This window comes from Schistosoma mansoni, chromosome 4 (genome assembly GCF_000237925.1).
Source record: "Schistosoma mansoni strain Puerto Rico chromosome 4, complete genome".
In the NCBI taxonomy this organism is placed as follows: Eukaryota; Metazoa; Platyhelminthes; class Trematoda; order Strigeidida; family Schistosomatidae; genus Schistosoma; species Schistosoma mansoni.
The window spans coordinates 12,063,023-12,207,201 of NC_031498.1; the positions used below are offsets into that span (position 1 = coordinate 12,063,023).

General features: G+C 34.4%; 6 protein-coding genes across 6 annotated transcripts; 2 read left to right on the plus strand and 4 right to left on the minus strand.

The window, feature by feature from the left end:
- Window positions 1-6,965: 6,965 nt before the first annotated feature.
- Smp_042770 (hypothetical protein) lies at window positions 6,966-32,987 on the minus strand (the record flags this gene model as incomplete). The annotated part of the gene is made up of 10 exons (XM_018796841.1): window positions 32,612-32,987; window positions 29,596-30,026; window positions 27,784-27,937; window positions 22,166-22,412; window positions 20,198-20,575; window positions 16,384-16,433; window positions 14,684-15,156; window positions 10,386-10,616; window positions 8,920-9,330; window positions 6,966-7,451 (listed from the first exon to the last, which is right to left on the minus strand). Exons 1-10 carry the CDS (start codon window positions 32,904-32,906, stop codon window positions 6,966-6,968), a joined length of 3,156 nt encoding a protein of 1,051 aa, XP_018651942.1. The 5' UTR covers window positions 32,907-32,987.
- Window positions 32,988-45,555: 12,568 nt separating this feature from the next.
- On the minus strand, window positions 45,556-58,346 carry Smp_042780 (hypothetical protein). The gene is made up of 6 exons (XM_018796842.1): window positions 58,302-58,346; window positions 51,176-51,201; window positions 51,059-51,138; window positions 50,957-51,019; window positions 50,653-50,909; window positions 45,556-46,026 (listed from the first exon to the last, which is right to left on the minus strand). Exons 2-6 carry the CDS (start codon window positions 51,190-51,192, stop codon window positions 45,607-45,609), a joined length of 837 nt encoding a protein of 278 aa, XP_018651943.1. The 5' UTR covers window positions 51,193-51,201; window positions 58,302-58,346; the 3' UTR covers window positions 45,556-45,606.
- A 2,661-nt stretch (window positions 58,347-61,007) lies between these two features.
- On the plus strand, window positions 61,008-68,880 carry Smp_042790 (dolichol-phosphate beta-D-mannosyltransferase). Its single transcript, XM_018796844.1, has 9 exons — window positions 61,008-61,111; window positions 63,259-63,358; window positions 63,393-63,426; window positions 63,473-63,549; window positions 63,847-63,872; window positions 63,913-64,008; window positions 66,489-66,557; window positions 67,746-67,860; window positions 68,528-68,880. Exons 1-9 carry the CDS (start codon window positions 61,020-61,022, stop codon window positions 68,630-68,632), a joined length of 714 nt encoding a protein of 237 aa, XP_018651944.1. The 5' UTR covers window positions 61,008-61,019; the 3' UTR covers window positions 68,633-68,880.
- Window positions 68,881-71,462: 2,582 nt separating this feature from the next.
- Smp_145330 (hypothetical protein) lies at window positions 71,463-75,666 on the minus strand (the record flags this gene model as incomplete). Its single annotated transcript, XM_018796845.1, has 2 exons — window positions 71,463-72,257; window positions 74,611-75,666. 2 exons carry the CDS (start codon window positions 75,664-75,666, stop codon window positions 71,463-71,465), a joined length of 1,851 nt encoding a protein of 616 aa, XP_018651945.1.
- Window positions 75,667-86,059: 10,393 nt separating this feature from the next.
- On the minus strand, window positions 86,060-101,619 carry Smp_042810 (putative chromosome transmission fidelity factor; the record flags this gene model as incomplete). Its single annotated transcript, XM_018796846.1, has 13 exons — window positions 86,060-86,169; window positions 86,210-86,282; window positions 88,759-89,008; window positions 89,640-89,858; window positions 90,539-90,879; window positions 90,975-91,086; window positions 92,356-92,624; window positions 96,149-96,350; window positions 98,133-98,423; window positions 100,133-100,410; window positions 100,969-101,094; window positions 101,150-101,421; window positions 101,457-101,619. The coding sequence occupies 13 exons, from the start codon at window positions 101,617-101,619 to the stop codon at window positions 86,060-86,062; spliced, it is 2,706 nt and encodes a 901-aa protein (XP_018651946.1).
- Window positions 101,620-126,169: 24,550 nt separating this feature from the next.
- Window positions 126,170-134,434, plus strand: Smp_145350 (putative ubiquitin-conjugating enzyme h; the record flags this gene model as incomplete). The annotated part of the gene is made up of 4 exons (XM_018796847.1): window positions 126,170-126,226; window positions 126,336-126,447; window positions 126,640-126,768; window positions 134,301-134,434. 4 exons carry the CDS (start codon window positions 126,170-126,172, stop codon window positions 134,432-134,434), a joined length of 432 nt encoding a protein of 143 aa, XP_018651947.1.
- Window positions 134,435-144,179: the final 9,745 nt, after the last annotated feature.

Below are 144,179 nucleotides of genomic sequence, written 5' to 3' on the forward strand. Positions count from 1 at the left end.
ATAGTTGAATTCATGAGTCAATTGAAGCTAGACCACCATGGAAAACCTGAAAGCACTGGAGGGCTGTTTCGTCCTGTTGTTCGACTCCTTAACAGTGCGCCCCCACGATCCCACCTGGCGAGATTGAAACTCAAAATAAATAGAATAAAATTGCTAACATTGATATGATTCATACAGAATGTTAGCTTGAATCAGCTTATATGTTACCCAAATTGTAGTGCACCAATTTGAATATAATGTAATGAATTTTCTGATTCTAAAAACAGTCAAGTTAATTTCATCTCTTATATTTTTGACTGTATTATTTATTGACATTCTGAAAAATTTTAAAGATCTGTTTGTGACTTAACATTGATACATTCATTTATATGTACAGTGACATTGTAGTAGTAATGGTGCAATTTCGAGAGATGATTACCATGAAAATAAATAGATTTATAAATCATTATCAGGGAAATTTAACTGTTAAATGTTTACTATGTAACTTGAGGTTCAATAGTACTCGTTGTCCAATCGTATTATTAACCTCTTTGATATGGTTCAAGAAGAATAAGATTTTATTCATCAGATTGCATATACACTCATTATAACAATACTATAAACACGTTAACTATTTATATTCACTGTATATTTAGGTGATAGATAGCTATGAAAAACTTGGTATCATCGTTCTACTCGCTCAGATGAAAGGTATGTTACAGAATGTATTCATTATGATTGTTATTATTGATATAGATATAAATACGGGTTGGTTGCAAACGCATGTTGTAAGCGTTTCTACGTCTAAATGTCTGGAATAATAATGTATAAGTAGGTTGTAATTTAAGAAAAAAATTATTATTACATTTTATTGAAAAACATTCTAAATGTTCAACCAGTTAACTAAAGTTTTGGCGCTATTTAATTGTTTAATTTACTGATGTTTATAAAATAATTGACAATTTAACAAATGTTTGAATTAGTCACATTAAGTCAAATAACCATCCAATAATTTACTAAAATCAAGAAAAAAACTTTTGAAATATTTAACTTTAAAGCATGACATTGACAGGATATAATATAAACAAACAATTATTTAATTGATCAGAGGGGGTTTTATGGAGAATTTAATAATTTTCACTGTTGAAATCATGAGTCAATTGAAGCTAGACCACCATCGAAAACCTGGAAGCACTGGACGGCCATTTCGTCCTATTATGGGACTCCTCAGCAGTGCGTATTCACGATCCCGCACTCGCGAGATTCGAACCCAAGACCTGCCAGTCTCAAGCCGAAGCCCTTAACCGATAGACCACTGAGCCGGCATCCAACGGTGTTAATGTCTAATTAATTAATTAAAATTAAACAGGAAATGTTATCTTCCCTCACGTAAATTTACATTTAAAAAAAACTGGGTGAATTTAAAGAATAAACTAATTTTACGAATTAGCTGATTTAGAACTTAGTTATGGTGTTTACATCACTCAGTACTCTTAGTTAATTAGGTTATAAAACTTTGGATATCTCTGCTAAGATACATTTAAAACAATGACTTTATTAAGAGTTCACTATCCAATACAATAGTTAAGTTGACCAACAGAATTTTACTTTCTTAAACCTCAGTCCAATGCTGAAGGAGCAGCTGATAGAATCAATAGATGCTCGTTTATACTTATTTCATACTTACACCTGTATTGAGGGGTTGATTGTCCTCTAAAACTTCCATCTACTCGTTTAGAATTAGGTATTTAACCATCATTGCTTTCTCGTCTAATGAGGTGGATTGCGGCAATTTCTATATTTGGAAAATTCACTCAAAGATGCTGACTGAAAATCTCAGGAAGTCACAAACTGATGAATGTTTTGAATTCTAGACCAATCAATCCTAATGTGAAATCGTATTTTGCTCAAAATATATAAGCCTCAAGGGTCATTTTATGTGTTACAAGTATTTGCTCTTTGAGAATTATGAGTTAAAAGTGCTTGTGTTCCCCAAATATTTGCCTATGTAACCATATTCTTATTTCCAAAACATACTGTATACGTCTTACAAATAAACGAATAACGGTCATTTAGTCTGTAAGTAATGATTTAAACACTTCTCTTAACCCGTCATTTTCACACAAAGGAAAAAAGATCATTTCTTCTAAGACTTTTAAGGTAAATTAATTTTACGTAACTTCAACTGAGTAATTATAACCGAACTAAGATTACTAATTGTGATAGCATTAAACACTAGTATTAAATGTGCTACGCAATCATTGATGTTTACCAGTGAACCCACTGGTCAACCGTATCTGTTGTGAGGCAGTTACTTACTGAAGACAATGGTGGACGGTCGCGCAATATCGTGGATTGGTTGAAGTTAGACATTAACACTGTTGGATGTCGGCTTCCTGGTCTACAAGTTAGGCGCTTACGCGCGAGGCCAAACATCTTGAGCTCGAGTCTCTCATGCGGGACCGTGGATTTGAACTGCTGAGGAGTCACACAATAGGACGAAACGGCCGTGCAGCGCTTCCAGGTTTTCCATGATGGTCTTGCTTAAATTGACTCATGAATTCAACTAATAAACTACTACTATCTCCACAACCCCCCATTCTGATGAAAATATTTTTATAGTAATCTGAACTACAGGCTCATACAGTCACATTAAATTTGATTATTAGACGTTCGATGCTTTTTTCGATGATTTTGACTTTGATTATTACCCTGAAGAGGTTTAAAATAGGTTGCTGGACGAAACGTCTGGATCATTTAAATTCTAGTTTTTAAGACTACTTCAAATATAATGTTTACAAATAATATCTTCTGCATAATCGGCTAACTATTTCTGTCGAATCATTCTCTAGGATATCGACGAATATTCAAACAGAAATTTCTTGTGTATATTTTGTTTAAATATTTGCAACTTAATAAGGTCACTTTAACCTAAATACTATTTCAAATAATTATTTTTTACAAAGTGTATATATAACCTCTTCTTATATATATATTTTTTTTATTATTTTAGATTATCTTATCCATACATTACAAAATAATAATAAAATTGGAGATTTAACTAAAATTTACCCAACTATTCATGATGCAGTAAATGATGCAATTAATCAACTGAATACAATGAAAATTAAAGAAAGAAATTTTTTGAAACCGGTAGAAACAAGTTTAACACCGTGAAAACGAAAACAAAAAAAAACAACAAACATATCGACTTTGCAACTGTTGACATCATTTCAACAGAAATAAATAAGAAGAGGAAGACCCATTCAATTTTCGATTAATTTATTAAACATTTATTTTATTTGTGTTTACATAACAAATTTATTCATTATTAATTAATTTATTTTCTTAATATGAATATAAATTTCATTTTGTGTATAAAAATTATCTGTAATGATCAAGTTACATTTATGTAATGAACTATTTTTGTCTTTCTTGTTTTAAACAAAATGTGTAACCAAAATTACAGCAAAAGAAAAACAGCTAAGATATCAATCACGTGGTTTACCCACCAATTGCAATACGACTTATCCAATCTTAGTATTGTATCAAACCAATGACGTTCGACCAGCATGAGCACCTTAGCGTCCTTATTGGTTCTTCATCCGTCTAGCTCTTCCAATTGAGTCCAGAACACCAATTACAGCTTCACTATGTGAATCGTTTATTTCAAGCATATTTGGTTTGTATATCAGCCAAATAAAACCGCATCACACCATGAAATAGAAAATAACATTTGTACAAGATCGAGCCAAAATGTGGCTGTAAGCGTGGGAGACGGTAATTAATAAACCGAACATCATTTGGGGACAGTAAATCGTATAATAATAATTTATTGATCAAAATGAAGCTTATGATAAGAGGAATATAGAGATACATAATCTAGTTAATAAACAGTTACACGATAGGAATATATATATAGCATTAGTCCATTAATAGATCTCAGAAGTTACCCGTAATTTAATCTTCTCTAGGATACAACAATTTTACTGAGTAGTAACAGCACGTATCTAAATGCGATAATATGGGAATATCACGTATGATACTTTTGTAAACTTTGGATAATAATTAGACATTTAAGATGCAAAAAAGTTCATCTTTTTGTTTTAATATGGATTTTTTTAAATTTTATTGCCTATCAAAGCGCCTTCATAATATTTCTCATTATTATAGTACCGAGTTTAATACAAAGTATATTTTCATTCTGTTAAATAATAACTCAATTTTAAAGTCAACTGTGTGTCAACTGTGAACAATTAGAAGTAAGATGGCTGAAATAGAAAATGCTTTTAAATTTATATGCAGGAATAAATATTATTAAGACGCAAAACAGACCTAAATTTGTAAAGGGAATAAACGTCAAGTTTACCACGAACATTTCACCGTCATTAATTATTTACAAGAAGGTGTTTCAGGATCCGTGATGTCAGTTCATCCAATTAATACTGGTATGTTATCAGTAACGAGAAGACTGGGTAAGATGACACAACGAGGGATGTCTGATAAGAAGTTAGTTATATAGTAATGATGATTTTGGTTAACAACTTAACCCTAATAGTTTGGTGTTATGTCAAGCTGATTTTGTTAAAGTTGGGTACCATTTTAGTTTTTTGTACCTTATTTTCAACTTTGCTTCCTTGGAATAACAGCAGTTTTACTCCATTTCTTTATAACTTTATTTGTATATCGCAAAAATTTTAATCCCAAATACCAGAATTTCACCTTATGCGGTTCAATATCTTTAGAAGCGTAAAATATCTCTTAATTCTGTTCAGTATTGGTAGAAATAATAAGCTTTATATTCGATATAAAAAGTTAGAGTGGTTTACTTAAATATGCATATCTTTTTTATCTGTATGGGTTATGCACAAAGCTGTGTATTTTTTGATCTATCCAAGCATAAATACTTTTTTTAATAATAAAATCTAGTTTACAATTCACATTCACACTGGAATGAAAATGATGAATACGTTCCCCCTTCTTGCGTTGAACCAAGTCGAATAAAATGAACAGTGAAAACTAACTTAATCCATTTAACTATTAACAGCTGAGGGGTAGTGAGACTGTTATACATAAAAACTGACATTTCATTCATCCTAGTTTGATGTTAGGTAACAAACTTGAAATAGCTGGATGAAATTAGATAGACTTCTAGTATGACAAGAATACTCAAAGGTGATTTATAAGATTATGGAATAAACGACTACTGTGCAACCACGTATATTGTTGTATAAATGAGGTAACCAAATTTTTGATAAGTTGCATGTCCAGTATCTACTTACATCATTTTTGATTTCTCCCAAATAACAAATGAAATCTTAGGCTATAAAACATAGTATTTATGAATAAGCAATTAAGGAATTTCAAAACTGGGTTGAGAAATAGTCGTCTTATGAACTATTCTGAATAAAATACATATTTAAAATTTGTAACAGAGACGTGCATAGATCCATTCTTACAAAACTAAATACTGTATTGTCTAAGCCTATAATAAGACCATTACAAAAAATAGTTATTCCTTTGAAACTAAAACTTTAGGTTAAATAACACGATATTCTCTAATAAATAAACCAATATAACTTGTATTTACAGTATAAATTTTCTATACTGAAATTTAACAATAAACGACCAAAATACTGGTAACAAAAGATTCAAAGTTTGGAAATCAGTGACGTTGTGTACTTCTGGGTTCTATCACAAATGTACGCTATGTACTTTTTGTTACATTTCTTTCTTAAGTAGCAATCTTATCAACATCAGTTCACTGCCTTAATTTTTTAAATGTGTTGCTTTTTAAGTAATTAAATACTCTAGATAGTGTTTCTGAAGACTATTATCTTTTCCTAGTTCTCATATATGAAATAATCTTGACTCCATCCTAAGCAAAACATTTCCATTATTGTCTGATTATTGCATTTGAAGGACAATATCACGTCGACAAATTTTACACCAAAACGTTTCAGATACCAGTTCAACGACTTGATTTTCTTGAAGTACGAGTTTATTGGCAACCAAATCAGAAAATTGAGGTAATCTTACCCTTTTATTCAATAACGTTCAAGAAACTGACTATTAATAAATTCGATGAATGACAATACACCATAATGAATTCACAATTTTATTTATGATAACCTACTTTAGTGACACAGACACCTGTAGATCACAATAAAATCTTAGCGGTCTTATCTTTGCCTACAACTCCTAATAACCCATACTAGAAATTTAGAACAAGCCTACGTTTTCCTGACAAATCGAGCATGGAAAGGAAAAAGATTTATATTGACAAAACATTGGAGTAAACATATAACCTAGGCCAGTTGACTCACGATAATCTACCTGGATATGAAAGCTGAGCTTAGAAACTCTGTCTTTGACTTCATTTCATTTGACAAAAGTTTTGCCTAAATACAAGTAGGCACCTCACCATAATTCATTGTGTTATCTGCTGTATCGGAAATCTCGATTTCAACCGAAATTAAGTTCAATTACGTAACAATAACAAAAGGAAAAGCACTATGTAAGGTAATTTTGGTCAAAAACGTTTTTCTGTATCAATCAATGATAGTATACAGTGATTATTATTGAACATGGGAACAAATCATGAAATTTTATTGTTCTGATCAGTAATACATAATAAGTTTAACAATCACAAAATAAGCTGTTGAAAACAAAACGAAGAAAAAAAATGATAGACTAGATTATTTTCTGCAGACATCAGCATAGTACACAAACGTTATTACCGATAACGGAAAAATAATATTAGGAAAATAAAATGCTTATCATCAATCCTCCAAAAATGGATGAATGTGAATAACTTCTGAAGATATTATTAGCATAAGATCATGAAGAGGTAATTACAAGACACAGTTATACTATATAATAAATGTTATGAACTTATAATCACCGAGTTATAAGAAGTAAGCATTGAACTCTTAGCAATAATAGTCAAAACCTGAGAAAGTCGACCAGTTCTTGAAATTTGTATCCTAATAAATACCAAATTTAGCTCCAAACTCTCTTCGAGATTGCGTAAGCGATGTTTTTACAGGAAATAATTCACATGTCTGTTTGGAAGTGATTAATTTGTTTAAACGACAATTATGAGCAAAGGAATATGCTGCTTCTTGCCAAGGTAACTTTTTCGGTACATTTCTTGAAACTGACGTATAACATGATGAAGTATCTGCGTCATTCAGAGAAATTGCTTCATGAGACACTACAACTGATGATTGTGTAGGTGTAATTTTTGACTCTTTTGAATTATACATATTGTTGTCCTCTTTTAATTGATTATATTGTTTAATCATATTCATTAGGATTAATTCATTAATAGTTTTTTTGGAATAAATTATATTGCTATCATAAATATTTTTATATGTTGAAGAATTTGTAGAATTTACATCATAATCGATATGATCAGTAGGATTGTTCGATGCAGTATGACCGTTCAATGTTCCATCAGAGTACGAATACTTAAAAAGTATGATAAAGTGAAGTAAAAAGGGAAGATTTAACTTGTATTGTTTCCAACTGTACTAAAATATATAAACCATACAAGGATAATTATTCACGATTAATATTAGTCATTTGAAAATCTTCACCAGTTACCAATATGAACCATCAACCACTTAGTCGAATAACAATTTAGAAGTATTTCAATCAATCGTTTTTCAGTGAAATAATACCATCACTACGGAGAATTACAAAAATAACAAATAATAATCACATCAGATATGGTATACTCCCTAACTTCGTATAGTCCAGTGAATAACGTTATGATTAAACCGAGTGTGATGAAATCATAACACACTCATAGCACAATGAACCTACTATAAAAGTAACGATTCAAGAAATTGAAAACTAAGGTTTAAAATTATGACAAGTTATGTGCCCAGTTAGTGAACCTACTATATAGATTACAGTTTATTATACTAAAGAATGTAGCGTAGGTCTTTCATTTTGCCTTTGGCTTACATCAAATATTAGATAAAGCTATAATCATCACCACTGTGAGTAGCATTTATGGAAACCTAATCATCTGCAAAAAATATAAGCTTGTTTACCAAAGCAATGACAAGACTAATTCCATGAATAGTTCACTATTTGGGAATATTCTGGAATCTCAGTAAAATTTGAAGCACGTGATGCTTCAATTTGTTAAACAAAACAATGACCAATTAAAAATAGAAAGACCTCGTTGTCACAGAAATCCAATAAGACCGTCATCTTCTTTTAGAACCTGAATGCGAAATCACTTTGTACCTCAATTTTTTCTTCTACACTAATTTTTTCTACTACTTCTACCCTAAAATTTGTTTTAAAATCATTTCATTTCCCTTTGCCAAATATAATTGAATCTACCGATTAAAACTGTAGTCAAAATATTGAAAAGAAGTAAGGTGATCTAACTGCAAAATACTACTAGTCAATTAGGCTAGCGACTATTAATAACGTATATTTTATAAAATATACCTTGTGAATTATAACCACACAAACCATTCGACAAAAGTTAGAGCTAAACCAAACAACAGTAATACCATACGTGACAGTTTTTTGAATGAATGAAAGCGATATCACCGCATTACTGTCTCATATCAGCTAACTTGAGTTCTGATGATGTTAGCCGCATACTGTATATATATGCCAGAAACAAACAATTGTGACTAAGATGAGCATTGTGTATCCAAGAGTTTTGTGTTGTGAAAATCGGTCTTGAAAGAAATACTGTAAATGTAGCTTAAACTGGACGTATCTTTACCACTGGAGTTTAATATATTGGTTCATTTAAAAAGGATCGAAATAAGAACCTCATTTTTTAACTAAGATGAGCTATCTCAATTCAAGAATTTGTAATAATTCGACTATATTTATCGACAAATAATAACAATTTAGTATCTCTTATGAAAGCGAAACTTTTATTGGTTCAATTCATATACTTACTTTCATTGGTAAACGGATTTCTAAACTATTGAACCTTGCTAATTCACATAATTTAAGTTTCGTATTGTTAGATCGTTTAATTGATAATTCTTTACGATTCAATTCATCGAGAAAGACTTTCTTATAAAGATCATCATTTTCATCAATAGTAACAGACCAGTCAGCGTTTTCTTGCCACGATTTTACAGCACCAATTAACTTCTGATGTATACTTATTGTAGGACTATCATTTAACGTATCATTAATTTCTTTATTCAGAATATCTAAAGAAGAATTATTGTAATTGTTCTTGTCATCAATTTCACTGAGATTATTCTCACAGCAATTTTCTAAAGTATCATAAGAATCAAAACTTATTGACTTGACTGGACAGTGATTATTTGCATTCGATAATCTAAATGACAATGATTTCTAAAGTTAAAATGAACATACAAAATAAGAAATACTTTGGAGATTATGACGAAACTAAAGTATTAGACTAAATGAATCTTTTGCTTTGTATGTGTTTTAGTGAGAAATAAACTAAGCATACATCAAGTTACAAATAAGCAAATAAAGCTACCCACTTATTCATGTTCATGTCCCAAGAAATAGGATTGTAGAGACTTATAAATTAAAAAAATATAAATAATTATTAAGAAACAGGTTAGTGAACATTATCTAATTCTGCAATAGGTTAATTGATAGCTTAAATAGTTGAGAGCTAATGCTTATAAATGAGGCACTTAGTGATTCTGGTTCGAATCCTACAGGGAGTATCAGTTCTACAAGAATGAAAATATGTCTTTCCTATCAGTCTCAACTAAAATAAAGCTCGGGTCTATGGCTTTCAACCATATAATATAAATAGAGTTAGATTTTACATACTGCTAATTCAGTATATTATACTTTTAACTATGGGAATACATTTTTGCAGTTAAATTATAGTAAATTTCAACCAGTTATCATTGAATTTTGTCTACAGAATGTCACTTGAGATGTAATACAAACGTAAAAAGTATATATTTTGTATCCCCTTGCAAGTATTACAATCAGAGAACTTAATGATTGAGAAGTATTCTAATAGTTATACTATTTTAGTTTATCTGCTTAAATATCACAATTCCCGGACTCCCATGTTTTTTTCGATTCATTCTGCAATTACTGATTACCGTAGTCCCATACTGAATCCAATCTTAAGACACCAAACACTTAATTAGCTGATAATTTCTATTGATGGCATTATTTACCCGTTTCTACAATTCAATAGAAGATAATACAGTATAGTGGTATATTTTCGTCTCTCCACTTCTCTCTATCCGAACACAAGTAAAATATATCTAATAAGTAAAACACGATCGTAAATAATACTAGTTATACATTAGTAGTAAAACAATGAATTCCCTCTTTTCTTACTATTAATAAAATTGTAAAAGTAGTAACTTGTAACATTTTGATTATAGAACTCTTAAAACAAAAATACTTACAGTTGGCGTATATTTTCTTTGTGGGAGTACCTCAATCATATTTGTTTGATAATAAACTGATTTTAAAATATTCGTCGGTAGAACAATAATAGTTGAACGTTGACGTGTTTGTTGTTTTTTATAATGAGATTCTAATTGGTTAAGATTTCTTGTCATACGAGCCTGATCAGCTGAAGATGTTTTATGCATAGGGGTCAAATCTGGGGCATCACTAACTGCTCCTGGACCAATCTAAAAGGAATGTAATATTATAATGAATAAAAAAAGAATTAAGAAAGAATTTAATACAAAACGTGAATGTTCAACAAATGAGATATAGTTCCCAACAAATAGCTATCTACGAAGGTACTTCTGCTAGATTATAAATTACTGTGATAACATATAAATTCGTCTAAAAACAGAATAATATCATTTTCGCAGAGGACAGAGTGAAATAACTTTGATATTTTAGAGCTGACTGTCCGTGAAACTCAGGTTGTACTTTTCGTTTTAGTTTGAATTCATCAAGTCTCCGGAAAATGAAAATCCACTGAACAATGGAGGGTTAGATAAGAAATTTTATGTTGTCTGGTTATAAACAACAAGGACCTGGACTAATTCGAAAAGATTCTCACTTGCCACAATTCGCATCAGCATAGAAAGAGGAAATTTATAGGAAACAGATCAAAGCAGTCAAAATATGAGCATTATCGAAAAGAATGAATGAGACCAAAATGTAACCACATAAAATAACGTTAATGCTCACAATCTAGAAAGAAGATAAATTATGAATATCTCACAGACCGCAATCAAATCAACAAAATTATGTGAAAAGAGGGAAAGTCGGTTATTCATCACCACTGGTTGAAACCTTTTAGTAACGCAAAAACCAGTCTATGCCTAATGTTGATTTTATCTATGCGTTACAAGGCGGACAGAAAAAATACAGCCATAATCTGACAAATCGACGTATTTAAGACTTGTAGAGTGCATTGCCAACTAACATCAAATGCGAAATACGATATGGATTTCAGCCAAAAATAGTCACATAAACGTTGAGATAATCAGAACAAGACATATTGTCAAACAACGAAGTAAGTGACGGCATTACAGACAATACCAGCGACATTCTCACCAGGGCTTCCTAAATTCAACCAAAGATACATAATGGATACCTAAAGGCAAACATACTAAACATTGAGAAATTCGATTAAAAACTTATTACTGTTACTATTTATCGGTGAAAGTAAGAGAGATGAACGTCTTACTTAGATTACGATCAAAACTAAGTATTTCCAAATTTTAAACTAAAGTATTCACCTAAAGTAAATGGACTATCGCCAAGAGTGAAATCTAGGATGCGCGATTCATCGTATTTGGGACTCATCAGCTGTATGTGTCTGCACCTCATTGTTAATGTCCTAATTGGTGTTCATATACAGTATCCCCTGTTTCATGGGTCAATAGGTTACTTCTGAACGTAGATGGCTACCATCTAGTTCAACGTTTATGGTGCTTACATCACTATTTACACATCAGCACATTCCCCGAAAAAGACTGATATTCACCTTCACATTCTTACAAAACCAATAAAGTTAGAACAGATATGTTTAAAATTTCCTTGAATAAAATGTCATGATGATTATCACTGAGAGTTTTCTGGGTTGTCAAAAAATTCACTAATTAAGATAAGAATGGTTTTCAAAGTTTCATGTTACGTACACACATATCATCTTTCATCAACATTTCAAACGATGTTCAACAAGTCGATTGTAAAACATCAATTTTGTCGAGATGGCACGAGGAACTTTTAAAACAAAAATATGATTAAAAATGATTAACAACTTTTCGTCTAACGTAATTTTATCGACTAACTAGGGAACAGTTGAAAAAGCAAATCCTTTTAGACTCGTAGTTAGAAAAAAGGTAAAGTGGGAAAGACAAATTTATAACTTAATGCGAAATTTCAGAGTTCTTTTGTAAAGTGTGAAAACCAAATATATACTTTGTTTGCAAATCTTCCATCGGTTGTCCTTTACATCCTCCATGACTCTTTCAGTTCTCAATCCCACATGTTTCCCCTTCTGTTTTCTTCAGTTCAATCTTCTTAACTTTCCTTTGACAGGTATTCATCTTCTAGTTGGTGTTACATACTACCTATGTCGACAGACATGCATCACAAACCTCCGTCATTTTCTTGTGTTTTTAGACTATACTACTTACAAGTAGGTAAATTTCGTATAGAACGTTTCCTATCAATTTACGATGTTTTACGTCAGAATATTGTTTATATTAGGTTAATTACCACGGTGTTCCATGAATTTTCGTTTATCTAACAGTGACTGGTCAACTGTTCCAGCTAAGAGTAGTATATGTTGGATTATCAAATAAATATGGAATCATACACACACAGTCAGGTACTTCATGTAAACATTTATAGGTTCTTGTGTACGTAAATCGGTGAAACTAATTGACTGATTAATATAGTTTTATTAGTGAATAAGTTAGAGACACAAAATAACATAGAACCCAATAAAAATATATGATACATGTCAACAAATTTGTAGGATAAATGGTGCGGAAAGAAAGAAGATAAATATGGATTTCAGGAAGGTGATTACGTATGAAGTAATTGATGCAAAGTTCGACAGTGAATAAACATGCTCTATAATAAAGAAACTCAGTCTATACCCAATAAATTATGATCTCCGAGGAATCGTAACTTGGGTATACTACACGATATGACATGGATTTGCAGCCAGCTAGTAAATTGACCGACTATCCTGAAGTTTTCTCGAACGTGTCACTACACTGAATTGAGCAGGAAAGCTAATTTTCAAATTTCTCACTGATAAAAATGTCTGAGACTAATGTATATATTCCATCTTCAGCAGCAATATCTTAAAGATAAATATCAAAGTAGATGAAACTTGCTGACAAATACTAATGACACATTATGTTTCTGTCCCACAGTTCAAAAACATCACTAACACAGTGGGACTAATACTAATCTTCAAGTAACCACATGTCAGTGGTCATCAATCATAATAATGTAATAAAATCAGAAGTAGCTAAATAAGAAAACCAGACGGTGGCAACCAGAAGTGACCTGAAGGACAAATGAATTTCATTAGCTTAGAAAATGATTAATTTCCTAAGGAGTAGAGTTGTATATATATGAATGAGTATTTGTGCATTTTATTCGGTAGCTTAATATACTTTCTCGCTCACTTTTGAGTTCTCCCCCAAGTAGTCAGTTGGGGGGTTAGCGCATAGCATGTTGTGTATCAGTACCAGATTTTGGACACCGCCCTTCAAGGAAGATTACATGCATGACAGGTGTAAAATAAATTACAAAAATTATCAAATTTAAAGTCTACAGAAATCCTAAAGTCTTATTAGACGCTTAACTCAACAGCGCCGTTATTTAGATATTGTAGACAGAGCAAAACTTCGTCAGACAGATTAATGCGTAAAAATCAGTAAGCAAACAGACCTACCTTTATTGAAACGTTTAAGAATAGAAATAGCGATTCTCGAAATCTTAAAGTGAAGTGCATTATAAAACATATCTGGAAAATATTTTTTTATTGTAGCTTTTGATGTCATATACTTCAAACTAGTCGTCTGTTTAATATTAATAAAGTACTTTAACGTAGCATTATAGGAATATATTTTACAAACCAAATGTTTATTTTATTACACTAAGCGAGAAAAAAACAGTATACATTACAAATACATAACCGTTATTCCACCGTAGATCATCTTGCCTTTTCATAAATAAAAATACATTTACCTATTTAAATCTTATATTGTTAATTATTTATTATCAAAATGTCAAAAGTTTGATGCTTCAATACGGCTCTTTTCCTGAATTAAATTTCACGTAAAATTAAAATTCAAGAATACCACAATACGTGAAGACAATGTATTTGTAGAGGATTAATTCCTCTATATCTGACTCCAATAAATAAATAATATCCCGCTAACTGATTATTTACTGTAGGCTAAATCTCCTAGTGTAATTACTGGTTTACTCGAGATTATTCAAAAGCCTGAACACCAGTTATAGAGATAGTTTATTGATGAAGCTCGGTAAAATCCACAAGCGTACAGATAGCAAGCACACCAGGAAAACAAGCGTGTGTGTGTGAGTGTTAAAAATCCAAATATATTTTTTTGAGTGTTAATGGTTGTGGATAAATTATTGATTGTCTTTGTTTACAAACAATGAGAGGACAGATTAGCAACCAGCTAAACACGTTTAATTATTCAGCAACTACAAGAAGGTCTATATTTTTAAACAGTAGACTACTTACTTGACTAATATCTGAATTTGCTTTTACTCTACCGTCTTTCAGTGGACTATTTTGTATACTCCTCAGACGAAATACGTTTCTAAGAAGAGTATCGTCAACAGAATATCGTAATGACTTCACTGAACTACTTTCAGTAACATATGATTGATTAGAAAATCTTGAGTTAATATTATTTGGTTTGTCAGGCCAAAATACTGAAAAACATTTGACAGTTCTCTTAATTTGATCATTGGAAAATCGCTTCATTGATTTGTTGTGTGCTTCTTTAGAATGAGTATTACTAGTTTGGCCATTTACTTTATCGTAATTTTGAGTTTGTTTTCGAGAAAACGTTCCTATTTCAGAATCCACATCCATAGTCAAACTAATTTCTTGATAATTATCTCCCATGCATTCTTCTTCATCTAATTCCGTAGTCGACAAACGTCTTTTATCCGTGTTTTGTACACAGTGACTGCTTTGTTTTTCTTTAACTGTATATCGTGTCGAAATATTAAAAACAAAAATATAATTAAGAAATCAATGAATGTAATATTAAATTAATAAAAAGGCATAACTTTATATTTTGGTGACGACAGTTTCCTTGTTTATTATCTCAACACCTCTCAAAAGGAAACACAAACGAAATTTACTATTGTCCAGTAAAAGATAACTATCACTAATGCAATAGAGCAATGCTAGGTAACTGGTTAATGAACGACATAAATGACTGTCGTTTCGGTGTGATCATACATTAAAGTTAATTTCAATTGCTATGAACAATTCCGGACAATGGTACTTAGAGTCTCAATCTTATCATCTTGAAAACACCAAATATAGGAATCTAAACCATCTTGTATATATGATGAACTAATACGACATTCAAAACCAACTCTCCTTAGTTTCTATATATACTAATTGTTATCCAGAAAATGTCACATGGATGGATTAAACACAATCAACTCAAAGTCTGACGCAAATGCGCGTTAGTCCGGGTTACTATATCACATTAGCACGATAAGACGAAATTAACAAGATGAGTAGTAAATAAGTCAAAATAAAGTGACATCAATCATAATAAGGAAGAATAGACTGAAGTGAATTCTCTGAATCCATGTATATATTCCCATATATCTTCATGTAGGGACGATTTGAAATATTAAATATTCAGCAATAATACCATACTAAAACAAATTTTGAATAACTTCAGTTTAAATGAAAAGAAGATGGAATGCATTATTTAAGAAATGAAGTTAAAAAGACATTTAACAAAATAACATTGCTTTCAATAAAAATAAGTCAGAACAAAATAAAGTTGGTTCATAATGATAATTCTAGCATATTGGCTAAATGTATTGTTTATTAGAATATCTTTTTTCTCAACATTAAATAGTATGTTAGTTGAGTAGAATATGGTATAAAATAACCGAAAAGCTCAAGTAATTCTTATTCCGCTTTACTTCCCTCACATTTATAACACCCTGTCATGCATCTCTTTCACACTATATCAGAACAAACAGCTTATTTTAATGATTATATTATTGAACCGAAAGTTCAGGTTGACAATTAACTGAGAATACTTTGAGTTATCTTAATACTATGAATTATAATGTGGCATTCGTATAGTTAAACAGGAACATTGACATTATACAACCCACATACTGCCTAAACGATCGACTTCATAAACGTTATACTAATCATAAAATTTACAGTAGACTTACTATATTCATCTTTGATGGTTTTGGGAGATCTAGTAGTTTCATTCAAATATCTATACAAAAATAAAACATAAAAAGAACCGATCATAACTAGTCACAATGATTATTTTTAAAAAAGCGTTTATGGAAAGACTATAGCAAAACGTTTCCTCATCAACTATGTGTTGTTATAACTCTTTTTAAGAGACATAAACAAGACATTTCAGAACTGGGAATTTTCATGTATCACACGCACACACCCATGGTATGATAGTTTAACCATTAAATAAATTGTTGCATGGTTATTTAAATCAAAATTCAAATGAATGTATTACCAATTTTGATAACACAAAAAAGCTGATTGAATTTATTTGTGCAATCATAAATGAATTTATTAAAGAAAAATGATACAAACTTATATCAGTTTACTTCATGTTTATCAGTTTAATCAGATTGATCTGTTCATAAAAATGAAGCACATAAACAGTAATCATGTGATTTGCTGATAAAGTAGGAAATCCTTTACGATATTCTTCATATTGATGATGATGAACGAGGTTAATTACAAGAAGAAAATAACGATGACATTGAATTGCACTGTAATGAACGAAGACTTGATGGGGAAAATCAATGTATTGTATTATGCAAAATCACAGTAGCTTTGTAAAATATGAAAATCATACATTAAATACACCATTTGCACATCTTCCTTCAATTTTCCTTAACATACTTTCTCATTCTTCAAATCCTGTTGTTGCTTTTCTTATTTCAATCTTCTGCTTGTAAGCATTCTACTTCCAGTTCCTGCTACATACTCCTTAGTTCTGTCCGCATAAGTATAGCAAACCATAACACTAGACAAGTCATTTTACGGCTTTTATTGATAAAACGTAAAACTAAATAATAGTAGACCTTAACAACTGAATGAAGATAAGAATACTGTGTTGAAAACAAAATGAAACAATATAGAGAAGCAGAAAGAGAGAGGTAAAAGAAACAAAATTCATAACAACGCCAATATTAACTAGTTATACCTACAAAATCTAATGTTTATTCATTTTTTAGTTCATTTCTACATCGATCAAGATCATTAATAACATTACTGGTCAGTAATAAGAATACTCGAACATCATCGTTAATTTACAAGCTACGAATTACATCTGAAATATATTATTTATTTTTTATAAATTTATGGATAAGAAAAATATAATCAAATGTTATTTTGATATAACAGTTTGTAGTTAAACAAGTAAGAAAATGAAATCGTTTCACTGTATAAACGGACATCAATTAAGAAACCACTGGGAACTAGAGAACAGTGAATAGTTGATGAAGCAATGTTCAACGCATTACTGTTAACTCATAGTTTTAAAAAGTATCAACCACGACCTAAGCAAAACTCCTAAGACAAAACAATTTAATTTACAGTATATTGACAAATAACATCAGTATGAATGTAGTCGCAAATCTCTTTGTTCCATAATGTTTCCTTTTAGACTGACGAGTGAAATAATATGATAATATTAAGTAATTCATATGAGTTTTGCATTTTAAAATACGATTGTTTAAATCTCATAAGAGAAGCACTACTTATATATATATGCTTCTACATAGGACCTGGAGTTCAATATATGTAATCTAATAATGAAGTAAAATGTACTATAATGACATTAAGTTAACAATTAATTCAAGGACTGCATAACATGCTTAGATTGCATTTTCATTCAACTTTCAGAAAACTGTTCTATGATTGATATGTTCTTTTCTACTAAATTTTAACGTGAAATTTTATTTGAAAGAAAAATATTTCATACAATAGTTATTATAGTGAATAAAACTCTTCAGCTTATTAACAAACCAGAATTCTTTTTAAAGTGATATTTATATGACTGAAGTCTGACAAAAACGGAATAGGTGAATTGAGTGTTATGAAAGTAGTAGTAGAAGTAGTGGGGTGAGTGCTACTGATGTCAACAGATATAGATAGTATGTATCACCAATCGAAAGTGAAATGCCTGGTTGCAGAAGTTTAACAAGATCGAATAAAAGAGAACGAGAACAGAGTGATTAGTATAAAAGCAAAGAAAAATCAAGTCTCAGACAACTGATGGATATTTTGCAAATAAAGTATTTATTAAATGACTCTCAGATTTTACTAAGAGATTCTGTAATTTCAGTTTCAAATACATTTAGTTGTCCCTATCGTTGTTCTCGTTTACTAGAGTAGTAGTAGTAGTAGTAGTATAATTTATTTCTTTTCCAGAAGATTCTGATACTAAATAACAGCAAATAAATGTCGTTAAACTAACTAAATATATTTTAATCAAAATAAGATTGAATGATATTCTAAATCAAACTAACTAATGAGTTCATTTTGTAAGCAAATTATGAAATTGATGCAAATAAAATTATCTTTTAAATGATGTACAACAAAAAGATATAGTTCAAACGGTTAAACATTTCTCTTTATTATTCAACAGTAAATCGACAAAGTAAATGTGCTTGAAAAATAATAATCGCTAGTGAAATATTTTAATATATTACTAATAAAAAACATGATTATATTTCAATAGTCCTATCCTATCTATTCTTAATATTTACTGCATTCAATTATTGTACATTGTTTTCTCCTCACGTAAACTTTCCCCAACTTCAATATTGCGCCTGTATAAACATTACCAGGAATTTGGTGATTTATATACATAGCGCATTTTTAGGTAAATTTGCATAATTACTAGTAGTATGATTCTAGTGAATACTGTTGAAATTTATGGATGATTTTTTTAAGATGTTCCTGAAAGTAAACGAACTGGAAAGAAGTTACACTCAACAGACGAGTCCCAAATATTATAAAACCCATACCACGGATCCCTTTTCTAGTCACTCACAACAACAAGATTGAGATGAATATACATGTAATATAGTCATTACTTTTCAATTAGCTCACTATTCTAGTGAGGACCAGTCAACGAAGTCTTTAAAATCGATCACAAGCACTTATAACTAAAAACGTGGAGAACTACTACATCCATTGTCAAGAAGATACAAGTATTTATAAACAGTTGTCTACTCAAAATACTCAACATTCACTGACCGGATACTATCAGCAACAGCGTTTTATGGGAGAGGACAAACCATCTTCCAGCTGAAGAGGGAATTATGAAAAGACGTTGGAAGTGAATAGGATATACATTAAGGAAATCACCAAACTGCATCAGGAGGCAATTCCTAACTTGAAATCCTGAAGGGAAGCGAAAAAGAGGAAGGCCAAAGAACACATTACGCCGGGAAATAGAAGCAGATATGAAAAGGATGAATAACAACTAGGAAGAACTGGAAAGGATTGCCCAGGACAGAGTTGGATGGAGAATGCTGGTGAGCGGCCTATGCTCCTCCACGAGGGGTAACAGGCGTAAGTAAGTAAGTAACTTATAACTAATGCATACTGAAACCTACAGAAACGGCATACTAGGTATATGGTCTTAGATAATTAAATATGTATATATTTTCGGTAGATACCTAATATTGATCAATCTGATGAGAGAACTCATCGATTCGAATAAATAGTTCAAAAACTTTTTAAAATCCAACAAAAGTATAGTACTCTGGTAATATGAGTAATAAGATAAGTATCACGTTATCAATTTGATAAAAATTTCATGATTGCTTTCTATTGAAAGAACAGGCAACTTTATTCAAGTGCATTTTATTTTCCACCGATACTCTCTGATTACATAATATTATACCTTTATCCAAATGAAAGAACCAATTATAATTGTGAACACTATGAAAGTCGAAATAAATACCTCAATAATAATGATAATAATAATAGACTTACTTTTCATTTTTCAACTTTGTTAAACCTTTATAATCATTATCCGACTGTAAAGATTTAGATGTTTTGAAATTTGAAGGAAAATATTTCAATAAATTAAATTTGCCCATTTTCTTTCCATTATTATTTGAAAGACTTTGATCATCATTAGTATTATTATGAAGTGAATTCATAGTCAAATGTTTTGTTAAAACTAGCGGAGCAATATTATACATAAATTTTTCACGTAATTCTTTTAATCCAGGATAAGGGAATGGTGCTAGTTCATAGATTTCAAATAATAATTCTTGACTGCTAACTATTCGACCTTCTGAAAATTGTGACATTAAATTACTCATTGTAGCGTAAAATTGATCAGCTGATTTTAACTTTAACAAACGACTGTTAATAATGAAAAACAATATTACAGAAAAAACATTAGATCTTGTATTGTGTTCAATATTCAACTGAAGATTAAATTATTTTCTATTAATGAAAAATACTAATTGAGCTATCGTAACAAAAATTTGATCCATAGAAGAAATCTCTTTTCAACGATTTCATTCTCGTAATTATTTAATCGCTTATGTATGTACTTTTTTTTTCTTACAATAACTATTAAACGAACATGGTAACAAAAACAAACGTTCAAAAATATTATTTGTATTTAGAGGTTAATTCAAAATAGAATTGAGAATGTTTCGGAAAACCAACAGGTAATATTCATTATGAATAGAATCAAGATTACGACCGAACTAAAATTAGACAACCACTAAAAACCAGGAAGCATTGCATAGTTATTTCGTCTTTGTATGAGACTCTTCAGTGTTATATACCCTTGACCTCACAAACAATCGACATTCAAGGCCTTCAGACCTTGCAGAGGACGCGTAACCTTAAGAATACAGAGACGGAAACAGATCGCTGTACACTATCGGGATTTCATTGAAATTAGATATGTAAACCCTTCAACAATCCCATTAAACCCCCCATACTGATAAAAATCATAAAACTGAGTTAGGTAATATTGCAAGATAAATTTTGAAGAGAATCTATATAAGACAGAGTTACATAATATAGTTCAGTAAACTGTCACTCAATAGTAGTACTATTAAAACCCACCTACATACAATTTACCTAAAGAAAGTTTATTTGAACAAACCTTACCACGTCATCTGAAATAAGGGTAATTCAAAAGTAAGAAATCAAAAATGTAAAGTTAATTGTTAATTGATATGAAATGCTGCGGGAATCGAACGATTACTACTTATATTTTTATTATGATCTAAGTAATAACTAACGTGAGCGATAAACTGTATACGGTAATTCCATGAGCCTTCTAGTTGTTTCATGCTATTCTGCAATAAAATTTCCCGAAAATCACAAGATTTCAGCCAATTCTTCTTGTAGTAAGATTATTCTCAAATATTATCGATTTTCATTCACTTCACCCTGAATCGTATTTATTAGGTCAAGGTTTTTCACTGAAATAGTGAAGTGATAGTGAGCAATTCGGTTAACAACCAAGTTGACCGTGATGAAGAACAATATCTCAAAACCCAAGTAAGTATTTTATTGTACTAAACATGATAATAACCATCTATACTCATGGTAATTTAGATATTATGGTCTATTTATGATAATAAGACTTGTAGATGGTTGCTTAGATTGAAAAAAACAAATGATTTTGAAGTCAATCACTATTAGTTTAAGATTTATTCAAAAGCGAAAACTTTATGACTGCTGAGAATAGTAATTCGATTAAAATTAGATGCCTACAAAACAAATCCACTTTGTATTTTCTTTTGGGCAATGAATTCTGTCTTTTTTATTTTTTAACCAATAGAAAAGGGTATATAATGTTCCACAACTTCTTAAATATCTAGTCTCTCTTATATAACACTATAGCAGCAATTTGACTACATTTGTCACACATAATTATTGTTATAATCATATAATCGATTTTACAATATAACATATATATTGCAATACCTTTTCAAGAAATCCATGATGACTATAGCTGTTCGTAAGATCACCTCAGAACCTTCTAGTAATATGCTATCCCAAACACGCAGAACTGCATCAGATGCCAAACAAGTAGCAAATAAAGTAAGAAACCATTGAATGATATAAACATTCATTAATGGAGGTTCATAAGCGCCATGATTTTTTCCCGATAAAATATCTTGTTTATATGTAGATAGTTCTCTTCCAGTCAGCTGACAGTCTATTTCCAAAGCTATCATAAATGGATAATAAAATACACATATGAATAACTACTAGTCTGTAAACATACATAGCCATATAGACATAATTGGAAGAGAAGATAAACTATTTGAAATGTAAGCAAAGGTGGACAGTGGTTAGCTGTGGAGTCCAGGACATAAGTTCCGCCTCATTCTGGACTCGTCAGTCGGATGTTTCAATGGTTCGATGAATTTAATTGGTTCAATAATTTCAAGCCAGTCGACAAACAACTTCAAAACAATTTATTCTCTACGTAGAAGGTGGGAGTGAACTAATTAATAAATAGAGAAAACTATGTAAGTATTTATATAACACTAGACAGTTGAGTGTTTTCAGGTTATTTAGAGAAGATTGGTCTGATTATTATAAAATTCTAAAGGATTCTTTCTAACAAGTGGAGAATAAATAATAATCAGAAAAAATGTTTTTGCTTATAAATGCAACTATTTATAAGTATCAGAGGAAAGCTAAGCATGTGGATTCGTACAACTTACCACTGATAACAGTAAGTAAATATAGACGAAATAAAAGCCTAAACTTAATTGCGTTAACACTAATTCGGAGCTTGAAAAACAAAAGAAATATCTAAATAACAGACTAGATCTAAATGAATATATATATATATATATGATTTTTTTAAACAAAGAACAAGACAAACGGCTGTCGTCATTTAAATGATGGTAAGCCTGCTTGAACATCTGGGCTACCTGTCTCTGCTCTCTAGTTATTTCAACAAGTTATCTGTCTTTGTTTATATTAACAAATCATTATATTTATTAATCGCACAACCCATTAAGGCGCGTTTATGAAAAGTTTACAACCTTCCGTTGTACAAGTTAAAAAAAAACCAATCGGAGGCATCGTGGTTGCTGGCAATATACAGCTAAATGAAAGTAAATTATTTAGATGTCGATTCCCGGACTGCTAACTTCTAGTCAGCGACCACTCGATATTTGTCTTCAGGATCGACCAAGCGCTTTTATTCCACTCTTAACAGTAAGTCATATGAAATGACTAAATCTCAGCTTTGCCGCCTTGCACTACCTATGTAGCAATGCGCGTGTGTGTTCTTTTCTTTTAACTTTATGGATGTGAAAAATTGTTCATATATAGTATACTCTCGAACCATAAATGCCAAGGTTAAAAGTTGATAATAATACACAGTATATCAAATAGTGGAACACTAAACCCTACAGCACGACGGTACTAGGGTAGAATCAGAATGAAATAAGGATATGATTGGTGATAAGAGAACATAACATCAGTCCATGATTGGCCTAAACTTAGTCAAGAGACAAAAATTATTTAAAGCAATTAGTCCCTCTGACAAATCTTGATAGTGTAGTAAGAAAAAGAAGATTATCAGAACTATATGATGTATTAGCGCAAGACATATGTTCTCTAACTGTGGGAATGCGGCCCTTGCTTTGCAAATCCTCGCCTTTACATCTACATTAGATCCTCCTTGTTCATCGATGATGCTTCCCAGGTACGTGAATGTTTCCACCTCTTCCAGAATTTCTCCATCAAATGTGATTGGGTTAGTGTTAGCCGTGCTGTATTTGAGGATCTTGCTTGTTCCTTCGTGTATGTTGAGGCCTATTGATGCAGAGGTTGCTGCTACATTTTTGTCTTCGTCTTTATTTGTTCGTGTGTATGAGATAGGAGGGATAGGTCATCTGCGAAGTTCAAATCATCTAATTGATCCTGAAATGTCCATTGTATTCCGTGCTTCCCCTCAGATGTCGAGATCTTCATAATCCAGTCAATCACCAGAAGAAATAGGAAGGGGGAGAGTAGACAGCCTTGTCTGGCTCTAGTCCTTACTTGGAATGCATCTTTCAGCTGTCCTACATGCACGACTTTGCACTGTAGTCCCTCGTATGAGTTCCGGATAATGTTGACAATCTTCTCAAGAACTATATAGTGTGGAAGAAATTTCCATAATGTTTTCCTATCCACACTATCAAACGCCTTTCCATAGTCAATTAAATTGATGTATATTGACGAGTTCCACTCAACTGATTGTTCCATGATGATCCGTAGTGTCGCAATTTTGTCTGTGCACAACCGATCCTTACGGAATCCAGCCTGTTGGTCTCGAAGTCGAGCGTCTACTGCGTCTTTCATCCGGTTCAACAAAACTCTCCTGAAGACTTTTCCTAATACTAACAGCAGTTTGATGCTTCTTTAGTTCAAACATTTGCTCAGATCACCTTTCTTTGGTATCATGATGAGGTGTCCTTCTTTCCAGTCCATCGGCACTTGTTCCTCCTCCCAAATCTTCTTGAATAGAAGGTGAAGCATGCTTGCACTTACTTCAATTTCTGACTTCAGTGATTCAGCTGGTGTATTGTCAGGTCCTGCTGCTTTCCCATTCTTGATTCGTCTGATGGACATCCTGATTTCTTCAATCGTTGATGGAGTGACATCTATAGGAAGGTTTGTAGGTTTTACTCCGATATCCGGTGGATTCAATGGGGCTGGTCTATTCAGTAGTTCCTCGAAGTATTCTACCCATCTTTTCCTCTGTTCTCGAATCTCGGTGATTGTCTTTCCTTCTTTGTCCTTGACTGGTCTCTATGATTTACTATATTTCCCTCCTAGTTTCTTCGTTGTACCATATAGTTAATTCATATTCCCTTCTCTTGAAGCTCTTTCCACCATCGTTCTCCCATGTATTTCTGCTTGTCAGCTCTAATGCTCTTCTTCACTTGCTTGCTAGGTGGTCTGACACGAGATTGTTCAGTGGGTATGGGGTTATGTGCAAATATTTGAATTCTCCTCTCATTGATATTAATATTGGTGATAAGTTAGTCTGTTTCGTTAATTACAAAAGCTACACATTGGAAACACATCATGTTGTACAATATTCTATCAGTCGGTGTAAAATCAAATGATCCTATCCGAAGAAGTTTATGTAAGTATTCTCTGAAGGATTCTTTTGAATTGGTCGATCATTTAGGTAATTTTAATATCAAGGGAAAGACAATGTGTTCACTCAACGTGAATTCCTTATTCACAAATGTACCTTTGAAAAAGACTATTGATATAATATGTGACTACATATATTTATACAACTTTAAATTACCTGTCCCTTTAAAAAATTTTTGAAGATTTACTACTATTATGTACTGAAAAAATCCAGTTCACTTTTAAAAATGAATACTTTCGCCAAATCGATGGGGTTGCTATGGTTAGTCTGTTAGGACCATTATTAGCAGATGTGTTCATAGCACATGTTGAAAATCTAGCTGAAGGCCTAGTCGAAAACATGTCACTTTATAAGAGATATGTGGACGACATCTCAATTGTCTGTGAAAGAAAGGAGGATATGAACTGTTTATTGAATAAACTTAACACTCTTTAAGACCACATCGATCTTTCATGAGTAGAGGAGAAGAACCACCAGCTTCCCTTACTAGATATACTCCTAAGTAAACGAGAAGATGGTTAAATCAAACGATCAATTTTTAGAAAACCAACGTGGACATGCTAATACCTTAGTTATTATAGTTACTAACCTGTGCAATACAAATGGGGTTTGATAAGGTGTCTATTTAACATGCTTGACCGTATTTGTACAAACGATGCTATTGATGAAGATGTTAGGCTATTAAACAACACGTTGATGGGAAATGGCTAACCCCTTAAATTCATAAACAGATGGAAAGTTCATGGTACAGTGAGACCTACTGTAGCCTTGGCAGAAAAAAAAGCTTGTCTACATCACCTTATCATTAAGTGGTGGTTCAAATAGCCTTTTTATTGAAACGAAGGCTTAAATCAGTCACTAACAAGACGTGTTATGTAGCAAAAGTCATTATCAAAGAAGGAACAAGGTTTATGCCTAATGAAATTCCTGAGAGACATGAAAATGATTGCGTCACATCCCACTGTGTTTACCAATTTAAATGTGTGTGTAGTCACACATACATAGGGAGGAGTAATCGTGATCTCCAAATTAGCGTGTGTGAACATGCATCTAAATAGTTGCAGAAACAAATAAAATCAAATGACCCAATAAGAGTGAAGGATAAACATCCATCGTCCTCCATTGCCAAACACATAATTGAAACAGGCCATAAGATTATCTAAACTCGGCTTTTGTGGTGCTGTACAAAAGTGTAAAAGGGCGTATACTAAAGTTTATTACAGCCTTAGCCATACGAAAATTAAACCACCCTTTGTGTATTCAAAAATAGTTTGTTCACATCTTAAACCTACGCTGGTAACTCACTTGGTATTGTTTGGTTGTATCTTCCTATTGATGTTTAGGCGTGCAATTGATCAGTTTCTTAATGGCGTATGTGCATACTGTGCGTATTGCCTCGATATAGCCTTAATTCACAAGCATTATAAGCAAAGATGGATAGTGGCTAGCAGAGGAATCCAGGAAGTTTCAAATTTTCACATTATTTCTTTATTACCCTTGTCGCCTCTTACCCTCCATTTCTAGTCTAGTTGACCTTTTATTTTTATATGTAAATGTTCTTAACAAGTATATGTGTGATCAGATTGTTCGAAATGTATTGCGCTAATATATCATATAGTTCTGATAATCTTCGTTTTCTTATTACACTATCGAAAACTATTTAGTTCAGTTACTCCAAATTAGCAGGATTCAATATGGAAAACTTTCATTGACTTGGATTAAAATCGGCGTCAGCTGAGTAGACATATTCGGTCCATATCTCCCAATAAATGTTGAGCCAATCATTATGCCTTGCTTTTTATTCTTCCATCTTATCTAGCTCTTTTGAACTATGCACTACTTTTGACAGTATCATCTCAACTGTTGATTTTCATCGTCTTAATTTTCTTCACTGCTTCTCGGTAACACCGAACAACCTCGGCAGCCTCAGTACAGATGAGCATCATGTGCTCAACAGTGAACAGCTTAGAGAGAAAATCTCCAGCATTCAGGCAAGAAGCCATGAGAAGTGGAGTTCTGCCATTTCAAGAAAATACTCACTAAAGACAACGGAAGATAGTAGTTTGACAAATCAATATTACTGAATTTAGACTTGTACACCACTGAATCTCGCCTCAATGGTCCAAATGTTAAGAGTTCGTGTGCAAGACCAGAGGTTCCGGGCTTAATCCCCGACGTTTGGATTGAGGATGAGTACTGACGAGGAGTCCAATACTAGGAAGAAAAAATTCCCTAATACTGCCAGGTTTTCACTAGTTGTTCAACACAGTTTGGTTCATGATCTTAATAATATTTAAAAATCTTCAAAACCCACATACTGGTAATAAAATATTTATTAATGTGTCCGCCATGAAATACAACATCGAACGACTGATACATATTGACCTAATAATATAAAACAAAAAAATTTGAAAAAGAGCGAACTAACCAGCTTTGAATTGTAAATGATCTAAATGATTCGCTAATTCGGGTATTCTACTTTGTAAAAGTTGTCGGAAAACAGCAATATCTACCGATAATGCTTGTAAATTTTGTGCAAAATATGATTCCGGTAAAACATAATCAATTAGATAGACCATGATCTATAACAAAAAATATATATTATTGTAATGTTTTCTCATTTGAGCAAAGAAACTGTAGACAATAAAAATGTAAGGGTAGAAAAGTTACATGGTGAATTAGTCCTAAACAATATAAGATTTAGGTGCAAATGTTTAATCAGATCAATGTTTCACATGTTCTATCAGTATAAGTAAAAGAATACACAACAAGATCAAAAGTATTAATATAACAAACAAAAGAATTATGATTCAAACGGGAAAAAATACAATTGGGAAATCAAAATAATAACAGTTTGAAAACAAATTAGAAAAGTATAAAAAGTTATTATAACTGAGCTGTTTTTCTAATTCAATTTGAGCTTAGTTATCTAAAATTTCTGGATTCAACTTTGTGTCATTTGGTGAGCGGATAATGGTGAAAAGTCTCAAACTGAGATGAAACGATTCTCGAGTGGTTTCAAACAATGTCTGGTCATACAGAAAAAAGTTTACTTAACCGATTGTGACAGTTATATACATAAAAGTACCGTTTTCCCCTCAAAAAAATTAACATTAGTTAAAAAAGACATTTTCTTCCCTGAATAGCCTTTTTTATGCAAATTAATGTCTTTGGTGTCCTATTACTTACATCAGTTAAGTTATTTAAAATTAAAATGATGAGTGAAATATGAAAAGTAAGGAGAGAATCTATTAACGATTTATTTATCAATCATCAACAATGCAAGTGATCTTCATTTTACAGTATGCTACATGATAACATTTAATAAAATAGTATTTAAAAATAATGCATAATTTAAGGTTGATATCATTTATGTCAACAGGAACTTTGCTTTTCAAGTCTAACTTTTAAAAGGGTATACTTCAATTTAGCTGAATATAAAAAATAATAAGGATCAAACTTGAGTATTCATATGACTGATTCAATTTTGCGTCAATAGAATTACGACAAAACTAACTTCATACTACAATTATATGCTGATAATTTGCAAAAATATCAGGACATATTAGGACAGATAGACTTAATTTTCTCATTTAATGACTTCATTACGAAAGAAAACTTCGAATAACAAACAGTCTATGGTAACTAAATTTCAATTGAAAGCAAACGTAATTCAGGTATTCTAGTTGGAAAAATAAGACGGTTTAAAAACCCGTTTCTGTTCTGAGAAACAAATATGGAAAACAATGTGAAGAGTATTTTGATAAATGAGATACCAAAATAAACTGGACAAGAATGAACATGTCATTTTTAGAAACACAATCGATTAATATTTATAATTTTAATCTATAGATAAAGATAATTTGGCAATATGACCCTTGAAATTTTACATATAAATGGTTTATACATAAAAATAACAATTAACGTGTAATATTTCTATTTATTCTGCTATTATTGTAGTCGCATAATCTTTCAATACGCTTCTGCATCAAGATTTGTTTAGATAACCTCTTGTACAGAGATAGGAGCTCTAAAATCAGTCAAATACTTTAAAAGTTGATAAATAAAGTCTATTTGACCATAATTATATAGCTATAGTGTTAATAATGTAAGAGAATGAGTGTTAATTTTCTCAGATAGTTGATCAAGATCATCAAACATAATAAAGGGAGTTTACACATGAGATGTTTTGTACAAGTTAACATCTGATTATTTTTAAAGCATATGATTTCGCACTTACTTTGAATGCTTTTTTTTCATCTCTACCAGTAACATCTAGCACACCAGCAGCTATTACATTAAAACCTTGACAGTAACCCACTCGTTTATTCCATCGAGCATAAGCAAGAAGAACACGTTTCAACGATGCACGATCTGAATCTGATCCGAATTGTTCACATCCAGTACGATGTAGATCTTTTACAATTTGTTCACCTAATCTATCATCATCTTGATTAGATGGTTCATTGAAAGCCATTTTAGTCTCGTGATCCCAATCGACATGTTGCTTAGCCAATTGTCTATCTGCAAGAGTTGACCATACACGTGAACGAATAGCTGATGGTAAACCATCTCCTATACGAGCCATACGACGTACAGCATTAATCCATTCAGTGAATGCTTCATCACCTAATCGAGGCTCCATACTGAATTTAAGATTTGTATCTTGCCCTGAAAAAAAGTGTAATTAACATACAATTAAAAAGTAAGGAGTCATAATACCTAAGTTTCTGGAATTTTACAGGTCTTATTTCTTAACTCTTTGTACATTTATTAAACAGAGTAAGGACAAGTTAAATTACTGGCTATAACCTTTCCCATAAATTTTGTATAATAAATGTGTGAGCATTATGAATAAACATAGCCCGAAACAGATCTTCACAAGATAAATTTTAGTCTTGCGTCGTGGAAATACTTCACTATTTAAAAATTTTGTCAGTTTTTTAAAGTTACTTCAGTTAAGGTTTTCAGATTTTACTTTTGTCTGATTGACGTTTGTTCACGATGAAAATCTATGTCTATTTCACGATGTGAGAAATTTCAAACTAAACTATGAACTTAATAGTAACTCCATGAACAGTAATTATTTACACTGTTGATTTAAAAGATAATGATATATACATAGTAGCATAAAATTTAAAACCTAAATTCACTTTACGTATACTAATGTATAAGCAGAATAAAATGTATTATCATTTTACAAGGAAACATCAAAGTAATTAAAAGTCAACAACACACAAATGGTTAGAGTAAGATCAAATGAGAGCGTATTACTCCAGAGAGTGTCAGTGTTACTCTTTCTAAGTAAGACTGTTTGTTTGAAGTAGAAACTGATGTTATCCAAAACAACAGTCAAAGCTTTGCATTTAAACTATTGAGCTCAAACAAGGCACTACCAAATAAAACGATATGAAAGGGTAACGAACAAATAAGTGTGGCATACAAAAAACTATCAAGACTTGAATAAAGATAAGCCATATCATGTAATCTATCTAGTTACCTAAATCTTAAGGACTCTTTTACGATAATAAATGAATGCAGTAGGGTATGAAATATTTATTAATGAAGTTTAGGAATAAAGTAAGTTCACTCTAACTATATATGATGATAGGCGCAAAACACCGGTCAGTTTAATAAATGCTTAACTAGTGTACCAATACATTGAGTAAATTAATAATGCATTAGTTTAGGTTATTTTACTACTGACTGACAACAAGGAAGAAAAAGAATAATCAAAAAACCAAAGATAACGAAAGGAAATATGAGAGGACCAAGAATACATGTGACTGGAATAATTGTTTGTCGAGTTTGCATGATAATACAATACGTGAACAGATCAGTACCACAAGATTTTACTTAAAACTGTGTCATTCTAAGCCCAATGTTGAGTTTTCCATTCTCATCTAAACCTGTGCCCTCACATGGTCTAATTGCTTAATAAACTGGGGTATTGCTTTTATGTGTCTATACCACCCTCACTTGACTTCTGTCCAAACTAACCCTTCTACTTCATGTAAATCTCACCCACTTATACTAAACTTATGTCAGGTACATCAAATAATACAGCTTCATAATTTTCCCAAAAAGTACAAATTAAATATCATAAACCTATGCAGATCGAAACCTAAAAAATCTGTATATTAAACACTATATTTCTTCTTTTCACTAAAGTACATCTAAAATGTGATAAACAACTGAGCGCTAATAGTAAGTTTAAACTCAAGAAACATAGTAAACATAACATATTCATAAAGGAAACTTTATTAGATACATCAGTTTGATAATTGAAAATGAGATTACAGGTCCCTAAAGACTGAGTTTAACAGTACTACAGTGTTATTTCGAAAAATACTTTTATGATATATTAGAGTAGCTTCAAAATGTTACGGGAATATTTTTGTGTTTGGAAAACTTGATAAAAAACCATGCTAATCAAAATTTAAAAAGAAATGCTTATCAGTGTGAAATATTACACTTTCAACTCAGTTTATTTTACAGAAGATTCCTTTGAATGTAGGACTAGAGAATGCTTTCTTCTGTAAAAGTCTATCGCTATTTAAACTGGTCATCAATATAAATATCGAAAACTTCTATTAATTCATTAGATCAATAAAAGGTCATTACACTGATTTATAAAAGTGGCTATTAGCGTCACTGTAAAATGACAATCAACTAAACCTACTTTCAAACAGATAATGTAGAGCACGCTAAAGCCTTATATAGTCTTAAGTTTTATCCCACGGTACTACTCATATTTTTAACATATTCAACTCTTACACTCACAGAAGACTACCAACAGTATCCAACTACTTCTTTATTAATATGCAGAATTTATTGTCCAACAAAAAAGTGGAACGAAACAAATATGTATACGGGTAATCAATAACTGATTGAGCATTTGACCAAAATAGCATTTCAGGACGAAATACAAACAAACAAAGTACTGTAAACAATAAAATATACCAGTATTTAATGAAAATAAATTTTAACTACTTACATCACAACTCTATATAATTATTTACCCCAACAAGTTATATATATAACAACGTTTAGGAACATTGTAAACGATTATATTAACTCAAAATTATCGCATTTAAAGGCCTATTAAACCTTACTTTGCTGTGAGCATAATATCATATATTCTAATGTAAAAGCTTTATAGAGAATATATTTATTATATGGTAAATGAATACTATACTGTATAAAGAAATCTCGTACTATAACACTTAAAATGAAAACTTTATATAAAACCTTACTTGGGTTTGTAGAAATAACTCTTCTTGTACCAAGTCCAGGAGTTAATGACGGTTTAAATTTAAATAAACGTTTATGGAGTAGATTTAGTGACATATTAGTTTGTTCTAATGATGATTCATTCACTGTTGATCGATATAAACCAGGTCCTCTACGGCCATGTGTACCTTTGTTGCTAGGATTTTGTGATAAACGAGTCGAATATTTAGAATAAAACTTTTTTTGTTGACTATTCCGTTTATTCGGACGAGATATCATCCTTGAATTGCTCTCTTGCTTCACTTCAGACATCTCCATCTATATATTTCTAAGACTAGCTCTCAGAAAAAAAGTCTACATCACGCTAAATGCATCAGCGCTTCACCAACTAAGCTTGCTTCTAAGATCTAACTGTAAAGTATTTCGAAGTAGGTCTACAGATGTTTTTATGTGAGTTGAATTTTAGGTAAAAGTAACCTTCAGAGAAATTGTCGTATCATTGGTCGAATAAAAACAACCAATCATGGAGTGGTAAAAATTGATTTGTTACTACTCAATATAATTAGTTGATTGGTTATTGTATAATCGTAGATAATATGATTACAAATAAAAGACTGAATAAAATTGAGGATAAATTTAATTTTTCCACACAAAAACAAACGACCTGCTATTACAAGGCGGTGGAAAAACATAAATAATTCATTCCCCTTTAACCAAATAACATTGAGTGAATTTTAATACGGTGTGTTTTCTGAACTGAAGCTGTTAGTAAATTTGAATAATCATAAGTTGTTCTTCGTCTTAAATGAAAATTATTGAACAAGAATTTAAATGTTAATTTCGAGAAAAATATGTTCTCAAACACATCCATTACACAAGCAATAAATTTGAAAAACTACATTATTCTGTTATGTTACGTTGGGATATATTGAGTGGGAACAGTTTACATATCCTTCCTCTAAAGAACTCAGGCTGAAAATCACAACATTATGGCTCAAAATTAGTGGTTTCAGCTCTCTAAAATCTTCAGTTTCTTATAAGTTCTCCCATAAGAAGTTACGAAGTAAATAAATCAAACAACATAAATTTCTTTTCGGAAATTTCGTTTCGACTACAACTATATCACCACTAACTCAATGATTTGTATAAGATCAGTCTATTCATTCATTTCATTTCGCCTTTTTTCACAATAAATAGCATAGCAGGAATTATAAACTTCTAACAAGGTATTATATAAAATAAATAACCTTCATCATATTTCTTAAAGAAACTACTTGTGAACTGTGTCGGACAATGAGTCTTCCATTATTCCAGTAAACACCGAAGCTTATACAAATTGATTAAACCACTTAATCTACAGTTACTTTAAACTGTTTAAAAAATATAGACTTATGCTTCTGTTCAAAAATGATTTTGAAAAATTTATATTATTCATCTTTAGTTAACATAAATGAAAAGATATCCCCCCGAAAGGATTTTATTATACTTTAAATAGTTCTCCATAAGATAGGATTGTAGAGACTATAAATCGAAACATTGAAGAACTCTGACACCAATATTCAAACAGCTGTCAAAAATTTAACCTTAGAGCAAAGTTTAGTCGTTTTATTGAAAAAGTTTTAAAATCAATGAGCGTTAACCATCTTCAATAAAGGATATATATCAAAGTGTTAATAATGTCATGAAAATACTTTTTAAAGTTTTGAGGCAAACTATAGTATGACTAGCCTACGATAAAATATGATCGTATCAAACGATTGTACGAATAGAGTAACGATACGAGAACTAAAGGAAATGTCAGAGTTCATAGTTAAAAGTGAAAAATTAAGTTGTATAATAAGCACTGAATCTACACTTGTAGTACATTGAAATAATTCAGTTGACATTTCATATTTTAGTGAAAAGTTTAGCTGGCCATCATCTTTACAGTAATAATTCTAATTTTAAGTCAGTCCTGCTAGGCTTTTGGAAACCTATTTTTTAAACACATCAATCCTTAAACCCAAAAAAATATGAAACGTATTCTGAGTACTTGCTAATATTAGTAATTTATTTAGTTACAGAGTATAAATTTATACACCTGATCAGCTACTGGATAGCATGGAAAAGTTAAACACTTCTTAGAGAACATTTGCTTACTTATAAGTAGGCAAACGTAAATTGAAACATTTAACTATTGGATTAATGACGATTAGTTATGAAAAATTAATATGGTCTAGTTCATTCTTCATTGAGAATATTTTAAATAAAGTTGTGTAAACTGAACTTTACTGAAATTTAGATCTAAAACAGACCATAGTGTATAGATTCTAGTAATCCTAGAAACTCAGTAAATTTGCAATATACAGGCTTTTATGAAACATTCTATGAAGCTCATAATCAACTAAAGCTGTTAAACTGAGAAACAGTAAATAGTGTTTGATAAATTCTAATTTCATGAACTCAACAAAATCCATTCTAATGTCCTATGATACTTTATTTATTATTCAATGATTGCCAATATTTTTTTCTAAACCACATTACAGGGAAACATTTCTAACAGAAAGTATTTACAGAAAAGTTAAATTTCTACTTTAGATATACAAAATGGAAGATAGTGAAACAATTGGACAATTATATGAACAAACAGTAAAATAAGAAAATATCTATAAACTTTATTATTCCTTTACCATTTCTTTTATAATCTGCCTGTAGTAAAGAAGTAATACTTCCATAAGTATTATGTAACTGATTAAGTAAATGATTACGAGTTTCTAATTCTCTAACAAGTTTATCAGACCATATCTTACATTGTTTCAATAGTTTTGTATAAATCGACTTCAGTTGATTGAAATCTAAAGTAATGATGGAAAAAAAAATTGGTAATTCACTAATTATAATAAAATTTCGAAAAATAAAAAAAATTAATTTAGTATGAATCATTACGTTTTCTCTTTAATTGGATTATTTTACCAAATTCTGCTTATTAATAGAGCAACAAGTACTCCATGGTTAATAAGTGATATAGAAAGTATAAAGCATAAAGATAGGGAGGTTAGATGATTATATTTGATTAACACTGCGAAAAATAATTCTGTCAGAGATGTTTTCGAAACCATTCTGTAGTATGGTTGATAAAATTACCAGGCATAAAACAGAATATCGAAGAGAATATTGAATTACAATGGCGTTTGACACTTTAATAGTCTTACAAATTTGACATTATAAAATCCCACTTCAATTTGTTAGAAATGGCAATTCCACTCTTAATCATAACCTCGTTCTATACATTATCTAGTGTTTCTTTAATCTATTCATTAGTCTTTTTTTATTTTGAAGAGTGTATCCATTTCTTAATGTTTATTACTGAACTGATGTTACAAATAATTGACTAATAATGAATTCGCTGTTACAACATTCAGACTTCCTGATTTCGACCCACGAAGCCGCCAGTGAAGATGTTATTTAACATGAACTCAAATCGGTCTAATTTCCTACCATCTTTAAATTTTGAGTTTAGCTCTACTGTACGTTTTTTGCTTTTTAGTTTCATTTGTTTCTTTTGAAACGTATTCATCACATCTAGTTTCCTACTGTAATGAAAGGGAAAGGTCAGTTCTTCAAATTTCCGTCTCGTTAATTCCTCTTTTCAGGATGTTGATATTTAGTATGACGAAGTGAACAGATAAAAATTCACATCGGGTCCTAAGTTATTCATGACTGACCAAAATTCTGATAACATTGAAATTTTTTCTAGGCTTTCCATATAATATAACCATTCCCTGTTTCTGAGTTCCAAGGAAAGTATATACTCAGTTTAAATATACGCTGGAAATTGTATGAGATATCATGAAATAAAATTAAAACATATATGATATAACAATCGTTAAAATGTAATAAGAACGTTTACGTTCTACCAAATCATTCATTTAGATGTGTAGAACATAAATAGTGCCAAAATATTTCACTTTGTCAATTAGATGACTGACTTTGAATATATTTTCTTCCGTAAGTTATAATCAGGATTCATTTCGTCTGCCGCTGTACGTGACATCCACTTTGATTCAGTTACTTATCATCGAAGTAAAGCCAGGTACAGATGTGCATTGACCCTAGTTACCATACCACATTAGCACGACGAGATAAATTTCAAAATAGATCAAAATAATCTAGTAGCTATGTTAATAGTTAAGTCTAAACATTGAGAACACGGTTCGAAAAGACTGAGTGGGACGTCATGTTTGAAGGAATACTGGAGTTTGGGATAAAAAATGGATATATCTGCAACAGTGTGAACGATTTTGAGCCATGTTACACAAATTCTTGAACCAATGATCACAGTTATCACCCATATCTCAACCAGGTCCTATGTATGTGCTAGTATAGCTCAGACCAACAGTCAATAACTTCATGGATCATTGTCACATTTATTCCGCCCTAGTCATATACATCAAAGCATATCCCCTCGAGATAAGCCATAATTGGGAATGCATAACACACGTCCAACCCATCTCATTCGATAAAGATTCTTGACCCTATCAACCGACCGCACACATTTACATAACAACCTACGTTTAACCCAAACAGTGCTCATTCACTGATACAAACATACATGAAGGCATCCATGATAGAAGACTACAGCCTACAAAAATCCTCTACTTTTAAAGTTCACGTTCTTGATTGTGGTATTGTACACTTATGAAGAAGGACTGAGCGAACTACTGGGTAGTACACTCACCCTTTGGTTTGTAGATGGATATCTCGCCTGTCCCATAAGTTGGCAAGTGTCAGTAGGGCTTTCTGAAGCTCTGCCGAGATTTCGTCAAGTACCAACATACCAAGGCTGACGAGACTCTCGAGATAAGTTGACTGGTCGACCCACCCAACCTTCTATTTTCTATCATTAGTCCAGGCGTCAACGCAGATCAGATCTAAAGAGAGTAGGAATCGAATTCCAGACATGCCTATACTGTTGCTCAAGGTGATCAAAAAGCTCTGAACTTTGTCATCGTCCTCATTAAACAGAACTAAATCATCTGGGTATTAGAAGTCTATAGACACACACCTTGATAGATGAGTCCTCGAACAGTCAAGTGAAGAAAGTATTCCTACCATAACACATATGACGAAATTAAATAAAAGAATAGACAGTAGGGAACTGATGAACACCACATGAGGTCGACAATTTTGGTGAGTCTACTATAAGCTCTGGCTCAACTACTGATACTCGAATAGAAAGTAGTTTGCTAACTTTTTTGGTAACTATTTCAATGACTTTAGATTTGGGTCCATTAGCTGAAATTCGACTTAGCATTTAATAATTCATGTGTGACCAAGCTTGTTTATGAAGGTAGTTTGAATTGAGAAATCTGATAATTTATGTACAAAGTCTCCAGACTGTGAAACTTATTCTATCAAAGACAAACAATGTTGAATTCGTATGTTTTTAGCATTCACTCGAGCTGTTGTCAGCTTGCATCTCTATAAGTTACATCTAAAAGTTATAAATAGTTGCCTCAAGATCGACAAACGTGAGAAAAGCTCATTCTTGAGCACTAAAATCTGGCAATTGTATTCCTGGCTAGATTCCGTGTAGACAGTTTGCGTACCAAATGTCAAGACACAAGTGGATTTAGAAAAAGTTAGATACTAATCACCATTTTCTAATGCATTAGAAATGTCCCGTGTTTCCCCAATATAATTCAATATTATTTCATTTCGAACCGCTCATACGCACTTCTAAACTTGTCTTTGACTACCAATCACTAACCATTGTACTGAAATCGCAAATCCAAGTGTGTTGACATTCGTATGCTATTCGTGACTTTACCACAGTCGAATAAGTATGACAACTGACATAGAAGGAATGACAAATGTTTGCCTTTCAGTAAATACATACCTAATTATACTCCTCTACTAATAAGCTGGAAAATTTTCAAATCAAGAATAAGTTCCTAATCAAGATTCCTAAATTTTACAAAACAGTTCAATCTTCCTTCTTGATCTCAGGTGACCTGATGACGATCTGTAAACTACACTTTCAATACCGTTCAACCCTAAAGCTATTAATTGTTAAGCTTCTTCAATGTTTTGTTAACAAGTTAGCTCCGAAATCTGAAGAAACAAGTTTATGTTTGTGCAAACATTTTGAAACAATAGGGAAAATCAAATTGAATTAAAGATATTTATGTCTAGTCTGCTCAAAATGTGATTCAATTAATCCCAATCAAACCTTTTCAACAATACCATCTTTCCTGACGATTTACATTCAAATGCAAATAAATGCAGATCTACGTTATACATTACTTGATATAATTAGCTTAACGAAACATCAACGCGTCTCTAACATAATTGTTTAGTGATTTCTCTCCTATTTTCACAATGCTTTGATGTCTGCATTAGCGCTAATTCAATTTCTATCAAAACTTAAACCTGCAATTTTTATTAGCTGGCTAAAATGATCAAAATTAGCTTTGCTTTGGATGGATTTTTGGTCTAATAATACTTGACTGTTACTTTATATACGCCTATAATCAAAACCATGATATGACTAGTATATTCGTTCTTTACTTTAATCTATTTAAAGCTCGCAAATAGCTAAATATACTATAGTTTAAAATTCATTCAAAGACACAGTTGAGATTAAGACATTTGGATGATTACTAGTTAATCATCCACTTAGCATATTTTTCATCATAATTTGAGATATTCGTGCCTAATTCCCTAATACATCAGGAGGATAATGTCAGGAAATAAAATGAGAATCAATAACCAACCTACATTACTTTATATTCAAGTAAATATCAAATATTTCACTATATAAAGGGTTTATATTGAAATTTTTTTCATGTACAGGTTATAGAAATAATCTCGAATTCCATTTTTATTTACAATGGCAAGATTCCAACACGGTAGTTATTTTTCCTTACAAAATGAGATTTTATTGTACTACTTATTCAACAGATTATCCCTTTTAACTACATCTAAAAATTACTACCGGCTTCATAATGCAGATCACAACCAATCGACGTGTATACTGAGACTATGGATAGGTGTAATCATTGGACAATTAGCAATGAAGTAAATAGATTGATATTGTTATGTCCCGATAAGAATAATGAATGGTAATTTTCGGGATCCATTTATGGACCAATAGTACGTGTACATTTTTATTGTATAATTGTTAAATAACTAAGCTATTCATACTCATGTCCCCCGTATTGAGTTTTATTTTGACCTATGAACTAATGTTATACGATTTACCGTTCTTGAATTATGCCCTGTCTATCATTTACTATCTCCCACATTCACAGCAACATTTGGCCAAAACTTGTGCAAATGTTGTTTTCCTACTTATGGTACGATGTGGTCTGTCTGCTTGTTATATAAACCCAGTAGGCTTGAAATAAATGATTTATACCGCAGAGGCTGAGATTGGTGTTCTGAACTTAACTGGCTAGGCTAGGCAGAAAGCAGAACCGACAAGTACTCTAGACTGCTCGTACGGGTTTTGTGTATCATTGGTCCGATCAATAATCCACTGCCCTCTAAGCGGTATTATCACGTTATACATTAACAGGGCATCCAGGTCACAAGTTATAACAGATGCGTCGAAGGGAAAAACGAACGACCATAGAATAGGTATCGAAGTGCATCAAACCGAACTAATCGTGAAAAAAACCGTAGCTGTTGGTCATAGAATCAGCTCTAGTTATTCACGACATTCTTACGTTTCAAACATATTGTACAGTCATCAAGTTTCGATTACACTTATGTATGAGACAGACTGTTGTGTTATCCAAAAACAATAAAAACTGTTGTTGCAAGAAACAGCTTCAGAAACCCATTCAAATATCCGGCAACTATTGCTAAGAGAGAAAACTCTTGATCTAGGAAAAATTTTACGAAGTAACCCACCAATTCTATGAAGGTTTCTATGAATCAAAGCTATCATCATAACTGGGGGTTTTAGAATTTAATAAAGTGCGGAAATATTCGTAAATTCATTATGATGAGACCAATAGCGGCTATCAATTTTGAATCCATGTGCTCATGGATAAATTTAGAATATACTGTACCAATAAACCTACACAAATAAAGTGATTTGACATCTTAAAGCAATTAAAGTGGGTAACATAAACTGATCGTGTGATGATACATAGTCAACTAGATATATTTGGTAGATATTACTTAAAGATTATTTCTCTTTAACTAAACTACACAATATTACAGTAAATGAACATAGTATAAAATTAATGGGATGTGTGCACAGATTGACTTAAAATACGCTGATGAAATAGTTCTATTTGGTGAAAACGTTGACAACATGCAGAGTCTTCTGACCACTATAAGCAACTATGCAGACATGTTCCGGATGCGATTCTCTCCCTTGAAGTGCAAAATTTACTTCAGGACTGGGTCGCATCGGCACCTGAACTAATGATAGGGAGTGAAGTAGTTGAGCGTGTCGACCACTTCACTTATCTTGGGAGTCTCATCAGCCCTTGTGGTCTGGTGTGTGACGAAATCTCAGCACGGATAGAGAAGGCTCGTCTAGCTTTCTCCAACTTGTGTCATTTATAGCGTAGGCGAGATATCAATCTAGTAACCAAAGGACGGGATTACTGAGCAGCAGTTCGGTCTGTCCTGTTTTATGGCAGTGAAACATGGCCGATAAGGGTCGAGGATATTCGTAGACTGCTAGTATTCGATCATACGTGTCTTCGAAGCACTGCTCGTATATCGTGAGACCACCGGGTAAGTAATGCAGTTGTTAGCAAACGGGTACCAGGTAAGGATGGCAAATCGATTGATGAAGTAGTGAAACTTCACCAGTTGAGATGGCTGGGACACGTGTTACATATGCCCAACCACCGACTGACCCGACGTGCAATGTTTCATGGTGTAGGAGTAGGTTGGAAGGAAGCTAGGGGCCGCCAGACCAAAACGTGGCATAAATCCATGAAGTCACTGACAAGTAGACTGAGCCATGTTGTTCGGTTTAGACTACCTGGTTGGGATTTGAGAAATGATAGCAATCGATGGTTAGAGACCTTGAATGACATGGCTCAAAGTCGTTTGCAATGGCGAAGGTGCATCCACTCTTTGTGTTCTGCCAAATTCTAATCTTCTGAATTCTTCATATCTCTATCGTTTTTCTCTTTTCAAATTTGTTTCACTGGATTATACTCCTTCAATAACATCTTCAAATCCTAATCGTTCACATTAATGCTTATACTCTTACTACTTCTGCCACTATGGGACTTGAATCGACAACTGCATCTCTGTGCTAATGTGGTATGGCAACTCCAACTGATGTACGTACGTACGAAGTTCTACGTTGTGACTGACTAACTGATGCATAGATTGAACCAATAGACGCTATCCCAGGAAAAAAAGTTATCTTATTTCTTTACTAACATATAAGTTCACCGATCAGAAAAGCGGTCGCAAAATGAAGTAGAATATACGATTAGATTGCGATATTAAGACAATCGGAATCATAGTTGACTATTTCTACAAAATGAAGTGTACTTAGCATGAACATTTGTTATGTACAAATAATTCAATACTACTGTCAGTTTAAGTGAAAGAAATTACAAATAAAACCATGCGATTAGTTGAAAGAATAATCATAATACAAAAGAAACTGATTACCTGATTTTATCAATTCACTCCTGAAGTCAGACTGAAAAGCTTAATCAATACAGATTTTGTAAATAAAGTAAGAAAACAATATTTCATAATTTTAAGGAGAAAAGGGAAATATCAACAAGAACAATGATAACCGATAACCCACGAATCCAATTATATGAGAAGCAAATAAAAACAAGGAAATAGGCAACAAAACAAATAGTAATAAGCAACCAGGAATAAGTTGAAAGTAAACGTTGAAATTGTATCCAAACTAACAGACAAAATACAATTAATAACAGGTTAATGACATATAATATACTTTAAAAAACCAACAATTAGTATGAATAAATATTTAAAAGACCAACAGATATAATTAATAACTAAAAGATATTTTTTACAGTTGAATGTATGTTAAACACTTTTTGTGTTAACGATAATGTCAATTACCCAATACTACCCTTGATTTCATAGCATTCAATGCGAATGAATTTGTCACTTTTTAACTATCAATCAAGACCTAGCATAACCATTTGGGTTTAATCGGTCAGGTATCGTTTTCCACCATTGACCTTGACCACTCCTATGTACTCATGAAAAAGTATTGACAGTTTGAAAGTCATGAAGTACAACCGTTTATTTGAGGCTAAATAATAGAGATGATAAGGTGGTAACTGATTTAACTATTTAATGCTATGAGTATTTAATAAAATTCATTCGATACTTGGATTTCTCAACATCTATGGTAAACATTATAAACGTTGAACAATAGCTAAAACTTAGATTGCAAACTTTATATTCATCATCCAACTAAATCGTTCACTTCCGGTGAGTGCAATTAGATTAATATAAACCGAGACCAAGAGTTAATAAAGATAAAGTTCATAATAAAACTCATGTGTTAGACTGAAGACCATGTAGTGTCACAAAATATATGATATAAAAGTAAATTTGATACCAAGACAAGATTTTAAATTATACTTTGTCCACGGTGCTAACGGAAACCAATCTTTAGTAAAATCGCCACACATGTCCCAATGAGGAAATTCGATTCCAGTAAAACATCTGAAGGTGGTCAGTCGAATTATTTACTCGTTAACCTAATCATGTAGACATCACACTAACAAGAGTATGATATAGCATCAAAGTAAAAAACTAATCTGACCCAATTACAACGAAAGAATGTATCTATGAGAAACTCGATAATATGACGTGAATAAACATAGCCAAACATCTTCATAAGTTTTGTTACAAATAACACGTAACTTTGGAAATCTTATGGAGAAAAGTAATAAAAAATGTACAAATTAGTTTCAGGGTTCGTATAAAAGTCTGCAATTTACAAAGCTTGGTACATGCCGTCGTTCAAACAAGTATAGAATGTGTTACACTAGGTGCATAACCCCAACTATTCATATCTTTGTTCAGTCTTATTTTATACACAAAATAGTGATACAAACCAGTTCCATTAAGTCAAATAACGTTTTATAAATCCGTAAATAAAAATTTGCATGTACGATGCATTAGGCAGATTTGAAAACACTGTGTTATGGTTCTATTTTTAAATCCAAATTATGGAGTTTATTTCAAAACTGTTGGGTACATTTAGCCGAAAAGTACTAAACGTCACACGAATAGTAAACCGTGAACGAGATACTTCACAATCTCAGTGGAGAAATTCGGCAAGAAAGTATCACATTGATATAATATCAACATTAAATTCATCGATTTGCAGTAATACTGTTCACATTAAACGACAGTAATATTAGAATTACTTCCATACCTCTCAAGCACAAAGTATGCAACACTGAAACGTCTCTTTCCTTAAAATTCATTAGAGAAATAATTTAATTACTTCATGAATTTCGATTGCTATCCCTATCGTATGCTTGAAAACCACAATAGATAACCTTCTACATGTTTCAGGAATACTATTTTTGCATTTCTATTTCTAAATAGATAGATTCAGAATTGGACAGTGTTTCCAAACTACTGAGTATCAATAAGATAAAACTGGATCTGACTACTACCTTTACAGGGAAATAGTAATGTGATGGTAAATATAATTCAATATTCATGAGTCAATTGAAGCCAGACCACCACGGAAAACCTAGAAGCACTAGACGGCCGTTTCATCCTAGTATGGGACTACTCAGCAGACCGATAGGTCCTGGGTTCGAATCTCGCGAGGCGAGATCGTGAATGCGCACTGCTGAGAAAACTCATACTAAGAAGAAACAGCCGTCTAGTGCTTCCAGGTTTTCCATTGTGACCTAGTTTCAATTAGCTCATGAATCCGACTACTAAATTACCACAATATCCACAAAACCCCTCTCTGATTATAACTCAATATATTTAATAATACTATGGTAATAAAATAACAGTTAGTCATAATCAACGTAGAATCTGGTACAAATGTGTGTTATCTCGTTACCATAACATAATACCACGACGACACGAAATCCACAACATGAGCAGCTAGTGAGTCGAAATAATGTAGCAACAATCATAGTAAGACTAAACATTGAGAATACGGTTCGGAAAGAGAAAATGAAGAGATATATGTAAAAGAATAGTGGAATCCGAGATATAGAGTAAGATAAGGAGTAAATTTACCTGAACTATGACACCTAGTGTCTCTAACGATTGATCATAAACATCGTGTGGACCCCGCAACTAGGCAGTGTGCATCTATTAACATGATTTAGACCAAAAGTCAATAAGCCCATAATTTGATGTTACATTTTAGTCTGGCCATCCTTAGTTTTCGTACAATTTGCTCATACATTAGCTAACACCAGTAAAAGATATACACAAAAATCATAAAATTACTATTTTCTACAAAAATGTAATTCAGTTTAGTGAATATCTTTTACTTTAATACATCCAAAAAGTTTATTTTGAAGTGATTTGACTATTGAAAAGCCAGACACACAAGAAACCAACGCTCAAATTGAATCAGTTACACTGTTTTTTCTGTTTCTAGATAGCACGGAAATTAGAAGATAAATACCTCTCAATCATTTCTACGGACGCACATCACCAAGCCTGTACATAATTTAATAAAATACACAAATTCACTATCACCAAGTAAAATATACCCAATCACATGCATACAAAACTAAGGACGAAGTGGCAGTGTGGAAATTACACAACAACGAGGTGTGAATAAAACGGAAACCACAAAAGAAAACCTCACCAAAAACCGAAACCCATGCAAGTTTGACAACTTACAGAGAGATGAATGTTTATGATGATGGTGATTTTTTGACTAAATAGCATGGAATTGTAATATGAAAATTAAACTATAAAGAATCAAAAAACTCTTAAAAAATATGAATCAAAAGAAATTTGTACAAAAAGTTATAATATTTTATTAATTAAAAACAAATAAACATTGAAGTTATTATGTTGAATAGTTAGATGGAATGTTCTTGTTAGCTTGATTAGACGGAATATTTGAAGGAGTTGCATATGATGATGAACCATTTGTAGCAAGCGTACTTGGTGTGTTTACAGTTTGCCTTGATAAACGTCTAACAACGTTGATATGTTCTGCATATTGTGTCATTGTTAGTCGAACGCAAACATGAGATAATGGAGAATCATCTTGCAGGAAGTTATTTTCCACTGGGAAAGCTAATTGACTAGGCGGCCAACGTGGTGCATCAAATGTGCCCGTTTCAACAGCTTGTAAAAACGATGGGCTGAATATATGTTCTGTCGAACTATTAGCTGGTGGACAAATGTCCGGTAATACTTGGGTAATAAAAGCTTTTAATACGTCACGACACAAATGTATCATGCTGGATGCATGAAAACAAACCTACAAAACAAAGTGTAATAAAATCAAATTATAGACAGAAAAAAGAACTGAAATCTAAAATAATATTTTTCATGTTTTAGTTAGTTGTTGAAGTTTTAAGCTATTTTGCATCAAACTGACTTCAGTTGAGAAATCCAAGCGGCACTGGTTAACTGACTGTATCGCCAGTTTGTGACAGAGTTGTGCCTGTGATCAACGAGCTGAAGACGAACAAGTCTTATAGCATGTGAATTAGTGGTTCATGTAGCCAATTTTATTCGACTATTAATAAATGGTGGTGACTATTTATTGTTATAGATGACACCAGTGTTGATCTGTAAATTGTTGAACTCCAATCAGTCATATCGAATGCTCCTTAGCTTTTAATACTTCACCAGTAAAATTCGGTCTATGACGAAAATAGGCCGCACTCTTTATTTGGAGTAGAACAAGTATAAAGGTTGAAGATTTTACAAAACTTCACCTGCTTTATTTTACAATATTTATGTCACTGTTAATTACTGTTTGGTCAGTGGACATCTTAAATAGATAATATAAATGATTTGTTATCATTATAGAAAGTCTGCTAAATATATACATATTTAATCAGCATTTATAGAATGAGTTCCATGAATTAAAAATTGTTGTAAACTTCAATCTCCCATTAAACTGTTCCTAATCATCTGCGCAGCTACCATTGGTGGGTGCATACAACTGAATGACTTTAATTGTAATCTTCGCTTTCTAAATTTTAAAGGATGATTTGGACATTGGTTTCCTCGCAACACCATGTGAGCCACAGTTTTTAATACCAGTATACTGACTCTTAACAATAATAGGAATAAATCTAGAGAGGTTTGGAGAGACATTTGCGATAGAAGTTGACAATAATGTCGACGGGTATTATAAAAACATACTCAATAAATGAGTAATAAATCAATTTATTTAACATTATCCAAATGCAGGTTAAATAGTCTTTTAATGCTCAGTTCTGAGAAGCCGATATTTAGGATCATCAAAGTATTTTCAAAAACAAAGAAGAGAGGGATTCCAATGGACGTCACTCATTGGTACGCGCCTACAAATGACAGCACCGGTGGTGACAAATATCAGTTTAATCAAGCTGTAGTTCATTCTATAGAAATATCCAGAAGAAAAAAAACAGATTTATTTATTTATTTGAAAACATAAATACTGGTACCAGATTACTCTTATGGAAGACCTAAATGCCAAGGTTGAAATGGATAACGCAAACATCATGGGGTTAATAGACTGGGAGAAAAGAAACAAGAATGGAGAGAGACTGGTAGATCTATGTCTTTCCAATAACATGGTTTAGGCAGCAGCACCTTCCCGAACAAACGCATAGACAAAGTTACAGGGGTTTCACTGAGTCACATTACAGGAAACCAGATCGATTACATCTGGATTAATAAAAAACTCAGAAGGTTCATGGAAGACGTAAGAAGGAAGAGACCAGCTGATGTAGCTAAAACCGAAGCTAAAGAAGCATTGACCTCCTGGACAATCAGCACCATAAAAGTTTAATACAGCTCACCTTCCAGATGGTAACAAGCTTAATGAGTTCAAAAGAGATCTCAACAACAAATTCCATTAAAAGAGGAAAACAGCATGGAGAACTGGAAAAGATTAAAGCACGAATAACTTCAGCATGCTAGGAAATCCTGGGCTCCAAGAAACACCAGCATAAAGAATTAATCGCTGTAGACACCCTGGGCAAGATTCAAGAAAGAAAAAACAAAACAGCATGAGTCAACAATGGCTGAACAAAGCAAAGAAAGCCACAACACAGGCTAAATATACAGAAGCAAACAAATGAGTGAAAAATAGTAATAGAGTTGGCAATTAACAGCTCACAGATGCATCCCAAGGGTAATCTGGTGTTATGCAAGACTCCCTACTCTGACTTTAACTCTTTCTGCTATCTGTTGACTGAAACATGGGGATTTTCACATCGCAAGAATACAGAATACAGCGGAAATCTTAGACCCAGTTGGGTGATTTAAACTTTGTAGATAACAAACCATTCTATCTCATAAACAACAGTAAATCCAGGTAAAAAAAACTGTATGGCGGAGCCTTCTGAAACGAGTCTCAACATTTACAAGGAAAAATCACCATGAAGAACAACAAAGCAAGCAACAAAATCACATTCGATGAAGAAGCTATGGAAGACGTGGATTTAGATATCTGGATAGCATCATTGATAACTAAAGAGGATCTGATGATATCACGGTACGAACTTGCAAAGAACAAACAGCGCCTGGAACGTCGAGACCACAAATACCACTTCACAACAACTGAAAATGAGAACCCAAGATAAAGTTGCCTAAAGATCTCTGGTCGATGGGCTTGTCCCAAGAGCGATAGTGTAGTGAACAAGAAGACGAGTGAGGACAATCGAATTTATTTAGGCACAAAATTACAGAATATCTCAGTAAAATATGAGAAACATATAGTAAATAAGTAATTTGCAAACTATCAATCAATTGTCTCAATCTTGACCGTTCCTTCTGCAAATATAAGTCCATCGTCTCCGATTATTGTTCATGTATTTTCATACCGATTGCGTTTCGTCCGCGTTCTTCCGTTATCGATCTTCTACTGAAATACATTCAATGCCCGACCATCGTTATATGGATGTGTTATATGGATATAAGTAACCCATATCACAATAGGAGTAGTGGTAGTTTACCACCACCACTACACAAGAATATTCTGACTGGTATAAGATCAGTTTTATGTTGCGTTCGTGCCCAAGAGCGTTTGGCTACAATTCAAACCAAGTATTTTAAGGTGTGGAGCACGATAAACGGAAGTATCTACATGCAAAAGATGTGGGACGGTTCATAATGTATATCAAATGTCAAAAACATGCATGTTGCCAAATCCTCACGTGAATTTAATACGAGTGCAGGAAAATAAGAAATAATGGCAATAAAATCATTCGTTCCTGGCATAACATCTACAAAACGACACTGTAAAGTCTTCAAGGGTACACTTAACCAAAAATTGAAGATAATAACTACTATAAGGTTCTTTTTTCACGGTAAAATATTATAACTATAAGACAAAATAATAACATTATTGGTCCACGAGAAGCAAAATACTAATACAGAACATCCAAAGAATAACATACGAGATAGACTTTACTACAGACTAACAAATTTCTATGATCACAAAGACCTTTATACCGTAAACAACTTATTAACAAGTACGGTAAGTTTAATTAATTTGTACAGTTTGCTTCATAAGCTAGAATCACTCACGAAACAATTGAAGCCCCAAAGAAACTGCGATAGTTTTACAATCTCTATGGATGAGCACCAACTTTTTTCCATGATACAATCTAGAACGAACAGACATTTATCAGGACAACAATAATGACCTACACAATAATCAACACATTTCTATGACGGTTTTTAGTGCCACTAATGTAAGAAATCTCAGCAACTAATGAAAGCTATGAGTAGAAATAGGTAACCCTTGATTGTTTCGCGACATACTTTTATTTTTATTTGTTTCGATAACAGAATCATGTAATTGCGACCGAATATTTCATATGCAAATAATAGCTTTAATTTACTGACGTATTTACTCAGTCAGTGAGCTAGTTGTTTTATTTTCTGAAATTTGTTTGATTAGAATCTTCAGATCAACTCAATTCAGTCAGTTACAACAATACCATGTTTGAAAAATTCCCACATTGTGATTTAGAACAATGTATATAAGTAAACAATATTGTTTCCGATTAGATATTCATCAGGCTTTACTCTAATATATCGGAATATGCATATGCATATACAAAATTAATAAACCAACCAAGGCAGTTTATGATTCAGTGATAACAGTGGAATTGATTGTATAAATAAACATAATAAGTGAAAATTACAAATTGATCGTATGATGACAGGTGTACTAGCTGTAATAAGAATAATAAAGGCTTGTGCCCATGTTTCATGGTGGGATTCAGGTTAATGATTTGAAAAATATAAACACTGAAATAACATTCATAAAAGAAGTGTAAGGTTATGTAGTAAGAATTGTTTAGATAATTGGACAATGAAGCGTACATTTGAGAAAAAACAGGAGGGAGGGAGTGAAGAAAATAGCTTCGTATATGCATATAAATATTTCTGTATATTAGAGTAAAGCCTGATGAAGATCTAATCGAAAACAATAGTGTTCGCTTATATACGGTGCTCTAATTCACAATATAAGAATTTTTTAAATTTTGAAGTCACGTGGGGATCTGATTGCATTTAAGGTATTCAATGACTTCCTAAAGTTTAATACCCGGCTCACAGAAGCGAAAACATCGCTGGAATTTATCAATGATTGTGCACTGTCTGATAGATATCCTATAACATATAGGAAATCTTTACGCCGGAACAAAATCTATCCTAATGCTAGAACCCTTAAACGACAGGCACTCAACCGGATTCATTAAAAATGCATATAATCGGTCTGAGAAGAAATCTTTCACAAAGGAAATCTACTGTCATTTAAATATGTTGTTCCAATACCATATTTCATCGAACTCACTACGCCGTTGTGATTGTTATATTCCTAGTGAAACTTATTCAGTAACAAACAAGTACAACAACAGTTTTACATGATACTTACCTCGATTAAATATCCTTTAACGGAAGCACTCTGTCCCATGAATATTGTGATAAAATTAATTGTAAAATCACCCAACTGATACTTTATTCCTTTAGCTTCAACTTGTAATTTCTTCTTACGTTGATAAAAGGCTTTTAAGCACCCTGGGAATTCACGAAAAGATATATCGGCAACAAGAGCTGTTTGATTGTCAGAGAATACAAAACATGATGCTGGATATTCAGTTGATGTGAGAACTTGAAATGTTTTACACTGAGCTAGCGATATATGGGTAATTTTGTTGTTATAACAGAAAGGTACTTACACCTGGAAAAGTTTGAAAAGTAAACTGCGCTTTCTATATGTATTCGACCGCACTTTTGTGCACCTAGTTTTGTTCATAGTCAAATACCATTAACTGACAAACCAAGAAGTTCTAATTTCTTCATAAGATTCTCAAGAATCTGTGGATCACTGTTTCCTTCAGATGAATTGAGTAATAACACACTGAAAAGCTAGAATGCAAGTAGTGATAAAAACTTACCACGAAACTCCTGTCATTCGGTCAATCTAAAATATAAAAATGTGTACAAAAGTGGTAAATACTATGATTATTTTTCGGATGATGTGATCAAAAAACTAACTACAGTGCCAACACTATAAATACTCCGACAGCAGCTGGTATCCTGAAGTGGTATTCGGGCTTACATATTGTGACAACCCAATTGAGCTGCATGGGCTGAAGCATTCACTCCTTCAATTCCTATCAAGTCAGGTAGGATCGTTGGAGAGTGACAAGACTAAAGACAACAAACTCGTGGTCGGAGGATGAAGTTTTACTTCCAACTGCATAGGGGTGTAACAACAGTAAGGTCAGTCAGTCATCTACAGCGTAGGACCAGGCACATATATGCATCAGTCCAAGTTGCCACACCCCATTAGCACAACAAGACGAACACCAAATCCATAGAGGCAGATACTTAAATGGTAGTAATATATACAAGAAAGATTTCATATAGGGATATAATACAGGAAGAAAGAATTAGTTCGTAGAAAGGAAGGTATAAAGCAGTTTTAATCTCACTGTTTAAAGGAAGACAAAGAGTGTATACACTTACGCCATTGTGATCGATTCTCAGAAGTCACCCAGAGCCTCTTACTATCGGTTGCGATAGTCGCGCGGACCCCAACTTAGTAGTCTGCATCTACCAAAATGCTTCAGACCAGGAGTTAGTGACTTTATGGACTGATGCCATGTTTTGGTTTGACTACCCCTAATTTTCTTCCATCCGTCTTCAACATTAGTCGGCATTGTAAGCCGTGGTAACCGATAGATGGGCATGCGTAATACGTGGCCCAACCATCTCAATCGATGAAGATTTACATCCACATCAACTGATTGACCATCATTCCCTAATACCCTGCGTCTAACCTCGCTATTACTTACCCGGTGATCTCCACAGAAGCGAGCAATATTTTTAAGACATTTGTGATCAAATACGTGTATCCTCTAAACTTAATGGCCACGTTTCGTAACCTTGAATTAAAACGGAACAAACTGCTGCGCAGTATATTTTTCTCTTAACTGATACACGGATATCTCGCTTTCGCCATATGTGACGAAAGTTTGCAAAAGTCAAACGACATTTCTGAATCCGTGCTCAGATTTCGTCAGACACGGGCCCATTAGGATTGATTAGACTTCCAAAACAAGTGTTTTCGACGCGTAAGATTGCTTCACTTACTATCCTTTATTTACTTATTTTTCATATGGACACAAATATAGGTACAAAGGGGCACGCGTATATAGCCTCTGCCAGGGACGCCTACTCACCGCCTTCAAGTGGCGGGTTTTCCAACTCCCCTAGGTGGACTTTACGTGTCCACCAACCCGGTTAAAGGGCAGGACATTCGCTTTTCGTCCTCTCAATTTCGTAAACAACACCCCCGTAGTGAGAAGGCAGTGCATAGGACTTCCCTGGCAGTGGCTGTAAACGCGTGGCCATATGTGAGCATTTCGAGAGGGGGAGTTGATTCTCCCCACCTTCAGGCGTACCAGGGCATTTAGGGGCATTTCTTACCCATAGTTCAGGCAGCAGCTTACATTTAGAGGGGGAGAAACGCATTCCAAACATCCTTGCATTGCTGTTCAGTGCTACCAAAAGACTCTATATTTCATCAGCGTCTTCATCAAACAGGACTATGTCATCTGTGTTTTATAAGTCAATAAGTGGACCTCCTGATAAGAGATCAGTTCCCGAAAATTCAAACGATGAGAACATTGTTTCCATCAGTAGATCTATGATGATACTGAATATAAATGGAGATAGGAGACAGCTCTGCTAGACATCATTTGAGGTTGCAAAGTCGGATGACTGTTTGGCATAAGCTCTGACTCGACTGGTAGTGTTCGAGTAAAGAGCCTTCACAAGGCTTATGTACTTCTCAGGTACACCTTTCAATGACAGACACTGCCACAGAACCTTTCGGTCTACAAAGTCAAATGCTGCTTTTAATTCAAGAAAAGCTATCATTGTCTGACGCCGATAAGCATACCTGTGTTCTAAAACCTAACGAATAGTGAATATGTGGTCGATACAGCCACGACCAGGTCTGAAGCCAGCCTGATTTTCTCGTGTTTGCAGTTCACGAGTCTTAGTTAGGCGCCCGATAATTATTGAGGCTAGTATTTTAGATGCTATACTAGTCAAACTAATCCCTCTATGGTTATCATAGGATGATTTTGACCCTTTCTTATATATTAGGGACAATCAGTGATTGCGACCGGTCACATGGGATTGCGTCCAACTCCCAGATTTTAGCTAAAATATTAGCAAACATAATCGCTAAGACTGGACCACGATACTTAAAGACCTCTGCATCTGGACCAGCTGCTCTTCCTCGTTTCAGATTAGCTATAGCCTTTTGACCTTCAGCTAGAGTCGGGGGCCCTACTTCAATGTTCCATTCAGGCTGTCTGGGAACGGTGGGTAGCTGTAGAACAGCTGAAGGTCAGCTGGACTGCTCCTTAAAGTGTTCCGCCCATAATTCTAAGCGTCTGAGCTGAGAGCAGATAAGATTTTCGTCTTTTTTCGAGATCGTCCCACACTTGACTTCATACTTCCGGTTTCTTTTATTAGTCTGGTTCACAGGTTTCCAGGATCCACACTACAAAATACATGTTGGGGCCTTTAACGTTCGAACCCGGTGACAAATCGGACAACAGACATCACTAGCTACAACACTAATATATCGTGTCATCGACGTGTGCTGTCTTCAAAACAGGCATACAAGACCTTATTGGGATCACCCACTTTAACAAAGCCAGTACAAAGACTACATTGACAAAGTACATGGCGACAACATAACTGATGAATCTATCAAGTACAACCTTGGCAATGATACCTACAATTTATGAACATTTGGGCGATCCTGAAATGACGTTGAGAAGCATTATTAGTATACGAATTACTATGAGAAATTAGAGCACAGACATGTTTATCGGCGCCCGACAATAATAGTTTTTCTTGACTTGAAAGCAGCATTTGACTCTGTAGACCGAGAAGTTCTGTGGCAGTGTCTGTCATTGAAAGGTGTACCTGAGAAGTACATAAACCTTGTGAAGGCTCTTTACTCGAACACTACCAGTCGAGTGAGAGCTTATGGCGAACTGTCATCTGATTTTACAACCTCAAGTGGTGTCCAGCAAGCTTGTCCACTATCCCTATTTTCGTTTAACTTCATTATAGACCTATTGCTGGAAATAACACTCTCGTTGACTGAATTTTCAAGAATTGATCTCCTACCAGGAGGTCCACTTATAGACTTAGAATGCGCAGATGACATAATCCTATTTGGTGAAGACGCTGATAAAATGCAGGGTCTTCTGTTAGAACTGAGTAACAATGCCAGGATATTTGGGATGCGTTTCTCCACGTCTAAATGTAAATTGTCACTACAAGACTGGCCTGAGTCAACATCTGAACTAAGGATAGGGAGTGAAGTAGTCGAAAGTGTCGACAACTTCACTTCTCTTGGAAGTCTGATCAGCCCTAATGGGTTGGTGTCTGACGAAATCTCAGCACGGATTCAAAAAGCTCGTTTGGCTTTTGCCAACTTACGTCACCTATGGTGAAGACGAAATATCCGTCTACCAATTAAAGGACGAGTACACGGCGCAGCAATTTGCTCTGTTCTACTTTACGGCTGTGAAACATGGCCATTAAGAGTAGAAGATACTCTCAAGTTACTAGTATTCGACCACAAACGTTTCAGAAATATTGCTCGCATCTGCTGGGATCACCGGGTAAATAATAGCGAGGTTAGACACAGGGTATTAGGGAATGATGGTAAATCAGCTGATGAGGTGATGAATCTTCATCGACTGAGATGGCTGGGCCACGTGTTACGTATGCCTGAACACCGATTACCACGACGTGCAATGCTGACTAGTATTAGGGATGGTTGGAAAAGAGTTAGGAGCGATCAAACCAAATTTATTTATTTATTTAAACACATACATATTGGTACAAAGGGGCACCAGATACATATGCGCTACACAGAACAATGAGAATGGGAGGAGAAGGGGGGAAGATGCGTATATATAGAAGAAAAAAGAGGATGAGAAAAAAGAGAAGAGTAATGATGAGGGGAACTGAAATGTACAGCCAGAAGACTCAGCTAAGAAAGTTATAACCACTCTTTATGAGGAAAGTAAAAGAAGGCTACAGCAGGCTTGCCACTGGCTTCTATTCTGAGCCATATCTGATAACGTCTCTAGCCACTGTGTTGCACCATCTTTCGGACCCCAGCTAGAGAGTCGTGAAGGACCAATAGAAGCTAGCCCTTTGCAGCTTTCTTTCATACCGCGACACCATGTCATACACTGACCACCTCTCCGCTTTTTCCAACCAGTCCCAGCGTCGGCCAAACCAAAACGTGGCATCAGAGCATGAAGTCACTAACTCCTAGTCTGAGCCATGTTGGTAGATGCAGACTACTTGGTTGGGGTCCACGTGACTATCGTAACCAATGGTTGGAGACTCTAAGTGACATAGCTCAGAATCGATCACAATGGCGCAGGTGTATACACTCTTTATCTTCCCTTAAACCTTGAAATTAAAATTGCTTCATAACTTTCTTCCTTCCTATACTATATCTTTATATACAACTATCTTTTATATATTACCACCACTAAATTAACTACTATGAATTCGGTGTTCATCTCGTTGTGCTAACGAGGTATGGCAACTTGGACCGATGCATAAATGTGCCTGGTCTTACGTTGTAGCTGGCTGACTGACTGATGAGAAATTAGGATTAGGAGTGAGCGTTATAAGTTCATGTTAGAAACTAGCAATAGTCTTCATCACGAACCAAAATCAGTTATAATGACAAGATCCTATTTAACCATACGAATAAATGAATTTCAGGCAAAAATCTAGAGGACGCTATTTTAAATCTGATTGGCTCAGTCATAAACTGCAACCTCACTATATATACTTCCTACCGAGTTGGTGCCAGTACTTCATCCACGGCAAAGTTGAAAACTAATGGTGAGATTCCCTAACCACGTCCAACACCAATATTTAAATCAGGACAGTGGAATCAGTCAGTCAGTCAGTCAGTCATATAAAACTTACAACCTGATACGTGTGTATTGGTTCAAATTGTCACACCACAATAGCACAGAGATAAACTATCAAGACAAATTCTGGAGTAGAAGCAGTAACAGCGGTGGAACGATATGCTTTATATATCTTCATTATCTCAGGTTTCTATGTGCGAAGTTTGCAAGACTAACAGACATCTCAAATACACACATCGACGGACAGATATAGAACAAAATCGAATGAATAGGTTTTGATGTTGAGACATAATGGATGTCGATTACATTTAAGTGATCTTATTAGTAGTTCATTTATGAATACACCCTGAGATTTCATCTGTTTGCTAGCAAAATAACCTCCTCTTAGCAACACGTTTGCAGGAAATGAAACCTATTCGTAATATACGGTGAAAATACAAAAGCAATTGTTCGGGTTCTAAAAGAGTTATATTAAACCTAAATGCCTTAATAGGAAATACACGTTTTTGATATCTAGAGTTTTTAACGGAGCCCATCTAAGATTCCGTAATAAGACGTAGTACAAATTGTCACTAGATTAGGATACATACTAGTCAAAATTAACGTAGGTAACTAATTAAACATATATTTTGATAGTGGTGCATGAACGTCACCGTTAGCACAACCAATTAGCAAATATACTATCGGTCATCAATTTCAGGAGCTACCTAACTCATTACGCAGTGGTAACTTCTTTCGAGAGTGCGGTAATGAGATAATTTAATGCACCACGATGGGCAGCTTCATCTCTAAACAAAATAAAAAGTTGGTGTGAAACCCAATTCATATGACAGAAGCTACAGATTGGAGCGTTACCTCCAAAGGGAAGAGCAAATGCAGTCAGGGGAGATATACCTATGCGAAAACTCGAAGTCTGATGACATTGACCAAATGGCAAATCTAAAGTATACGGACAGGACAATTTCTTATAATGTCTTCACAGTTACAGCGTAAAATTCTGATGAGCATGTTCATAAATTATTGGAGCACTTCTGATTTACCAATGTATTTAAAATAGGGGTGTTTTTATTAATATTAGGTAATTTACATCCATTGATTTCTTATTAACTGGAATCACAGTGGTTTTTCAAGTCGTTTGTATCTTTAATTATGATTTGGGTGTTAAGGTCTCGTCTTTTTGCTTCCTCCAGCACTGATAACCTACGAGGTCATAGTAAGAAGGTTCACAAACCGCGATCTAATAAACTAAAAGTGCGGTCCCATTTTTCTCATCGGGTAGTCAATGACTGGAGCGCCTTATCCGAACAAGTAGTATCAACCCCATCAGTAAACATTTTCAAGGAGAAGCTGGACATTCATTGGAAGGCAATCTGTCAGGATTAACACAGGTTCACCAACCCACCACCCTTATAAGAATAGTAGGTTGTTGCTTCAGTCTTCAGTCTTCAGTCTTCAGTAATAAGGATAGTAGGTTGATGAACCTGTGTTAATCCTGACAGATTTCCTTCCGGTGAAGGTCCAGCTTCTTTTTGAAAATGTTCACTGATGGTGCTGATACCACTTGTTCTGGTAAAGCGTTCCAGTCATTGACCACTCGATGAGAAAAGCGGGACCCCACCTTTAATTTATTAGATCGCGGTTTCAGAACCTTAATTACATCGGTATGTATGTAGTCGAAAAGTACACAATGTAGCGGATATTTAGGAGAAAAATCGACAATTTAGAGATATTTGAAAAACAGAGCGACATAAAGGAAAAATTCCGCTTTATTTCCCCCGGACAGGCGAAAAAGCATACATTTCGGCGCATTTCCGCATTATTTCCCCCTTATTTTCCAACGAATTTTCCTCTTTATTTCCCTTTTGTTCGCCTTTATTTCCCCTTTATTGGTTGTTTGGGTAAGCATGAAAGTACGTACTTTCATGGTAATGTACATTACCAAACTACCACATCGAATATGAACAGGTTGAAATGGCGTTCCGAGTTTCGCCAAAAAAGTATGTGGTATTTGAGGGAATATGGAGATGGAAAGAAAACAATAAAAGTGGATCATTAATGAAATTTCACGTGATTTAATACTTACCAATCAAAAACAGTGGAAAAGATGAAGCATTTGGAGCGCCCAATCAAGGACCCCAACAAAAGACTAAATAAAACAAAACATTTCAAACCAAAATCGTCCGTCTGGAACACTTTGTGTAACTTCAGCTGTGGTTGTTTCAAGACAGATATAAATAATTTAGTGAACTACCATATCTCAAAATAGTCATGTCATCCAAGCTCACTTCTTGATCTATGACGTTGGTCGACAGCCACGCTTAATTGAGGACCATCATCTCCGGGCGTAACAGGAAGTACACGTTTCTGGTATTTCCTAGTTTACCCTGTAGTCATCATTCACTGCCATAGAGGCACTTGACGGTTGTCCTCATCACCTAGTGCATCTCAACAACGTTGTCGGCACTCCATTTTTTCAAAAAACATTACTGTTTAAATCGTGTTCCTCAGCTCCATTCAAAGTGGATTTTTTCCTCGTGTAGCGTGTCCTATTAGCGGGACTGGGGTCTATCTGTTGAGAGATGTTTTATCATGCATTTCTGCTGTTGCCTTACCGATCTGGTTCTGCTTACATATCTAATGTGATCGGAGAAGCCACTTTTCAAACTAGATCAAATATGGAGGGTATAAGTTAAATATCAGTTTCTGAAGTTCACATTCATCAGACGCGGAGACTTAGCGGTCGTGTGGTGTGACGGACCGGGTACTTCGGACACGCTTAAATCGCAGTGGCTTGAAAGCTTATGTTATATGATAGCTGTCAATACACCTCATACACATTGATTATCTTTTGCACTTAATTGGGACTTTCATAGCATCACTCCAAACTATAACTGTACACGGACAAACACTCTTATTCTAACGTCATATCTTACTGCAATAATAAGTTATTTACTCAATAATTTATTCTGTTTTATTTTGTTTTTATTACTCCTTTATGCTATACATACATAGTTGTTTATTCTTGTTCTGCGTTAAGATATTAACGTATTCCGCGACTCCTTTATTTCTATTTCCTTAGTTTCTTCCTTTCCTCCTTCAAAATCAATTCAAAATTCTTGCTAATTACAGAGAACCTGGTTTATTATTACTATTCTGTTATTAATATTTTATTTTCCTTTTCCTTCCTTTCTAAAACATGGCATATAAAGTGTTAACATTATTGAAAATTGTGTATTATTGCATTTTTGAGGAAACCCGAAATGGTTTCTTCACAGCACTTATGTACCCATAAGCTGTTTGTGAATAATAATAATAATAATATATATCTTGCATAGCAGGTACGCGCCATTTTTAAAGGCATGATCAATTATTTACAACACTCATCTAGAGACAAGGTGCTCGACAAGTAGGGTTTTTGAACCGAAAAAAGCACAAACGCAATAAATCTTCTAATGTCAGGCTAATATACACAGCTTTGAGCAGTAACTTTAATTCTTTTATTGCTTAGACGAGCTGTGTTCAGTTGTTGTCAGACGAGTGAGAGTGAGTTATTTGAAACTAACACGCGACCAGCAAACATGATGCAGTCGTTCACAGTGGATAGCGATTGGCGTCGTTGATAACACTGTTTGAGTTCATGAGATGTTCAACATAGGAGCCAACCACGCCGGATTAAGATAGCCAGTTGTTTCAAGATACGATCATGCCGAGTGTGACCAGCAGTTCGAGTAGTTGCCGCTGGAAGAATTTATCTTGCACTGACCAACGTGCTGCTTACATCTTCCCCAAATGACATGAAAGCAATGACAACATCTTCATTTTCAAGTTTGTGGTTGCTTATTACCAAACAACCAATAAAGGGGAAATAAAGACGAACAAAGGGGAAATAAAGCGAACGAAAGCGTAAATAAAGGGGAAACATCAATTTTTCGCCTTCACATTTGTCATCTGGGGGAAATGTCGATTTCCCCCCTTCCGTTTTTTAGAAAAAAATTCGCTCACTTTTTTTTATTTGAGAAGGCCTGTTTGATTTAAAATGCATTTGCAATTAAGTACATGTACCTTATTAATAAATAATCACTTGCTCTTTCTTTTTTATCTCTTTTCAAATGACACTGGCACCAGACAATTGCAAATAAAATATGACGTCTGATGCTCTGGCATCTAATAACGTTGTACAACAATACGCGTTTGGTTTTCAATAAATTTCTTTGAACACCATATTTTACCATATTTTACGTGCATTTCATTTTCGTGTTCTGTGTTGTGAGAATGAAGGCAAGCACAGATGTTTGTGATAATGACCAGGGTGTTTTAAAAGTGGATGTAAAATTATATCGTTGTGTATATAGACGACAAGTAGACAATTAGGCGTACATTTAGGCGAAAAATAGACAATTCAGAAAATATTTAGTCGAAAAGTAGACAATTAAGCGAGATAAAGGGGAAAATCCTCACTATTCTCCCAGGACAGGCCGAAAGCAGACATTTCGACGCATTTCCGTATTTTTCTTCCTTATTTTCCAATGTATTGTTCCCTCTATTTCCCCTTTGTTCGCCATTATTTCGCCTTTATTGGTTCATAATTAAGAGCAAAGAATAAATCTTAAGAAAATAGATTCCATAAATGACTACAACACTGATTTGAATTAGTGCATTCGAATAACTGAACTACCACCGTGTCGAGACAACAAGAAGCTAGGGCAACGAAACCAACTATTTTGTACACGCTCGTGACAAAGATATTGGATATTGAATTGACCTTAGGAAATTAACACGATTTCAATTTCTGGCCTTGAGGATGACGTTATATTCAATCATTCTGCCCACCTACAATGAGAAAGAAAATCTCCCGATTATTACATGGATCATTGATAAGGTTATGAATAAAAGGTGAGTCTTTCGTCACTGAAACCTGAATAATTTGACCTACAAAACACTATACAGTGTGATTATTTGTAAAATTAATCTTCGTAACTGGGGTTATGAAGGTTCACACCAGTGGAGTTTTAATTCACTTATTTCGCACAGTTCATGTTTCTTGGTATCTGTTTTCTCTCAGAGATCTCTGGATGTGTGTCGTAAGAAAAACGCTGCTGCTCTCATAATCTTTATTTTTCGATGTATAGTCTATCAGTGTTACGTCTAGTCCTAGCCTAACTTCAATAATAATAATAATCATGGTTTGATCAAAGCTTTTATTTCACTGGTGTAAGTACTATTTTGCATGTATATCACGCTGACAGGTTACTTATTATCTTTGGTGGTGGATCTGCTCTCTCAAACCACCTTCAAATCCTTATGGGGTAACTATTCCAACTGAGGTCCTTAGAGTACCATTTTGTAGCATCTTCAGTTGTTTAAAAATCTTCATTGATATAACGCAGGTTAAAAAACTGATTATTGCTTTTAAATATTATTTTATAATTGGTAGCTGCAAATTCACTCTGTGGGAACCTCTTTTCCATATTTAGTGTAATCTGGACCATCATATGTAAGCGACTGGTAGACGTAAGTGCTGGAATCATAAAACCGAGCGAGGCTTCACAATAAATTTATTATGAATAATTAACCTCTTCACAACTGTTCGGGAGAAACATTGGCATTTAATGAAATGAACATATTAATTAAACCCTTTAGCTGTTGGCTTTTCTATTATGAATTTTATCTTAGCAGATAATAATAAGCTCTTAGTTAACCTTACTCTGGTACCTATTCTGTAAAATTATTCGAAAGTGAGTAAAGATACTATATAAGTCTTGGTAAGATAACATAATCGGACCCCATACCACCTATCTCGATTCGGGCAGCTGGGCAGTATCATCAACTTTACCTTTATAGTGGGCCCAACCCAATTACCTGGTGAATGAGCTAACTTGTTGTATTTGCTCCCTCCTATATTCAAATACTACCTGCTTCAATCTGGGCACCCGGGCAATATCCTAGCCCTCACACAAAGGAAATGACAATTTTTTGTGTGGCGCATATATATCTGGTGCCCCCTTGTACCAATATTTATGTTCAACCAATAATAATATTCAAATGCCAATTCGGCGAAAAAATTTCCAACTAGCCAAAGTGTTATTTAGTTCGGCGCATTGATATCCTAGGTCTAGAGGTGAAAATTCGTCTAGCAGTTTTCACTTTTATGACCAACTTGGATCCGCATTATCCCAGTCACCCTGAAGTAAGTTCGTTATCAGAGAAGAACAAAGGTAAAGAAGTTTTTGTAAAGATACCGGAGCTGTTAAATTGTAGTAGTTAGCATACAGAATAATTCTCGTGATGTTAGGTTACGAATGAGTGAAAATCAGTTTCAAAGCATTATGTCCCATCCAACAGCTGAAAACAGTCATATCAGGTAGTTTCCTAACATTTAAAATTATGAAGGTTCTATTCCCATAATTTATGGTGATTCAGAAACCCCATACATGCAGTGTTTAGATCAGAACTAAATTCACATCTGTTTTGTAAACGTAAATATAACTGAAGGATATGGCTACCGCAAAGAAGCATCCCTAGTGATAGTCATATTGAATGAGTTACAAGCTCTTATTTGGCTACACGAGTCTACTCAGAGAGCATTAGGTAATTTCGTATAACTTGACTACGATGTCTCACATATCGTTCTTGATTATTGTCCTGATCCACGTAGAAAATTCAAACCTTTTAACAAGGATTCATGGCATAATCGAAATAGATGATTAAAAACTCCATGGTATGGTATAAAGTCAACCACCTCATTTGATTTTAAACATCATATTGTTGTGTACTCGTTTGTCTCATACTCGTCTTTGTGTGTGATCCAGTGTGTTGTTTTTCTATTCCATTCTTCTGGCATCGATGGTCGTGGCAAATTAGTTTTGAAGAACACTTTAATGTTACATCTTACCAGTATATGTTGAAACCCAGCTCAACTTTCTTGGGATACGTTGTGGCCGACTGTTTACTGCCGGCGGATAACAATTTCCAGAACTATATGTTATTTGTATTTATTAACGTAAATGTACTGAATTTCGTATTTAAATGTGTATCTACAGTGGCTTTCCCTACGAACTAATAATCGTTGACGACAACAGTCCAGATGGCACAGGTGAAGTTGCTAAAAAGTTACAATCTATTTTTGGAGAAAACAAAATAGTGAGTAGAACTCAATTACTGTAACATTGTTTAGATTCTCAAACCCAGAAGTGGAAAATTAGGACTAGGTATGTTGATTCACTTTAACTGGTATTCAGCAAACTTTTAATATAGGCTCAGCTTACTTGCATGGTTTGAAGTTTGCAAAAGGTGATTTCATTATCATTATGGACGCGGATTTATCGCACCATGTAGGTTTAAACTAAACTTATATCTTACCAATTTATTATGCCTATCCGCTGATTGTAATGTTATCTTTTGAGTTAGAATTTTGCGTTTTTGCGAATACTGCTACAGAAAATGTGTACCGTCTATATCTGAAACACCTAAGAAAAGAAACTAATAGTTTCACTCAAGAAAGAGCAGTATGGTTTTTTTGAAATGCAAGGTCACAATAGGATCCATATATATAGCCTCATCATTTTCAACTTTCCATCGAGTATATTTCCATTTATTTTTTGTCTTTTGATCTTTTTCTATGATTTCAGCCAAAGTTTATTCCTGAGTTCATTAAGTATGTATCTTGCAAGTTAACTAAATTTAATAAAATAAAGATTACAAAAGCAACATGATTACGATGTTGTTACTGGGACGCGATATGCATCTAACGGAGGTGTAAGTGGCTGGGATTTGAAGCGTAAACTTATCAGGTTAGTTTTTATGTGCCGATTAAAAGTCGATCTAGTAACGTCAAATAATTCTTCCTATTGATTACTTTACAATTTTCCATTATTTGTGAATTTCATTGACTACTTAATGTTGTTTCAAAGATCATTTGCTCATATGATATAACCAGAATGCTCCAAATTATCCGATTAGTTAATGTCATCTAAGTAGAAATGGATAAAATGATGTGCATCACACACTTTTCATCTATTATTTTCGTTATTAAGTGAGTATCATTTTTGGAATTTCGTCATTCTTAAGTGGTGATATCTCGAAGGCTGAAAATATTTGATAAAGTTTGAAAATGATTATATAACTGAATGCCAACTCATGTGTATCGAATGAAAATAAAGTTATTACAAGTTGTACTTAAACTGATGAGCCAAATTTTTTCGTATGTCCCTTGTGATTTTTCTTGATAGCCTTTACGATTATGAGTTCTGCATACAGTTATTGTGATGTTTTATACTCAAGTAACCGGTTATATTGTAAAGTATGCTACTTATACTGACAGATATAAGTAGTATTTAGCACCAATCAGAATTAGAACGCCTGCCAGCAGAAGTTTGAATTAGAGAGATCAGGGGGGAGAATAGTGAGCTGTTGAAATGACAACAGAATTGGAGGAACCACGAAGCACGTAAAGGACAACTGAAGAAAGATATGCAAATAATGTATTTAATGTATGGTTTTCATTTTTTACAATGGCACACTGTAATTTTGCATTGGTTTTCCCTACCTGAGTTTTCGTTCACTACGATAAGAACAATTGTATCTTTTGATTCTTAAATTAGCCTGAACTCGTACTGATTAGCAGCCTTACGTAATACTTAGAAGAATGATCTGTAAAGGCTAGAACAGATAATAAAACTGCTTGTTCCAATAATCTATCTACATTCTTTAATGTGAACAGAAATGTGTCCACATTTTTCACAAGGGATAAAATTATCAAGCTATCACGTCTTAGGTTTGTGTAAGGTATGTTGATACTTTTTCATTATATTCGGAGTTATACAAAATGATTAGTCGAAAAATACTATCGAGATTGTTGACAATACATAAGTACAGTTGATAAGTATGTTTTTGCTTAGAAAGACACTAATATAAACAATGTTCCATCCAACAAGCACTATATTTTTCCATCTGATTCACAGAATATATGAATAAGCTGGATTGCTTTAGTAAAATAGGTCATTTTTTCGTGTAATGTATCTTCAAATTAGCCTATTGGAAACTAAAGTCCATTTTTGAAGGATATTTGCCTTCGTGTTATTTATAAGAGATAAGAAAATTTATTGGATTAGTGAATCATGTGGGAAATAAAAGTCTCTGAATGTGCAGTATTTCTTTAGCATGAGTACTATGCTAAACAGTGAACTGGATTTTGGTGAAGCTATGCCCTCCGGAGTGGATGGATTGCAAAGAAAAGACTTCTATTAAAGAACAACTTTGTCTTCTTTCCGAATATTCTCGTCAGTAAAGCCCCCAGTAAATGTGAGATGCAGACTACTAATCAACTATCCAATGCGATGGAGAAAAGCTGAGAAAAGTAGAAGGAGAATGGTCTACCTGATAACCACGATCAAGCCATTCAGCTCAGAAAACTAAAACCTCAAAACATTCACCTGGGCTACAAATCTTCGCCTTCTCAAGATAGATTCCATCAACTTAATGTTTAATAATTAGTGATGCTGCATTTCCATAAATTTTTAGTCCTATGTTCTTTCGATCTCTATAATCCTACGTAGTTTACTACACAGTCCAACCTTTTGATAATACCATAGCTTTCATTTACTTAGTTTAAAATCAGCTTTGTACTGTACAGTCGGTACAGACAATGAAATTTCAATCAAAATAACAATGAAAGTGTGATATTCACTCGAATCGTCGTTATTAGTCTTTCTTTGAAATATATTTCGTGATTATGGTAGATTATTAGTTCAAAAATCAGAGTTAGTTAATTGTGTTTTATTTCTCGAAGAATATGGGATAACATTGTGGCGTGAATAGAGTTTTTTTTACAACAGACTCTTCTACGCTTACCAAATTATTCCGTTAGATTGTACAATCATTTAAGGTCAAATTACATGTCTTAGTAATTGGATCAATACTTTCGGTAATAAGTTTTTCTTAGAACTGGAACGTTGTTTCAAGTAGCGTTTGTAATACATGCAGTAAGATTTTCAAACTCGTTGTTTTTTCGTTCACTATGTGTTCTACATGTATTGGTAAATCAGGTTTCATTCATAAACACTAATTCATATTTCAAAAGTTAGTTGAAATTTCAAGTGCTTCCCAAACATTTAACTACAGTATAATTGTTTTTTGCATAACAGATTACAAATGAGTATGTTATCAGAGCAAACTAAAGGTCTTATATTTTATATGTTTTTAAAACAAAACAGTAATTTTTCGTACAAGTTTCTATCGACTTATTTCTTCACCTATTCGTTTGTTTTTCTAGCCGTACAGCAAATTACATAGCTCAAGTATTACTACGACCGAAAGCATCCGATTTAACTGGAAGTTTTAGGTAAATTAGCGTACATATTCTTTATTTCTAATCGTTCTTTATATATTTTTAAAACGATTATATGAATAGCTGCACAAATTATATTAAGTAGATAATTATTTGTGTTTACTAAAACATATGAATAATTGTTTTCAATTTTAATCTCGTTCTTTTATTAACTCAGGGTAATAAGTTTATATACAGGGCATGATTTAAGATAATAGGTAGTAAATATTATTATCGAAGGTTTTCTGCGTTCTTTCTGTTAGGGTTAAATAGTGCAGAGTAGTGTAAATATGAAATCAAAGCCTCTCAAAAAAGTGTTTGCTGCCTTGGAAAAAATAAAGACATCATTTAATCCAGTCGTAGCAATAAACTAACAATATAAAAACTCTTACACACTGCTATTCGCAGCATGAATATCACCTGTTACTTACTGTTCTTTTCCTATTAATACTATTCAGTTAATTCCAACCATACTACTCTGCATAGATGTTAGACATTTTCCACAGCTCGTTTAACGTTATTCGTGAGAAGAAAAACAAAACACACATGACTAAATTGTTGTCCAGTACATCACGTCTGGTCGTAAGTTATCACTTCAGAACATTTCCCAATCTATTTCTCCATTTAAGTTGAATAAATTTGTCATTGTTGTTAATATAGCAAAAATTGTATCTCACATCTCCAAAGGGTAAATACAACGAAAAATGTACACAAATAGTGTGGTCAGTTTGCAAAATTAGTTAATTAAAACAAATCCGAAATTGGAAACTAGTTATGTATACATAGTTGAAAAAGTAGGTGTCTTTATTACTCATTTTAACAACTGACTATTTGTTGCAATGGAAGGTAAGTCTCACAATTGATTAATTACTTAGTAGTAACCAATATCGTATTTATCTGATTCTTTTTTTACCAATCGCATGATGTTAACCAAGTTGCGATTCGACCACTAGTGTCTAATTGGCTCAACAATAAACTTTTGACCTAGGTTTCGTATTATTCGGTACTTTTCAGTAAGTCATACGTGTACTGTTGAGAGAACTAGTGCTCCCTGGTGGTTTCAAATCCATTTCATAAATATTGACAGATGTAGTAGGTTTAGTGCTTTTTGTGTAAATATTATCTCAAATGATTCTTTAAAAAATTCAACCAAAAGTATTGAATACATATATATCCATTTATCTCACTGTTTGTTTTTTTTAGACTATACAAAAAAGCGGTTCTACAAGATTTAGTTTCACGTTGTACTTCACGTGGTTATGTTTTTCAAATGGAAATGATAGTATTAGCTTCTTCACTTGGTTACAAAATTGGTGAGGTATGTTTACTTATAAATATTATATATACTTGAAATCACGAGTCTATTGAAGTTAGACCACTGTAGAAAACCTGGAAACTCTGGACGGCCGTTTCGTCCTATTGTGGGACTCCTCAGCAGTGCGCATCCACGAACCCCCGCTCGCGAGATTCGAACCCAGGACCTGCCAGTCTCGCGCCATAGCACTTGACTGATAGACCACTGAGTCGACATCCAACGGTGTTAATGTTTAACTTCAACCAATCCACGAAGTTGAGCAACCGTTTCACCAATGTCTTCAGTGAGTTTATATCTCCCAACAGACCTGATTGAACTCCACTGGTTACTGCTTCTCACTAGAACTCCAGGAAATACCTCGTGGAGCCAGTCACTAGTGAATATATGATAAGGGGTTTTTCTGTGGAGATTTTAGGTAATTTTTATATATACTTGAAACTATGAGTCCTGGGTTCGAATCTCGCGAGGCGGGATAGTGGATTCGCACTGCTGAGGAGCCCCACAATAGGACGAAACGGCCGTCCAGTGCTTCCAGGTTTTCTACGGTGGTCTAGCTTCAACTGACTCATGATTTCAATTATATATAAAAATTACTTAAAATCTCCACAGGAAACCCCCTATAAACATTAGTTTGAATTTTATTTTAAAAATAATTTTTATTTAATTCTAGGTTGGAATTACATTTGTAGATCGATTTTATGGAGAATCAAAACTTGGTGGAACAGAAATTATTCAATATATAATGGGATTATTACATCTTTTCTGTACTTGTTAATTTTCTTCTTTGTTTTTTTGGAAAAAAATAAACATAGTTAATTATAATTCTATTGTTCGAACTCGGTTTATATAATAAAACATTTTTTAAGGCTTCATTGCAAATCTAGGCTAAATACTTTTGTATATAGCTAATGAATTTACCCAAAGTTCAAATTCATTCACAATGAATATTATAATAGTCATCTTAAGACGTAGAAGATATAATTTTCAATTTACGTCAATATATAAATTCTTGGTAAATGTAATATATTGATTTGTTTTTCCTTTTGTGTATGGTTAGTGTACATTAGTTTGATAATGGTTAGTAATCTATAAACGGTACAACTATTACTCTGAAGAATATTTTCTCCTAAAGTTAGTTTCCATTATGAACTTAACTGAAAAATCATCAGAGATCAAGGAGCACTAGACAATTATTTTAGTAATTGTGATTAGTAGTTTTTAATAATCCCTTTACTGTATTTATTTTGAGTTGGACTTTTAACAAACCTATATGTTAATAATAATTGTGGTTAGTTCCGAGGTAGATTCCCAGTGATCTATGTAGTTTAACTTTGTTGAGAGTGAGATAGATATCACCAATGATGTTGGACAGTCGTCCTGGAATACTACAAACTGACTTAGGTTAGAAATATGGATCATGGAGTAGTAAGATAAAAATATGATGGTCGCTGTAAGACCGAAAGGACTTGGATCCGATCTCGAGTGTTCGAATTGCTGATAAGTCACTAGACGGAATAAACGGGCTCTCCAATGATTACTAATTTACAATGGCCCTCCAATTGTAGTTTTGTAACAGAAGGCAACTTCAGATTTGACAACAGTATAAAAGCTAGACTTAGGATGACAACTAAGTGTCCCAATTAGTATATTAACGTCACGTACGCTACTTTTGTATAAACTACTCTAGCCATTTTCGAGACTGAATCTTTTGGAATGATATCAGAGTCCATTAATCTGGAATATTACAAAATATTTCTAGCGTTGTATAAGTTTTAAAGCCGGACTTTGATATTAATGAGAATAAAGGTTGTTCTTTTTTTTTGTTTCATCCAACTTGAGACCACCTGGAAGCAGTATATTTCAAACTAAAATCTTATCTGAACAAGTTTATAAAAGCTCCTGTAATTCTGATATTTCACCTGTGGTATGATATGTTCGTAACAGTAACGTACTTCATATTGCTACAAATATTCTTACGTGTGTTTCAGGAAATACTTTCTTGAAGTGTTTGGAAAATAAGTCAGAAGTCAGTTTTTAAAAAATCTTCAAGTCAGTACATGACGTTACTTCATGAACTCATTAACTCCTGACATGAGTCGTTTATGGAGCTTCAGACTTCCTGTTTGAAGCCGATAAGATAACCTTACTCACTATCTGAAGACTACATGACTGGGTTTAAACAAAGTTAGTGCGTGTGCATTCATCCTTTGCTAAATCTTAAATCTGTGTTTAATTCACTGGACTGGTTCATTTGCTTTTATTGAACTTTATTTCTTATCCTCAGCTTCTAACTACTATAAGTATTGTTATCTTTACGGCTTTAGTTTTCATCTTTCTGATTCCTTGACGTATAAATGCAAGGAAAAAAAATGCGAATTCGGCCGAAATACTGTGCTGTTTTGAATTATATATAACTACCTTTTTATCAATACATATAACAGTATTAATTAAATTACAATTTTAAATGTTCATACAACTGTTGAAACAATATCTTTCAAGATTAGGCGAAGTATCTGACAAATTTTAAAATTCAACTAAAATATAATCATATTTGCATGTTTCATGTTTAACTACATTAAATAACCAGACATTTTTTACGTATATAAAGATGAATTATTGGCAGGACCTTTTTCATCTAACACATATTAGTGACTACTTATCAGTGGTATTTTTGTTCTACATGAACTGTTTGAGATTTTCTAAACCACGATGAATGTCTTAGTATATAAAAATATTGAAATAACGTGAATTTCTATTGGCATCATTTTTTTTGGATTAATTGATTGCAGCATATTCCCGATGGTGGATTTAGGTTGGTAATGCCTTATTTTGAGTAGAAATATCTACCTTCGGTGATTTACATGTAGATTTGTAAGACTGAACTGGATGTGTTTGTGCGTGAGTTAGTAAATGTGGTAAATTCTGGTATATTTCCGATGTGTTTTCTCGATTTTCTTTTGATTTATTGTTTACCAATAGTTCTTTAGTCATCCTAAGCCCGTTTCTGTATAATTTTATAAATTTGTTTTTACCCAATATGAGTCGTTGGTTCACCAAACTAATCAAAGGATCTGCGTAAGTTTCCTCTACTTTAAGTTTACTTAAATTTTCATGAATTTCAGCTTCTTCTCTGGTAACAACTATAGTATTCCATGGTGACCATGGTTCATTAATATCCCATCGAGCCAGTGTCAAATCAAATAGATTTGTCCAACCTGATAGAACCGAGCGACTTTCCCAAATTTGGTCGATTAAAAATCGTATGTCTTCTTTATTGATTAAGAAAGGCAGTGGATTTACACATACAGTCTCTTCATGTGTCCCGTCAATAATGGCATCTGTTTCCGGTTTTGGAGACTCACCTCGTTCTAATCTCTGTAATTCTTCCTCTCGTGCGTTTTCTATTGCCACTCTTTTAATCTTTTCTACAAGTCTAGTCTCATTTTGTCTTAGTTCTGTCAGAATATATTGATATGGTTCAAGATCTAATCTCTCACGTCCCCGGTTATCACTTCTTCTACATGATTTACATGGGAATAGTTTGTTCGCTCGTGAGCTGAGTGGGAATAAGTTCTTCTTTAAGTATCTTTCGACTACAAATAAAGCTAACTTGTTGTTATTTTGTACAGAACAGTCGTTTCTTTTACGCTTGTTGGTACTGTAAGGTACTTACCTACTTCCGGATTAACTTGTGGTAATTTTGCAAACTGCACGAATCTGTTGCGAATCCTTTGTCTTAGGCCGGATAAAATTTTACCTGAAATACCACGCATAATTAGTTCTGCTTCTCTGTCAACCAATCCTATTATCTCCTTAGAAATCTTTGTATTGTATGAGCTCACTGTTTGTTTCAGTGTCAGAAGTATATCTAGCCTTTCATTATGTGTTAGATTTTCCAAACCTAAACTTTCATGAATGTCTAGCAATTCCTTTGCACGAATCGTTTCAGCTGTGGCTACTTCAGTTATTCTTCCATCGATTGAGGATATCCAACGATGAGGAGCTGAAGCTTTTTTTAGACAAAGAGATTGAATATTTTCAGCAACTTCCTTGCTTCTTTTTATTTGATGTCTATTTATAGCTGATATTAATTCTGCCTCTTCATCCAAAAGCAACGCTAGAGCTGCTTTCTTTTCTGCTTTCGTTATGTTTTTTTCTTCTATTTTACTTACTTCTTCTTTACGCCACAATTCTAAAGCGTTATATAATCGATCAAAATCAGCCACAGTTTTTGGATGAAGCCTTCGCTCAAAATCATGTGCGACTCTTCTATCCATTTCATTTTTATGTTTTTCAGATTGTGATTTTTCCCAAGCAATATAATCATCCCTTATTTTCTTAAGACGCGCTACTCTTCTTTTTGCAAGCCATCGACGTAGATACTTTTGAATGATTATAATCTACAAAAGGAAATTAGAAAAGATGTCTTATTCTTTTAAGAGAAATTCTGATATTTCGAAAACGTTTATTAATATGGAGAACATTTTATAGCCGCAGTTATATAACAAAATAAGCTTTAAATTGTTTCTCGTTATTATTATGTCAAAAATCAAAATTTATTAGACTTGAATATTTTTCCAAATTATTTAGAATACGACTAGTAAAAGTTTAACTTCGTTGTGGACATAGTTACCTTAAATTTTATTGTTGGTTATTCGTTTGCTAGTAGAGTGCTTTGTTAGCGTACGGTAGTTTTATATCCTTAATCGTGTATTCTAGTTAGGTGGATATCGTTTTTTTAATTCTAATATCTGTTTGTTCAGGTTATATAAGTGCACTTAGTAAGCAACTGGTCTGTTTGTTAGTCGTGTATATTGATAGGTTAACAATCGTCTTATTGTTTTACTAGTGAATAATTGTGAATATTTGTAAAAATGTAAAAAATTAAGAATAAACTTGGTGCATGTAATTTAACATTAGATTTTCTATTGTTAAGTATGTTAATAATTTCTAACGTTTATACTAACCGACCCACTATAAGTAGGATGCTTAAAGTTTTGTTTTATATCTCAATGTTGATCTCTATTCAACAGTTGGATTTTGTACTGAAAATAACGTTTGTTGGTAAACCTGTCGTTAATGATGGTGTTTAGCAATTAATCGATGCTGATTATCAGCAAATGCATCTCCCTGTAATCAAGTGCCGACCAAATCTAGTGATTAGAAGACCACTCATTTCTGGCGTAAAACCAAGCTCTGCAAAATGTTATTTAAGAATCAACCATAATAGTTGCACCATTTCTGATTCCTATACTGAAAAACGGATTAGAATAGGTTCTAACCTCTGTTATATTGTGAATATGCTTTCACAACAAAAACCAACATCCACTCCTTTAATCTGTATTGGTTTATTTAAGAATATTTCATAACATTTACTTACGTATGTTCAGGTTTTAAGTTATGTGGTGTAAATGCATAATTATGTGCACATAGCTGACAGCAAACATACAGACTGGTTATCGTCACTGGATATAATTTTATGTTCTTTTACCCTTACACAAAATCTTAACCCCGTGGACTCAAGCATACTCATTCTTCTAAATTTGCATCATTGTCATAATAAGTCTTGATTATAAGGCAGTCACAGCTGTCTGTTGTGACAGATATCCGAGGACTTCGGAGTAGCTGATTGTCATTACTCAGGTCCGTCAGAAGGCTTTAGTTGTAGGTATACATACAGCACACTGGTTTTGTTTGTATATGATTACTTCCTCAAGAAAACCTAGTTATTTCCACTTAGTCTATTTATTACATATATCGCAGTAAAAAAGTACTATCTTTCGGTTCAGTACACAAGCGAAACCATGCTCTAACAGTAACTACGATCGAACGAAGTTGTTTATTTGCCAAGGAAGTATCCATTGAATGACAGTAAAACTAAAGTATCACCAACTTCTGATGAAAAGATAGAAGTGCAGAAAATTAAGTTTGCGACCAGTAAATCGTTTAAAAATCTGATTGTTAGCTTTGAAATGAAAACCCGAAATTCCACCTATTTAGTTGTTTCAGTCTATATATTTCAAAGAGAATCTTTTAATAAATACACATCAATTAATTAAGGTATATAAGACACCTTAGCTGAATTAATAGGTTTCCTAAGTATGTTTGGAAGTAAAATGAATACTGCTACGATTTACTTTAATAAATGAAATTCTGGAGTTGATGTTTTATTCGAATCACTGACTAGTAGTTAAATATACTTTCAACAAAATTAGTGTCGAAACCTGAAGCTACATTGTAATTACAGAAATTAAACTACAAATAATTTGTGTTGGGTCAACTAATAATGTCATGGGAATCAGCTATATAATCAAGAATCTCTATTGGTATATGAGTCTGAATTCAAAGAAGGGTGTCTAGAAAAATCAATTTATTTACTTCGATTAAATCTCACCGATGTATCCAGACACGAAATTTCCTATTGCAAATCTAAATGCCTAGGGGATTATGTAGTAGTACGTTTCTCTGAGATATATGTGTCTGTGTATCTGCATCTGAATAACGGTGGAGGTGAGTAGCAAGTTTTACAGATGTAATTCTTATGTATAAAGTGCTTAGTCAAAAACCTAGAGAAATAATATGGTAAGTGGTTAAAAATGCGTGAATAAAGTACGATATATTGTGCAGCGCATTATTTTTGCTTTAACTGATGAATAGAACCTACAAATGCTAACACCGTCAACTTTTTATTTTGTTCCGTCATTGTCGATCAAGTTACTATCACATCACAAGTGAATTTGAAAGACATCTTACTTTTGTTAGTACTCTGGCAAGATATTCATCTGCTGTTTCATATGGCCCAGGGGTTTGTACTCTGTCCTGACTGTTGGAAACAAAAAATCCAGGCTTCGAGAATTGGGTAGACATTTGATTTACTGTCATACTTCCAAAATGGTGCATCCTATATGTTTGTGTGTCTCTGGATGTTTGTGAGGCTCCCAACCTTTTTCTTCGTATGGGTTTAGTTTGTGCAGATGCATTGTGATATATGCAGTTGGTAATTGTATTTTTGTATCCTCCAAGAAATGGTTTATGATAATCGTATGGTAACCAATGTATATGAATATTTTCAGTATCTATGTTTGCCCCATCTTTCTTAGGAACTAGCATTATATTTTCTTGACTGTAAGGATCTTTATTGACTGCGATCTTTCTCCCGATGATTTTGACAACAAGACCAGACGTTAAAAAGATTTCACGAAGTCCTAGCTTTATTTTAAACGAATCTGCAGCGTTCCCAAGAGAAACGGTAAAAGATAACAACCTATTTTCATTTGCCAAGGTAATGAGTGGGGTATCAGGGTTTACCACTTCACCATTGTAATAAAGTGTTAAGTTTTCATGACTTATGCCCGTGTCTTTAACCAGTATTATTTTAAGGTCCATAATGACGAATTTTTCAGGGACCAGAAATATTTCCAGGGAAACTCCACATTCCGTGTTTATATGAACTGTCACACTATCCTTGGGATCGCTATAAAAATTGGGAGGCAAACTAGCAGTATCACTTTTCTTACCAGACATATTTGTACGTAACGCAGATCCGTTTGAAAAATTTGCTGGCTCACTTGTGTGAGAAATTATATCCTCTTGTTTTCCGTTATCGACGCATTCATGTAAAATATTGTCATGTATTATGGTATCTGAAACATCATAGTGCTTTGTGTTGACATTTGCTTCGAAATCCTTCTGGTCGGTATTTAATTTGTCGACAGCGGAATTTTTACCTATTTCTTCAGCATCTCCATTACTATAGTGTTCGCTATGTTCAACTTTATCCTGTTCGTTTTCACTTTTTGTCCCATCCATGACTTATCCGAGAATTGTTGGTGTAAAAGTGTTTCAGATACAGATAAACTGTAGTCTCTTATCAGCAGATAGCAAGTGTACTGTAAAAGAAACAACACTGTAAATAAAATCAAACAGTTCTAAGATTACTTTTAAATTTGACAGATAAGTGAAATACTAGTGAATTTGAGGAAGACTCTGGTGAGTGAAAATGGGGTTGAATTAAACTAAACAAAGGGCTGTAAAATTAGATAAACCTTAGTGATAATCTCACAATTTTGAAGGTCGAAGAATTTTTTTCCTATCCGATACAGCATTTCAGTTAAAAATAAATAGTGGAAACCTGATTTCTTTTACAATCGAAATGGTATATAATGCGCATTTTCGGCTGTAAGTCAAAATTCTTAGTTTATATAAACATCAATTACAATAGTCGTCTCAGCCAATTAGTATCCGAAGCATGTCGACGATTTATTTTCCTCTCAGACGCCAAGTGCATGGTTTTCGCACGAGTATCGAAACTCTGATTTTCTAGACAGTTTGCTTTTGCTTTCCTCTCACTCATTCGGTCTATTCGAATTCACCGACTTATTGTACTGCTTATTCCTACTCGTTTTTCGTTATAATCAGTAATGAGATGATCTGTCCAAAGTAAGATACACTCATATGGATTACTTACCTAAACTCCAATCAACACAGGAATTGGATTTCCCCACGTCTAAGTGAAAAATTGACAAGAATACCTCTGAAAAAACTTCAGAAATGCAACTAAATACTAATTATCATTCATAACAAGAGAGTACGAGGATCGAACTCATCAACGAAGTGGCGTTTTATGGGTAGTGTTTGCACGTATAGCTTGTATACATAAGTATCTACGGTCGAGGATTTGGAACGATGTTTTCGATGATCAATCCATAACTGATATTTCTGAACCTAAACTGCAGTGGAGCTAATAACACGAGGGCACAAAACCAGTCCGTGAATTAACCAGTATTAAAACTTGACTAGGTTCTTTCGATTTCAGTTAAAAACATCAAATGAGAGAAAAAAACGCACTAAAAAATATCTAATGAGGACATCCACACATTTTTTAAAGTAAAGTCAGTGATACAGACAAAATACCAGCACTTGTAACGTCACACTGACGTTCATTTGCAGTTAAATGTCTCAGAACAAAACAAGAAGTATATAATATCAAATATATATTAAAATTTATGTTATCAGTATACATATGCTTAACAAATATATGGTCTAAAGCGTTTACGCTAAACTTTTCAACTGATAAGTGACCCAAACTTTTTAAAAACGTTAAAATTAATGCAAAAGATATATTATACTCAAAATCTAGCTGCAAAATACTTTAAAAGTTAAACACATTCATTTGTTGTGAACAACCAGCTAATTCAATTGTGACTTGATGCACATCGATACATTCAAAATAAGTTTGAACATTACGTCAAAATAAGAGCCCATGTAGTTAAACATGGAATATTAGAAGCTTTCCTCCAGTAAACCATTCTACTCTGTTAGAATAGGTACTGTTCTACTTTCGGTTTAGTCATCATGTGTATAATTAAGTACCAACAAAAACTATGAATGAACCGTTTTGCTACGAAATATATTTTTATAAGTACTGTGTTTATTTAATACCATGGATTTAGTGTTAATGGCACCAGAATGTTTAGCATCTTGAACTTGCGAAATTTTCGTTTTGTAACTAGTTATATTTAACTTCTAAATAACCATTTTTAGGTAATAGAGATGGCATTCACAACAATTTATATACATTTTAACCATACTGTTTACGCAGTAATGTAAACCCAAGCTAACAAAACAGGGGAAGTATAGGTGAACTTTTGGGAAAAAAACCTCAAGAAATTCGATGTAGATATTGACAACAATACACCTAAATTTCAGTTTTTTCTCCAATCTCGGGTTAATAGTGCATGTATTTCTAAAAATTTATCCATTGTGGACAAATGTCTCCATATCAACACATTCACCCTCCCCGAAATGTCTACTTACCTCAAAATTTACAAAAATTGTCTACTCTTCCACAAAATTCACAATAAATTATTTACCCTTCCCCAGTGTCGTTAGGTGAGATAGCTAACTTTTGGCAAAACCTGACGAACTAGTATACTGTATACTTAAAAATTTCATCTCAAATTTCCTAGGTCAGCCAATTTATGTGCACATTCGACAAAAATCAACATAGTGGTTTAAATGACAACGACTTATTAACTATTTTTGCACGCAGTTTTCGATGACATCTATATAAAGGAACGATGAAATGTCAACATTGTAAAAGACAGAAAACGATGTCTCCACTCATATATTGTTTTTGATTACAATCTGAAAAGATGTTAGCGGTAGATCTGGAGGTATAAATGAAGATTAACTCTTAGTTCAAACGGAACACACATGCATATCAACGATAACATGCTGCATCAAGTTAGTTTCAACATACTCAATGAAGAAACTAAAACTGAAAATCAATTTTTGAAGTTCTACGCAAATATTTCCCTCGATTAGCTTATCCACTTATCCCGAACAAGTGAATAACAGACACAATGAGTTAAATCTTTAAATAAGCTGATGCTAAAATTCTAGATTTGCCATGACCAGTGAATTTAGTTTGCCTTTTACTCATCATTTTGAGATCCAGGCTATCTTGTCAAAGCAATTACACTTAAGCCAAATAAACTTTGAATGGCCGTTTCAGAAATTTTCAAAAGTTTCATCTGGCCTCGTTCACTGCCGAAAAATTGTCAAAATTACCCGGAGAATCGAACTGTCCAACCTACTCACTATATTTATTTTGAGCGCTTTGTTTCTATGCCTCTTCAATGACCTTATTTTTAATATTTTGATACAAGTCGGAAAAAACAAGACGATTTCCTTGCATTCGCATATTGGTCTCAAATAGCAACTTGAAGCTTCTCTTTCTGTCCATTTTCTTTTACCACATTACTCGCCTTTGAAGTGACAGTTAGCTTGAACCATTCCTTTCTTCTGAACTACTTTCTTCACCAGGGAAAATGATTGCTCGATATGGTAGCAATCACTCCAGAAAAACGGTGTGAAAAGAGTGTGATGCAGTGAGGAGCATTGATAAATTGTTCATAGTAGTAAAGCGAAAGAGCAAACTTTTGATGAAGATGAATACACTAATTAGTTTACTTGTCATTACGATTGCAATATTCAATAAGTTAAAGGAAGGTAAATACATTTCGATACAAAACAGGAATGTTGAAATTTTCAGAGTGAAAGTTAATCTATCAAGATTTTAGAGGTATGATGTCTTTTTTATCGTATAGTCTGTAACTAGATACAGGCGAAGCTTTAGTGCCAGTGACGTACAAATTGAATAATTTATGTGGCCAAAATAAAATTTCACACTTCCTTATCGTATGACGCTGTAGAATTATCGTATTTGTACTCAATATCTTCCGTTTATTAGTATCAGTCGTGGATATATCTCACTCGCAAACAACAATACTTCCTTCTTCTCTCAGCGTTCACATAAATTCAACTTACATCTTTTTTCCTATCCTATTGGTAACTTACCTTGACTTAAGGAAGTATGGGTGTTGTATTTATTTTAAGCTAGCTCTTCACTACGTAATATTATTGACTGTGATTATCTTCAAAATACCTTGTGTACTTATACGTCAAGCGGCACCGCTATTTATGCGTGAGAATATTAACATATATGGTGAACTTTATCTTTGTATCTCACAACACAATCAACTTTCAAAGGCTACTTTCCACATAAAAATGTTTATTAATTTATTACAATTAATAATAATTATTAACTGAAATTTTATTTGGCGAGACTAAACTACATGGACGACCTTTGGACGAATCTTAAATGACCTTGAGAAATATTAGCCAATCAGAAGACAGTTAGTGTACAGTAAAAATTTATTACACAAAACCAAAGAATTAAAATGGATATACTTATTTTACACGAGTCAAAAACTTCTCAAGGTCAGATATAGGTTCAGAAGTTCTAAAATCATAGTGCATACGGCACAGGAACGCATCCATATGGCTCCATAGTAGTCGACCTCTGAAACCATGATAAAGTCTCAAAAATTCTATTAGCCTCGACCACACAGCTTCAATGTCGTTGCTATATTGGTATGGTTTAAGGTTTAAGGTTAGAGTTAAGGTTTAGGGTTATGGTTTAGGGTTAAGGATGGGTCTATATTATTATGGACGGCCTTTGAGCGACGCTAAAGTGACTCTGAGAGTGTCGACATAATAACTAAGACTAAATTAGGGTTATAAACCTGTGTGAATAATTCAAATTATGATTTATAGCTCATGGTTAAGGTTAGGAATTATACTTAGGGTTTTCATCACGAACTGACATCAGCTATAATGCCAAAACTCTATTTATACAAATGGGTAATTGAATTTCGCGCCGATATCTTATGATCACTTCTCTTGTATACGCTGAATTATCACGTCTTCTCTAAAATCCGTTGTAAACCGACCGTATGTAAGCATCAGGTGCCGAATTTAGCGCCGTGTCCTTGAAAACCTGCGAGAGCTTCTGATTGGCTCGTCCATATAGTTTAGTCTCGCTTTTTATTTTAAGTGTTATTTCGACTGACTTTTTACATTTGCGTTCTGCTTTTCAGTTTTGTGTCTTATCACACGTTTTGTTTAATGTAATACCTTATTTAGTTCCTCAATCTTATCCTCCATATCTTATTGTACGTATAGTCTTTGGTCGTTCACATAGATTCTGACGATGAAAGTTACAATAGATGTAGTGGGAATACCAATCATAAGTGACTTCCGTAAATACAATTGTCAAGTAGATCATAGGTAAGTTTGATTGTTTTGAATTACGTTGTTAATTATAGTGTCTATGAGTATGTAGAATTATGCTCTACTTCTTCATTAGTACTATTATAACAATAGACCTAATCCTTAAATTATATATATGTCATAATATGGTTGCCTTATCTACAAGATCATACGAGAAAGTCACATCATTGTCTGTTCTGACCCACCGTATCGTAACGATTAAGAGTATGATACTTAGTACTTCTGAAAAACATGTTTAGGCTGAAGATAGGGTAATATATTTAATGTGAATAAAGACAAGTTATACAAAATGATCACTTCTGCAAGACTGAGCCATGTCATCCCATTTATAGAATATTCCCGCGTTCACTATTCTTTGCCTTCTCCCTGTGTTAAATGTTGAGTATCTATTTTCCCCGTTATCTCGTGTTCGGTTTTGAGGATTGCATGATTACGGCCGACAACGCTACACAATAAATTCTGGATAGCACAAGAACCATATCCAACGAAGAGTCGGACAGACCTGAGCGTGTCAAAAAACCCCATAGTAATCGCAAAACACTTTATCTCATATATTTGTTTCCTTCTTTATCCTTGGTAGGCACTGCACTTCGTGTTGTCTTGTGCTGAATGTTGGAGGGTCTGGGTATTAAAAATTAGAAACATGCGCTCCAACTGTTCTGTCCTACGGTCTAAAATCGAAACTTATTCGGATCACTCTACAAGTTTTTAATACATTTAAGACGAAGGGTAGCTAATGACAGTGTAAACGTATGGAGGATATGCCAAATCGACCATAGAATCCAGAATTCGAAATTCAATTGCGTCATGCAATATTTGTACCAATTTGTTGTTCAGTGCATTTCTAACTAAGTTACTCCAAACTCTGTACAATACATTCATGTGTCCTTTGTCCTCAATCATGACATAGTTCTGGCATACAGAGTGCGTATTGATGGGCTCAGAGCTTTCATTGATTCATATACGACATACTATACTACTACATCCAAACATCCTACCTATATGAAATTGCTGCCGATTTAAGGTCTCATACTACAAAACAGAGAAGCATAATTTTCAGTTTCAAGCGGATGGAATGTTTTAACATCAGTGAACATCATATGTAGTGAGAAGTGGGAAACTGTTGGTCCCTTACAATCCACACTTTTGTCAAGGAAGAGGATACGTGATTAAATATGAGGACAGGTATGTATTGTTGATAAAGGCGACTCAGAAAATACTACCCAATTTGATATATGTTCACTGGAGGACATGTGACTAATTCTGGTATAAATGAGCCACATACGTTTGTGACTCCCGGGAAAAGTCAACAGATACGTAGTAAGTAATTATTTCAGGTTCTGTTCAGAATGAAGAAGTTAATAAAATTGAGATTTTTAGGGATAACGGTTTCATTAAGTAAGATGGTTCTTTTTGTCAGACCACTAGTTAATCTTTTGCATAAAACTTAGAGTAGCTGCAGCACGGCATTTGACTGTCGTACGAGATATCAGAAGCGAAAATGTTCAGCTATATATTTTGAAACAAGCCGTACAAATATTGAACAACTGTATGACTCTCAAGATTGTGTGAAGGCTATTACTGAGTTCACTGAATAACATTTACAAGCGGCTTACGAACCTTTAGAGGATGCACAATTTCCTGTGCCAACAGTATCTCAGTGCAACACGAGTTAACCGTCCCACAAAGACTCTGTCAATATGAAAAAACCCTGAAATCATTATAATAAAATGGGTAGTTATGAGTAATCGTCCCTATGATTTTGATAATCGTACTACTTGCGTAGTTAATATATGACTTAAACGACGGGCCCGTTTATATAACGTAGATTATTGCACTGTTTGTCAGTTGCTACGCAACCTCAATCGGGCTATTGTGATGTTTTATATGATGGTAAATCCCCAAGTTTTGTGCTCATTTAAAAGTAGATCTAATTGGTGTACATTTCGTGCCTATAGGTAACCCTCGTGCTATTGATAGAAGAAACCAGAGAAGTAGTGAATAGGTCTTTATTTCGATCTTCGCGCAGTCACAGTGGAGCGTGGGATTATCTGTTCAGACAAACAAAGGCTCTCAACATTCCATATAAGATAGTAGGGAATATAACGCTTACAAAAGGTAAGGAAGTGAATGAATACTTGAACAATACTGTTTTAGCATATGCTTGGTTGTTTGGGGTCAACTCTTAACCAACCAACCTGAGCTGTTACATATATACCTGCCACACGCATCTATTAATTTCCACGCTGATCTCACCGAATATAGACTCCTTGTATTTGTATCAAATGTGCTGTCTGGTTTATTCTCTGCCTTTTGGAAGTCACAGATCTGATATATCATTACCAATCTGTGCACAAGGCTTCCATCAACCAATTCGGCCTTTGTTAGTAAAAATATCTATTTTAACCGTAATGCTGTAGTATTGTATGTGTCAAACGTACGTGCTTAAGAGATAGACGATAAGTTCCACTTATTTACCAAGGTTTTGGCCAGTGATTTGACAAAATGTCCATCGTAAAATGACTAAAAGATATTTCTTGCCTATTTTGAATAAAGACATTGCCAGGTGAGCGAAAAATAAAGATGTCGTTTGTCCTCTAGGTGTCCAATAAAAATGTGTTTTTTCTTGCAGGTCACGAGTACGTGTAGAATTACGGTCTACTTCGTTATTAGTACTGCTATAATGATAGACGTAACCCTAAAATTGTAGATATGTCATGATGTGAAAACTTAATCTATATGATCTTACGTGGAAGTCATATCATTGTCCACACTGACTCGTCCTGTCGTAAGAATCACCAATATATGATAGAGAACAAAATTAGGCTGCAGATAGAACAATGTATTTCATATGAATAAAAGGGATAAGTTACACGCAATAGTGACCACGCCTGCAAGGCTGAGCCAAGCCACCCGATGAATTGATCTTTCCTATCTCTATTGCTGACCGCTTCGTCTCAATTGTTTAATAAAATTCTTTCTAGGAATTATATGCCCGGCTTCAAATGTCGTGTGGTTGGGGTTCAATGCCACTACATATGTTCTCCGAGACCGAGCAATACTGTTTAGACGGAACTTTATTTCGAAAAACGATGCTTCATATGACTTATTATCTAGGATAGGCAAAGGAACGACTCTTCAGGCTTGGCCAAGTTTATTTATTTCTCCTCTGAACTAGACTCTTTATTTCATTACCTTGTGGTGGCTTTCGTGAACGGTTGATATGGCACGGTGAAATCCTACCTCACCAACGCGTTGTTGGGTAACCCGTTCATAGAATACCCCCCATCATATCCTTCTATTATCTTGTTGGCTTTGATTCTCAAACAGGGACCTAGCAAGAGCCGCGTGTGACAATTGTAACAAAAATACATATGCTGCTGAGACAGAGAGGCTGTAGATTACTCCCGGGATGCAGGTGGATGGCAGCCTCTGTATGTTGTGGATGTGCGAACATCAAGTGATACAACTCTCCACGATTCATCTGCTTCTTCCATAACTATTTGAAATATTCCCGGTGGCATTACTCCCAACTTTGTTTTTTTGTCGTTCAATAATGTCTCTTTTTTATATTCTCCAGTGGTTTGGGGCGGACCACCTTTATTTACATCTATAGGTAAGGTTAGAAGTTCGATGAAGTTACACATTGCTTAAGAATTAAACCTCACAAGCGACATTACCCTACTAGTTGGTTTAATAAACGAGTCCGGTTGACATCCCTGAAATAACACCCCAATGGCTAAATAAAGTGCTGCCTTAAAACATGAAAAGTAATAACGTGCGAAGACGTTATAGAAAGATTGGATAGCACGAGTTTACATCGGAGTTAATAAATACGTATTTAAGCAAAGGTCTCTCAAAGATGACCATCCACGTGATTAAGTCGTAGATTTTGTGCCACAAACTAAAAGGCTAAACTGAACTTCCGGTTAGTAAATGAAGTTTTTGTGCCGACTTTCATACATAAATATTACTTCTACTTTACGATGATTTATGGATATAAACGAAAGACGGAACTTCCAGAAACTCAAGTTGTGTATGTAAATATTTGTCTGAAACCTTCTGGTTCGATGGAACTACAAAAATGGTAATCTGAAACCGACCAGGGAAATTAGCAACCACCGCAACTTACATTTAAAGACTAAATTTCAGTGCACAATGTAAATAGTATGGGAGAGAGCTTGGGTCGTGAACCAGTTTCGTCACAACAGACTCCAATGTTGAGTGACGAAAGGACATTTAATATCAAATCAATTAATGATAGGTCATTATAAGACATTTCAATGCAACCTTACTAATTCTTTACAGAATATTTTATCATAATACTCTACTTGTCTTACCATTTATGTTACACAAAATGTATACATTTTAATGTGTAGACTCTCTCAGTTTATAATACATTTGCTCCTGTAACTTCATTTAACTCTGAGAAGTCAATTGCAAGTACTTAGGGTAAACTAAACTTCCCACAACTGAAATAAAGTATTCAGTACCTTAACAGACGTCAGTGTATAAAGATGCTGACCTAGCGATTGATACAACAGCGGAGACTTACATAACCTGACTACCTTTGCAACAAGACACAAGCACGTGTTTTCATGAAGTATCATACTGTCATCCGCCTGCTGATGCTAACTGAGAGATACAAGTATGATAGGCCTTTGGGGTACATATGCATATCACTGCAATGTGACCACTCGTTTTATGTGTGCTTTTATATCTATTTGGGTGGAACACATATATATTTATATGCGAATGCATGTACCCCATGATCAGTTAAACCTAAGTAGCACTTAACATGGTTTAATTAGTAACGGTTATGTCAGAAAAGCAGAGATATATGAGTGTCTAGTAGGCGGGAACCAAGTTAAATTAGGAGAACACCCGTGGGCGAACGGAAAGATGTCACTAATAGTGAACAAGTATATAAGTGAACTGCAGCTGTCTCATTATCTAAGAAGGTTTACTACAATCGGACTATGACGGAACTTTTGTTGAGTATAAATACTGTACACATAAATAAATCACACAAAAGTAAGTTATAGGTAAATCTTGCGGACAAGAATGATCACAATATATGGTAATATTTATTAAGGAAGATAAGATGTAGTCTGGATCAAAACAATTCGAGTAAATTCTCTGCAACCGCTACGTTTCAGAAAACGGTGATAAAATTCAGTTGTTAAATCTTTTTAAGGTTAATTACAAACTGAGATGAACAAATGATAATTAGTACTAAAAACACTGACCATTATATACATAGAATCGGTAAGTATAAGTAGGCAGAGAAAAACTCATCGTTTTAGGTTACTCTTGTAAGTGAGAAATCTCATAAAATAACCGAGTATCCTAAGGAAATTCATATGTAACTGTATACATAATAATGAAGATTTATATGAACTCAAAATTGTCAATTCCTCGACAAGCATACAAAAGAATCGATGTGCGCAGATCCAAAATACTGCATACAATCATTGGGATTAATTAACAAGAAAACGAAGTACGAAGTGAAATTACTTTTACCCTGCGACTATACTTAAAATGTTTGTAGGAGTTCCAAGTTCATTTACAAGAATTCTTTCATAGTAACCGGTCGTCGAACTGCATTTGAGTAGCCCTCCTTAAAGCGGTAGTAAATATCCCGATCGACAATGAACTCTCCTTGCTCACCGCAATCTATTGTACATTAGTAGCATATAAAAAGAACACAATTTACCTTCAGTTGTATTCGCAGTATTAGAAATGTTCATTTTATCATTGATTACGCGTCCAAAGAAATCTTTTTTCACCTGGGAAAGTCGAAAAAGCAAACGTTTGATGAAGTGCTTAGAAGTTTAGACTCAAACAACTTTAAACATAGTTGTAGGAGAGATTAAGGACGACATCATAAAATAAGAATCATGCAGTGGTCAAAATTTTGCCAAAAATATTCTATCCACATAATGAAATCAAGCATTTATTTTCTCAAAATTCTACAGGAAAACAACCTAGCCAAATTAAGACTATCAGGAATAGAAACCGAGTCTCAAAATGTTATTTATTAGTGTTAACAATCACGATCTTTGCTCAGAACGTTGAACAATGACCGCCGAAACATACGTAGGATATAAATAAATTACGAGATGTTCACAACCAAGAAAACAAGCATATAATCAACGACAACTTCCCACTAAACCTTTTTAATGTCAGCACGTCTAGAAATCACTTCAAAGTACATGTCAGTGCAATATTTTGATTTCAATATGCAGATGATTAGATATGTAGGCTTACAATCTTGTTGTGAAAAAACAGCAAAGCTGAAATTGATTGAGAAATATACAGAAAAAGCAAAATTATGACTGCATAATGTTTTCTAGAAATGAAATGTGACTATTTCAAATGATATAAATCCAAATAGTTCATCTTAATGATTAGCAGATTTTAAGGAAAGGTTAATTCAACAAACAAATTGCTGTGTTCCGTATCACAACAAAAGTTATTTTAAAAGCCCCCCCCCAAAAAAAAGAAGAGATTCGTTTCAATCAAGCAAATTTTAGTAAGGCAAAAAGAAAAATAACTTGAAATAGAAAATTTGGCATCGAGAAGTACCCAAACAACAATGAAATATAGAAAAGAAATTACAAAAATTTATCAGTAACTAATTATGTACATCCAATGATGGATATAAAACACTATTTACAGTTTATACAGCATAACAGACTAGAAAACAAAAAAAGGAGAAGTTTATGAATACCAAATCGTAGGAATAGTACAATTATCAAAAGTCTAATATAGTCTAATATAACTTTACCAACTATTTAATGTAGAGAATAAGTGTTTTAATTAATTAACTTTTAGTTATTATGTAGTCATTTGAACTCTATTCCAATGAATTTCAGTTATATCAACCATAAAGTAAGATTACCTTTCATAGATAGAGTATGGTTTAAAGTTGAGTTCATTAATCTATATTTGGTAAATGAATTATGATATTAATCATATATAACTGTAAACTTCTAGGAATAGTTTAACTTTGTATTATATGGACAATTAGACGAACTAATTTGTAATATTTTTAACAATTCATATTTTGATATTAACTAATTTAAATGTGCCAATATCAAGCTGTTTACTTTCTTCACCAGACCTTTACTTAGCCACGCTGGGAGGTGTTGTTGGATTGTGTCAGATTTTGGTTTGGAAATATATTGACGTTATAGTCAGGCTAATCTTGTGTTCTTTATCTGAGTTGTGTTGAAGTCCTGTAGAATAGACACTGGGTGGAACCTAGTATAGATATTCATAAATTAACGCCCCACATACGTGTAAAAAGTAAAAGGACTGTTATAACAAGAAACCCTAGCGTTATAACTAGTATCCTACCGTTTATAACATATAGTCTTACAACTTTAAAAAAAATTTCAAGTTTATGATGATTAAAAAAAGATAGGATATAAAATAATTACTAACCTAATGTTTATACATTTTTGTCTATACTACTCCTCAAATGATTTTTTCTTAAAAATTGAAATGAAGATAGCTGGACACTTGTACACCACAAAAAACATACATAGTTAAGATTATTAAATTTATGTGTATAGGAGTTAATTTCCATGAATGTTAAGACAGGTATCTAAGTTATAGTAAGATAACTAACAAGTAATCACGTCATTTAACTGAACTACTTGTTATCTATATCATATACATTTTATAAGTAATGAGAAGATGTTTTGTTTTTTATTTACTCTTCATTATGTATTAAATTTACACATATATTTTAATAGTTGAGATTATGAACCAATTGAAGCTAGACCACCATCGAAAACCTGGAAGCACTGGACGGTCGTTTCGTCCTGTTGTGGGACTCCTCAGCAGTGCGTATCCACGATCCCGCCTCGCAAGATTCGAATCCAGGACCTATCAGTTTCGCGCGCGAGCGCTTAACCACTAAACCACTGAGCCGGCATCCAACTGTGTTAATGTCTAACTTCAACCAATCCACGAAATTGAGCGACACATCCACCAATGTCTTAAGTGAGTCCCTATCTCACAACAGACCTGGTTGAACTCCACCGGTCACTGCTTCTCACTAGAACTCCAGGAGATACTTCTTGGAGACAGTCACTAGTGAGCATATGTTGATTATTGTCAGAAGGGGTTATTACACATATATGTCAGGAAAAATACGTCATAGGTCTAAATAACAAATTAAATGAACATTATAAAAAGCTATTAACGTCAATATTTGCCTAAGTTACGTAATTATTAATGTTAAAGTTACCATACCTTTGAACTTTTTGTACCAATAAGTTTTGATTTTTGTGATTCAGTATCCATTAAATTCTCCAGTGATGGTTTGGAATTCAATTTAGTGATGTCATTACAAACTTCTGATTTATTAACATCTCGATTAATCATTGATTCAGAACGTCGAACTCTTTCAATTTCTAACTCACGTGCAATAAATTGTTTAGTACCGTATCCAAGTGAGTTCAAACTACTTGACTTCGTGAAACAAGCAACAAGATCTAATGGCCTGAAATATCATATGACACTCATGTTTTAAAAGGTAGTTTCAGAGAGGAACGGTATAAAGAAAAGTTATAGCCGATAAGCCTATCTAAAATATTAACTTCAACTATTCTATAAGCCACGTATCTGTTAATTAAAAGAAAATTGATTTAAGCTTCTGATGTATGGTGGCTAAATGAAAAGTATTCGTTTGTCACTAAACTATACTTCATCAATATGTAGGGTAGTGTTCACAATGTCCGTCGGCTACATTGAAATGTAAATTATCTGTAAGCAAACTAAGGACTGATGAAACTTCCTAAATAAAATTACGGCAGTTATTATTGAGTAGTATCCACCCAGAATCCGATATGGTATCGAACACAGGACCTTTTAATGTTACCGTGAGGACTGAATTGGAAGTCAACAGCTTATATTACCAACTTCAGTTAGTGAGACACCATTTTCAATAGAGAACTAATATTATGACCTATATGATAGTTTCTGTACACACACACACACAACATGCACGAGTTCTTCTTCTATTGCATAATGCGTATTTTGAGTAGTATTCACAGATTATTAAGTAATCTAGTGATGATGTACAAAACACTGACATATTGAATCTTTTTAAAAACTAAGCAAATTTTACTTACGGATTAAGTTGATATTTAACTTCGTTACTCTCAGAATCCTGTTCTGCCAACCAATTCAAACCAAGATTTAACATTAAATTGACTAAATTGTCAAGCGCTAACTTCTCCTGTTGACTATACAGCTGTGCACTCAACGGCCGAAGAGTGGAAGCGATCAGACTCAAAAGAGTAATTAAAGTAGGTGCCATATCTAATAAAAAATGACGACGTGGTAGAAACCTAGGAAATTTTATCATCAAAAATAAGAAACACCACAATAACGGATTACGATATTGTAAAAGAAGAACTTTATTTAGAACATAAATACAATACACTAAACAAGAATCGAAATTACTGATAATTTTAAATAAATTAAATATAACTTACCAACTAAATATATGGCTCGGAGTCGAACGCACTACCAGAGATGTATATATTCTTTTTGTACTTCTATTTTATGAGTTTCAACATTATATTATGCTGTTTATTCTGCCGATTTATTCCTTTTTCTCAAACCATAATCACTATTAACTTAAGTATTACTAATGCAACGAATACTATTACCATAGTATTCATTTTGTTCATTTCATTCCATTGTATTGACGTATTGTCCCAACGTGGGTTACTGCACATATGTGCCAGTTTCTATGCTATTTATAACTAAGGGACTGATGAGATTTGTTAATAATACCCTGATAATAATACTTTTATAATCTGACACAATAACTAAAAATTTCGGTAAGTACTTAGTGTTTGATATAGTTTATCTGACAATTAACAACATGCTAAAAAGGCTTGTAGCTGTATGAAAAGACTAAAAGTGCAATCATTAGACGACAGGTCTCATTCCTAACATTTTGAGTTATAAGAGAACAGAAAACCAATTTTTACTACACAGACAAAATCAATTCACTACATACCGAAAACTGCTAAAATTACTGACAGACTTATCAGATTTACATTGAGGTAGGTTCCATTGATTTGAATATAACTGATCCAATATTGCCAAATAATGTGAACGAGTGGCAGCAGTTTCCGAAGGAGCAGAAGGCCAACGTAAACCACCTACAGATTTGACATTTCCGGTTGATGTGTTATTAGCAGTATTAAATGTGTTGAAAAGACCTGATGGTGTAGCTAAAGCCATATGAAACCAGCAAGGCAAGAAATTAGCATAGCGTAGGAGTGAGTAATTCGATTTAGTATGTACACAGGTGTTAAGCAAATCGTCAAACACAAACCACTCAGATGCCTGACGAGCCTAAAAATGGACAAGAATGATGAAACAGAAATATTTCAAATGAGAATATATATATATATATATTAACAAATCGAGATAACTAAAGTGAAACTTACTACTCGTAAGGTTGCATCCTTTAAATGACCATAAAGATAATTCTCAAATATACCCAGTGTGACTTGTTGATGATCAGTAGAGGCTTCTATAACGCCCATTATATAGGCCAGTCTTAATATTTTTTAAATAGATGAATATAAGCAACAGTTTATATGCAATAGCAAAAGTGATACAATTTGAAAGTAGGTAAAATAAATTTAAGCAATGTTAGAATTAATAATTACAGCATACTGAAGACAACGTTTAGCAATGTAATTTCTTCATCAAGTTAATATTTATGTACTTGGTTATGAGCCATAAGGTTCATGTGAGAGTTAGTGATACTACTCAACTAACTAAACCATAATAGATGAAGAGCTGAAATCTGTGAATTACCGGTTTGTATGTAATATTTTAAATAGAATCAGTACTGGACTTTTGTAAAACTGTTCTTTTAAACTTTAACAAAAGTCTAAAGAAATTACCTTATGGAATTAGAATTTCATTATGACACTCATGATTTTCAGGTGACACAATAATACTAGTGCTATGATGAGAAATTATTATGAAAATATAAAATCAACTAACAAACCTTTTTACATAATTTAATTGAATCTTGATAGATTTGTAAGAAACTCTACATTATTATGTATTTAAAATATCCTTATATCATTTCTATAATGACTGCTAGTGCAATAGTGAGATACATTGATTATTTATATAAACGCAAAGGGGCGCCGAAATATATGTGCATCACACTAGACATCTATCATCCAAATTGTGTGGATAGGGATACGGTACGGGTGCCCAAACCGAGACAGGTGATTTTCCTAGGAGGTCAGGTCACGAGCCTTTTGCCTAGAGGTCTAATCTACAAAGGCAGTAGGGTAACGTTAGGTGATGAGGTCCCATGGTGGCCAGTAACCGACAACAGGTTCATCAACCATTTGTTCCCTCACGATCCTAGAGTTCACGTGCTGCACTGGTTTGGAATCAGAGTTTTCCAACTCCCGTACGTGGACCCTCCGTGCCCACTAACCCAGTTTAAGCGCCGGAAATACGCGTTTTGTCCTCTTAAAATCGTGAACAACAACCTCGCCGCGATAAAGCAGTGAGTAGGACTTCCCTGTCAGTGGTTATATACGCGTGTACATGTGATAGAATTTCGAGAGGGAGAGCGGGCTCTCCCAACCCTCGAACATAACAAGGCATTCGGGGATTACATTCAGATATTCATAAAACAATCTGAACAAACTAAAAAAAATGAATTTTTCAACTTCAGTCAGTTAATCAGTCGTTAAAAACATAGAATTTGGCACTAATGTCTATCCAACTAATCTATTATTATCACCATTATCTAACTGCTGTAAAATATAATACACAAAAATATGCAAAACTTACCTAGCAGACTGAGTATCATGATTTTTACCATTTCTTCGCCTTGCATTATTATTATTATTATTATTGCATTCAGACTTGGTTATTCTACGATTTGAAAGTAAACGAGATGAAGGAATGGTGAATACAGCTTTCCACACATCAAATATACCTTTCTGAACATCTTTCAGACCACCGTTATGAAATTGAGACAATGATAAAATATCATTCGCTGACAAACAACCTAATTTATGGTTTATATTATTATCTAGAGATTTCACTGAACTCAAGAACTGAAAAGAAAACAAAATCTTTGAAATGTAAGTGAAACACAAAGCAATTTTTAAAACATATGATGGAAGATTTCTCATCAACGGCAAGTATTAATTTTTAGTGCCATTTCCTATCATTTGAAATGATAGAACAAGTAGGAAGTTTTTATAAACGGAACATCTTTATCTTCAACTATAAAGCTTTTCGACAATAATAATAATTATTAATATTATTATTATATTCACACACTAATTGGGATCAGATATTAAGATGGTCCAGTCCGTTCGCACATAGTATTTTACACTTGAAACAAAATGGAGGTACTTTATTACCATTACTATTATTCTGGTGTAGTCGTAAAATGAATTTACGAGTACGCATGTTATGTAAACACTCTACTTGGACCGATGCATAAGTATGCCTGCTCCGACGTTGTAGTTGACTGACTGAATTCTGATATGTAACAGTTAGCTCAACCAAATTAAGTTTATCCCAAACAATCTCAGAGTAAACATCAATAAAAATGATTATGAATTAATTTAAATACCAGGTTAAAAACCTTGAGTGAATTTACAGTCTGAATTCGTAATAAAAGATATGCAGTCAATCAGGGTACTTGGTTGATACTTACTTATATACTATCAGACAAAAGGTCATAATGTAGAATAATGTATCCCTCCTCTACTGAGATAGTACAAAGAATATAAGCTCGAAAAGTTAGAAAAAAACTTGAACTCTGGAGCAAAACCTTAGAATATTTTACAACGAACTGACGGCTGTCGAGTGTGGTTTGTCCTGTTATTACTCAATGTAGAAACAGAGCCAATGAGAAAAAGGAAAAAAGCCTATCAATGTACACCTACTGTGGTGGACGTTACACACAAGATTGCCTGTAAGTAGTATGTAGCGGAACATTCGTCAAAAGAAGAGAAGAGGATCAGTACATCAAAAGCACGGCGTAAGCAGGACATTTGAAGACTAGATGAGAAGACAGTTCGGATTCCAGAACACACCACAACGTGCAAATGGATGGTCGAACTTTATGCATACATATTAAATAAACACTGTAATGTGGTCTATTGCCCTGTCCCATATTACGAATACACTTGTAAAGTTCACTTCTACGTTGTGAAGGCGTATCTGAGAGTAATTGCTAAGCTACCAGTAAATCTTTAAATCCAAATAAACCGAAATCCGCGATCTTGGTGAACAGACATGTATTATGCACTGACTTAGGGTTCTGAATAAAGAGTTGATTGGGAGTTCTACTTGTCAGACATATACGAATATTACGGTCACAAGACAGCTACATCATCACATTTCAGTAGACGCATATATTTAACAAGAAGTACCTTTTAAATTGCAGTAGAATACATCAGAGGTTAACAATATGGTCAAAATAGTTTCGTCCCAGTCTTCCCGTAAATATATGTATACTCTATACTTTTAAAAGGTATTGTGACCTTCTGAAGAATCAATAATATTTGATTCGCCTATCATAGCTATTTCTCTAGGCAGACGTTTCAAGCCGTGAGTTATCATTTTCAACATAGCCAGTACTTTTGAATAAATGATTATCATAGGTACTGTAATCCATTTTTTGAATATATTATGATCGCTCGAAATCTATTAAATATTATCTGTTACCCTTATTATTCCACCTTAATGAGACTCCATACACAATCTTGCTTTTAACTGTTATCTTCGAGAAATTGAGCACTCTAGTTAGGGTTGTCAGCAGTTCGCCTATGTGAATTGAATAATTAATCAACACAAGGAATAATAGTGGTACTAAATGACAGGAAACGATAGATGAACCACTTTCGAAAATTTCTTATTTATCAATTTAAGTTATAAAATAGACCTGCTGTCAATATCAAAGGTAATTTTAATTATCATTATGGGGTTGTGGAAATTGTTGAGTTTATGATTGAGACCATCAATTGACTAATGTTAGACCACCATTGAAAACCTGGAAGCAGTGGAAGGACGTTTTGTCTTATTATGGGACTCCGTCGTAGTGCGTATCCACAACCCCACACGTGAGATTAGAACTCAGGACATTCGGTCTCGCGCCCGGACGCCTAACCTCTAGGCTACTGAGTCGGCATCCAACGGTGTTAATGTTTAATTTTAATCGATCCATGAAATTGCGCGGCCATCTTCCGTTGGATACCGGCTCAATGGTCTAAAGGTCAAGCGTTCGAGCGCGAGACCTAAGGTTCTGGGTTCGAATCCCATGTGCGGGATCGTGGGTGCGAACTGCTGAGGAGTCCCATACTAAAATCAAACGGCTGTCCAGTGCTTCCAGGTGATTTTAATATGTGAATTCTTGTTTTTGATAATTACGATGAGCTACACAATCAGTTTTGTTAGTTCAGACAAATGCTGATTCTATATTAGTTGGACGCTGTAATCACTAGAGCATATGATTTTTTTCCAAATGTTTTGAAATATAATGTAGTGAGAACATCTACGATACATCATATTAGTTTTCTAGTGGGCTTTGTCTGTAAACCCATAAATCCAGGATAAATTTACATGATGTTTAAAAGAACTAATGACAATCATATTATTCACTTGATTAGCCACCTTTATACAACTGATTTTCAGATGGCATCCTGGTATTTTATTGTGGGATTATACTCAATATGTCTATAGACAATTGTCAGTTGAAGACTATTTATTAGGTATAGATTTACTGACTCTTAATACGGTAGTTTGAAAGTAAACAAAACCGATTTCGTTTTAAATAGGTAATCGGTGAGAGTAGCAACTTATTTTGTTTGGTCAGAATGTACTTAAACTTAACAATTAAAATTACAACACCATACAATTAAGTTCTATTCCTATTATGTAACATCGATTCAAGCCTTTTATTATTCTTATCACAACTAGTACACCTGTCATTACACTATCAATTTGTACTTTCTACTTATCATTAATTTTGATTATGTAATCTATTCCACTGTTATCATTGACTCATAAACTGCCTTGATTGGTTTAATAATCTCGTATATGCATATAAATATTACTGTATATTAGAGTAAAGCCTGATGAGGATCTAATCGAAAACAATATTGTTCGCTTATATATGTTGTTCTAAATTAAGTATAGTAGTTTTGCATTTAGAAAATTTTGTTGGAGGATTGATTTCTTGGAGCATTTACGACTTTCGTCAATTACTATCAATTTATGCGAAATACAGCTAACCATAATATTAATTCGTTTTTCTAACAGCAGGTTTCGATAATACTATGTATGCAGAGGCTATATACGCATGGCCATGTGAGAGCATTTCGAGAGGGAGGGTGGCCCCTCCCCACTCTCGGCCGTACCAGGGCACTTGGGGGCCATGTATGGACTGTTAATTAACAATGATTTAGCGCAAGTAAGTATTGATGCAAACTTCAATAGGATTCACTATAACCAATGTGTGAATGGGCTTTTTATCCTAGTAGAAATCCATAAACAAATAACCATCCCTAGATAAAGTGAAATAATAGTGTATACAGAAATAATTACAAAGGAAATTTTTACTAACTTGCAATGTATTTAAACACGAACGAATATCTCGATCAGACATTTCTACCAATTGTGTAAGGGTTATTTTGTCAATAGATAATCCTTCTGTTTTAGTTATTAAATCAAGTCTAGAAACTAATCGACCCAAGTCAACAATGGGTATACGTATAGTTAAGCAAGGTATTCCGGGAGCTCGTAACGCTCGAATCGATGGAGAATATCTAGCGATGAGGAACAAGAATGTATTTTGCGATTAATTAATATAAAGAATTGAAAGACAGAAGCATACACCAACGATTATTTCAGAGAAACGATGTATTCCTAAACCAATGAAGAGTTAACACAATTCAATGATAGAATCCTATTTAGCATACACAGCTTCGGTTTATATTTTCTGTGTGATGGAGAAGAAATCATGACGAAGTTAGGACTTATAATCTAGTGGTTGGAAGTTGAGTGTTTAAATTACTAAGCAACGGTGTTTTCATAAATCAAAAGGCAGTTTGTGAAACTAAATGGGTCCCAATGCACATCCAACAAAAGTTAAGCCCATATCAAACTAACAGATGATTATATTCTATAAGACCGTAAAACTACCCATTTTATCTTGTAAAATGGGCTATATCAATTAAACTGTCACTTGCAGATATTCCAGTTGTAAATTTATAACTTTACCAATAAAACTTAAATCAGTTAACATTTTTAAGTATGATTTATTGACTTGGGCATACGCTTATCATGCATTATATTGACATTAACCAATTTGGACTGTGGCAATGCATTGCGCTATGTTTTCACAAACTAAATGTGGTGTTTATACAGTAATTGAACCTACAAAAATACGTAAATTTATTTATTGACGTAAGTTTTACAAAAGAGCGTTAAGTCAAATTATAAAGACAACCTTTACCAAATAGCTACTTAAAAAGGGGTTTTTGTAGAAATGTTTTCTGATTAGTGGGTGGTATTTATCAAAGATTTATTCAGAATGAGACTGCTCATCAGGATACACCCAACCTGACACTGCCACTAGGAATCGAACTCAGGACCCTAGTGTCACATGAAAAGTAATTAATCATCAGACCACTGGGCACCAATGAATGTTAATCTAGTAGTTCAATAGTTAAATGTAAGCCAATAGACTTGAAGGTCTCGAATTCGATCTCTGTCTAGGTCGTGGTTACCCACTGATGAGGAATCCTATGCTAGGACGAAGAAGCTTTCCTGGTTTCCAATGATGTCCAACTAGGGTCAATCTGTAAAGTACACAAATAACGTTTTTGATACTGGCATGTATACGAACTAAATACATATTTCAGCACAGGGAAATAATTTTTTGATAGCACGGTGTTTGATTCGATTAAGAAATATATCTATTGTGAATAGAAATTAGATTCTTTTGGTGAGAAAAGATTGACACAAATGAAAGTGTTTTATACATAGTGCATATATTTCGAATACTTTAGCTGAAGACAAAACCAGTCCTGAAAGGATGTATTAATAACATACTGATCTAAAATGTATTTACCTATGACACTATTAATCAATCAAACAAATGAGACAGATATATTTACCTCGTCCACCTTCAGATACCGTTGATTCAAGCTGTGCACACTTTATTATCTTGCTTGTATGGTGCATATTTATTTTGCTGCCTATTTGTACTAATATTTGTGTTTGATATAAATAAACAAACAAATAAATAGAAATAAGGTCCTCAGATTCCAATTTTTTTCAGATAATTTTGTTTCTTGAATCATATTTTCAATGCTTAATTTTTCCTACTGTCACTAATAATATAACTAATTCTACTACTCTGGAATCTCGTCGTGCTCATGTTGTGCAGCAAATTGAACGGGTCCACAAATGCGCTAGGTTCCACGTCACATATGACTGACTGGTTGAATCAAACCAGGCCTATAAGATTGCAGTAAACAATAAATCACATTGACCACGGCATAATACAAGTAATATATTCAAATAAACCAAACCACCATACTTACAGATCATTACATATACAGATAACAGGACGACGCAAAACTAAAGGAGGATTAGCACGTCTATTCCGCTGTTGTTGTCGTTCAGTATTAGACGGCAAAGTATTTTTTGCAGCATTCGCTAATAGTTCAACTACTACAGGCATAGCTCCGTCTATTTCATCCATGATCAAACAACACGGCTTAAGCTTTGTTTCATGATTACCAAAATTTGTCTTCTTTGATGTATTTAAACTGGTTGAACTAGAAACGATTGCCGTTAAACGATCACGTAGTACACCTAAACTACGGTCATCGCTGAAAATACAACGACCAAAAATGATATAGATAATTATTAACTCACTACTTAAGCACAGATTTAAGTAGACGGCTTCAATTTACACTTTTTTGAGTGTGAGAGCTAATGGTAACATAAACAGATATCCAAACCGTGATGAAAGTAGAGGTTAAATCTAAAAACTAAGTTTGCAACTAGACTACTCTCAAAACTAAACTATCCTTTAAACAATAACCAGGATAAAGTATAAAAAATTCCACAATGAAAATAATACACTTATTGATATATGAAGGGTGAGGAGATAACTAACGTGAAAATGATGTGCATTAGTCCAATAAGCAGTACGTAATACTAAAAAGTATGTTACTGAGTGAACTAACAAATCGCTGGAAGAAAGCAATACCAATGTTTAGCTTTTAACAAAGATATATTGTCATTAACGAACCGAGATGACCAAACACTAACATACACCGAAATTACTGCTAAGTGATTAAAAACAGTTGGCGAGAATTTTCAGACATAAGTTTATGACAATTGTAACTTATTATCAAGGTGGACCTACAAAAGTGATAGAAATTATGCTTTAATAGATAACCTAACTCATCTCCTTGTTTACAGACGTCATTAAATGACTCAAGTAGTAGTAAATCCTTATGAATTTATCCGAGTTAAAAATGTGCCTTCGTCAACAAATACAGACTCTATATTTAATTGGATCAAGTGCCAACCATTATTTTTATGGTATTCTAATAATAGGTAGAAACGTAGGGCCAGATCAATGTGCGTTTATCAGTTTACTTGCTCACATGGAGCAGGTTATATTGTCCTCACAAAGCGAGCTTTTTCGAAACACATCTCCGAACATCACTCTGCTTGGCCTTCCAAAGGATTATAGAAGTCAGTCTAAAGCACAATCTTGGAGTAGCTAGTCAATTCTGGTCACTTTGCTTCACCAGAAGCCTCCTTCAAAACCATACATACAGTCAGGAGATTCAGCACAAGAGGATTGCAAGTGAAAAGCTTATGTACAGCAAAGGCTGTTGCAATCCCCCTGTTTAAGAATAACCTTTGCGTAGAAAAACAGTGTGTTTAGTGTCTTATTCTTCCATGGTCTTAATCTTCTTTTCTACCTCCCACAATCTATTTTTTTTTATCTCTACTCCTTTCCAAGTATTTTTATAACTATTAATTAACCATTATTAGAAATTTTAAGCATTCTGTTCTTAATAGCTATTAAGTGAACAATTGTCTTCACCCTAGCACTTTTCACTGGCCGATCATTACACAACTTTCTGTCAATATCTAATTTTCGTAAAAATTCATGACAAGATACCACCTGAAGCTTTCTTCAATTAGTCAACACTATTCCACTTTAGAATGGGCTAATATTTTAGCAAATAAAATTGACTATATATACGATTGTACAGCTCAAGTAAGTAAGTGATCAAAAAAAATTAAATTTTTTAAGCCGAGTTCCTTTCTCCAAAGAGAAACAATTGTTCACACTACCGCCAGTGTTAAACATTGACAGTGGAAAACCAGACAGTATTGATAAGAAAACACGAGTCAGTCATACGAACCGCTGGTCACAGATAAATATCCAAAGTGAAAATCACAGTAAGATTTGTAGCTTAACATAAAAATCAACCACCAAACTTATTACAAAATCAATACGTCTAGAGAAATTGATAAGGATGATTTGTAATTCGGGTGTAAGTCAAGAACAAACCTCGCATTTATTTCAATTACTTGATATCCAGCATGCTGAGCCAACAAGTGAGCAAGAGTAGTTTTTCCCAAACCTGGTGGTCCAGAAATTAATATCAGTCTATATCGAGGTAGTCCATCACGAGGATTAATTTCGCCAGCTATAGCTTCAATATCATTTGATTTGTATGGTACCGGTCCTAGATTCGTGTTTGATTTAACTTGGGTTTTAGGTACTGGTGTCCCGAATACATATGGGTCCCAGGATTTCAACCACCTGAGGAGAGTTCGATTAGTAGTCTGCAACAAAACAAGTTTTTAGTAGTGTGGTGACAATAAGCAGTTAAAATTTAAAAATAGGACGAACTTCACAACTGGAAAAATGGTAAAATAGTAAATCATTTGACGCTACATAATTGATTTGCTACGAGTAATATGTCTACAACTATAAATCTAGACATAGCTGTCTATTAAGGGTAAGTATGGGCAAAATCAGTTTGGCACATTTGCTTAGTTCCATACATATATGGTTTACATTTGACCACTAAACGGAAAATTTGTATGGTATAATAACCTCAGTTAAACTCGAAATGAACATACACCAGGTTAGATAGCGGGTACTGACACATTTTAAAGTCTTACCTAACTCTTGTACAAAGTAAATCGCTGTATACAGCAAATAGGATGAGATCAAAGAAATAAGGACATACATCCACGTCAACCTCATGGTAAGCATTATTGACTGAAACAAATAAACAGGCTAACATCACCATAATCTACACTATAACGAACGACTAAAAACATGTACATACTATTTACAGTGTGGACATACCGAGAATATTAATCGACATAATTTACCTCATCTGATATCAAGTCTAAATAAGTAGATGGGGAATATTTCGTAGTCCATAACTGTGCGAAACCAGATTTGCTGTGTTTTTCTTCGATTTGTGCACTGATCATGTTAGACTTGGAATTCTTCAGCTGATATATATTTATATAAATAGATACATGACAACAAAAAATTGAAAAGGCTTACAAGTTCCTCAGCTTTATAAACTAAACCTGATGATTCATAGTTACAAAAATACTTGTTCGATTTATCAGGTAAATCATCAATATCGGATTCACTAAAACTCAGATAAAATCGTTCACCACTATTAAACGTCAATGAAACATAATCCCCGACCAACGGAATCCTTTTCAATAGACCAGCATTTCTTGATGTAGATGTGCATGGCTGAATATTATCTTGGAGCTTGTCCTTCTCATGATCAGCCACCAATGTCTTTAATATTTTTGATGAGCTACCTAAAACATTTATCAACAGAGATAACAATAATTACATTGCTCCAACTCCGGTGATAGAGTCCTCTTATGGCTAGGATTTTGGGAACGGTTATTTGTGCCCAAGTCAACAATAGGCAATTGTTGATTTTCATACTTTACTTCTTCATCAATTTCAAGTAATCTATCAAGATCATCATCACTACAGTCGCAGTCCAACATTTGTAGTGATGTGATTATTCAAGGTCCTGTACTGAAAAGGATAAGAACAACAGTGATTACTTTTTATATAAACAAGAATAACGGTAATATAAGTGACACAAAGTGGCCTGGTACTCACTGTCGATCATAAACAACGTAAAGCCTGGAGTAAATGTGTATTAGTCCAAGTTTTTATATTTCATTGCAAAAACGAGAAGAAAAGCAAACGAGTCTAAATAATGTAGTCTCAATGATAATGAGAAAGACTAAATATTTTGAATATGGACCGAAAAGAAAGGTGGGTGTTGAAGGAATAATCGAATTTAAGATCGAGAGGAGGATAAAGTGAATGCATCCGTGCCACTGCGGTTACTTCTAAACTATATTCCTCTAAGGCGAATAATGACAGATACAAAATAAAAATAAAAACAGATGACGTTAGATATCTTTATCAAAAATTAGGAGTTTGTAAGTAGCATGTGTTGAAATGATTAGAAGCGATACGTGAAAAATGAATAATCAACTTCCGATACAAAAGATCCCCGTTTATTCAACAGAAATAACATTAAGGAAGTCAGTCAGTCAGTCAGTCAGCCACAACGTAGGACCAGGCACACATAAGCATCGGTCCAAGTTGCCATACCTCATTAGCACAACAAGATGAATACCGAATTCATAGAAGTAGTTACTTCAATGGTGATAATATATAAAAGAAAGGTTGTACATAAGGATATAGTACAAGAAGAAAGACAGATATGAAGCAATTTTAACCTCTGGGTTTAAAGGAAGATAAAGAGTGTATACACCTGCGCCATTGTGATCGATTCTGAGCCACGTCACCTAGAGTCTCCAACCATTGGTTACGATAGTCACGCGGACCCCAACCAAGTAGTCTGCATCTACCAACATGGTCTAGGCCAGAAGTTAGTGACTTTATGGATTGATGCCACGTTTTGGTTTGGCCGCCCCTAACTTTCTTCCAACCATCCCCAATACTAATCAGCATTGTGCGTCGTGGTAATCGGTGTTCAAACATACGTGACGTGGCCCAACCATCTCAGTCGATGAAGATTCATGACCTCATCAACTGATTTACCATCATTTCCTAATACCCTGTGTCTAACCTCACCATTACTTACCTGGTGATCCCAGCAGATGTGAGCAATATTTCTAAGGCATCTGTGGTCAAATACCAGTAACTTACGAGTATCTTCTACTCTTAATGGCCATGTTTCACAGCCGTAAAGTAGAACAGAGAGAACTGCTGCGCAGTATACTCGTCCCTTAATTGATAGACAGATATCTCGTCTTCGCCATAGGTGACGTAAGTTGGCAAAAGCCAAACGAGCTTTTTGAATCCGTGCTGAGATTTCGTCAGACACCAACGCATTAGGGCTGATCAGACTTCCAAGAGAAGTGAAGTTGTCGACACTTTCGACTACTTCACTCCCTATCCTTAGTTTAGGTGTTGACGCAGGCCAGTCCTGGAGTAACAATTTACATTCAGAGGAGGAGAAACACATTCCAAATATCCTGGCACTGTTACTCAGTTCTAACAGAAGATTCTGCATTTTATCAGCATCTTCACCAAATAGGACTATGTCATCTGCGCATTCTAAGTCGATAAGTGGACCCCCTGGTAGGAGATCAATTCTTGAAAATTCAGTCGACGAGTGTTATTTCCAGCAATAGGTCTATAATGGAGTTAAGCAAAAATGGAGATAGTGAACAACCTTGCTGGACAACACTTGAGGTTGTAAAATCAGATGACAGTTCGCCATAAGCTCTCACTCGACTGGTAGTGTTCGAGTAAAGAGCCTTCACAAGGTTTATGCACTTCTGAGGTACGCCTTTCAATGACAGACACTGCCACAGAACCTCTCGGTCTACAGAGTCAAATGCTGTTTTTAAGTCAAGAAAAACTACCACTGTCGGACGCCGATAAGCATGCCTGTGTTCTAAAACCTGACGAATAGTGAATATGTAGTCGATACAGCCACGACCAGGTCTGAAAACAGCCTGATTTTCTCGTGTTTGCAGTTCACGAGTCTTAGTTAAGCGCACATTAGGGAAGAAGCTAAATAATTTGGCAAATGTACTACTCTTAACTACTACGACTTATATTGTGGCGAAAAAAACCATAACTATCTTTGTCAGGCTTGTGGCAGTGAAATATATCCGCTCAGGTTCAAAAATCCTTATTTTAGTCTATGAATTTCATAGGCATTTCTACTTCTCATGCAGAGAACAGTACCAAAGTCTATTATTTTATATATTCCATCAGCACAGGTTGTTTTGAACAAGATTCTGTGAAAGAGGCCCTACGTCTATATACAAACAAGAGATGCCTAAAATTCTGGAGAGGGCAAATGAGGAAGCATTTCGTACGATTTAGCGCAACAGTAAACATAACCGTGATTTATTATCTCACATCATAATGCACTTCGACACACTTTGACGTTTGAGGTGAACCAGTGAAAGGAGTCCTAGAACTCATGGATCTGGGCATCTGTGAGCCCCACTGGAAGTGTTGCGGGTAAATTTACCATTCATTCCCGAGGCCGAAATGAAATCTCAACCCAGTGAAGCCATATACATAGATAAGATATTAGTTTGGTTATAAAAATCCAGATACTCACTCAGGATTTCAAGACGTCTCACAACTGGGGATGAAGTCCTGTAAATCACGTGGATTAAGGCATTCAGTATTTATTACATACAACCCAGAATCAAAACCACTGACGAATAACTGAGATTTTTCCTACTCCGAAGGATGGCAAAAGTTTCTAAGTACTACTCTTTTCTATTCCGATATCCAACTGACTGCTTTCTTTACTTCCTACTTCACTAAGGAACGAAAATATGTCTGAATAAACAAGTAGTTGAGATCTTATTTCAGTAAATGCTGGTCGTGTCACTTATTGCAGGTATCTAAGTTATTTGTTTGCCAGGAACTGATGGCCATATTATAAACGTACTAAAAACAATTCTAGAGTAAAAAGGTTTTCAACAAACACTGAATAGGCATCGTTACAACTGGGGAGATTTACTATAGTTTACTGTGCTAACAGTTATGAAAGATTTGATTTAACTGGTCGTGCTTGATAAAACCTTAGAGCACAATTGCAATTTGAATATTCACAACTTTCGGTATTGTCAAAATAATTATTAGTAATACTCTTCCAGGCCATTATACAGATGAATCTACTTCTATAATCATCTTTAACATAAACTGATCAGGTTTGCGTTTACGATACCGTTACATCATAGGTATTAAATTTGTATGCAGTCGAATTATGTTAGCTTTTATTATTGCATATTATGATAATATATAACCCAGAAATACTACCGCTATAATTATTGTCCACTTATTAAAACATCAATCGACTAACCTGATTATGCGAATCGAAAAACTTCTGGTTAAGCGAATGACTTCAAAGTTAAGTGTATTATACCCTAGTGTCTTTCCTAATTGGAGCTTAGTTACAGGGAAGTCTCCATATGACATGTCCCATACTAATTAGTATGGGACATATTATTAGCTTTATTTGAATGTGAATAAGGGTTAAACATCAAAATTTAGGACGACAGTCTTTTTGTTGGAAAGACAAATGATGCAATTACGGATATCCAGTGGAGAACACTAAGGCCCCTTTTGAAACAGATGACCTCAACTTGGAAATACGCGGTTGATTCATACCTGCAGTATAATGTGTGTCAACCTTGAATGCATGCTTATCTTAACAAAAGTCTGTTGACTTTGGATCTTATTGTGTTTGCACCTAGTGTTGAGATACTTTTCATTGTTACCGTCTTTTGAAGAACCTGGAAGAGATAAGAATGAGCTGAAAAGTGAATTGATGACTCCATGAGAGTATGAGTTGAGCCTCAAATTTATAATAAAACCCAGTTGATAAAATATCTTTCGATGATAAATGTGTTTCAGACAAAACCATTGTCAAACCTTGAATATCTGCGGCATCTTCAGTAGTGAGTTCGACGTGATCTGGTACACCAAACAAAAAGTTGTGAGTCAAATGGTTCAAATGGTTGTGGATGGAATAGAAGAAGCTTTCGATTAACGGGCTTCCATGTCTAGTAGCAGTGGATCACCAATACCTCCAGGCAAGAACCTAGTTATATTAACGATAATGGAGGAAAAAAGAAATTGGTAAATCATAATAATATGTTATCCTTAGTCCTTAAGAATTGGTCAAGTTTCCTCTTAAAGGACTCCTGGGTAGTCGCTTGGACTAGCTCAGTCGGCAGCGAGTTCCAGCATTTGACAACTCTTACGGAGTAGAAGTTGTGTCTACGGTCTGTTCTGCTATGTTGGGTCCCCATTTTCTGGATGTTACCCCTTAGGTTAGTGTTGTGACTAAGCTTAAGTAGATGTTTAAGGGGGTGACCAGGAGTGTCAAGGATACTGTAAGTCATAAGAAGGTCACCTCTAAGACGCCTGTACTCTGACGGGCAAAGATTAAGTGATTGAAGGCGCTCTTCATAAGGTTTGAATTTGAGTCCCCAAACGGATTTCGTGGCTCGACGTTGGATACGTTCCAGAGTGTCCTTATCCTTTCGGAGGGAGGGAGGGAATACTATGTTTCCGTACTCTAAATGGGGACGAATAAAACTGTTGAAGAATATGTGGAAAGTTCTATCGTCAAGCTGGCCGAAAATGCGCTTCAATGTTATCAGTGCAAGGTTTGCTTGAAACGCGTTTTTGTAACAGTTAGCGTACGATTTCAAGTTGTAGGGTACCAACACTCTAAATGTTTTTCGACTTGGGATACTTCTAGAGAGGAGTTTCCTAAGTTGTAACTATAGTCTGCAACATGTCGCAGATGGGCTATTTTACACTTTGAAGTGTTGAAGTTAAGTCCGTTGTCGTCTGCCCAACTTTGAAGTTGAGTCAGATCCTCCTGAAGTACCAGTATATCCTTATGGTTACGTATCTCTCTCCAAAGTTTCACACCATCAGCAAAAAGCAATAAGTCAGACACTACTTGTTGTGGAAGATCGTTTATATAAATCAAGAAGGGAAGAGGTCCTAGTATTGAGCCCTGTGGGAACCCACTAGGACATTCCATAGCCTGAGAGAAAGAATCTGTTCCTTGTTTTAACATGGTATACATATAATAATAATAATTTATTCTCAAATAACAGTTTGTTACATGAGGCATGCCGGTTTACAGGCAAGATCAAATTGTTACAGAAGTTACAACTTTCAATGTTGAAAATTACTTGATATTTTATAAGATATGAATGTAAATGGATTTCGTAAGAAACATGTCAATATCACACTTGGCGCACTTTATGGAGGTAGCGTTGCAACATACAACTGATGGTCGAGAATATATTCATGCGAAGTTGGGGGCTTTGAGAAGCTTCGACCTTATATCCCTCCAGAATATCAGAAGCTTTAATAACGGTGTAAGACGAAGTCACCCGTCCCATATCTGTTTTCGGTGGGGTATGTCGAGGGGGCTGAAAAAGGTGTAAGAAAAAGGAAGGACGAAAGCAGAGCATACAATATTCATGGAGGAGTAGTTAAGGTATAACCATTTAGTCTATTTGTCTGTTACTGAAGTCCTTATTAGGTAAGAGCATACTAATATGTTAAAGAAAACCAAGTGTGAACAAGGTATGAGTGGATAAGGAACTGTATAAATGAAGGTAGTTCAGAAAGAAGTATGGGATTATGTGTATTTATAAAGTAAAGTGCTGAAAACAGTATTCTGATACAAATGGCTGTCTCCCTTTTGTTTTCGAAGCTGTTTGAACTCTCGTTTTTGTTTTCAGATTTTATAGGGTATGGAGTGGGCTTCGTTTTTAGCCAATTGTCTAGTTTGCTTGTAATAGGATTACTCGGTAGGAAGTGGAACCATTTTAGCTTTTTTTACATGATTTAAAGTGGTATTTTGCATGAATAAGTTCGCATCAATACCGTTGGTTCGTGACATCCCACTAGACATAAGGAGCCGTAATTTAATATGTTCTGCCCTACAGACACGGGTGGATTGAAGTTATCTCCCCACTATCATGTTTGCTGGTCTTTCTACATGTGATATTATTTTTCCATTATCGGATATTCTAGCCTATTTATCTATCTTATCATCATGATTTTGGAACAGACATTCAAGCTGTTAAACACGAAAACTTTTAAGCCCCTTACTAATCAACTCGCTCTATTCTAGCCCAATAATATTGAGGCCTGGTTCTATAACGTTAAAGCTGACTTCCGAGAGCACAGTATGGTAGCCCCGCGTGAAAACACCTGGTGGTAGTGAGTACGTTGCCACGTGACTTGAACAGGTACGTTACATGAGTATGTTTACTAGCTATGTTCATTATCCTTATGACACCCAAAAATGTCTGCCCTTAAACGTGTAGACCTAACCGACCGGCAACAGTAAGACCAGCTCTTCCACGATATAGAATCTCAAAAAGGCTCTGCAACGGAAACATTACCAATAATATGGCGATCATTGGTCAGCGGACCTTCAACAAAGGCTTTTTCAGACAGTACTTCTTGACCAAGATTCCCCATCTAGTGTAGGCTATCCTCGTATTATCCCAAAATAACGTCTTTGATGAAATGATTGCATCTATCGGTAAGATTCTGCAGGCCACCAGGACCTCCAGCACGGGGGGTTGTTCTGTCAGAGAACAGTCCCAGATGACACAAAATGATACTGCAGATCTTTATAATAGTCGCACCCGTCATCCTCATATTCATCATAACCATAAATACTCCAGAACTCTCCGAAGAAGCCCATCACAAAAAAGATCTGCCGTCAGACCAAAAGGGACAAATAACCCCGGCTGTTTTTGGTACCACAACACCCTTGGTAAGTCTTCTAGGAACGACACAGAACTCTGCGGCTTCCAAGACTACAAACCTCCCGTCACAATAAACTTTTTGAGGAGCTTCCTCGCCGTCACGTGTTAGTGGCAACTGTAGCCGGTAGACATAGTCATATGTCATGCTTCAATGATATGATGAGGAAATTTCGCTATCTCGTCGACACTGGCGCAAAGATAAGCATTCTAACCCCGAATACCAGTAACCGTCTATATGATCCGATCCTCAACTCACATGCAACAAACGGAAAACCGATCTCCACAAACTGTAGGAGGTATGTTTACCTTAACGCGGCTTTACGCAAATCCACTCACTGGAGTTTCGTTGTTGCTGATGTTTCTGTGCCAAGCATTAGTACAGAACTGTTAGAAGGCCATGATCTACTAAATTATCTACTTTTTGAACTGTATTTTCTGGTTGTAAGTTGTTTCCGGTCACGATTAAGCATGTAATCGATTCATACTTCAAGTGCACACTTCACAAGTACCCTGAGCTTTACGAAATGTTGCCGAGACTACTATGTGTTAACAGCAACGTTAAACACCACGTCACGACCACAAAATCACCTGTATTTTCGAAAGCACGCCGACTAGCTCCTGAAAAGTGAATATTACTTCCAATACATTGGAAGCCGCACGCAAAATGATTCTATACAAAGAGACTCTATACAAACTCTGCAAAGCAAGGTGGTAGCCATTCTAGATTACCTGAAGTCGTCCACATCCAAGCTACTCCGCATGTTTAGCGACCTGGCAACTTTTTCATAGACTGTTTATACTGAATCGCGGATATCTCGGGATATCTTTGATAGACCAGCTACATGGAAATGCGAAAACAGTCAAATTGGACGATAGTGAAAAGAAAGCATCCTCGAAAGTTAGGATAATTATCGCCAACTCGAATGTGCTTGCAAGGAACGGCATGTATTGTGCTGCACAGCACTTTCGAGACCAAGTGGAAGGCCGAGAACTTACTCTTCACCAACTACAAACCGTTTACTCCTTAGCTCGCCCTCAGACAAGCACTTTCCTCGGAAGAATGGACAACTGCAGCACATCTCACAGCTTACTTAAGATATACAACATATATCTGGTGCAAACAAAGTAGTTGCAGCCTCAATGTCTTATGTAACTTCCTCGAGCAATTTCCAAGGAATTGGCCTTTTAAACTCACCCAGCTTAAAAAGGAAGACATCAGTCTCTAACACGAGTTATCTTTGATAAACCTGGAACTATGGATCAAAAGATGAAAACGGGTCGCGGAATTTTGTGACACATCTAATGGTAGAGATCATCCAAATGACCACAAATATAACCGGCACAACGTTTTCAAAACACTACACCAACGTTCGTACCCGGGTGTTTAAACAACCGTCAAGCTGACCGTAGAACGATTTTCCCAGCCCGATATTAGTGAAGACGTGATAGATCCTCAATTTGATTTGGGAGGACCTTTATCAGATTCAGGTCGACATTCTTTGTAAGAACGTTTTATGTATGGAAATCCCTCTACATACACAGTGTTGTGATTTACTCCCCTTGGTTCCTTTAGGTGTACGTCTTGGTGATATTTTGATTTCATTTAAGATGGTACCATTTGTATTTTATTTTGATTTTGTTCCCCCTTCGTCTTCACTGAACAGTTATGTTTTACCTGATTGCGGCTATCACACTGATTCTCTCCCCTTCTTGACTGTGTTGCTTGCACTTACTGGAATTGTGGACTTTTGACTGTGAATTGTAACACTCTCACAGAATTGGAAGCACTCTGTGTTATAACGAAACTAAATATTATCTGTCGACCAACCTGTGCATAATCTGTCCACAAAAAATAGATTTACATTTGTTCGCTGCACTAGGTAATTCTCTTATATCCTTTATCAGTTTATCCATTTAATGTGATATAGATTTGACTACTGAATGAACAATTGTTGGCCGAAAAACTGAGTGGTAATGTTTGTGTAGGTAATAGTGTACATTTAAATTTACAATGAATTTTAGAATCATCATTCACTCAATTACCTTGCTTCGGTTTCAACTGGATGATAACGGGTACCTAAACTAACCTGGAAATTTATTCACCATTCACGACAGAGGCTGAGCTCACTCTAAAAAATATGTGTACTACCTTCCCTAGAATACTGCTCTTTTATCTTCTCTAATATGAATATCATAGACAAAATAACGGTAGATGTTCAAAGATGCTTTACACACCAACTGCTAGGAAGCGGCTCCACTCTCGATTACACAAGTAGGTGTAAGCACCTCTCTTTAGAACCTTTATGGCACCGTAGGCTAAGGAACAATATATTTTTCTACAGAGCAACAAATATACTATCATTCCTAACCTCCGGCCCAACTATGATTCATGACCCAGCCTATAGACTAAGAAACAATGCATATACACTATTTACCATAAAAAACCAAAAACAAATGCGTTGTAAGTTTTTCACAGTACGGTATAGCTTATTGTGGAACAGGTTGCCAATACTCATCTGTAACCGCGACACTTTTACCGAATTCAAGAGGTTAATAACCCTGTTACTAGACTCTCAAGAGCTTCGTCAACTATTCCTTGAACTCCCGCCCACCAATGAGGCGCTTTATTATGGACCGCCTAATATCCAGACGGAATAAGAATATAACGATCCCCATTGTTAATAGTATGAATATAACCAAATTACAGAACACATACTTTATCCTCTCCCATTATTCATTAATTATTAATCATGGCCTTCTGCTCCTAACCCTCACATTGAGATTCCGAATCTCCCTAATGGTTAAAACAACATTATTCTTCCTAAGTGTCATGTCCTTTTATTTTTATTTTTATTACAAGTAGACAGATAACTCACAACTCTTATGGATGATAATCAACTAAGGCCGACCAAAAACAAGCTCAAAATGTCGTGAACTTTCGTGAGTTGCTTAATATTTTACTTTTCTGACCCTGCAAATTTTACAATCTTCTACTCTTTCATATCCTTTGATTTGCTATTAGTTCTTACCATCTCTTAACCGCACGTAATCTGACCTATCTCTTATAACTTATACCATTAGTTATCTTCATAGCAGTATCATATAATGAATGAATGTCTAACCCATAATACAAATGCTTTAGCTATTTCATTTGCTTGTAACATGGAACTCGTAGGAACAGTATTCAAACTACAGGCCTTGATTAAAGCAGTATTCATGCTTACCACAAACGTAAGAGAATCTAACATCACGGAAGGAGAGAGGGTGGTGTTACCGACCAGCAAACATAGTAGTGGAGAAATAACTTCAATCCACCCGTGTCTGTAGGGCAGAACATATTAAATTACGGCTCCTTATGTCAAGCATGATGTCACGAACCAACGGTATTGATGCTAAGTTATTTATGCAAAATGCCTCTTTAAATCGTGTTTAAAACGCTGAATTGGTTCCACTTCCTACCGAGTAATCCTATTGCAAGCAAAGTAGACAATTTGTTAAGGATAAAGCCTGCTCCATACCCCATAAACTGTAAAAGCAAAAATGGGCTCAAATAGCTCCAGTAAAGAAGGGAGACAGCCATTTGTGTGTTAGAAGACTGTTTTCAGCACTATATTCTATAACAACATATAATCCCATACTTTCAAGCTTCTTTCTGAACTACCTTCATTTATACAGTTCCTTATTCACTCATTCCTTGTTTACACTTATTTTCTTTAACATATTAGAATACCCTTGCCTAATAAGTACCTTAAAGCAGAGAAATAGGCCAAGTGGTTATACCTTAACTAGTCCTCCGTGAAAATTTCTCTGCTCCTCGGCCCTTCCTTTTTCTTGCACCTTTTTTCAACCCCCTTGAGATACCCCACCGAAAACAGATATGGGATGGGTGACTTTGTCCTGCACCGTTAGTAAAGCCTCAGATCTTCTAGAAGTTCCCAACTTCGAATGGATCTATTCTTGACCATCAGTTACACGTCACAACGCCGCCTTTATAAGGCTCGCCGACTGCGGTATTGACATTACTTTTCTTACTAATACTAGCCCAGCCGAGTAATTTACTACAGTGAAAATTGTAACTTCTGTAACAATTTGATCTTGCCTGTAAACTGGCATGCCTTATGCAACAAACTGTTATTTGGGAATAAATTATTATTATCATTAACGGAACTAACGTTAGCATCGGTATCGAACGCACCAAAGCAGAGCATTTGGAAGGAAACCCTATCCACGTCGATTTTCCTTCAGTATAATCGAAAGACACGAGTCCCACACTTACGATATCTCATCTGATAGCCAATACTCACGATGATACTTTTGCAATATCTGAAAATAGGCTCAAAGCAACGCGTTCTGGAAGAAGAGTAAGATTTCCAGAACATTTAAACGATTATCGCACGCAAGACGCTAATAAACATTTTGTTTCATCTCGATATTTTTTGAAGCACTGAAATCAGACACTGAAGTAACTGCAAACATGCTTCACCTTCTATTCGAGGAGATTTGGGAGGGGGAACAAGTGCCAACGGACTGGAAAGAAGGTTGCCTCATCAAGATGCCAAAGAAAGGAAATCAGATCAAATGTGAGAATTACAGAGGCATCAGTTTGTTGTCAGTACTAGAGAAAATTTTCAACAGTGTTACTGAAACAGATAAAGGATTCAGTAGATGCCCAATTTCAAGACCAACAGGCTGAATTCCGTAAGGATCGGTCGTGCACAGACCAAATTGCGACACTACGGGTCATCGTTGAACAATCAGTTGAGCGGAATTTGTCACTATACATCAACTTCGTTGACTATGAGGAGTTTGACAATGTGAACCGCAGAACATTATGGAAACTTCTTCGACACTATGGAGTTCCTCAGAAGATTGTCAACATTATCCAGAACTTGTACAATGGACTACAGTGCAAAGTCATTCATGGTGGACATCTGAAAGACACATTACAGGTGAGGGAATGAGTAAGACAAGGCTGTCCTCCTACTTCTGGTGATTGACTGGATTATGAAGACCTCGACATCGGAGGGGAAGCACGGAATACGATGGACATCTCAGAATCAATTAGACGATTTGGACTTCGCAGATGACCTAGCTCTCCTATCCCATACTCACGAACAAATGCAGACAAAGACAACAAATGTAGCAGCAGTCTCTGCATCAATAGGCCTCAAAATACACAAAGGAAGAAGCAAGATTCTCAAATACAACACGGAGAACACCAACCCAATCACACTTGATGGTGAAACTCTGGAAGAGGTAGAAACATTCACGTACCTGGGAAGCATCGTTGATAAACAAGGAGGATCGGATGCAGATGTAAAGGCGAGGATTGGCAAAGGAGGGATCGCATTCCTACAATTGAAGAACATATGGGACTCAAAACAACTCTCAACTAACTTCAAAGTGAGAATCTTCAATACGAACATCAAGACAGTCAGTTCTACTGTACAGAGCTGAGACGTGGAGAACTACTACATCCATCGTCAAGAAGGTACAAGTATTCATAAACTGTTGTCTACGCAAAATACTCAACATTCACTGGTCGGATACAATCAGAAACAGACTTCTGTGTGAAAGGACAAACCAGCTTCCATCTGAAGAGGAAATTAGGAAAAGATGTGTGATGTGAATATGACATACATTGAGGAAATCACCAAACTGCATCACGAGGCAAGCCCTAACTTGGAATCTGGAAGGGGAGAGGAAAAGAGGAAGGCCAAAGAACACATTACGCCGGGAAATAGAAGCAGATATGAAAAAAAAATGAAATTTAACTGGAAAGGATTGCCCAGAACAGGGTTGGATGGAGAATGCTGGTGGGGGCCTTACGCTCCTCCACGAGGGGTAACAGGCGTAAGTAAGTAAGTAATTTCAATACGCTTATATGTGTATATTTGCCGCCAAAAAACAGAAAAATGTCTTTGTTTGCTAATATGTGTATATTAAAAAATATTTTTAAAAAATGAAAGAAACTACCCTTTAAGAACCGCTTTTACGCTATCGCATATGTGTGAGTTTATTTTCCTTTTTCTCCCGCTTTGTGTCTCTACGCTCATACGAGTGTGACTCGACATACAGTTACGTAATTTTTTCTTTACCACGACGTCTGAAAAAGAAGAAAGAAGAACGACGAAGTCCATAACGAATCGAAATTTCCATTGTACCTTGTTTTTTATCACAATATTGTACGAAATGGCCTCTTATGGTAAGGAAAGACGACCAAACGTTGCTAAACATAGCAAGCTATCGGAAGAGTATTTACCGACGACAAACTCGTTGAGTTTAAACTTCTGGCTGGCTACGTCGTAGGGTCATCACTAGCATACTAGGAGGAGAGTGATCTGTAACGGTAAATGAATCCCCAAAATCAATAGCACTGTAGGTGTTCGACATCTGATTTTGACCACCTTGCTTTTAATAGACTCACCTAGCTGAAGGCGCTCGTTCATGCATCCGCACCAGATCACGTGTGGGAACTCCGTGATCAACTTCTCCTGCGATCGCTAGCCAGTTTAGACAAGTCACTTCTAGGTATATTGATAACCTATCAAATATATCTTCGAACCCCCTCGCTTTTGCCTTTTGATTTTACTGGGGTGAGTACTATTCAAATATAGGTGTTGCTGGTTAAATTATTGTAAAACTACAAATACATGTCGCATCTTCAGGATATTCATGCAAATACAACAACGAATTAACAAGTAGCTTTTTGTGTTAGTACTGTATTATGGGTTCACAGTTATTGTAACCTGTTAGAAATGTCACACCGACTGTAACCTTGACGAACATATATCTGCTATAAATTTCTTTTTTTCTTGATACACTGGTGGTGCTGAGGAGGAAAAAAATAAGGGAAACAGCCTAGCTGGCAATAAAAAGCCGTTTAAAAGTCTACCTTTGCAATGTTCTGCCCCACAAACATGGGTGGCTTGAAACCACTTCTCCCACTATCGGTGTCTGATAGTCAGTAACTTCAGTCTCCCATTTTTTAAAGTTAGGCTCCATCCAAGCGTTGGTTAGACTGCACTTATGTCATACCTCTAAGGTCTATGTCTCACACCCTGTTGAAAAGCAATATTTCTACATTATCCTTGCTCAAACATGTCGGTAGCTTGTTGTATGATCCATTTTTAAGGTTTTGTGTGTGAAACTCCTTCCATGCATACATTCGCAACTTGTTCTCATTGGATTCTTTAGTTGCACATTTTGTTAGTCCTCTTGATGCCATTTGAGATGGTAATATTTTATTTCATTATAGTTTTAATAATAATAATAAATTCTGAAAATAATTTTTAAAGAATTCACACCAGTTTACAGGCATGATCAGATTGATATAAAAAGCAACATTTAATGTAGAGAACAAACATGAAATATAAGATTGTTTTGTGTTTGCTGTTTCAGTAATTGATAAGTAGTTTATATATGGCATATATCACGGCAAGCCAATGCAACACCAGAGAACTTTTGATTTTTTCTTAAGTGGATAGCTTGATGATTTATGAACGTATTTCCTCAAGGTTATTTCCAGTGCCGGAGTGAGTTATTGATAAATATCTACAACTAGAGAAAGTAAGATTATAGCAAAGAGCACGGAACAACGAAACAGTGATTGCCAAAATATGCCGATCAGGTTACCATTGTTCATGTTAGATATTATTCAAACGTGTTAGAGTTGCTAGTGACAGTGTTAATGTAAAGTGACAGCAAGTAAGTAGTTAAACATTTAAAGTTCCTATAATCTCACTTGTGGAGTAAGATACCCTTACAGGTGCTAGAGCATTTAATGCATTTTCAGAGGAGCAATAGGCATTAATGGAGCGAATAAACAATGGGAGAGAGTTTAACGTACGGACAGTTTGTGGTAGATTATTCCAGAGTCTAGAAAACTTACAGGTAAAGTAATTCGTATAGAGAGAAGTTCTGGAATATGTTTGTTTCGCTAAAGACAAGGAGTTACGGGTGTCGTAATGTGAAGCTTCAGCATATTTAATCGCCTGGTTGGATGTGAAGGATAGTTTGTCAAGTATTTTGAAAAAGAAGATAAGGTTAAGTTTGAGTCTCCTCTTCCATAAAGGGTCAAACCCGAGTTTATTACATCTAGAATTATATGTCAAGGCACAATCGGTTCCAAGAGTACGAAGTGTAAATCGTCTCTGTACTGATTCCAGTCTTAATTTATCCTTTATGCGCGTGCTACTAAGGAGAAACGCGCAGTATTCGAGGAGTGGTCGAACACAGACTTTGTACATTAATATACGAGATTCGTTGTTATGAAGGTTCCGAGTTATGTAACCTATAAGGCGTTGAGACTTGGAAGTTTGTTTCATTATCTGTTCAGTAAACGACAAGTCGTAGGAGTACCTAAGTCCCAGGTCTACTACTGTGTGTAACCTAGATATCACTTCACCATTTATGGTAAGATCGAGGTTGAGTGATGTATCACCGAAGCATTATCATCCACATTTAGCTGTATTAAGCTCCAGTTGCCATTTCGAGCACCACTGTGTTACCTTGTTAAGCTCCGTGCTGATGCAATTTTGAACATTGCTCAGCTCATGTGGAGAAAATGAATACACTACTTTAAGATCGTCTGCATACAAAAGGGACTTACCCATACTAAAACGCTCACAAACATCATCAATAAAACCTAAAAAGAGCAAAGGACCTAAGACACTACCCTGAATTACCCCACTTCTAACGGGGACGACATTCGACAATGAAGAGTTGATTTTAAATATTTGATGTCGATTACTGAGGAAGGAATCAAACCAGGCTAGTAATGGGTTTTGGACCCCATAAGATGCGAGTTTATCTATGAGAAGTTGAAGGTTGACCATGTCGAAGGCCTTAGAAATGTCCAGGTAGAGCACTAATACTATGGGGCAGAACATATTAAATTACGGCTCCTTATGTCTAGTGGGATGTCACGAACCAACGGTATTGATGCGAACTTATTCATGCAAAATACCACTTTAAATCATGTAAAAAAAGCTAAAATGGTTCCACTTCCTACCGAGTAATCCTATTACAAGCAAACTAGACAATTGGCTAAAAACGAAGCCCACTCCATACCCTATAAAATCTGAAAACAAAAACGAGAGTTCAAACAGCTTCGAAAACAAAAGGGAGACAGCCATTTGTATCAGAATACTGTTTTCAGCACTTTACTTTATAAATACACATAATCCCATACTTCTTTCTGAACTACCTTCATTTATACAGTTCCTTATCCACTCATACCTTGTTCACACTTGGTTTTCTTTAACATATTAGTATGCTCTTACCTAATAAGGACTTCAGTAACAGACAAATAGACTAAATGGTTATACCTCAACTACTCCTCCATGAATATTGTATGCTCTGCTTTCGTCCTTCCTTTTTCTTACACCTTTTTCAGCCCCCTCGACATACCCCACCGAAAACAGATATGGGACGGGTGACTTCGTCTTACACCGTTATTAAAGCTTCTGATATTCTGGAGGGATATAAGGTCGAAGCTTCTCAAAGCCCCCAACTTCGCATGAATATATTCTCGACCATCAGTTGTATGTTGCAACGCTACCTCCATAAAGTGCGCCAAGTGTGATATTGACATGTTTCTTACGAAATCCATTTACATTCATATCTTATAAAATATCAAGTAATTTTCAACATTGAAAGTTGTAACTTCTGTAACAATTTGATCTTGCCTGTAAACCGGCATGCCTCATGTAACAAACTGTTATTTGAGAATAAATTATTATTATTGTTATTACTAGATATCCTTGGCTACGAAAAGAATGGACTAAATTAAAAAAGTCAAAGTGACATGTCATGCGGGACCGACTTTTAAGAAATCCATGTTATGTATCATTGATAACTTTTTCAGTCAACAATTAGTTGGATAGTTCGTCACAAATAATGTTTTACATAATCCTAGAGATAACGGGTAATATTTATCGGCTGATAGTTGTTCATGTCAGTCTTATCTCCAGATTTGTAACGTGGTATGATGTACGCGGTTTTCCAATGGTCAGGACAAGAGCCTGGTTCCATAGAGTAAACAGCTTAAGGAGAAGAAGTGGAATATCTGGACCACCATATTTGTAGAGAAATGATGAAATCCCGTCTGCTCCATGACCTCTCGAAACCTTGAGGTTATTTAAGGCCTTACTAATTTTCAGACATGTGAAGGAGATAGATTTAATTGAGTTGCCAGTCATGCATATAACTCTAGAAACAGAGCCATTTATGGATCCTTTGCCATTTGCAAAATTACCACCGAAAAGGTCTACTATAGTTTTGGGGTCATATATAAAACTGTTATTATGCAGGATGCATGGTATATCAACCTTTTGAGTTGATTTAGCGCGTTTATTGAAAAGGAGGATTAGGTTCTGCACTTTTGAGCTAGTACTTAGTGCATTTTTCCTTTCGCCTTCACTGTGCTTTTATGCTTCCTCCGGAGCTGTATTTATGTTGTTTCAGTTTAAACTTAGTCTTGGCGGAAGCCATATTGATTTTTCCCCCTTTGATTGTGTTGCTTGAGTTGACTGAGATTGTGCATTCTGATTGGGAATTGAAGCACTCTTCCAGAATTGGAAACACTGTGTTATAAAGCAACAAACTATTATCTTTTGAACGGATTGTTACTTGATTTATCCAGAAATGATAGAATAACACTTATTTTTGGTGCGTCCGGTACTTTTCTTACGTTCCTTATCAATTTGTCTATTTTTTGTAATTTAGATCGATTATTGAGGGAACAATTATTGATTGAATAACCGAGCAGTAATATTAGTTTAGGTAATAATGTACACTTGCATTTATAACGAAATTTAGAACCGTTATTTCCCCAATCCCCTTGTTTTGACTTCAACGGGGCAACGATGCGCGATTAAACTACCCAGACAGTTATTCTTCAGCCAAACCTTAGTTTGGATCTTACAGTTATAGCATTTAGATCATTGACGGAACATCGGAACAGGATTGCATAGTTGCATAAAACAGAGTAGGAGTTTGCAGATAAAATAAGCTATCGGAAAAGAACTTGTAGGTTGAAGAGTTGTGAAACCTGATATTTTTTAGTCACTAAGTAAGGGTTTGAAAATAAACGGTTAGACGGTGAGATATGTGATAAAAATTGAAAATTGATGGCTAATAAATGGGAAGGACCTCAGTTTATTGTTGTTGACAATGGTTTTTATGGCCATTTAGCAAGTGTTACTGGTTCTCCATAATAGTAGTTTCTAACTACATCAAGTTTTGTTGAGTCGCTGTGCAAGGCAGTTCACAGGCCCAGTGCGTGCAACACTATCAATAGTTCAGTATTATGTTGTGAAAGCCAGGAGAAAACTCAAAAGACATTTTTGACGAACATTTATGAAAAAAGAATACGAAGTGTGTAACAAATTAAGGACGGATAAAACGCGTGATGTTCTTACTGGAAAATCTCAAATGTGAATTGCAGGGGCTGTTACTAGGCTAAATGGTTGTAATTGGCGATACGGTCACAAGGAGCTAATTGGTTATTCATTCACAGGTTAAAATGTTGGGTTACCCATCTCTGAATGTAGCTCGACGTAGGAAGACCACACCAAGCAAACAAAAAACTTCAAAGTGATCCATAAGGCAGTTTTGGGTAAGATTTCGACTTGACTGGATGTTTATTGGTAACCTATTCTAGAGGCTTTCCTAGCGTGTAACGAAGAACAATGAATTCGGTCTCCTTGATGTTCTTGATATATTTAGTACAAAGTTCTGATTCAGAAGTGTATGATTTGTCCCACAGATATTCTACCGGAACTGTAAACGCAATAATTACCATCCAGAGTCTGTGTGAAAGCTGTAGTCAGGATGAGCTTATTGCTTCTAAACTCAAAAAACTATCCGATTAGTACAATATTTAAAGGATTTGAAGTCACTAAGTGAAACCAACAAACATGCCGACCAGTACTGAGTGTTTTGTCTAAATTAATAAAAAGGGGTTGTGGTCACATTATTGTTGTAGGATAATGCTCTTCATTTGGTAGGTCGCGTGTTACAGGGGTGGTTTACATGTAGAATTATGGTCCACGTCGTTATTAGTACTGCTATAATGATAGACCTAATCCTAAAATTATAGATATGTCATGATGTGGAAACCTAATCTATAAGATCTTACGTGGAAGTCATATCATTGTCCAAAATGACTCGTCGTATCGTAACAATCCGTGATGTAACACTCGGCGTTTGTAAAGAACATATTTAGGCTGAAGATAGAATAATATATTTAACATGGGTTAAGACAAGTTATACAGAATGACCACGTCTGCAAGGCTGAGGCATGCCATCTGATTGAATCCAATTGGATATTCCCACCTTCACCATTGTTGGCCTTCCTCCCGTGTTAAATATTGAACATCCATTTTCCCAGTTATCTCAAGTTCAGCTTCGATGATTGTGTGGTTAGGACAGAACCACTGCAAATCCTGTCATTGGTGATTCCAATCTTTTTATATGTCTGGAAAGGTGGAACTAATTACTAATTATTAATGAAGTGATTAGCGTCTAGGATACCACTTAAGCGAAAGAGAATGGGATAGGAAGCTTTGGTCTTAACTTCACGTAACCGTCTTGTAGCATGCCAAGATCGCGATAGCCCAGAACTTGGTATTAGAGTATATTCAACGAACTTTAATTTCTCGCCATCACGTTTATTATACACAATCGCATTCTGAATACGCTGAAGCCTTTTCAATACTTTTGAGTATACACGGTCAAACACTTCGGTTTTTTAAACTTCAAGATCAGAGTTTCCCGGAACACTAACTAGGTAACTGCATGATGATAAATCTTGAATAGTTTGAGTAGGATTAACTCACTTCTTATTATTCTTGGAGCTGCCACTGATATAAGCATAGGATTTTACATCAAAATAGTTACGATAAGGTATAAACTTGTCTCAAGTGTCCATTGAGTGGTCAAACTGTGTATACTTGGTTGAAGAAAGGAATATTTCTTCAGGCGAACGCTCTCAATCTGCATCAATGGACTTTTTATTGTAGGCGGACTTACAATCTATGGACCGTGATACCTTCTATTGTTTGTTTACTTTAGAGGTCAGTATTCATTACACTCTTATTATCATGGTCGGACCCTTTCACTAGGTGTTCATTTCTTTTCTCTCTTTCCTTCTATTATTCTTAAGATAATGAAGTTTGTGATTAAGACAATAAGTTGTGTTGTGCTTAAATCAACTTCTCAGACTCGTTTTATCTTCACTAAACATATACATCCCATACATATTGAGGATCCTTCGCACGTGATTGAGACTTCCATAGCATCACTCCAAACTATGACTGCACAAACACTTATTCTAACGTCATGTCTTACCGCAAAAGTAAGTCATGTACTTGTCAATTTATTTTGTTTTATTTTGTTTTTATTACTCATTTGGCGATACATACATGGTCGTTTATTCTTGTTCTGTGTTCATAAACACGATTACTAAACTATTTACGTATTTCGCGCCTCTTTTATTTTTATTTGCTTAATTTCTTCCTTTCCTTCTCTAAAATCCATTTAATATTCTTCTCAATTACACAGAACCTGATTTATTATTATTACTATTCTATTATCCATATTTTCTTTCCTTGCTCTTTTTCTAATGCGGCAAACATAATGCTAACATCATTGAAACTTGTGTATTATTGCATTTTTGAGGAAACCCGAAATGGTTTCTTCACAACACTTATGTACCCAAAAGATGCTTGTGAATAATAATAATAAAAGCCATTACTTCCATAGTCCGCACCGATCGGTTTTGTAGGTCTTCGACATTGATGCTGAACTCATGTGAACGGAAACGTTCACACAACCAACTATGACGCTATTAGAGCAGTCTTTGAAAGTGTATACTGACCGACCGGATAAGGGTCCGTCTATGTGAACGAATAATGAGGGTCATTAACGACACCCTCCTCCATTTCGTCTGTCGGCAAACGCTCCTTGCAGACGCATCTGGTTGTCCTCCTCTCTAATGTCTGGTACCAGCAAACTCATTGCGCAGAAACACAATGCCTGCGACAATTCGGGTCGTTCCAATAACCCAGTCATGCTAAGAGATATCGCGTCATATCGGTACACAGAAAATCAAATGGAAATGAATAACCCAGAAATCTCTTCTAATTAGGTCTGCAAAGAGTAAACACAGGTTTCTGTACAACTTTGTGAAGAAGGTACCCACCATGTTGAATATCTCGCATCAGGATTCCTTGACAGTGGGCAGATTTCATGAGGTTGCTGGTCTTCTGAACCAAAAATTCCAACCTAGGTATTTTCAGTCTTCCGTGCCGCTTTCCAATGGCTGCTGAGTGCCCTATCTTTTCAAATGCTGACATGGGTTTCATGAAGTTTGAGTCGCTTTAACTCAAAGGCTCTTGAATTCACATAGATTTGTTGGCTTTATTGGCATTCAACCCGAATTCTGAACGAATATCACGAAGTTAGTTGTCCTCCCCCTATTATTCACTTCAATTGTTGATGGTAAAATTTTGCAACTAATAAAAACTATTTCAAGTGATTATTCAAGATTGCACTCGGAGAAACACCAACACCATCCCCACACCTAAAGAGAGAACTTGCTCTCTTTGAATATGTTGGAAGACAAGCAACCAAGGAAGCACTCGGATATAAAACCAACATACTCAGCCTCAAACATTCAAAAATCTTGTCCTCCAGTCTTTGTTTCAGTCCCAGCTTGGAAGTGACAAGAGAATAAACGATCTAGGTTAGTCCTGGCAATAGTAGTCACTCAATTGATTCAAGCTTTTCTTAATCGCACCAACGGATGATGCTTCAATCATGTTTCGAGGTAATGAGCTAAATTCATTGGTTATTCAGTTAAAAATAAGGTAAACAGTTGACAAGTGAGTTGCCTTGAACCGCTAGGCCCAGAGATTCATCTGCTTCAATGTGTCTGTTCTATCGGTAGACTCACAGTGACGCTCGTTTGAGTTCAGTAACTCAAAAGACGATTACAGCCAACATCTTCTTTATAGTGACTTGACAAACATTCATAATGATGTAGAAGATGGAAAGAAAGGGTATTATAAAAAAGAATATAAACACAAATAAAAATAACTTGTGTCTGAGTAGTACTTTATCCAACTGGTACAGACAGTTGATAAGACCAAATGACCACAATAAGGAAAATATTCCATTGAGTGTAGGAAAAATATCCTACTCAAAGAAGGAGGGGAAGTCTACTCACTTTGTTTCGAAGATCAGCAATCCACTGGAAAACCAGTTTCTCACTATATTTTAACTTTGAAATTACGGTGACTAACTTGTTTGAGGTTCGTTGAAGCTTTTCCAACAACCCTATCGTTTTTAGGAAAGGGCTGGTCACTTGCACTTTACGGACGAACAAGCACTGTATACCAAGTCCTAGCATTGATACTGTTCTACTTATCGACCAAAAGGTCCAAAACCTTGAGCGGCTATCACAAGACGTTCTCTAGTGGTTTCTAAGTACTGACTCACTACGACTCCTAGTTTACGTGTATCTAGACAACAGACAGCTCAATCTTACCCACTGTGTATGCATCTGTACCTTTTGAACCAATATGCATCATAATGCAATTAGAGGCACTCACAGACAGCTGCCAAACTTTGGACTAACTTGAGCATTTTATCGGTCATTTTGAAGCTATAAGCGGTTACCTTCATTTTCAATACTCTCCATATCTTCATATCGTCTGCATACAATAAAACCAATGGTGATAAAGGACTAAGAAAGTCATTTACATACACGAGGTATAGAAGTGGCCCAAAAAATGTACCCTGGGGTACTCCGCCAAGTACAGTTTCGCAGCTAGACAACTTGGAGTGAACCCGACTAGGGAATCCTCTATCTACACAAGTAAAAGCATATTTGATTCCAACCAATAATGGCATGAAACTTCTAGAGCGGTTGCCGAGAGCAGAAAAAGAGTTTTGTGACGAGCCATGAAGTGGTGTGGTGGTGATACGTGACTTAGGGTCTTCAGCTGGTGTGCAATAAGAACACTAAGGTCAGCATTAATGTCTAATGCTTATAAAAGCATTTATTTTAGTTGATTATTTGCCACTAAACACTAGTAAACCTACCGACATGGAGCGAAAATTTAAGTCTGATAAAGTAATACACTCAAAACATCATGATATTAATGTCCAGAGAAAACAAAAAATGGAAATCTACATATCTAAGAGCATTAGCTATCCAAATGTCGTAGATCTTTCTTTTCCCACAGTCCAATATTGGATGTAAGGGTCCTTAGCCTCCATACAATTAGAAACTCAGCTCTTAAGGAGAGTTTAAAAGAGTACACACAGTTCAATCTAATGATGTCACAGCTATTCGGAGCTCGACAACACCTTTACAATCTATGTATGCCAACCTAGTCAAATCAGCAGTCAGAAATGAAGGAGTTCGGAGATACATTTAGAAGGCTATCGGTATGTCGAAGGAACGTTAGGTCTAAGCTGGCTGATAGTTGAAAGTGATGCGTGGCACGGCGTACCCACTCGTGATCTGATGTGGATGCATGACCCTGCGCTTCAGTTAGGTGAGTCCATCAAAACTAATGCGGTCAGCATCAAATGTCGAAGACTCACAAAACTATTGATTTTGGGATTTATTTACCGATACAGATCAATAGAATCGTGAAGCTGAAGCATGAATAGAGGTTACGTACAGTAAATCTATTGCTCTTATAAAACAGAAGGATATATGAGTTTCCCGCAAACTTTAAGCTACTTCAATATGACTTCTTAACACCCACGCAGTCACTTTTCTCCCTTTTGAGAATAAGATAGATTGAAAGTTCATGAATTCAGGACTAGCTGTTTGTTGTCTGATTGTCAACTTTCCTACGGAATTTTCTACGAGTAAATCACTGTCTGATATGGCTATTCCGACAGAAATACTCGAAGGAGAGTTAGCGTAACTGAAAACCATCAATCTTTAGGATCAACACATGCATTACACTCTAGTCTCTACCACACTAAAACTGATTAGATCTGAGTCGAAGCACTTCTTATTGAACACCGTGCATTCCTAAACCCGTAATTTACATGATTTTTTAATGCATATCTGATGAAGTGTTTAGTTTCACGAGTACACCTGAATAAAGAAGCGATTTGTTAGACGATTATGGTTGCAGTCAAATTGATGTCGGGTTTCAGCTGCATTGGCATCAGCAGGACACTACTTCTGATCAAAACACAAAGAGTCTGACACATGTACGAATGATCAATAATAACCATTTGGTTTTCCATCCTAACAATCGAAGACCGAACAAGTTGGAATGAACTATTTTCATAGAGCGCGCTCACGAAACGAACAGTTACTTAAACAAATACAATGTTGTAATTATCTCGTAGTGATAGAAAAATTATGTTCTACTTGATTTCATACGACTAAGTCATACCGTTTGTTATTATGATGGGGTGTAAGAAACCAGTGTCTTGACCTACATATTTCCGAAATCAGCTGCGTTAACGTCACAACGGCGTCTTGGTCACAATCAAACTACACACTGTGGACTTTAGTTCCGTTGACTTCTTCGCGAAAAAGTGCTGATATTTTAGACAAAACTAATCTTTGGGTAAGGAAAAGTACTCAAGCTAGGAGTTCGACTGGAATATATGCAGACAGAACCATAGTTTCACTTTACAAGCACAGCTGATTTCACTGATCTGAATTTTCACAACCAAAGATTGAAGGATGTCGTCTCCTAGTCCAGGAAAGAAAAGAATGGATACAGATGTTGTCAAATTGTATGTTATTATCAGATAATTAGATAAATCCACATTTAGAATCGAGAGTAAGTACGAGGTTACAATCCTGGGTGGTTTAAACGAGCTTATGGTAAAATTCTTCGGACCTCCAGAAAGTTGTCTATTTTATGCCTAACCTTTACTGCTTAGCTCCATACGAAGGTGGGATTTGGAAGGTTCGTGTTGATCTTCCTGAACGATATCCTTTCAAATCTCCCTCAATTGGTAAGTAAAGATAAGTGCTTATTCGAACTTACAGGATTCATGAACAAAATATTTCACCCGAATATTGATGAAGCGTAAGTTGTTTTACTAGAAAATTGTATTGTCCATCAGATCTGGTACAGTTTGTCTTGATGTCATAAACCAACAATGGTCTGCTCTTTATGGTAATTTAGATCATGTTCTGTATTTTAGACTTAACCAATATTTTTGAGTCTTTCTTGCCACAGCTTTTAGCATATCCAAATCCTACAGATCCACTTAACAGCGATGCTGCTTCTTTGTTTATGTTCAAGCCCTCTGAGTATGTCACGAAAGTAAAAGGTAAGTTGTTCTGCACCATGCTTAAAACTCGGTTTTTATTTATGTCTTCTTATCCTAATATAATGTTTGGCCAAGCGCATTGTAGTAGATATGATAAAACGTCTTAAAATCTGTGTATAGGTCGAGTGTGTTTGAAATTTTAGTATTTTCAGTAAAGTAGCAACCTTTCACGATTTACCATCCTTCTACTTTTAAGTTACCCATGGGTTAGTCATATGCACTTCGTTTCCCCAAGATTATACAACCCAACTTCAGATTTAACTATCCGGCAAATATATAGTATATGTTGTGTACATTTGTCTCAAAAGTAGCTTTAATTTGTGATGGAGATATAGTAGCAAATTTAAAATTCCGAACTAACATTCTCACATGATATTTAATATAAGCACGTAATAGGAAAAATGGCTAAAGTTTGTTCACCTGGAGGTACACCTAGTTTTACATATTTTGTATTTTCCATGTCTGTAGTTGTTGTAAAACATACTTTGTTCTACTTCAAGACTACAGTTTATTTATACTGAGTATTGTGGGTCATTTTGATAAGTGATCGCTCTGCCTACCAATACTTAAAATCTTTTGTGACAAAAGCTATCATCTGCGGAACTATTTTAAACGGCTTAAAAAATATTCATCCTTTATCCTTTCCTACAACAAACCACACATCGGGTGTTAGGACGTAACAAGGTGTGTGTGCATAAATGGCTGAGTGTTTCTATACATTTCTGCTGTGTCAGAGTATGTTAACTACCTTGTTTAACAGTATGTAACAATTTCTTTGAATGATTATTCCGGGATTTCGGCTTATCAATATATCGGTGGGTAAGTTGATAATTTTGCAACGATCAGCTGAATGAATTCACTATATATAAAAAATACAAATCGACCGATATTTTTCAGATGACTGCTTAGCTGTCGTTCTTGTTAACGTATAACGATATGCAGTGTAAAAGCCATTAGAGGACCGTAAGTTATTTCAGTACATCGTAATGTTCATTCCTTTTCGCGGACAAACGTATCGCAGTCCACAAAATCTATAAATTTAGTTTACTATGCTACCTTTTATTAATTAGTCTTGTTTGTTATGTAAACACTGATACCTACTTAGTTTTTATTGGAAATGACGTGTCTTGGTATGCGTAATGTTAAACTACTGTAGATCCTCTAGCTTTTCTCGATCATCCTTCCTCAATGTAGTAGGCAACTCAACCAGTCTTCGGCTGTCTAGACTTTTGTCGTAAAATGCATTTCCTGCCGTCGTCCTCATTTTAGTTTCATTTTCGTGCTGTGGTATGGAATTTAATAACGTAGTCAGCACAAATCAAGTCATTGTCTCCCTTCATACCTTGGAAACCAGTTAGAAAAGACACCTAGAGTCGTTAGTTGTCAGGGTTGAAATACCATACTTTCATCTACTGAATGTAACTATTGTATGAAAACCCACTTTGTTACAAACTAAGTAGAGATAAATTCAATTGAAATGTGTTTGTCTCAGTATATTTTGTCTTCTAACAGTAGACTTCATTGTTTTTCAATAAAACAGTACGTGGTCTGGACCTTGAAACTAGGGACTTTCTGTATGACAAACCCTAAAATAATTGACATTCCTATCTGTATGGTTCAGAAACTCCAGTTATGTCTGTTTATTTACTGTGTTAGTTTCAAGAGCCGAATAAGGTATTAGTAAACTCAATTAAAGCACTCACGGGAATTTTCAACTTGTTGGGCTGCATAGTGAAGTGTTTCTGGGGTCTATTCTCTGTAGTTGCCACATATAATCTTTGCAAATTATGCTTCACCAATAACTTTCCAAATGACTACACCAGTTAACACTACTTTTTAGTAAGTATTTGCTAGAAATCCCCTTGCAAACAGATTCCTAAAGGATAAGAGTACTATAAATCGAAGACATCGATACAGTTTAGAGTCCTAGAAACGTCCAAAGCAAAATTTTGAAAATAGTGATCAAAGTAATACAGCACGTAAACCACTTTGTGTACATATTTGCATTCTTTCTCATAGCTTAACCGTCAACAAACTTTCATCACAAAAACCAGAATTTTTTACTATCTGACAACTTATGGTTCAGAGGAAATATTCTACTATCTATGAAAGAAGTGCCTTGGCTTTCTCTATTCTTGTTCGTCTGATATTGATTGCTGCCTTCTTGTCTTTCCTTTCTTCAATCTTATTAAGTATACCAACAGTGATCCATTCCTTGTGATGGTGCTTCTTGTGGCCCAGAACCTCCTGACATGTTGAAACGACTGTCTTCTTGATACCTTCCCAGTTGCTCTCCATGGTAGTCCCTCTCCATTGAGTAGATCATGAAAGGCCTGGAACCTGTTGCTGAGGGCTATCTTGAATTTGTTGAGTTTGTCAGTATCAGGAAGAAAGGCTGTACTAAACGTTTGTGATGTTGTCTGCCCCGTTGTCCAGTACTTCTTGCGTTCAGTTTCATCTTGGCGACCATCAAGTGATGATCTGATGCTATATCAGCTCCTCCATCGTCCTCTTAAACTTTATTTTGATGCAGATATGGTCGATTTGGTTCTGTGTAGTGTGATCCGTTGAAGTCCATGTGGCTTTGTACATGCGTTTGTGTGGAAATATGGTACCACCTATGACCAGTTTGTTGAAGGTACATAGGTTTGCAAATCTCTCACCATTTTCGCTCCTTTCTCCTAGTCAGTCCATGTCGTCCTATGATTTCTTCGTATCCGGTGTTGTCCATTCCAACTTTGGCATTTAAATCTCCCATAAGAATGGTCAGGTCCTTTGTTGGGCACTTCTCGACGATCGACTGCAGCCTATCGTAGAATTGATCTTTAACGTCTTCATCATAGTCGTTGGTAGGCGCATAGCATTGGATGACGTTCATTGTGATACCCTCTTTCTTTGTTTTGAAGGAGGCTTTGATGATCCTTAGTCCATGAGATTCCCATCCTATTAGTGCATTTTGTGCTTGTTTGGACAGCATCAATGCAACTTCTTGTGTATGTGGGGCACTTTCTTTTTCATGACCGGAGTATATCAGTAGCTCTCCTGAAGCTAGTCTTTGTTGTCTAACCTGCGTCCAATGTGTTTCACTGATTCCAAGCACCTCCATGTTGTATCTTTTCATTTCTGCAGCAACTTGGATGGCTCTTCCGATCTCCCACATTGTACGGACCTTCCGTGTACCCAAACTAATGGTTTTTCTGGTTGTCAGAAGGGACCTCGGCCTCGTGGCTTCCGAAAAAACTCGGCTTTCACCATGAGGCGTCATAACTCTTTTAAATGAAGACCTTCTGACTCCCAGGGCAAAGTTTAAATGGTTTGAATAATTTTTTCTGGTTAGCGTATTTTTAGCGAGTTAGTTTTGAACGAAATGGGGTCGCTAACCCTATACTCACCCCTCCTCCTTCATCCGGACTTGGGACCGACAGTCACCAAAGAGGGGCTCCAGGCTGAGTTGGGATTAGGATTTACCATGTCTAATCACGTAATTTGTCTTCTTTGACTGCATCATAACTCCATCTTTTTACCATCTCCCATAGTTCTATGTGAACTATGATTCGTCTACCAAGTTCGAAATCTCTTGCTGTCTTTTGTAAACTCCTTGAAAACAATTAACTAGCATTGATTTCAATATCTTACTCTTTCATTATGAATGAGTTACCTAAACAAAGTTGGAAAAAGACTAGCATATTACATAAATTTACCATTTAATTTAGTGACATTCATTTAACAAGTGATTTCTCGAGATGGTAGCTTCATCATCTTTAAAATTCTTCCCTGTTAGGAGCACTTAAAAGGTATACGTATTAATCTCTGAGAAACCAAGCATACGTAAATTTACTTTCATAAATAATTCTAAGACTAAGAAAGAAGAAAGGGAGTATTATCTATTTTGTGGCAATTCGCTGTATCAGTTCTAGAAGCAACTCGTTTTTCAATTTTACTAAACATTAAAATAACATCCTTAGTCACAAATATACACTAATTGAAGTACTTATACCCATGTGTATATTATGCTGTTGGGATTTATATGTCTGATCACTTCATCTTTTATGACGACTGCAGATTGTTAGGTTCCATTAGTTTAGTTTTTCCCAAAAGTTAAACGTAATTTAAAGATCCCCATTGAATATTCAAAAATGAACAATATTTGAGCGAACCAATTGTTTTCAATAACTTCATCATCAGGCTCTACAGTTATAAGTCCATTAGTGAATACTAATACATGCCTCATTTTGGCCTTTGTAAAATATAATAATTATGGACTTATAACTATAGAGCCTGATGATGAAGTTATTGAAAACGATTGTTCGCTCAAATATTGTTCATTTTTAAACGTAATTATCCAATAATCTGTTATTTCAATTAGTTTGTAATTGTTAAGATAGAATTCTTTCTTTTTGTAAACTGATCAATCAGCCTGACCAACTTGGGGTCATCAACCTCTACATTAGTACTGCATAGTCTGAGCAAATCCGACTATCAGTATTGAGTCATTAACCTCTAAAATGGTTGAAAACAATTCTTTTATAATGTACTGCTTTTTCAGATGATAGGCACTTTCCGACTTTACCTTTCTCTCTGCGTTTATTCAGGTGTTATGAGTCTCCGCTTTTCTAGGTGACTTTGTGTTCTGATTCTCATCAAATTCATCCGGCTTCGTCACTTTTTTTGACAAAAAATAACTAAAACGAAGTAAAGATGACAATATTTGCAGAATACGATCAATTCATTGTATACCATTGCTCTCTCATCAGCCACATACAAGCTAGTGTGTTTAATTATTTTCAGTTATTAACAATTTTAGAAATAAACTGTCAATCATTAACAAATGGGTTATGTGTAGTGTGAAAGAAATTAGTAATTAAAGTTGTAAGAATGTTATTTTTGTAATTACTTAAGGCAATAGTTCTAGTGTTAGGATAATTTTATTATGTAACAAAACAAGATTTTGAAAGTTCAGGAGGTCAAAAAGGATATGTAAGTGCAACTCATTAAATTATGATTGCAATCAATCGTATTCTCCAAATATTTTCGTTCTTGCTTTGTTTAAATTTGTGAAGTAAATCAATTGCCTAAAAAGCCTTATTCATTCAACGTCTTGAATTTCCTCCTAAATTCAACGTTTACAACCGTTGATGTATTGTTATTTCACAGATAAACAACTCATTCTATCATCCGTGTATGTCAACTTGGTAGTCATAATTAATCATTAAAATATACTTCAGATGGGTTGGTGGTGCTGTAAAAAATTCCTTTCAATAAATGTTAGTTTTCATTGACAATGTTGAAAAAATAAGTAACAAGCAAACCAAGTCCTAAAATACTTTCCACTTTACAAAGTACCACTTTATAATGAACCAATTTATCACTTAACTCTCGTTCTCAGGTAATTTCGCTTGATGACGATAAATTTCATCATAAAGAACAGATTCCAACATTTAAATATTTTTTGGTAAATAGTCAATTAGGTTGGTCTGAAGACAGTCATTATCACGGCTTTAATTTTAAATTAAAACCGGAATTCAATAATAATTTCGCATAAACTTTTCAGTAACTGTTTCAGACTAATAAGTTGATACTTTAAATGTTTTGTTAATATATCCACTACTCATATGTTATCTATCTCAAGTACATAAATTCTGATATAATAGGGGACCAGAAAATGCGCAACACAAGTGAAGAGATATAGGGTAGTACAATCAATAAAGAAATGAACTGAAATAAAATTTAACAAGCAGTGTGGTTAAGTGGAAGATATAACTTGTAAAACTTTTCAACTAAAGAGGATCACCCATGTTATGAAAAGTGTAATTAGAAAACGAGTATGTCATAAACTGTTCACATATTTACTCTCCCCACCCAGTCCCTGCGTTGGAAATAATACGCGATATGGAAGCGACTGGAATGTGTCTTAAAACATGATCAAGCCGTCGAGGTCGGTGTTTCAAGATGATGACACCGATTGAATTATTATTACTACTCATTCCAATTACTACTGTAACTAACAATATCATGCCCGAACTCCTTCCCACCTATCACAGCTTGTACAGCTAGGAATTATCAATAAAACCCTACATAAAAAGTGTGCCTTCAAATGGAGTCATTGAACCTGCTCTTAGTTAAAGAAGTTACCTTATTGTATAAAGGTACGGGATATTCGTAACAATGAAAGTTTTATAAAAATATTTGATTGGTCTTCGACAATGTTGCTGGTAGCTATTTTCTAATAATTACCGATAAGTTATCGATCATTATATATATTGATTGACCTAGTTTTAGTTGTACTTTTAGTTTCATTTCATTCTTTTCGTTAAAGTCAATGTTTTGAAGGTTATTGATCGAAAAAAAGGCTTAAATATGGAAACTTTTGACCAGATTCTATTGAGTGCATGGAGAGGATGCGTGTTTAAATGAACAATTCATAATAGCGTTTAGTCTGTAGCTAATATGTATATCTTTCAAATCCCTTTTCGTTATAACAGTTATATAAAGAGGGTGACAAATTTCCTTTTATTTCTATTTACCACCATTATTTGTTTTGTGTTTTGAATATACAAACTTTATTTTCAGGTTCTTGCTACTTATCACTTTCGACTGGAATGTCATGTCAACATAAACATTTCAGTCCTTCTGGGCCAATGTTGTCCAGGTTTCACAGTCTCATCAAATGATACTTTCGATCTGAGACTCCTTTAATTGTACAAAAGTGGTTTAGTAAACTTTCTCATAGATGGTTTCTGTCCTGTCTCGAAATTTAACAGATTTGAGAAAATCAAAACACATGAAATGTTCTATGTAGTTAAATTGGTCCATTTAAAATCCAGTTGTAATTTACTACCGTTTAAATACAATCATATTTCGTTGAATTCATGAACCGATTTACGTTAAGCATCATTGAAAGCCTGGAAGCAATGGACGTTCGTTTCGTTTTAAAATGGGACGGCCCCGAACAGGGGAATCAGACCTAGGGCCCTCGGTCTCATGTAAATGCTTAGCCTCGTGGATGCTCACTGCTGGGGAGTCCCATGTTAAGACGTAACGGCTATCCAGTCTTTCCAGGTTTTCAGTTGTATCCTAATTTATGTTAGTTCATGATTCCAATGAAATTCAAGTCTCTACAACATTATACTGACTATCACATTTGCTGGTATATTTTACTCATGGATTCGCTAGTTTTCATGCATCTATATAAAATCTGGAACATGTATCGTACATTTTCTCAATGGGTTTTATTGTTCATTTCGAATTCAAGGCCACAACTTTCATATGATAAATTGACGTTCAGTTTTCAGTATTTCTTCTTGGCACTCATATAATGTACATTTCATATTTCAAATTATCTCTTCTGTTTGCATACAGTTTTTCTCATTCATAAGTTTGAATAAAGTAAGAAAAATGTCCCAATGTTAATAATGAATACCATTACTTCTAGGTTGTAAGGAGTTGAAAAGAATCAAACAATAAATAAATACATTAGTTTTATTTACACGTCAGTGTTCTATGTTTTTCTTATTCTCTTTCTCATATTTTAGAATATGTCCAACGTTTCGCAAGTGAGGAAGCTTTAAAAGCTGAAGAGAATAGAGAAGCTGAGTCTAGTTCCTCAGATGGTGAAAGCTCCATGTCAGACTATACGGATGATATGGCTAGAGATATGGAGCTATGATACTATCTTTTGTAGGAGTGGAAATGCACTAAGATTGGTCTATGCTCGCTACCGCTCTGCTTTCATGCCACAAAATATAATTTCAAAAGTAAAACAATAATTATCATTAATAATATTATTATTGTTACCGCTATCACTTATTATTGTATTGGTAGTTTAAAAGATGACACTTAATGTATCCTCTATTGGTTCCTCTTCGGACCTCACTTAACCTTTGTTATTAATATTACTATTATTTTCCTTGTCAATCTTTGTGTGGTTAGTGTTTGTTGATAACTGATTGATTGATCAGTAAACTAGTGAACAACACCTTCATGGTCTCTTATTCTGCACTGTCGTGTTATATATATATATATATATATATATATATATATATATATATATATATATATATAGGGTCGTTTTTTGTACACAAGTTTACATTTTTCACGGGTTGAAACAGTATTTCTTTGACCCTTTCATTACTTTTTGCCTTTTCTTTTCAATAAGAAACTTCTTAAAATAATAAAGAACCTCCTTTATTCGTTTACAGTACACAAAACTATTTTTGCAATCAAATTAATAAAAAATCACAAAGTTATTGTTATTATTCATACGCATGTTTATGTGTTATGTTGCGATTCTTATGTAATAGTACAATTTCCATATATTCAGACAATCATATTACAGTATACTATATTTTTAATCAACATTACTGGAGATAAGAAGTTTGTGTCTGTTGGAGTGGGGTAGATTGAATATTTTCTTTCTTCTCTTTTTCTCTTAATGAATAAAAGACATCAATTGTTTTCACTATTCCAATTCTTCTTCAACATAGATACATTAGTGTAATTGTGTTTAAGCGGCATTTTTACATGTGCACGCGTTCTCCCTTCCATATAAGTCACTTTTTCATTTCCAATCTTTATGATTTCATTGAGTTCCAGTAAATATATATACATATACATTTATGTTGTCTAGTTTAGTATTCTAGTGCTCTTTCTGGTCGTTTAGTCTTTATGTAGTTTATGAACGTAGGATTCGATCTTCTATCTATGTGCACAAGAATAGGTCGTGTGTTGTATGTAGAGCACTTCATTATCTTTGATACTAATTACACCACTGAAATTTAGTCTGATTTCTCTTCTGGCAGTTCGCCTTTCTTTTTTGATCATAAAATTATTCTTTGGAGATAAAAATCTATTCATTTATTATGTTCTAAGTGAATTTCATCACAGGTTATTATAAAAATAGATCTATACCTGTCGTGTTTTTCTTTCTCAATTGCTCACATAATAAGTACTTCTTAATTTTAATTTTGTTTGTTTGAATAGAGAAAGAAAAATCCATAGATAAAATCTTATTTCTTATTGAAGTCTTGTGAATGTTATTTTCTTCAGTATTTTTAAGAACAAAAGAAATGAAATTGTTTACTGACCAGTTACGTGTTCTCACTCTTCATAAGTGTTCAATTTATATTATTCCAGTTACTCTATTTGAGTTTCTTTTTTAAGTAACTATTTAACCCTTTATTACATAAGAGCAAATTGTTCACAATAAATACAACAACATGTAAGGGGAAAATAAAATATACTTCAGGTTGTGTTAAAAAGTTTTGACCATTCTCTGGGGATATAATATTTCATTTGTGTGGAATTTGATGGATTAATCGTTGATGCTCCCATATATTCCTGTGTGTGTGTGATATGGTAATGATATCCATTTATTTACAGTAATTATACTTGTACTTGTTTCTTATTTTCTTCTCGCCAATCTTACATCCATACACACACGTACAAAGATACAACCTTGTGCACACATCTATATTACTACTATTATTTTGTACAGATATTGCCAATTATATCATTAATGGTAGCCAATAATTAATAGTTTGAAACAGCTCATTTTGCATATTTGAACATGTGACAAATTTGTTGAATATAAAAGTATATTGTTTAAGCAAATATTTTAATGAGCAATTAAATTGTATCACTGTTCTCTTATTCTTTTCCTTTTTACGCATCTTATATTTGATGATGATTATATTTAGTAAACAGGAAGAAAAGCAACATATTTATTTCTTTCATTATTAAAGTTAATGATATTCATTGTTACTATTGTTTAATTCTTATTATATTAATAACTAGTCACTCTAGGCCCATGTATTCCGCACATTAAATTACTAAATGTCATAAAAACTTATAGAAAAAAGAATTACAGATAAATAAATCAGATTTCGAGTTAAATAGAGGATAGTTTGATCGATAGACGAGGAAAAAATAAAGGAATTGGAATATTAAATTATTTGATTTTCGACTAATTGATCCTGAGTTCATCGCCTGGTTCCGATTTCGGTTTTGGAAGCTGAATACTATCACTGAGCATTACATAAAAAACGTCTGGCTTAATATTAAGTAAATGAACCTGTATTTGACAAGTGGATTATATTATTATTCATTATCAATTACACTAAATAATGTGTCACTAACTAAACAATACTTAAGTATTCAGTCAAGTAACCAGCAAGTGTTAGGTTTTCTTGGGTTTACGTCTTATGAATTAATTCAGTTCTAAACAGATTTTCGAATTTTTTCTAAATCCCAGGTTCAAATCATGCATATTGCAATGGTCGTATATTTAAGAAAATATTATATATTACAATAAAAATGCGAAGTCTACCAGGTTTTATATTTATAAATAAATAGAAGTTGATCTCACTGAATTATCAGTCAGATGATTGAGACTCCGGAAATCAACAAAATACTAAAATTGCTAGACTATAATGGCGATTCGATGAAATGGTTTGGAGATCAACTAATAACTAGCGAAGGTTGTTTTTTTCTTGGACTTATTAAAGGTACTAGGTGAGTATAGAAACAAAATATATTAATTTAATTTTACCCATGTAGAGTGACATGGTCGGTTCTAATGTACATAAATCACTTCTGAGTACTCTGTACTCCGAATCACATTGTCTTCTGAGACCTTACGATTGGTAAACAGTTGACCTGATTGTAATGGGTGGTTTTCCTTAAGGATCTTGATTTAACGTTGTGTTGTAACTTGCCACTATATATTTCCAATGTCACATATCTTTGATCCAAACTTATGATATGATCAACTCGTGATGCGTGAACAAACACGACTGCGTCAATTAAAGACATTGATATGGTGTTCAGCTTTCTGAATGTTTGGAGCATGTCATTTAGTGGTTATACTGGTTTTAGACTTCAGTTAGAAATACAAAAAGTCCCTGTACTGTAAATTAGAATTACACATATAAGTAAGCGATATTGTTTTCAATTAGATTATCAGGTTTTACTCTAATATACAGTAATATTTATACGCTTTTATAGAAAATATTAAATTACTCAAGGGAGTTTATGAATTCATGATAACAGCTCATAACTAAACATAATAGGTAGAAAGTACAGATTGACAGTGTGGTAATCATAATAATAAAGGCTTGAATTAGTGTTTTATGATAGGAAGTTCGGCAAAAACTTGGGTAAATAAGCATTGAAATAAAATATTAAAAACTTGAAATTATGTCGCAAGAAGTGTTCGAATAATTATACGGTGAAGAATGTATACGAAAAAATGGTAAAGAAAAACGAACAAAGTATGTGGTAAATAATAAGTAAAATGGTTTGCCAAACCTTACTCAGCCAAGGAAAAGAAAATAGTAGTACCAATTTCTTATGAATACGAAATCATAGGTTTTTAACTCGAACCACTGTAGCTTATGTTATGTGTAGGAGGCGAGATCGCACCCCACAAAATAACAGAGGATACATGGTAAATAACTCTGAATGATTTGTTCTTAACACATAATCGCCATCGGCCAAGTGTGATAGGGGAGCTGCGTGTTGTTTTCTCACACTTTTTCCCACCAACTAATGGAGGTGCTCACTAACTTGATTGAGTCGTCTATTTGAACCCCCGATTTCGCTTCGCTACAGGGGCCGCACCCATTTGTATTTACGGAGAAAATTATGTCAGTGCTACTGCGACTAACTTTAAACCCACTCACCTAAAATCATCAATTATCTGTTACGTTAGTCTCAGACACTACTAAATGTGTTAAAAAAGTATTATTTTGACAAGCACTTTATAATTGTAAACATTGTGTCTAATGTTCTCAAAATAACACTCTGGTTATCGAAGACATGAAGTGGTATAGTGAAGAACTTTATATTAGTTCAAACATATCTTCCTTATGAAATCTCGTACACAGAACATTCAAGGTAGTTGTTACGTCATTCATTGTTAACGAGTTAGTGCGACAATAAAGATAAACATAGACGTATGATGTAATCTCACTAATTATTCAAATATTTTCAGATTTCGGTCATATTATTAAAAGTGAAAGATAATCTTTATTTGTGCACACGGTTAGTTGTAATGAATGAACTGAGGACCGATTTAGCATTAAGAGAATGGAACTTTGATCCTTAATCAACTGAACCATTCAACCCATTATCCAAACTAATTTTCATTGTTCAGTTTGTTTAAATGATTGGATGAATGAAATTCATAATGGTTTCAATTCATACTATATCGATCCTGACTGTTATCAAATAGTGTTTGGAGATTTGAAGTGAGATAGCAGGATTCTAAATTTGTCCTGAACTTAGTGATAGTTAATGTTTATCAATAAGAACAGTCTACAATCATGGGGAAACTCAAACTATCTCAGACACTCGAATGAGAATTATTCATAGACACCGTTGTAAATATTCTTCTTAATTTGTCAATAACTTTTATGTATGCTAAAGATATGTACTTGAATTGATTACTATAAGCTAAATAATAAAGTTTACCAACAGGATAGAATCTAGGGTTTAAGCTAATCAACACAGTAAAGCAATGACTTATTGTAAAGTACATCCTTTGAAAAATAGTTGAGAACGAAATCCAGTCATAGTAAACTAATGATAATATATCATCATTCTTTTGGAGTTTTAAACAAAGTTCGTATGTCTAAAAATGTTATATTTTACTACAAAAACTAGAGTTTCATATTTGCCATAACGGAGCTGAAAAAATGAATGCATTTTGGCTTCAGTGTCACGCTCATGATGAAATATTTATTAATCACAAATTTTAAGCTTATATTTTCTATTTCTTGAATACTAGCAAAAAAAATATTTTGCTAATCACTTGTACTAATCCCCTTATTTACCAACATACTCCAACCGAAACAAACTACAAATAACTGTTTGTAGAGTAAGATGAATTTATTGTTACTTTGTCCAGACATGCATACAAGTCAATACATTTAGCCAGTTCAAAATGTTAACATATATATAATCTTAATAATTGAATTATCTTTCACTGAAGAGCAAATTACTTGAAAGATGAATTTGTATTGAAACGAATTTAACAGTGCGAACTATGTTTCTCTAAACTGTTTTAATCTTAGCTTAACTGTCTTTATGATTTGATCGCCTTTAAACATCGATTAGACGTAATATGTACTATTGTCTTTATTTACAAATACTCCTGTATAACCATTTCTTCTAAGATATTTATTTATTTTAGATATCTTGCTTAGTTAAGCACTAGAAGATGAACAAATTCACCGTTATATATTTTATTTATTATTTATTTAAACACATAAATATTGGTACAAGAAACCACCAGATATATATGCGCCGCACAAATCTCATTTGATTTATGCGAGGGCTGTGATACTGTCCAGGTGCCCAAACTGAAGCAGGTGGTTTTCTTAGGGGGCCACACCTGTAGCCTTTGACCTAAAGGTCTGAACCACAAGGCATTAGAGCATCGTGAGGAGATGCAGTCTCATGGTAGCCGGTGACCAACGATTGATTCATACGCCATTTGTTCCCTCAGGATACTGGAGCCGGCCCATGTGCACCATTGGTTTGGAATCAGGGTTTTCCAACTCCCCTAGGTGGACTCGCAGTGTCCACTAACCTGGTTAAAGCGCCTGACATTCGCTTTTCGTCCTCTCAATTTCGTAAACAACACCGGTGCCACGAGAAGGCAGTGAGCAGGACTTTTTTGGCAGAGGCTATATACGCGTGTCCATGTGAGAGGATTTGGAGAGGGAGAGCGGACTCTCCCCACTCTCGGCCGTACCAGGGCATTTGGGGGCATCGTTATATATATATATATATACAAACACAAACTCTGTGATTAGCTATCAGTTGTTTTTCTTTACTAACTTGTTAAAAATCACAAACTATAGTCGGCTAGTCAATTTTCTTTTTAAAAATAATGTCTAATTAAATAAATAATCTACAACCTGTAGACGCCCAGTCTCTATAATCTATAGCTGGTTAAGTGGGTGTAGTTAAACAATGACATTGAATAAATAGATGTATTTATGTTTAGTTAAAAATAATTAATTAATTTCAAAATAACAGCTGATTATTTCCAGTATTTTATTGAATTAGGTTACGATCGTTTAGTGAAAGAAAACGTTATTTCGCTTAAATTTACATTTCAAAAAATATTTCTCTTATCACTGTTATCAAATTATTTCGAAAGTATCAGTAATGAATGTTGCAATTATCAAAACAGCATTGTGACGTTATCATCGGCAATCAAAAAATTCACTAGTACAAACGTCACTATCATTGTTCTAGACAAGAGAGAGAGAGAGATAAGCATTCACTTTAGTAATTTTCGCTCTGGTCCTATATGATAATTGGGCTATCGATTGATACTTTTAAATTGGAAACCAATAAAAAGTACTCTTGAAGGTCATTCTAAGGATAGAAAACATGATTGTCATATGATACTGAATAAAGAAAGTATTTACCTTATTCATTCGATCAGCTGACTGGATAAAATAACTAAAAAATCGATTCACTACTATTTTTTATTTATTTAAAATCAGAAAAATATTTTTTGTAGTAAAAATAAAAATAAAAATTATTAAGTTTTTGCAGATTAGATTGTCAAACCGAGATGTTGCTTAACATTTTTTGAGAATGGTCGAGGAATTTCATCCAAACGCGTTAAATAGATTTCTAAGTGCTTAACTTTATTCCTCAATCATTTTTTTCCTTGGTCAGTGGTAAGAACTTGGCCTAACCATTTCTTGGAAGCACTGGACGGCCGTTTCGTCCTATTGTGGGACTCCTCAGCAGTGCGCATCCACGACCTCGCCTCGCGAGATTCAAACCCAGGACCTACCTGTCTCGCGCCAGAGCACTTAACCGATAGACCACTGAGCCGGCATCCGGTGGTGTTAATGTTCTGGATTCGAATCTCGCGAGGAGTTCCACAATAGGACGAAACGGCCGTCCGGTGCTTCCAAGTTTTCCTTGGTGGTCTAGCTTCAATTGACTCATGCTTTCAACTATGCAAATACTAAATCTCCACAAAAAACCCCTTCTGATTCTAACCATTTCTCTCTATTATCAGAAGCATTTTGTTGAATATATGGGAATATTGTTCTTCATTAGCCTGAAATTAAGCTGTGGTTCATGTGTTAAGTTTCACAGTCCTATACATTTCTGATTACTGACTGTAATACTGTAGTGGTCGCATAGGATAATTTAATCGAGCATCAATAAGAAATTGGGTAGAAATATGAACTTATTTCTTACATCCTGACCATATTATCTAGAGTAGAATGAATTACGAAACGAAAATTCTAAGAATTAGGGAATAAAGAACACTGATTGTCTGTTTACTTCAATCTCAAACTTATCAACAGTAAATTTTTATCATCTTATTGAAACCTATGTTAAAATACAACAAATCTCTGAATACCACTAGATTGAATAGTAATCCAGTCTTAATTAGTGACTTACTCTGAGATGGATAGCTTGAAGTTATTGTAAGAAGTCAATATCTATAGAGTCAACTAGCTTGGAAGTGAAGCGAATCCGTACCTATAACAGGTGACGGTATTTGCTTTTAACTGAAGAATGTCTTTGTTAAGATCATATGAACCACAGGATTTTACTTTGGTAGCTAAGTGATTTGAAAGATTTTAGTTCATTTCAGTGTGAAACTGTAAATGAGCTCGTTAGATTAATTTCAAACCATCTGAATTGTATAATAAACTTATTTAATACAGAGCAGTTATTAGACATAATCTTTTGTAATAGGTATTGAGTCATATATAACATGTATATCAGTTTCAGATACTCCTAATATGTTCATTAAAAAAGTAATTAAAATAACTGTTGAGATTTTACAGCCTTTAATTGAAACCTAAGTACTCGAGCTACTTAGCTATGACTGTAACTATTTTAGAAAAGTATCAAATGTTCTATGTTGCTTTTTATTTAAATTTCATGAGATATTATCAAATATTTTTCATATAGATGAATAAATAGATTATTTTACATCAACGAAGTGAAAGTAATTATCAGAGTAGTTATCACCAATGAATTAACATAAACTAGATTACTATTACTACTGGAAACCAGGATGCGCTAAATGATAAAGTATACTCAAGTCTTCCAAAGGTATAAAATTTCAAATCTCATGGACAATAGGATATCATAACCACTTTAGTATAAATAAACGCATGATTATATTTTTTTTTTAAATGTTGAAGATTTATAGCTTAGATTGATATTTTTGGTACTGTTGGATTCTCCCAGTTGGATGGTTTAATTGTTATGTTGGAGAACATCCTCAACACTTACGTCGAGTAGAATTAAGTGGTTTAGTTATTTTTCAAAAATCATATCAATCTCTCGATGGATTTACTTCTGACTGGTTGTTTTCGTGGTTTATAATATCTTTATGTATCCTTGTTTTCCGTTTGACTGTTCTATTCAGTTGACCTACGATCATGTTATTGGTTGATCTTTCATGTGTAGATTGATCAAGTTAATTTAAGTCAATGTATTTGTCGATTCTAGCTTGATAAGAATGTCATATTTTTGTGATTTTTATATACAATGAAAGAATATTAATTTTTTTCATCAACATGTACACTTGAAGCTTATAATTAATGATTTGTGTATGATAATATAAAAACAACCAATTAGATAATGTTTGTTTTTATCAAATGAACTCTGGCTTTCTTGTTATCATGAAATAAATGATTATCAGTATAGGGTTGTGGGGATTATTGAGCTCTTATTGAGATGATGGACTGATCAATGTTAGACCACCTTCGAGAACCTTGAAGTACTTGACAGTCGTTTCGTCCTAGCACGAAACTCGTTACCAGTGCACATCAACAATCCCTCACGAGGGACTCGAACTTAGGGCAGTTGTTCACCGAAAACATTGTAAGAGAGTCGCACAATACCGTGGATTGGTCGAAGTTGGGCATTAACACCGTTGTATGTCGGGTTGGTGGTCTAGGGGTTAAGCTTTCGCGCGAGACCGAAGGTCTTGGGTTAGAATTCAGTGTACAGGATCGTGGATGCGTAGTGCTGAGGGGTGCCATGCTAGGGCAAAACGGCCGTCTGGTGCTTCCAGGTTTTCAATGGTTGTTTAACCTTTTTAAGTTCATAATCTCAATAAAAATAAATTGCTGACCCTGCAAACATAATATTTTACTATTCATATTACGTGTTTAAGATACTAATGTAATATTGTCTCACGTAAAGTGTAGATGTAAAAAATATTTACACCGCCTAATCAATCGCTATTAGCTCATGTTGTTATGTCTATCTCAAAGCTGGAAAAGTTCTGTCTATGGGTTTTGTGATATCCCTAGTAGCATTTGGTAAATTCCTGTTCTCTGGGCTGTATGTTTTAGCTGTGAGGCTTTTATACATCTACTGAATAGCACCACCAGTACAAAATTCGTATAGAA

Coding starts and splice junctions, on each gene's coding strand:
- Smp_042780 (XM_018796842.1), bottom strand. Junction 51,020..51,058: donor GAAGAAATTAGAACTTCTTG/GTTTGTCAGTTA, acceptor GAACAAAACTAG/GTGCACAAAAGTGCGGTCGA. Junction 46,027..50,652: donor TTAAAGGATATTTAATCGAG/GTAAGTATCATG, acceptor TTTGTTTTGTAG/GTTTGTTTTCATGCATCCAG.
- Smp_042790 (XM_018796844.1), top strand. CDS start 61,020: ATGACGTTATATTCAATCATTCTGCCCACCTACAATGAGAAAGAAAAT. Junction 63,873..63,912: donor TTTATTCCTGAGTTCATTAA/GTATGTATCTTG, acceptor AATAAAATAAAG/ATTACAAAAGCAACATGATT. Junction 66,558..67,745: donor GATTTAACTGGAAGTTTTAG/GTAAATTAGCGT, acceptor TGTTTTTTTTAG/ACTATACAAAAAAGCGGTTC.